Raw genomic sequence first — 144,179 nt, forward strand, 5'->3', positions numbered from 1 at the left:
TTTATTTGAGCATAAGCTTTCGGAAGTGAGCTGTAGCTCACGAAAGCTTATGCTCAAATAAATTGGTTAGTCTCCAAGGTGCCACAAGTACTCCTTTTCTTTTTGCGAATACAGACTAACACGGCTGCTACTCTGAAACATGTTTAACAAAACCAGCCCCAGGACCAACCCCAAGGGCACTCCGCTTGATACCGGCTGCCAACTAGACATCGAGCCGTTGATCGCTATCCGTTGAGCCTGACGATCTAGCCAGCTATCTATCCACCTTATAGTCCATTCATCTAATCCATAATTCTTTAACTTGCTGGCAAGAATACTCTGGGAAACCGTATCAAAAGCTTTGCTAAAGTCAAGGTATATCCCGTCCGCCCCTTTCCCCATATCCGCAGAGCCAGTTATCTCATAGAAGGCAATCAGGTTGGTCAGGCATGACTTGCCCTTGGTGAACCCATGTTGACTGTTCCTGATCACCTTCCTCTCCTCCAAGTGTTTCAAAATGGATTCCTTGAGGACCCGCTCCATGATTTTTCCAGGGACTGAGACTGACTGGTCTGTAGTTCCCCAGATTCTCCTCCTTCCCTTTTTTTAAAGATGGGCACTATATTTGCCTTTTTCCAGTGGTCTGGGACCTCCCGCGATCGCCATGAGTTTTCAAAGATAATGGCCAATGGCTCTGCAATCACATCAGCCAACTCCCTCAGCACCCTTGGATGCATTACATCTGGCCCCATGGACTTGTGCATGTCCAGCTTTTCTAAATAGTCCTTAACCTACTCTTTCACCACTGAGGGCTGCTCACCTCCTCCCCATACTGTGTTGGCCAGGACAGCAGTCTGGGAGCTGACCTTATCTGTGAAGACCGAGGCAAAAAAAAAGTATTGAGTACTTCAGCTTTTTCCACATCATCTGTCACTAGGTTGCTTCCCACATTCAGTAAGAGTCCCACACTTTCCCTGACCACCTTCTTGTTGCTAACATACCTGTAGAAACCCTCCTTGTTACCCTTCACATCCCTTGCTAGCTGCAACTCCAGTTGTGCTTTGGCCTTCCTGATCGCAAAAGCTTTCAAGATTTCAACTTTTGTCTCAATGCCAGATGGGAGAATTTTTCCAAACTCTCATGTGACAGGAAAACTGCTTCCTGCCCAGTCCTGGTGAAAAACAACTTGAATTTTTTCATACAGTGTCCTTCAAACTGCTCAAACCAGCATTTCCGATCTTGGGAGAAATGTTCCATAAGCACATTTTGTCACTGCCAACCCTTTGCCTCAAATAACGTTGTGAAGGAGCTAGACAAAGGAATTCAGCTTGACCACTAATCCCCTCCCAAGACCAGTTTCACCATTTCCCAAGTAGCTCGCTCACCTGTATCCCAAGTCCAAGCTTCTGAAGATCCTATTGTCCTGTAAGTGTGGCCTCCCTTCCTTGTTCCTAGATGTATACATTTACATTTAGCTGTATTAAAATGCATATTGTTTGCTTGCACCCAGATCAGTCTGTATGGGTGACCTGTCCTCTTCAGTATTTACCATTCCCTCAATTTTTGTCATCTGCAAACCTTACCAGTGATGTTTTTATGATTTCTTCCAGATCACTGGGGAAAAAAGTTAAATAGTTTAGGGCCAAGCATCAATCCCTAAGGGACCCCTTGATGGCTTTCTGAGAGGTATGCTTTCGTATGGAAATATAGCCGCTCGCTCATGATTCCCCTGTTTACAGTTACCCCTATCAGTTAGCCAGTTTTTAATTCATGTAATGTGTGCCATGTCAATTTTATATTAACACTTTGATTAAAAAACTAAATCTAGTGCTAAGTCAAACGCCGTACAGAAGTCTAAGCATATTACATCAATACTATTACCTTCATCAACCAAACTTGTAATCGCATTTAAAAAAAATCAAATTAGTTTGACAGGATCTATTTTCCATAAACCCATGTTGATTTACATTAATTACATGACCCTCCTTTAGTTCTTTTTTAATCAAGTTCTAGATCAGCCACTCTATTATCGTGCCTGGGATCGATATCAAGCTGACAGGACTGTAGTTTCCCCATTTACCCTTTTTAAATATATGCAATGGTCCCTCGCTCTCCTGTGGGGAGGGAGGCCACTGTGCCTCAGTGTAGGGGCAGTAGTCTTCGGGCTCAGGCCATCCCAGCGGGATCCATCTAACAAGAGTGCGGGTTCCAGTCCCCACCCTTGGGTGGGTGTGGGGGGTGCGCCGATGCAGTCTTTAGCCCTCAGCCCACTCAGCTGGGGCTGACACCAATTAACAGTGTGGCCCCTGCCCTTGAGCAGGACCGGGCTAGTAGCAGGCTATTGCCTATGTCTCCGGGTCGAGTCAGCCATCAAATACACACAGTCTGTAGCCCTAGCCCTTTGGGCAGGGCAGAGCAGGGGGCAGGCTTTAGCCTAAGCATGGGGCTCAGGCAGCCAGCGAACACATACAGTCTCGGGGTTCGTGTAGGGGTGAGCGCCCACCCAGTCTCGGGGGCTCCAAAAGGGGTTGAGCACCCAGCAGGCAGTCTAGGGTGCTGACAGGCTGATCAGGGGCGCAGGCCTCCTGGCCTAAGGGGGGAAGTCTGCCACCCCAGGGTTTGGTGGGGCAGGGAGACGTGGGCCCACCCTACTCCACCGCGTCCCAGCCCAGGGCCCTAGCAGTGGCAGAGAGGTCCGTCACTGTGTTGGCGGGGATCCAAGCGCAACATGCCGACCCAGATGCAATCAGCTGCCCCTGGCTACTTCCTACCTCCCCAGGGCTTGGTACCTCCAGTATCCACCAGTCCTCGGGCTCCTCTGGTTAGACAGCTGACAGTAGTCCCAGTAACTCCTCATCTGGGTCCGTCTCCGCTGGGGGCAGGGTGTGGCAAAGTGTGGATTCAGCTCCTGGGCATCACATCAAAGCAGAGGCATCCGTCTCCTCTGCTGGCTCCCGCTCACTGAGCTGCAGGGCCCTCCCTTCAAACTTCCTCTCCCACCTCAGTCCTTCTGGCGAGGGGGGCGGGGTGGGTTTGGCTCCGCCCACCAAGGGGAGCGTAATGGTCCCTCACTCTCCAGTCCAAAGGGAGGCCACTCTGCCTCACTATATACTGGAACAATACTAGCTTTCTTCTAGTCTTATGGAACCTCCTCAATGCTCCAAGACTTATTCAAAAATCAGCATTAACTGTTGAGTGAGTTCATCAGCCAACTCTTTTAAAACTCTTAGATGCAAGTTATTTGGACCTGCTGATTTAAAAATTCTGACTTCAGTAGCTTCTGTTTAACATCCTCCAGAGAGACAAGTGTAATGGAAAGAGCGTTATCACCATATGAGGAGACTATATCATCTGTTTTCCCCCAAATACAGAACAGAAATATTTATTGAACACTTCTGCCTTTTCTACATTATTGAGAATTCTACCCTTTTCATCTAGTAATGAACCAATACCATTGTCAGGATTCTTTTTGTTCCTAATATATTTTTAAAAACCTCCTTTATATTGTCTGTAACTGTGCAGGCCATAGATTGCTCCGTGTGTCCTCTCAGCTTGTATTATCAGTTTTCTGCAATTACTATCAACTTCCCTGTTTCTTCCCTTTGTGTGTATATGTATATAATTATATATAATCTTTTATTTTTTATAGATGCTTTCACTTCCCCTCTAAACCAGGTGGGTTGGTTTGTTCGTTTGTTTTTAACCAGTGCAGCTTTCTTCCTCTCTTGTGAGATTGTGGCTATTTGGGCATCTAGTGAAGTGTTCTTAAATGATTCCCAATTATCATTCACCCATTTCTGATTAAATTGTTTCTCCCAGCTGATTTAGCTCATAATTGTTTTCGGCTCTGTAAAACTGGTCCTATTAAAGTACCAAGTATACATAATCATAGAACTGGAAGGGACCTCAAGAGGTCATCTAGTCCAGTCCCCTGCGCTCAAGGCAGGACTAAATATTATCTAGCCCATCCCTGACAGGTGTTTGTCCATGATATATGTTACTGGTCTGGAGTTTATTCTGCTTGCACATTATAAATGTAATCAAGTTATGATCAGTTGTACCTAATCTACCATTAATTTTTGGTTCTGAGATCAGTTCTTCTTCATCTGTAGGACAAGATCGAATAAAGAACACGTTTTGAGTTAGGAAATTGTCCTCTAAAATGTTTAGAAATTCCAAGGATGTTTTAGCATTGCCAGTGTGAGACCTCCAGCAGATGTCCCTCAAATTGAAGGCCCCCAGGATCATGTAGGTTTTTTTCCTATATATCGAAAATAGTTGTGTGAGGAGATGGTCTGTGGCTAACCCCACTAATACCCTATCTCGTGCTTTATCTGTTTGGACATTGATCCGTAAGCATTCAAGATCATTTTCTTCCTAGTTATCAGTGATTTGGAAACAGGCAATGACATTTTTTACATTGATTTTAACATTCCAGGCGTGTGAATCATCCCACCAGGTTTCAGTAATACCAACAAGGCTGAATTTATGCTCATGAATGAGCTATTGTAATTCCTCTTGTTTGTTACACAGGCTCCTCAAATTGGTGTCTAGGCAATTTAAAGGACACAAAGAGGAGAAATTCTTGGTTCCTTGTTCTCAACATCTCGATTTTGGTTTTGAGCTGAATGCTCATCTCTGCCCTCTTTTTACCCTTCCCTTTTGCTATTAGTGTAACACCTTCTGCACTACTCTAGGCAACCCCAAGGAGATGGTCCCCCTTCTACTAAGGCGGAGGCTATACAGTTCTCTTTCCCCACTGAAGAAGGATCAATGTTCCACGAAACCAAAACCCTCCACATCTTCCCTAGCCAGTGATTCACTTGCAAAATCTTCTGCCCTCTTGCTGTTGCTGGCGTTGCCATTGAGCCTGTCACTGTAAACACCAATGTGAGAGGGAGGGTGTTGGTCAGCCTTTCCATGCCCATAAAGAAGCTACCTCTTTAAAGGGGCACAGTGCTATCTGCCTCCATGAAGGCAGTGATGCCTAGAGGTTAGTGCACTAGAGTAGGACTCAGGAGACCTTGGTTCTGTTCCTGGCGCTGCTAGGTGACCATAGGCAAGTCATTCCCCCCATGCCTCAGTTTCCCCATCTGTCAAATGTGGCTAATGCTACTGACCTACTTTATATGGTGTTTTGGGATCTATGGATAAAAAGCAGATAAGAGCCAGGTATTCTTATTATCTGCCTATGGTGATCCTGCCGCAAGAAGAGTTTAAAGAATATATGGGTGGGGGGGAAGAGGAGAAAGCAAGATCAGGTCTGTTATTCTGAGTTCTTCCAGCATCCATACCTAATTGCTGGTACAGGGGCACAAGGACAAGTGGCCAGTGGCATCCACACACAATCTGTTCTTAAACCATCTTCAGTAGTTTTGGATTCACTGCGAGCCATAGTACCATGTGAGCCAAACACTGCAGACCAGTAAGGGTTCAACATGAAAGGCCTTTCTACTCCCAAGCAGACCTACTTTAAACAAGAGGGAACTGTTCTCCACCCCACTCCTAGCATGACCTACCCCTTTCACCTTGCCACTTGTGACTCTGCTTCCGTTCATAAAAACGGACCATAATTGTTGTATTTCCCTGGAAGTGCAGTCAGCCCAGAACACGAAGGATCTGAAATCAGTTTGTCTGATCAGAGAACTTGGGCCTGGATTGATCTTTACAGCTATTCTAAGCTAGGAGCTGCTTTTCATCAACAGCATTTAAGCTAAACAAGTAAGCAGGCAGACTCACATGCCTGCTGTATCTGAAAGCAGCTTCAATGAGTTCGGCTTAAAGGTAGGCATTAGATTTGCCTTCAGCGCTGTACGCACCTTTACCAGCTCAGGTCAGGTGTGGATATTCTTGTCTGGGTTTCTAGCTAACTAGCCAGAGAGGAGCAGTTCCATGGCCTACCAAGCCAGGCTCATTATTCGGACAGGGGATTGTTAAATGAAACATGCCAAAGTCAGACCAGATGGAGAAGAGAGAGAGGAAAAGAGAAATGAGGGGGAAATAACAGAATAAAAAAAGGAGGGCATAGGAGAAGTGAGGGGGAAGAGAAGGAAGAAGAATTGACCTTTTGCTACCCTGTCCAGCTGTTCAGAAATCGCTTCCAAAGCATATCACTCTTTCCAATTAGTTTCCAAAGAGATTTCATCCTATAAAAATATTGACTGTGTAGGAGGAGCAGGGGTGGCTCCTTGGTTCTGATGGCCTCTGAGCTCCTGAGACAAACTGATGAATTCCCCGAATGTGAAAAATAAGCCGCGATCTCACTGCTCTAATCGCATTGGAATGGGCGCCTGCTTAGCACCGCAGAGATGTTGTCACAGTAAGAACTGTCACGTTGCAATGAAACAAGGGTGGCATCATCGTTGCTGATCTTTGCATGCAGCCGTTGCTCTTTCGATCAGGTAGCAGGTGTTACGATCCGCACTGTGTATTCAGTGATCGGAGGGCAGTGTTTCGCCGCTGACCATTAGCAGGGCTGTCTGTGTAGCCGACACTTTTATGCACCCCATTACTATAGTGCCCGAGCACCTCCCAGTGTCCCTGTGTGGTAGGGAGGTGCCATTATCCCTCCTTGCAGGTGGGGAACTGAAGCACTGAGAGTTGGCGTAAGTGTGCCCTGCCACTAGAGGTGTGTTTGCAACACGCACACTAGTTTCACTCTAGCTAGTGCAGCTAAAATAGCCATGAAGATGCAGCGGCACAGACGCTGGCACGGGCGAGGAGCACATGTACCTGGCGTTCCAGGTAGGCTTATACATCCCATGTTGCTGTGTCTTCACAGTTAGTCTAAGCCATGCTAGCTTGATTAAAGCTAGTGCAGGTCTGTCCATCCGAGCTGTGATCGCATCTTCACACGCAGTGTCAATCTACGTACCCTGGCTTGTCCAAGGTCATAAGAAAAGTCTATGCAAGATCAGGGAACTGAATTGGGGTCTCCAGGGTGCCAGGCTAGCTCCGTAACCACCAGACTGTCCTTCCCATCCAGGCTCCGGAACTTGCACCATGTTGAGGTGTTTTGTCAGCCGGATCCTCCTCTCTTTTACACACATTGAGAAGTACCTCATTCCACTGGGAGGGTGCTGGTCACTGTAAAGGAATCAGAATCTGGCCCCAAGATAGCAAACCTCATCACCTCAGGGAATGGAAAAAGACTGAGCATCAAGGAATCTGGAAACCCAAAATGCAGGGTGTAAATAGAAACCTTGCTCTGGATTTTTCCATATCTGTACTGGAACTGCCTAGTGGCCACGGATGTTGTAGAATTCAATAGCCCGCCACCGGAAGTGACCTTCTCCTTCTCCTCTGAGCTCAATGCTGTGGCGCAACAGCCATGATGGCCCTGTCAGTCGCTATTACTATCATAGGACACCGGGGGAGAGGTGCTGTCGGAGAGAACTGGGTCTTAGCCAGGTGATAATCAGCAGCTGGAGCTGTACCAGGAAGTGAACAGGTGGGTGTAGTGCATTCTTGTTGGTCCACCTGTCTAAAATTTAGGAGTCTGCATGCAGCGCTGATTGGGTGGCTTCAAGGAGGTAAAGGTCTGGGTAACAATGGGAAGGACAAAAAGATAATGGCATCGCCAGTGAGGACATTTCTGTTGTGACACCCCCGTTGAACTGCTCTTGTCTAGAGAGAGTTGAAATTTTTCAGAGAGAGAGGGAAGTGGGGGGAGTGGGGTTTTCAAAAAAATTATCATTGTCCAAAATATTTTTCACCCCACAATCTCTGTCTATGCATCCCCTCTCACTGTCTTTGCCCTTTAAATCTGGATTCAGTGGCTATAAAAAGAATGGACCCCATCAACACCTGATCCTGGGCACTCTCATAGAATCCTAGAATATCAGGGTTGGAAGGGACCTCAGGAGGTCATCTAGTACAACCCCCTGCTCAGAGCAGGACCAATCCCCAATTTTTGCCGCAGATCCCTAAATGGCCCCCAGGATTGAACTCACAACCCTGGGTTTAGCAGGCCAATGCTCAAACCACTGAGCTATCCCTCCCCCCAAATATAGAACACTTCACGAATTTGCATGTCATCCTTGCACAGGGGCCATGCTAATCTTCTCTGTATCGTTCCAATTTTATGTAGCTGGAATAAATCCTTTCCTCTGTGGGAATGTCTAGAGTAAGATACGTGCTCTTCATGCCTAGAACCTGAATGCAGGGGAGAATCTGGGATGACCCAAGGGCTGGAAGTTGAAGCTAGACAAATTCAGACTGGAAATAAAGCATTGATTTTTAACAGGGAGAGTCATTAACCATTGAAACAACTTACCAAAGATTGTGGTGGATTCTCCATCCGTGACCATTTTTAAATCAAGACTGAATGTTTTTCTATTAGATCTGCTCTAGGAATTATTTGAGGGAAGTTCTCTGACCTGTGCCATACAGGAGGTCAGACTAGATGCCCACAATGGTCCCCTCTGGCCATAGAACTGAGGAATCTATTCTACATCTCTAATCTTTCATGGGAAAGAATTTCTTGTAAATTCTTCCATTCTGGCTGAAATTATGAGAAAGAAACAGGCTTGAGATGTCTCTAAATTATAGACATTGTGGGCCTGACCTTCTTTGCTATGATTTTGTTTCTCTTTATCTCTGTTGCTCTTCCGCTCTTCGCTGCCACGTGCACTGACTTATTCCCTGGAGCATCTTGCAGCTTGGCTAACCCCAAAATACATTCCACCATAAAATAAATCACAGTAGTAAATTACCCACAGAAAACTATCATGTCACCTTAATTGCATCTCTTCTGAAGAAGCAGTGTATTAGAAGGATGTTTGGAACTCCCCTCCCACAAGTTATGGTGTGTCATGATCTAGCTATTATGGTTACAGAGGCTATAGCAACGGAGCTGTAATATTTTCTTATTATGCTTGTTCCCTGATAATACTCCCATTTCCCTGAAGGCTCCGCTTTTAAACCTATTACAAGGGTTTTGAAAGATGGTACGTTATTTACCTTTCTCAGCCCGTAGCTTACCACGTGCTTTTCTGCCTGTGCACGCATCCCAGGATGTTGTTGCACTACCAAACAAAGCCATGTACTGTAGGTAAAACCATTTACATAGTTTGAGGTCCACATTTTTTTTTTCAGTGAGGGAGAAGTCCTGGCTAAGTGTAGCAGACAGCCCATTGGGAAGGGAGGAGTAGGAGGAGGCTGTGAGGGGTTAGAAGGAAAGCTGGGCTGGGGTCAGAGCTTCAGCACTGTCTGAAGAGAAAAGGGGACAAGAGGTGCATCCTCCCAGATGGGGATGTGAAATCTACTTCTTCAGGGAGCTCTGCTACAGCCTTCCTGTGTGACTTTGGGCAAGTCACTTCTCCTCTCTGTGACTCAGCTTTCCCTCCCACTCTTTATTGGTATGTCTATACTGTGTTGTAAACCTGGGCTCAGAGTCAGGTTTGAGCCCAACTGTCCCTCTGGTCCACCCAAATCTTTCTGGATCTGGTCAGCAAGCACAGAGGACGGAAGAATCTTAGTCAGTATAGTACTTAAGCATTTGATAGAGTTACACTGAATTAAGAATGCTTTCCTGAGTCAGGGCCTTAGATTGTAAGCTGTCTGGGGTAGAGGCCATCTCTAATTCTGTGTTATGCAGTGGCCAGCAAAATGGACTCCTGATCTCACTTGGGTCCTCTCTGTGCTAACGGAACATAAACAACTGGTGCTTGTCCAGTGTCCTTTCTAAGTGCCTTATAGAAATGTAGGGCTGGAAGGGACCTCAGAAGGTCATCAAGTCCAGCCTCTTGTGCTGAGGCAGGACCAAGTAACCCTAGGCCATCCCTGAGCGGGGTTTGTCCAACCTGTTCTTAAAAACCTCCAGTGACAGGGATTCCACAACCTCCCTTGGTAACCTGGCCCAGTGCTTAATTATAGCTAACTATGGCCTGGTTCTGAGGGCCTCCTTCATGGACCTCCGTACCGTCAACTCTCCTTTGAGTTGTTGGGAGTTGAATGAGCTTATTCTTTCCCAGGATCTGGCCGTATATTAGCACTTCTACATAGATCAGTTAAAAAAAATAATCTGAAGGAGTAAATGTCTGTGTTAAAAGGTAACTCCCTTACGCAGGGGGAGGACTGAGAGTGAAGTCTCCTTAAAAGATGATGTGGGATGCCCATAGTTAACATATCAGCCTGGATTTATTTATTTTTATCCTTGATAAAACATTTAATGTTGCTTAATTCTGCCCCAAGCACTAAGCTGGCTTCCCAGAGAAGAGACCTGTCATCTGAGCTTTTGATGCTAAAGTTCCTCAGACAGCTGTGTTCAAAATCTCACTTCAGAGGGCGGTTTTGTTTGTGGGTTTTTTTTCCTTTCCTTTCAATATACTCCACAGACATCTCAGTTCAAAACCTACATAGGAAAGTCCCTGGAGGATCTTGCTGTAATTTGTGGAATTCAGATTCCTCCTAGTGATTTTTTTGTATTGCCTTTTAAAAACTTGTGATAAATAGTTTTTCATGTTCAGAGGGCTACAGTGTCAAAGCCATCAAGGTAATCTCACTGCCTTGTGCAGGAGCTGGGCATACTTTAGCAGCACTTCCTTTCACACAGCTAACTATCCAAACAGCATCTATCGGCTCAAGACTAGCCCAGCAGCCTCATTATAACTTTTATTGTTGTTGTTGTTTGTGCTAACCACTCAGGAGCCATGAGAGATCAGGACTCCGCATCCTATTCCTGGCTCTGCCACCAGTCTGTTGGGTAACCTTGAGTAAGTCGCTGCCCTGCCTTGTGCCTCAGTTTCCCCTCTATAAAAGGGAGATAATGACTGACCTCCTTTGTAAAGTGCTCTGAGATCTACTGACAAAAAGTGCTATGGAAGAGCTAGGTATTCTTATTAACAGTATTTCCAACCCCAAGCACTCAGAAATCATGTGTCAGGTCCATCCAAAATTATGAGATTAATTTAACAATCATGAGCTGCTTTTAAAAAAAAATACATTTTGAGGTTCTTTTTATTTACTTTCTGGTTTCCGAGCCTTTAGTGGGCACGAAGGTTACATTTTCAAGCTTTCCACTGCAACCATGAGGTCTGGAAACTTACTTTTTCTCTTGCATGAAAACTGAGATTCTCATGGAATCACGTGACTCCAGCTGCTGGGGACTTAAGAAAAACAGCAAATATTGCAATAAAATCCCTCTTTACCCTGATCCTGCAATTGGGCCTGTGTGCGTAGGTGCCTTTGCCTGCATGGTGAAATCAATGACGTTCCAGGGAGGAACAAGGGGCCACCTGCTTTGAATCACATTCAACATCAGAGCCATGGAGCATTAAGTAATTGATAGTGTGTTGCTGGACTGTTGAACTTGTGCTGAGCCACACTGACTTTAGCAGAGCTCCATGCACATGCTGCGACCTGCCTATATTATGTCTCTTGTGGCATCTGGGGACCTTAATGTGTAAATATGAGTGAGTTCTAATCATGTAACTGAAAAAGATACCCTAACTGATCACATGAAGGACTGTTTGGTGGGACTGAAGAGAAGACTTAAGGCTCTGGGTACATGCTAACAGAGTTATATTCTATGGAACTGGTATTGCGGTAGAATAACCAAACACAAGACATACATACCCATGTTGATTTGGCACATCTGTACTTGAAAACAAGATCACAGAAAGGCCTTTTAAGTACCATCCCAAAGAGAAGTTAAGAGCTTCTGTGTATCAGTCCATAAAGCGAGGTTTATCGTGATAAATCAATGCTACTCATTGCCATTGCTGTGCAGTGTTCGTTTTTCTGAACAGATCCAAAAGTCAAGTTCATTCTAAAGGGATGTGAAGCTGCGGCTTCTCCAAAATCAATGTTTCAACTATTGCTGTCAAGGGGCAGGCACGTGTCCTAGCACAATGCAAAAGCTGGTGGTGAAGGTGGTGCCTGAAAAGTAGAAATTCATCTCAGGTGCAGAGTTAATTAGAAAATGGGGCGGGGTCCTCATGGAAAATTTGTACCGTTGTCGAAAAACCCTTTTGGCTGAAAAGTTTTGGGGTTTCAGGTTTTTAACAAGAAAGCCACATTTCCCCCAGAAAGCAGATACTTTCTGCCAAAATGTTCATTTTGTCAAAACCCCAATTTTCCATCAAAACCCAGGTTTTGGGGAAAAAAATTAAATAGAAATGTTTTGGTTTTCTGTTTGCTTTTCATAATAATAATTAATAATAAAAACACATTGTGGATAATTTAGGGGGACAAATAAATTCATTTCCCATGAAAAAAATTGGCATTTTGGTTCAGCTGTACAATTTAGCCTTTGGTGCTAGGCGATCACACTCAGAGGCTTTGGTGTCCCAGTGACTTATTTTAGATGTTTTTTCTTGATTTTTGTAAAACACAAAAAATGTGTACACTGGTTGTAGCCAATCAGCAACGGCTTATCCCAGCGGTTGTGTGTCGGGACCCCAGAGTTGGCTGCAACCCCATTTTAATGGGGTTGCCAGGGCTGGCTTAAACTTGCTGGGGCCTAGGGCCAAAGTCCAAGCCCGAGGGCTTCAGCCCTGGGGGGCGGGGGTAAGATTACAGGCCCCCTGCCTGGGGCTGAAGCCCTTGGGCTTTGGTCCCTCCAGCCTAGGGCAGTAGGGCTTTGGCTTTGGTCCCCCTACCAACCTGGGTGGTGGGGCTTGGGCAGGCTCAGGCTTCGGTTCCCCCCTCCTGGGATCCTGTAGTAATTTTTGTTGTCAGAAGGGGGTCGTGGTGCAATGAAGTTTGAGAACCCCTGGCCTATCCTGTGATGTGATTTGCAGGAGGACATAATGTTATCTAGATTTTTAAATGACCACCGTAGTATCTTAGCACCTCACAACCTTTAATACAGCATCCCTGTGATGTACATGCAGAGAATTGAGGTGCTGAGAGATTACGGGCTTTGCTCAAGGTTACACAGTAAAGCTATATCAGAAACAGGAGCTGAGCTGAACTCTTCGTGAATTCTACTACAGTGCCTTAACCACAAGGCCATCCATTGTCCAGGTTGTTTTTGCCTCTTGTATCCTGTACCTTTCTGAGGTGCAGTTAACTGCTCTAATTACTCCTATCTGCACAAAGTAGACTGAAGCCACCTACAAGGAAAAGTTATCTAATTCTGGAACGCAGGTTAATTGCATCAGAGTTGCTAACAATATCATCCTCTTGGTGTTTACCATTTGCATGTACCAGTAGCTAAGTTCAAAAACGATACCAGGCAACTGCCAACTGTATTGTATGATTTTCAGAGAGAAGAGTTATGTGAACTTGTTGCATAAAATATTAGACTGAAAAAGGTGAGAATGATTCATAATAGTGAAAGAAACTCTGAAAACTTGGAATGCAGATTGAAACAGAAATGGAGAAGTCCATTTCACATACTGAAATGATACCACCACTTATTCACAGTGACATCTATGGCAAAAATACAGTAATTAGGAGTTTTCAAGCTCACTTTGGCTCATTGGAATCCTAAGCACATATTAAAAATCCATCATCTATTTTACAAGGAGTAGAGATTTAATAAGCAAGGCATTCATAGATTTAATAAGCAAGGCATTTCAGTACAAGAACATCACATCACATCTTCCATTCTGCTGGAGTTTCTTTCCATTAATTAATTTTAGTCTGCTTTTGTATAAAAATGCCGATGAATTGGTATTTCTTTGAGTAGGGTGTGGGTGTGTGTTTATGATGTGAAATTCCTTCAGGTCTGATCATTCAGTACAGTGGAAGAATGTGGAGAAACTGAGGGGGGTGTAAAGACCCACAAAACTCCAGTTATATGAATTAGCAAAGTTAATTCAGAAATACACAAAATTACAAGCTATCTGAACAATACTTGTTGGGGAAAACAAATTATCAGTAATAGAGGAGCCTAGACTCTGACCATGGACATCAATGGCCTTACTCTCGTGCTTAAAGTTTAGGGGACTGAGTCAGGACCCCCGTTGTAATAGGAATTTAGGGTGACCACTGGAGGCATCCGTGATTGGGCAAATGCGGAGACATACATATGTCTTTACAGGACTTAAATACTATCACTGGGCTACTGTTCCATCCACTCCAACTCACGTACACATGAAGACAAATTGCACCATGATAGAGATGACCATTTCAGTAGAGTAACCAAGGCATGTGCTGACATTCCCAACAGCTGCCAGTCAAAGACAGATTCAGGGAAGAAAGCTGGGGAAATATTGATAGTAATGGGTTCCAAGCTTCCAGCTTTTTTCCCCTACTGGAAAAGATGAGGTGGAGAGATTTGTACATCTGAGCTGTCCAACCAGGGAACAATTGGAGACACCTATTGATCATTGCTGAGAAAGGTTCCACCTGGAAGTCCATTATACTGGTAAAGAGATAATTATTTACAGATTTCAGTGTCAATTCAGGTAACAGATGAGTAAACCAACAATTTCTAAGCTGTTAGAAAATCAAGTCGATGCTATGAATATGTCCCCTTCACACAAACAAGAATATATCCCATTAAAATTCATTGTAGCTCATTAAAATTCATTTATCACAGCACAATTTTAATCTGCAGTAGGAGGGATTTCAGTTTAGAAGCATGTTCTCTTATGACTTGTCTGGATTATCAGTCATTCTCAGAAGCAACATTCTTCTTCAGGTGCATTTTTCTTAGTCTGTGGGTAAAAATACAATGCCTTCTTGCTACTTTATCACAGTCCAGTAATGAGTCTCCGAGTTTTGAATATTAAACGCAGGGCCATCTAGGAGCTGTTCTGGTTTCCCACTGGAACTTTGGAAGAGGAAGCTGCCCCAAGAGATGAGCGAGATGTTGGCCATCTTGTTCCTTTAAAATAACAAAACAAAAATACCAAGAGGACAAATGAATAAGAAAGACCACAGAGAGGAACAAAAGGAAATGTTAAATTTCAGGGGGGATGGGTAATTAAAAACAGAAACGTACTGTAAAACCTAATCTTGCAGTGTTGTCATCTTTGAAAACCTCATCAAAGATTCCACTTGCTATTAGGAACTGGAGGAAATTATGCCTACTCTCAAAGCACTGTAGAAGCTTTGGCAAGCTGTTCAATTAAAAACTGAACTCTCATGAACTTCTCGGTCTCAGGAGAAACCAAACTAAACATGAGCTCTGATAACATCCTCTTCAACATGGAAGCTCAATGTCTTAATTATTGGGTCCATTTTGGCATAGAATAGCACTGTGAAATACCTCTTATGTAGGGAATTTAGTCTGATGTTATAAACAACTTTTGCAGTGTCAATCAGGAGGAACAGTTTCTGTGGTTTAAAAAAAGGAATCCACTAATCTTTCTGTGTATAAAAGCACTGGGTTGGGTTAACAGTCATTCCTGAAGTCATGCTGTTGCACTAAGGAATGGGTGTTGGTGAAAACATTCACGAATCCTGAAATTTTTGATGAATTTAGCATGAATAATCTTTTTTTCACAACAGAAGTTGACTATTCATTGTTCTCCTGCTTAAAATGGTTCAGTCATCCAACCAGATACCAGAAACATTACCATGTGACTGAGATGAGCCACCACACAACACAAATAACACGCAGGGACTGTCCAAAGTGATCAGTTCACAAACAACACGTAGTCTGAAAATGTTTTGTGTAAACTCTTCTATGCATAACCATATAAAGAACAGTTTAAAAGGGGCTTAGGCCTTTTCTACACATACAAGTTGTACTGTTTTGAATCCGCCAGTATAATTAAAGTGGTACAACCCCCTAGTGGGGATGTCATTGTGCTGTTCTAAATGTGCTTATACTAGTACGACTTATTTCCACGCAGGAAGCGGAATAAAATAAGCTGGTATGAGGCACCTTTGGACCAGTATAACAACATCCGCAACAGGGGCTGAAGTGATATTGGTAAAAAAAATAAATAAAAAATCACTCTCTTAACCGGCATAATCATGTTGGTATAAAACCTGTGGGTAGGCCAAACATAGGCCCATAAAGAACAGTTCAGTGTACACTGTAAGCTCTTCAAGGCAGGGAGCATCAACTGCTCTGTTTGTACAGCTCCTAGCACAATGGGACCCCGCTCTTGGGTGGCCTTTAGGCACTGCTGTAATAAATGTGGTTATTAATAAGAATAATTGGTTGTATAACCAATGGGTGAATTTGTTTCTCGTGGCAAACAGATCTATCCCAACCTACAAAACTTTGGCTATTCTTGTCCTGTGTCCTTTTTGAGACAGGCCTGGCAGCCATGCAGTAGTTTTGTGATATGTGAAACACCTCCAGGTTCATTTTGACTTGAGGCTTCCACTTCTGGAGATGAAAGGCTAGTGCACTACCCAGCCTGCCATCGACATTCTCTGAACATAATGCAATTTTACAATTTCTTTTTGGATCAGAGATCGAATGCAAACCTTGGGCTTGATTCTCATTTCACCAGTCTACATGCACTCGCATGGAGAGGAGGCTCTGTCCTGGGGTTTAGGAAATGTGGATCAGTTCCTGCCTTTATTTCAGATTTCCTTTGTGACCTTGGGCAAATCACTCAGTTTCTTGGTGCCTCAACTGGGCTTCCACAAAGTATCCTTTTCTCTCACCCGTTGTCTGTCTTGTCTATTTAGACTGTAAGCTCTTGTCTTTTACTGTGTGTATGTGGAGCACCTCGCACTAGGAGGCTGTGATGTTGGCTAGGGCCTCCATGCCCTGCTGTGAATAATAATAATAAATAACTGACTTCACGGAATTTGCTCCTGGTTTACACTGGTGTAAATGTAATCAGAATCAGATCCTCTGCTGCTTCTTTGCAGGGGAAGGCTGGCCTTGTTATTAAGCTTGTTGCCTAGGTCCCTTGAGTCCTGGGTTCAGTTCTTGCTCTCCCACAGGCTTCCAGTGTGACCTTAGACAAGTCACTTCATTTCTCTGTGCCTCAGTTCTGCATCTGTGTAATAACAATTCCCTCCCTCACGGAGTGGTGCTGAGATAGTAGGGAGGAGCCCAGACACTCTGTCTAGCAGGGCAATATGGAAAGAGCTGGGAGAAACATTTCGGGCAAATAGAAATTTTGCCAAAAAATGCATTGGGGGCAGGGCGTGTCTCCAAAACTGTTTGCGAACTTGGATCAGCTTTGCCTAATCATTTCCGCCAAAAACACCCAGAAAACATTTTTTCCTAAAAAGAACATTTTGTTTAGACTTTTTTCATTTCAAAATGGCATTTCGTTTTCACATTTGGCCAGTTTAAATAAAAAAGATGAAAACCACCTCAAAAGAGCCACATCGAAACACAACACTAAAAATAAGCATCACCGTCATCATAGTTTCAAATTGACTAAAATGGTGTGGTTGTTTCAAAACAAAATTTTTATTTTTTTAGAGGTTTTTCAATCTGATAAAAATTTGAGGGAAAGTGATTTTGTTTCAAATCAAACTGGATTTTGAGGGAGGATTTTCTGGCTTGGCCCCTGAACCAAAAAATCCATTATTCACTTAGCTCTGAACATGAATGCCTATGCTGGAGCTGGATTTCAGAACCTGTCCTATGTCCTGGGTAGGAAACTCTGCTATGATCAGGATCTGAGTTTGAGTGCTAGCTGGGAATGGAGCTTTGGCCATGCACAGCTCCACACCTCTGAAAGGCATTCTCCTCTTTTAAATGCAAAACAGTCTGCACAAAATTCATGGTGCTTCATCAGATGGACATCAGGGCGAAAGTAACAGGAAAAGCACCAATCATTTTTCTTAGATAACTGTCACCTTGTATAATTCTTCCTAGCACGGGAGTGAAGGCCTCACGCACCAGTGGGAATGGAAACCCATGTGCATTATAAACTGTTCCTCTGGAGTTGGACTAGACCTCACTGACTGAGGAGCAGGCATGGACATTGTGAGGTAGAGTGAGTAGCTCCTTCGGGCTCATCTCTCTCCTCTCTTTCACCAGATGCTACATGAGAATGAAAGGAGCTTTGGACTCTATCCAAGTGGATGCAAATCAAGCCAGTCTGCAGTTTCTTGATGAGTTTGTTTGCTTGAGTGTTTGTTTGAGTTTCAGCTACGTCTAGGTTGACCAGATGTCCCAATTCTATAAGGACAGTCCCGATATTTGGGGCTTTTTCTTATATAGGTGCCTATTACCCCACACGCCCTGTCCCGATTTTTCACACTTGCTATCTGGTCACCCTAGCTACATCCCATTGTTTTGTGAATATCCCCGACATCAGCCAGGGAAGACGGAAGTGAGGGTAAAACAGCAATAATAATAATAAGGATGCCCTTAGCATTTATTACATATAATACTTGCCTGATCCTCCTCTCGCTGTAGGTCAGGAGTAACTACACGGCAGCACAATGCAGTTATGACACTGTAAAACTGGTGCGAGACGCAAATCCAGTGCCATGTGTTAGAAATGCAGTACAATCATTAACTAATTGCAGATTGAGTCCTCCCAACACTGGAATAGGGTTTCTTCAGGTGAGTAAGGGTTTGCAGGACTGGGCCCTCTGTGAGTGAGGGATTATTACCCCCATTATAGAGATGGGGAAACTGAGGCAGAGAGATGAAGTGATTTTTCCTAAGGCCACACAGATTTATTATTATGTGTATTATGGTAGCAACTAAAGGCCAGTGCCCGGTTGTCCTAAGTGCCATACAAACATATAACAAAGAGAAAGTCTCTAGCTGGAGAGCAAAGATTAAAACTCACAAACGCCTAAGACCCAACTTTCCACTCATTCCTTTAGGCCATGCTACATCCAACAGCCCCCTCTGTTGTGTTCTTTCTTCATGCCCTAGAAACATTTGCTAAGAATATGTGTCTCAGAAACGCATAATGAAACTGGAAGATGTCAATGCAACATTAAATATTATTAAGGACACGATTCTGTCATGGAGGTCATGGATTCTGTGACTTTCTAGAACCTCCATGATTTCTTCTGGAGTAGCTTTCAGCCCTGGAGCTGCCAGAGCAGCAGCTGCCGGAGCAGCTGATCGGTGACCGGCCCAGGGCCGCCAAACAGCTGACTGGCAGCCAGCCCTGGGCCACCGGAGCAGTGCCTGAGGTTGGGTTAGCCCCCTGGAGCTGGAGCAGCTGCAAGCCCCTGGCAGAGCTCTGTTTGTTTTCCCCCCGCAGTGTATTTTCAGTCAAAGTCAGGGACAGGTTGCGGGCTAGCGTGAATTTTTGTTTATTGCCCGTGACCTGTCCTTGATTTTGACTAAAAATATTGTGACAGAATCTTAACCTTAAATATTATTGATTGCATTTTCAAAGGGGCTTCAATCCAATATCTAAATTTGCACTTGCAAATTTGCCTGCATAAATTATTTGCACTTCAGCTTCGGATTTCTGTGCACAAATGAGGTTGTTGACTGTCTAACTCTTATTTGCTCCCACAAATGTTATTTATTTGGGAAAATTCATTCTTGTTCCATGCACAAATGACTGTTCCTGGAAAACAGAGGGCACAGATTTAGAGGCTGCTTTTAAAAATCAGTCTGTTGAATTACAGGATTACAGTGAAGTGTGATCTAGTGAGTAAGCAAGGATGTTACCTCTTGGTCCAAAGTGCTGCAGGTAGCAGTGATTGCAGTAGGGTTTGTCATCATACTGTGAAAGAAGAACAGCAAGGTTTAGTGACAACTAAGGACTAGTTCTAGGGACTAGGTTTTTCCTACACACTGTAAACCCCTGAAGCACCACTTGTGATAATATCTTGTATATTGTTTCAGAGTCTTCCTTCCAGTTTGTCTCTGAGCATTCACAGTGTAGGTGTGGATTTATAAAGCCCTGCATGGCTTAGCACTTCTGCACTAAGAAACCATCGTTCATTCCTTGTTTTACTTCCTGTCACAGATGTGGTCAGGCTCCCCTATTGGCCGCCCGCTAGCTTAAGAACATAAGAACGGTCATACTGGGCCAGACCAATGGACCGTCTAGCCCTGTATCCTGTCTTCCAACGGTGGCTAATGCCAGGTGTCCCAGAGGGAATGAACAGAACAGGCAATCATCAGGTGATCCATCCCCTGTCGCCCATTCCCAGTGTCTGGCAAACAGCTTGCTGTGAGGAATCCAGCTGCTGGAGCCCTGGATGTTTTAAGCTTCCCTGGGCCTCTGTAGGCTGCTGTATTGGTTCCTCTCTTGGTCTTTCTTGCAAATTCATTGGGTGCTGACTCTGTCTCTTCCCTTGTCATGGAAATGGAGCCCCTCAGCCCACCTGCCTTAGACCCCAAGGTCCAGCGTTGACCCCTAAGGTACCCCAGTAGCTTAAACACTGCCTCTCCCAGAACTCCCCCCAAAGGTCTGAGCCTGCTGCATTACAGTTTAACTCCCTCAGGAGGTGTGTGGTAGGTGTTGCACCCAGACACTATGCACAGAATTCCAACTCATTATTGCTCTGTAGTTAATCACATAAACACTCAGACACATACAAAAATAATAAACTCTACACACATTTCCCTTCTCCGGCTTATTCTTCCTTTGGGAGTCCTGAGGGACCACCTATGTTCTGGTAGGTAAGAAGGCAGGCAGCATTCCCCATTCCCCGCCCACCTCATCCGGGTCCTACTGCAGCTTCTGTCATCTTTAACTCATGGCAAATGGCCAAAGAGAGAGCAAATAGAACAGCTTATGCCCTTTATACTCTCCTTTGTCTCGTCTGTCAGGTGACTCCCTGGTCAGCCTCAACAGGTGACCCCAGAGCCCTGGGAGCCAGTCTGTTATTTAGAGCAATTCCATTTTAATGGCTGAGCACTCAAGTCAACAACCCTCTCGTTATCCCTTGACCACCAGGAATTCTAGTCCAACACAGAGGTAGCAGGACCACTAAGAAGGTAAAGAGGCCCACATCCAAATGGAGCCTGCAGCCTAGCAAAGAGAGTTCATACAGGGAGTTCATAATCCCACACAGAACTCAAAAACTGTACAGACAGATTCCCCCACCCGTCACACATCCACACTCGAGATCTATTGGGATGTTCAAGCTTAGAACCCCCACGTTTAACAGTGGGGGAGAGAATGGTAGCAGGATGTTTCCATTTAAGGACTCTCAGCTCTAGAATTCACTTTGCTCTTTGGTGTTGTCAGATGTTGGCTGCGTGTTCCCTCTGTGTGCTGCACCAGATAGCTGAGGCAGCAGACCTCGATCATATTGCCCAAGAAAACCACAGACCCGTTTCAGTAGCGAAGGCGCCCAGCCAGACAAAGCACGGTCCTAGCTCCCCAGATCAACGTCTACGTTACACTAGCACATGTGTGCCTGTGACAATGAACCACCTCAGTCAGTGGCAGGACTTTCCACTGCCCCGCTAGGCTGACTAGATACACTCCCTCTGAGACGCCTCTTTATACACCAGTACAAACAAGTGACGTATCGCCCCTCAGACGTGGTTAGCGACTGCCCCCTGATGTGGGTTGTTCCACCCATTACCTTGTACCTGTTGGTTTGATCAAAACATCTCTAATCCATCACACTGTCATCCTGACCTTATCACTAAGAGGGGGTCAGTGTATCCTTGTATCATCTTCGGGGAGTGTGTTTGTACCATACTTGGTATCGGAGTGTTCTGGTACCACCCTTCTGGAATGTGTCCTGTGCCCAGCACTTCTCAGGAATGTGTGTGGTTTTTGCAATACCAGCCCTATTCTTGCCAGGTTCTGTGAGCCTGCTCACAGCCTGTCTCTTGCCAACTTTGCTTTATATTAGCAAGGCTTGACCACTACTTTAGTTCAGGCCCCTGATACAAGGCCTCATGTCTCAGGCTCTCTTTCTACTACACTTGGGTCAGAGACCTTCCAGTCATGGTGCAAGAATCAGCTGTTTATCTGGGCCTTCACAGAGGAGGCAGACTGAGCGGGTAAGGCATGATTATTTGTATTTGTGGAAGGGTGTTGATTTGGGCATCTATTTGGGTTATTTATGTCTCTATTGGAATGTAACAGTAAAATATACCTAGAGACTGTGACAGGTGCTCGTGGCAGGGGGCAAGGGGCACTACTTGATCACTAGCAAACAAATTGCAGTTTCTTTTTTCATCCTTTTCCACAGGTGTTCAGGGGAGGATAAGGAGGCAGGGCTCAAGACTGCAGGCCACTCAGCTATTCCTGTGACATGGTGGGAGGATACATGTAGTGGGAATGTTATCACCTATTTAGGCAGGACAGAGTGGGCAGCAGATACCATTACCTGCTTTAGAGTTGCCATCAGTTCAAAACACAGGACCTGGAGGGCTTCTGGATCAGTGTTCTCACTGATGAGCCACAAGGTGGGAGATAGGTGGGAGTTTGTTACAGACATTGAGAGCAGGATAAGCAGCTCTTTAAACATCTATTTGCAATGTACAGAAAGAATAAACGTTGTCGTTGGGGAGTTCAGTCGGGGGGACATATGCAGGAAGTTTGAAGCTGCCACTATTTAAACGTCCTTTGAGTTTCTTAAAACTATAGATGATGATTTCTAAGTGTATTATATCCAAGTAGGAGTACTTCTATATTAGACCTTATTCTGACAGATAAAGAAGAATTGATCATTTAGCTAAGAATTAGCGGTTGCCTAAGAGCAAGTCCTCATGACCTAATTACATTTGTTATGTTCAAAGAGGATATAGTCCTGACCATTAATATATATACTTGGCATTTTAACAGGGCAATTTTTCTGATGCTGGAAACAATTACGATCAAAATTGATTGGAAGAAAAAAAATTTAGAAATGGATAACTGGGAGTGTTTAAGAAAGCTTTACTAAATATCTAAATAAACCACAATCCTGCAACCCTAAAAGAAGCCTTATTCACATAAAATATCATCCTGGTTAAGAAAGGAAGTGAAATCAGCTACAAAAAATAAAGTACAATATATAACAAATTGAAAAAGAGGGAAGTTGTAATGACTATAAATTAGCAGTTATGAAATTCAGACAATTGATAATGGAAGCTAAAGGTATCAGTGAAAAAGGTATGGACATAAATTGAGAACAAAGGAATTTCTAGAAATAACAGAGGTTGTTTACTAGACAGATATGGTAAAATTGTCAATAATTCTGGAGAAAAAGCAGAAGGGTTGAATAATTTTTGTTGTGCATTTGGAAAGAAGCTGTATGATGTAGCCACATGTTAGAGGAATACTGAAATACTTTTTGTTCCAACAATAACTAGGCAAGTTGTTATAAAGTAACTCCTAAAGTTAAACATCTTTAAATCTGCAGGATCAGATAACTGGCACCCGTGAGTTTTAAAAGAATTGGCTGGCAGACGCTCTGAACCATTGATGTTGCTTTTTAAAATATCTTGGAATACTGGGGAAAAAATAATGTTGTGACAGTATTTTAAAAGGATAAACAGGATGACCTACGTAACTATAGGCCAGTTAGCTTGACATGGAATATGGAATCATGGACAAACTCAGACTGGAAATAAGGCATAATTTTAAGTGAGAGTAATTAGCCATTGTTACAATTTACCAACATTTTTATCAATGATCTGGAAAACAACATAAAATCATGAGTGATAAAGTTTGCAGATGACATCAAAATTGGGGGAATGGTAAATAACGAAGAGGATAGGTCTCTGATACAGAATTGCCTGGGAAGCTGGGCACAAGCAAACAATATGCCTTTTAATATGGCTAAATGTAAATGTATATACATGGGAAAAAAGAACGTAGGCCATACTTACATAACGGGGGACTCTATCTTGGGGTGCAGTGACTCTGAAAAGATTTGGTGGTCGTGGTGGACAAGCACCTGAATATGAGCTCCTAGTGCAACACTGTGGCCAAAAGAGCTAATATGATTCTTGGCTGCATAAACAAGGGATTCTCAAGTAGGAGCAGAGAAATTATTTTCCCTCTTGTATTTGGCACTCGTGCAATCTCTGCTGGAACATTGTGTCCAGTTCTGGACCTCTGATGACCAGAAACTGGGAGTGGAAGACAGGGGTGGATCACTCCATAATTGCTCTTTTCTTTACATTCCCCCTGACGCTTAGATACAGGCCACCATGGGAGATATAATAATTGGCAAGATGGACCATGATCTGACCTAGTATGGCAGATCTTATGTTCCAGCATGATCCAACGGCTGGAAGTTGAAGCTAGGCAAATAAGGTGTACATTTTTAACAGTCAGGGTAATTAACCACTGGAACAACTTACCAAGGATCATGATGGATTATCCATCACTGGCAATTTTTAAACCAAGATGGGATGTTTTTCTAACAGATCTGCTCTAGGAATTATTTTGGGGTAGTTCTGTGGCCTGTATTATACAGGAGGTCAGACTAGAGGATCACAGTGGTCCCTTCTGGCTTTGAAATCTGTGAATCTATGAAAAAAGATGTTGACAAATTGGAAAGGGTTTGGAGAAGAGCTACAGGAATGATTCGAGGTCTGGAAAACCTGCCTTACAATGAGTAACTAAAGAAGTTCAGTCTATTCAGTTTATCCTAGACAAGTTTAAGAGCTGGCTTGATGGTGATCTACAAATACTTAAATGGGAAAGGCATTTCTTACTGCAGATGGCTCTAGAGGAAAAAGATAACATAATGTCTGGAAGCTAGAAATAAGGTGCAAATTTTTAACAGTGAGTAGATTTAAGCATTGAAACAGCTCTCCTAAGGATGTAGTGGATTCTCTATCACGTAAGGTCAGTAAATCAAAATTGGATGTCTTTTTCTGAAACATATGATGTTGTGCAGCCAGCAGTCTTGAGCTTCATGCAGGGATCACAGGCCTGTGCCATGCAGGAGATCAGACTTGATTATCATTAATGGACCCTTTTGGCCTTAAAAGGCATGAATCTTAGACAGATTGCTATTTCCCTCTCTCTGGATGCCTGCTGAGTCTCTCCACCTGCTTACAGAGAGAGTTAACTCAATGTAAATATGTAATTATCTGTATCTTACAGCTTTCATTCAGTTTTACATATACAAATTATATGTAGGTAAGTTTCACACTATCCACTGAGGAATTGTAGTCACCTTTGCAATGAGATGTGACAAATGTCTCATGAAAACAGCAACACACCGAACAGTTCAGGACAGAAAGTGAAGACTACCTTATCCAACCAAAACTGCAGAGGGAATCTAAGGAGTTAGACTATAATTACCCATCTTTGAATTTGGACATGACATCAGAGTTAATTTCCCTACTCCTCTTTTAAAGTCCCATGGCACCTTTGATGACCATAAGTGGTACCAATCCTGTTTTTGAATCTCATCTGAAAGACAGCACCTCATTCAGACCCAAGAGTGCTACCTGCTGTCCCACTGATAACACTTCCTGCAACACTTAGCTGCCCCATCCAAGGCCTGATCTGAGCCAATGCTACTTAGCTGTCAGAGGTAATGGATTTACAGCACCAGGTTGTATAGCCACAAACATTTCTTCACTGGTCGGGCAATAGATAGCAGGCCAGCTGAGGCAGTTTAGTGGTAATGGGGAAGAAGCTGTGATTTGCACTATTGTGTTGGAAACCTGGATTGGGAGCAGGCACCACTCAGAGTAGGGGAGACATAAAGGCTCACACAAATTACACTTTAACAGGTAGGAGGGATATATTATAATTCACTTAAACAGATACTGTCAGGTTTAAAATCCTTGTTAAAGAAAACCCAAAGACTGTTCGTGTGTTACCAATGTTTCTTTGTTATTCAAATGGAAAGAATGTTTTCACCACAGGTGCCAGCTTCCTCCTTGTCTCAGGGGTGCTCAACCCCTGTGCCACCCCAGACCCCACCCACACCCCACCCCTTCCCCCAAGCCCACACCTCTGCTCTTCCTCTTCCTGCCTCTGCTCTGCCCCCGCTCTGCCTCTTCCTACCCAGTGCTGCCCCCGCCCCTGAGCATGCCCCATCCCCACTCCTCTCCCTCCTCTCCAGCGCCTCCTCCACGGCATGGAACAGCTGATCATGGTGGCCAGAAGGCACTGGGAGGGAGGGGGAGGAGTTGATCAGCAGGGCCACTGGCAGGCAGGAGGTTCTGTGTGGGGAGGAGGAGGAGCTGACTGCCAGTGGATGCTAACCACCCACTAAATTTTTCAGTGGGTGCTCCAGGACTTACGATTTTCACCATGAATCTCTTTATTTACATTTCTGTATAACCTGTGAAACTAGACTCTAGAGAGAGACAAGGTGGATGAGGTAATATCTTTTGTTGGTGAGAGAGACAAGCTTTTGAGCTCCACACAGAGCTCCTCTTCAGGTCTGGGAAAGGTACGCAGCGTGTCACAGCTAAACACAAGGGAGAACAGATAGTTAAGCATAAGGAGTTAACACATATTGCGAGAAACAATTCTAAATGAAGTGGGCAATTGCTGCAGTCATAGGAATAATATGCCAACCTCTTCGTGGGCCACCTGGAGGAAGAATTTCTAGAAAAATGCTGCATGAAATCAATGATACACCTGAGATACATCAATGATTATATTCGCCGTCTCCACAAATGACCAAATCTCCCTCCTAGAGTGCCCCCCCAACTTCAACAACCACCAGCCATCCATCAAACTCTCTCAAGAACATTCCCACACCCGCCTCACCTTCCTGAAAAACACGATCAGCTTCAACAATGGAGCCCTAGAACCAGATATAAGGAAATCCACAAATCATCACACTTACCTCCACAAGTTCAGCATCGACCCCAGTTACACCAAGAAATTTGTTATCTCTAGCCAGGCCCTGAGATACCATAGAATATGCTCCGAGGAGAATATTCGGGATACGCACCTTAACACACCTAAAACTGCTTTCACCAATAAAGGACTCTTCACCAGAGAAGTAGATTGCATCATGGAATGGGCCACCCTAATTCCCTGAGATAATCTGCTTCAATACAGAACAAAAAAACACCCCACTGACCCCAAACCCCTAAGTGTCACATACTAACCCACACTGGAATCCATGCATGGTATCATCAAACCATTACAACCCATACTTGATGGGGACCACATCCTGAAAGAAATCTTTCCCGTCTTCCATCTTCTGGCCTTCCAACCCCCAGCTCCCAAACTTGCCAAACTCCTCATCAGAAGCAAACTCCACACAGACCAGGATACACCAACTGGAAGTGGCACCAGACCCTGCCAGAACAACAGATTCAAAACCTGAAGCCATATCTCCACTGCTATGATGATCAGTAACCCCTACAATACACCCTTCAAGAACCATGGGTCCTACACATGCCTGTCACAAACATGGTGTACCTCATCCAGTGCATCAAATGTCCCAACAACCATTATGTGGATGAAATCAGACAATCACTATGCTTTCAAATGAACTCACACAGCAAAATTGTAAAAGACAAAACCATCCAATCACCCATGGGTGAACACTTTTCACAAAGTGATCACTTTATATCTGACCTCTCAGTCTTTGTCCTCAAAGGAAACCTGCATAACACCTTTAAATGATGAGCATAGGACTTACTGCGGTACAACTAAGTCATTCAGGGGTGTGAAAAATCCTCACTCCTGACTAACATAGTTATAACAACCCTAACCCCCCTGTATAGACAGTGCTATGTCGGTGGGAGAGCTTCTTCCACCGACATAGCTCCCTCCTCTCACAGAGGTGGAGTTATTAAGAGCTCTCTCCCATCAGCTTAGAGAGTCTTCATCAGATGTGCTACAGGGATGCAGCTGCATTGGTGCAGCTGTGCAAATATACCTTTCTAGTGTAGACCTGCCCGAACTCTCCCTTGTCCTATGACTGCGGATGTGTTAATTTCCTATTCGATTTTGAATGGTTTCTTGCAACAGGTGTTAACTCCTTATGCTTAACAAATTGTTCCACCTTTTATTGAGCTGTGACACTCTGATTACCCTTCCCAGACCTGAAGAAGAGCTCAAAAAGCTTGTCTCTCTCACCAACAGAAGTTATTCCAGTAAAAGATGTTACCTCATCCGCCTTGTCTCTCTGATATCCTGGGACCAACATGACGATAACAACACTGCAAATTAGATCCTAGTCCGTTTCCCTTGCTTTATTGCACTTCTCTTAGGTGCATGACGCTTCAGTGTTTGGGTTGCAAACAGTACATGGGAAATTTTTAAATGCAAAAAATGTGTTGCGTTGAGTGGTTTTTTAAAAAAAAATATTTAATGAGAACAAGTAGACAATGTTTTTTTATAATTTTCAATCAGAATCTAACTGTTGGGCCTAAACTTTCTGCTAATAGAAGATTATTTCAGTTTATGAATTAGACGTATGGAGTTAGTCCTTGCTAACTACTCCACTCTGTAGGAGAGACACTTCTCATTTCCTTTTATTAGAGATTTTTCAGTTTGCTTCCCTGTCTCCCAAAAACTGCACTGAGGCCAAAGCATTTCAGTGCGGGCTGAAGGCATGTATTATTCCTCCCCCAAATGTTCCTGTTAATGGTATTTAAGTGCTGGCATTGATATGGGTGTACTCAGACAGAGTAAAACACAGAGCTGCTACAGGTGAGTTCGGGGTGAAAGCAGATAAACTGACTGAAGGGCTGGGAAGGGGAGCGGCATAGAGGGAACTCAGCAAGAGGGTTGTTTTTGTTATGGTCTGTCTTTAAAAAAAAAAACACAAGCAAAGTTTAAAATAAAAGCGGCAAAGAGTCCTGTGGCACCTTATAGACTAACAGACGTATTGGAGCATGAGCTTTCGTGGGTGCATCCGACGAAGTGGATATTGACCCACGAAAGCTCATGCTCCAGTACGTCTGTTAGTCTACAAGGTGCCCACAGGACTCTTTGCCGCTTTTACAGATCCAGACTAACACTGCTACCTCTCTGATATTTAAAATAAAGTATCATGAGCATTGCTTTGTGCCATAGATCTCTTTTAGCTTCTCATTTCAGCTCAATATTAGCTGATTGCAGTGGACAGATCTGATGATAGTGCAAGTACCTGCCATCCCGACCTCTGGCAAGCCAGCCCACCTCTAACTTTCCTTTATCAGTGTGGCTCTCTACTTTGGGAGACGGAAAAATATCCCAAACCCCAGAGGAATTAAAGTTGTTGGGACCTTATCTAAAGTGATCGAAGTGGATGGAAAGACTGACTTTGAATCGATCCCTGACTCAAGGCAAAATCCTATTTGTCTCACTTATCCTGTGTGTAATCCCATTGACTGCAATGGGACAATTGCCATCGGCAAGACGTGGAGCATTAGACCTTGAGAATTCAGCGTTCGGTTCCTGTGTCAACATCTTCCTGAGATCCAGCTATCTTTGAGCTGCCCATGTACCCCAGAATTTAATTCCCCACCTCCCATCATTTCCACTTCAATCATGTCAAGGGTACACTTTGGTAATCACCCACCCACATGCAGAACTCCCAAGCGTCAACGGTTGTGCACATTGTCTCCTTTGGTTATTCTTATTTGTAAAACAGGAGCACCCGTGGACATGAGCTGAAATCACAGCCCTGTAGCGATAGGAGCTGTACACATGCTCAGTCCCTGCCCAAAAACGCTTATGTTCTAAACAGGCCAGGCAGACAAAGGAAGTACAGTATCCGCACCCCCATTTTAGAGGTGGGGAGCTCAGGCCCAGGGAGATTGACTGACTCACCTGAGATCACACAAGAGATCTCCAGTAGAACTGGAATTGTTCTATCCTGGGGTACATAAACTCCAGGCTGAAATCTAGGCTGTTAACTAGCACGGGGTATAGGTTATTACTGAGATATAGCAACACAGGGATGGGCCTGCATAGTGGCGGTACAGCAAACCTGCATTCTGATTGGCTGAGCCAACTCCACTCCTGTAAAACGATAGATAGACATATACTCATAAGAAAAGGATAAGGATTGCCCTCCAACCAGCTGGTCACAGTATGTGTCTCAGCAGCCCATGGAAATGGAACCCAGAGCAGAGAGGGCAAGTCCTGCTTAAAGTGGGTTGAGGAATAATGTGTGCGCTCGATTCAAACAAGCAGCATCTAGAGCTTTGTGAGCCATGGCATCTGGATGTGGACAGTGTGCTTTTAAGACCTGGACCATTTTGCATGGAGTTCAAAAGCAGGCTGGCCAGCTGGAAGCAGCTGCAGCTGGAGTTGGTTGGAGACTGCACCTAGGAATGAGTTAGGGTTGGATGGAGCTTGTAAATAATGGACCTTCTCATTGGGCTGACGTGATCCATTTTCTCATTATGTGCTTCTTATCCGGTTAAAGTCACAGGGCCAGAGCCTCAGCTGGTGCAAGCTGCTGTAGCTCTATTGAAGTCACTGGTGCTACACTGATGTACGGGAGCCAAGGATCTGATTCTAGCCCCTTGTGGTTCGCTTGAATGGCATGCTTGGCTTGTTGGATTTGAGGAGACATAGCAGGCCAGTATTTTTGTTCTGTGTTTGTACAGTGCCTTGCACATTGGGGTCCCAATCCATGGCTGGGGCCTAGATGCTACCGCAGCATGGATAATTAATAATAGTATAATATTGTGGGTTGGGTTATACCTCATTTAACCTGTTGGGTGTGGCTGCCACCCCTCATTTCAGATATTTGTAAGAGACAGTTAAGCAGCTCCTGCCTAAAACAAAGGTATATGCAAGTCTGCCCAGGAATTAGAACTGTGTGGGCTGAGGGCTTTGCTGAGCATTGTTTGTGGGTGAGGATATGTGTGGGAGGGGAGAATTGGGAGAGAGAAAGACAGCACCACAGAAACAGAAGGAGCAGGAAGACAGTAAGAGAAGGCTGGTAATGTGGTTCTGAGAGAGAGCTAATAGAAAGCTTTTTAGGCAGAGTGTTGGCTGGAAAGGAAGGCTTGGAACAGCAAGCAAGGAAACTGGCTCCTGCTATTTGATTCCTGCTGTGTTCAGGCAAACAGGACTTTACACGTAATCTTTTTAAATAAACATGATTGCATCAAAGACAATATCTAGCTCTGTCACCAGTTTCTCCCCCTAACTGGAACAACCCGTGACACCCTGTATTTAGCTAATCGCTCAGGTCAAAGGGAATAACAGGAACAAAACCCAGCTGGGGGGGGTTAATTTAAACATCACTACCTAGTATTTCCCTTCGGTTCCTGACAGTGAACTGAAATTAAAACGAGTGGCTGGATTTTCTTCTGTTCACCCCATATTGACACTTAGCAAATATGGAGAAAGGAAACACCCAGTGTGTCAGGAAACTTCCTTAGCAAACAAATCCCAAGAGCCTGGGTGGTCTTTATGACCAGTGCTGCTGAGATTTCCCACCTTTAGGAGCATTAGGTCTTGTCATGAGCTCAAAGGATACTGTACAATATTACTGCCTGGCATTTTCCATTCTTCCTATGCTGTGTGGGGGGCTTTGGGGGCACTCAGAGTATGTCACCGACCAGACATTTTGAAGCTCGCTCATTATCTATTGCTGAAAAACCCCTCTAATTCCCCCCCACACACACACACACACTTGTGAACTCCAAGACTCGCCTTTTCCCAGCGCTTTAATTAACTAGTGATAAATAACACCACTGCCGCTAACGTTGCACTACAGCCAGGTGACTAAATGGCTGGGTCTGAAAAAACTCAACTTCTGCTTTTAAGCAAATTCATACTGTATTAGAGGGAGTAAGGGGAATGCGGGTTACATGATGAAATCAACTGAGCCAGAGGCCAACATTTGCCAGGAAATAGCGACTGTCAGGATAAGCAGTCACTTTAAATCAATCCACTAGTAAAAGGAGCTTCCCACAGACGCTGTGGGGATGGGATGCGCATATTCAGGGAAGCAGCTTCACTTCCAGAATAGGTGGGTGTCTGCTATTTCTGGTCTAATCCTAGCTATGAGGATAGCGAGTTAAACAGCCAGTCTCTCCCTCTGGAGACCTGGATTCAAAGCTGATTTACAGCAGATCCCTGAGTCAGAGCTTTCGGAAATGAAAAGGGACTTTCTCAGATTGCCTAATTAAAGCCCCTGCTTCCAGGTTAGAGATGTCTAGTGACTGTGCCATAGCAAGCTACCTTATTCGACACTTCGTTTCGCTGGCTGACTGACTTTAACATCAGTTACTTCTGCTATCTCCCTTTCTCCTTTTAACTTCAGCACCTTGCTCCTTAGTTTAATCCCAGTGTCCCCTAAGAATAGTTACTTGTGCTCTTCTGTATTGAGCCGCCCTTAGGAATGTGCCGGTACCTTGCTGCCTTTTCGAGTATCATAGAATCATAGAATATCAGGGTTGGAAGGGACCTCAGGAGGTCATCTAGTCCAACCCCCTACTCAAAGCAGGACCAATCCCCAGCTAAATCATCCCAGCCAGGGCTTTGTCAAGCCTGACCTTAAAAATATCTAGGGAAGGAGATTCCACCACCTCCCTAGGTAACGCATTCCAGTGTTTCACCACCCTCCTAGTGAAAAAGTTTTTCCTAATATCCAACCTAAACCTCCCACACTGCAACTTGAGACCATTACTCCTTGTTCTGTCATCTGCTACCACTGAGAACAGTCTAGATCCATCCTCTTTGGAACCCCCTTTCAGGTAGTTGAAAGCAACTATCAAATCCCTCCTCATTCTTCTCTTCCGCAGACTAAACAATCCCAGTTCCCTCAGCCTCTCCTCATAAGTCATGCGTTCCAGTCCCCTAATCATTTTTGTTGCCCTTCGCTGGACTCTTTCCAATTTTTCCACATCCTTGTAGTGTGGGGCCCAAAACTGGACACAGTACTCCAGATGAGGCCTCACCAATGTCGAATAGAGGGGAACGATCACGTCCCTCGATCTGCTGGCAATGCCCCTACCTATACATCCCAAAATGCCATTGGCCTTCTTGGCAACAAGGGTACACTGTTGACTCATATCCAGCTTCTTGTCCACTGTAACCCCTAGGTCCTTTTCTGCAGAACTGCTGCCGAGCCATTCGGTCCCTAGTCTGTAGCGGTGCATGGGATTCTTCCGTCCTAAGTGCAGGACTCCGCACTTGTCCTTGTTGAACCTCATCAGATTTCTTTTGGCCCAATCCTCTAATTTGTCTAGGGCGCTGTGTATTCTATCCCTACCCTCCAGCGTATCTACCTCTCCTCCCAGTTTAGTGTCATCTGCAAACTTGCTGAGGGTGCAATCCACACCATCCTCCAGATCATTTATGAAGATATTGAACAAAACCGGCCCCAGGACCTACCCTTGGGGCACTCCACTTGATACGGGCTGCCAACTAGACATGGAGCCATTGATCACTACCCGCTGAGCCCGACAATCTAGCCAACTTTCTAGCCACCTTATGGTCCATTCATCCAGCCCATATTTCTTTAACTTGCTGGCAAGAATACTGTGGGAGACCGTGTCAAAAGCTTTGCTAAAGTCAAGGAACAACACGTCCACCGCTTTCCCCTCATCCACAGAGCCAGTTATCTCGTCATAGAAGGCAATTAGATTAGTCAGGCATGACTTGCCCTTGGTGAATCCAGGCTGACTGTTCCTGATCACTTTCCTCTCCTCTAAGTGCTTCAGAATTGATTCCTTGAGGACCTGCTGCATGATTTTTCCAGGGACTGAAGTGAGGCTGACTGGCATGTAGTTCCCAGGATCCTCCTTCTTCCCTTTTTTAAAGATGGGCATTACATTAGCCTTTTTTCAGTCATCCGGGACTTCCCCTGATCGCCATGAGTATTCAAAGATAATGGCCAATGGCTCTGCAATCACATCCGCCAACTCCTTTAGCACTCTTAGATGCAGCGCGTCCGGCCCCATGGACACGTGCACGTCCAACTTTTCTAAATAGTCCCGAACCAATTCTTTCTCCACAGAGGGCTGGTCACCTCCTCCGCATGCTGTGCTGCCCAGTGCAGTAGTCTGGGAGCTGACCTTGTTCGTGAAGACAGAGGCAAAACAAGCATTGAGTACATTAGCTTTTTCCACATCCTCTGTCACTAGGTTGCCTCCCTCATTCAGTAAGGGGCCCACACTTTCCTTGACTTTCTTCTTGTTGCTAACATACCAGAAGAAATCCTTCTTGTTACTCTTAACATCTCTTGCTAGCTGCAACTCCAGGTGTGATTTGGCCTTCCTGATTTCACTCCTGCATGCCCAAGCAATATTTTTATACTCTTCTCTGGTCATTTGTCCAATCTTCCACTTCTTGTAACCTTCTTTTTTGTGTTTAAGATCAGCTAGGATTTCACTGTGAAGCCAAGCTGGTCACCTGCCATATTTACTATTCTTTCTACACATCGGGATGGTTTGTCCCTGTAACCTCAATAAGGATTCTTTAAAATACAGCCAGTTCTCCTGGACTCCTTTCCCCCTCATGTTATTCTCCCAGGGGATCCTGCCCCTCAGTTCCCTGAGGGGGTCAAAGTCTGCTTTTCTGAAGCCCAGGGTCCATATTCTGCTGCTCTCCTTTCTTCCTTGTGTCAGGATCCTGAACTCAACCATCTCATGGTCACTGCCTCCCAGGTTCCCATCCACTTTTGTTTCCCCTACTAATTCTTCCCGGTTTGTGAGCAGCAGGTCAAAAAGAGCTCTGCCCCTAGTTGGTTCCTCCAGCACTTGCACGAGGAAATTGTCCCCTACACTTTCCAAAAACTTCCTGGATTGTCTGTGCACTGCTGTATTGCTCTCCCAGCAGATAGCAGGGTGATTGAGGTCTCCCATGAGAACCAGGGCCTGCGATCTAGTAACTTCCGTGAGTTGCCAGAAGAAAGCCTCGTCCACCTCATCCCCCTGGTCCGGTGATCTATAGCAGACTCCCACCATGACATCACCCTTGTTGCTCATACTTTTAAACTTAATCCAGAGACACTCAGGTTTTTCTGCAGTTTCATACTTGAGCTCTGAGCAGTCACACTGCTCCCTTACATACAGTGCAACTCCCCCACCTTTTCTGCCCTGCCTGTCCTTCCTGAACAGTTTATATCCATCCATGACAGTACTCCAGTCATGTGAGTTATCCCACCAAGTCTCTGTTACTCCAATCACATCATAATTCCTTGACTGTGCCAGGACTTCCAGTTCTCCCTGCTTGTTTCCCAGGCTTCTTGCATTTGTGTATAGGCACTTGAGATAACTCGCTGATCGTCCCTCTTTCTCAGTATCAGACAGGAGCCCTGCCCTCTTGCACGCTCCTGCTCGTGCTTCCTCCCAGTATCCCACTTCCCCACTTACTTCAGGGCTTTGGTCTCCTTCCCCCGGTGAACCTAGTTTAAAGCCCTCCTCACTAGGTTAGCCAGCCTGCTTGTGAAGATGCTCTTCCCTCTCTTCGTTAGGTGGAGCCCGTCTCTGCCTAGCACTCCTCCTTCTTGGAACACCATCCCATGGTCAAAGAATCCAAAGCCTTCTCTCCGACACCACCTGCGTAGCCATTCGTTGACTTCCATGATTCCACGAGTAGTTTTTAGGTTAAACAAACCAGTTCCTTCCATCTCTCCTAGTAGAGACTCAAGACTCATTTTCGTTGCTCTTCTTTGAACCCTCTCTTTTTTGGTATCTTTTTTGAAGCTCGGACAGAACTACACAGAGAGAATTCCAGATGAAAAGAAGATAGGTAACTTATCCTTAGAGCTGGTCAAAAGTCAGAATTTCCCTCCATGGCAAATTCCAACATTTTGACATTTCCTTTCATTGAGAAATGTTCACATTTCCCGTGAAACAATTTTTTTTGTGGGGGGGGAACTTGTTTGGGGCCAATCAAACATTTTGTTTCAATAAAATCTAATCCACAAGGGGTCCAGGACCATGGCCCGAGGCTCTTAGGCTGATTTTGACATTTTAAAAAGTGCATAATATACAGGTGCCAGAACAGCTGAGTGAGGAGTAGGTCTGGGCTCAGCCAATTGTTACTGTCCTCGAGAAGGGGGAAATCAGGCTGGGGATTGTTCTTCATTAGGCTGTTTTAGGGGAGGGGTGACGTACATATCACCTTAGACACAAAAAGTTCACATGAGACAGACACAGAACAGGCTTCCACCAGCTTCCCACTTCTGCCTAGTCAGCAAGCAGAATTTGGCTCTGATCACATGTTAAGGGGAATGCGCTGGCTGAGCTGCCCAGGTTACTGTGTGTTAGCAACAACATCGGTCCTAGTGCCTTCCCCTTACCCAGATCATCACCACAGCCCTTTGGGCAAGAACCTGAAAGATCTCTTGGCCTTTCTGATTCATGAGCTTGCAGAAAGCGAGGAAGGGCTGTGCCGTTTGTAGCACAAAGCCAGGCAGGTCTGCAGCAGCATGCACCGCCATCTTCATTTGTCTCAGTGATTGGAGATTTGAAGAGTGTGGCAGTAGGGCTGATTCTGATTTTAGAGAAGAGGAGCATATGGGTGGGCATGTTGCAGAATCAGAAATTCATGCAGATACATGACAGCTCTTGGGTGTCTTGTATAAATCAGATCCTGTATGCAGAATCTGTCACGGGGCAGTACTGCAGGCAAATAAAGAGCAGCTCTCTCTGGCTACCCTGAGATACCATCCACCGCGAATGCGGGCAGGTGCATGCAGGCACGGGCAGGCTCTGCTGCATGCCCACAGAGACTCACTCCTACACACCCCTGCCTGCACTGGGACTTGGAAGCAGGGACACATTAAGGCATAGGCAGCCTGGGGTTCCAGCTCCTGGAATCATGTGATGACATCTGAATCCTAGTATTAATTTAAAAATTGTTTCTAGCCCTGATGGATAGTAAGAAGAGCTTGAAACTGTGGCCTGAGACTGCAGAGAGCCTAAGACAATTGCTCTGAGAGAGGGAACTGCCCCGGTAATCTCAAAGGATTATTTATTTTGAAATCCACTGCTCTTGGGACCCCTGCTGATTCCCCTCTACTCGAGGAGTGGTGGTATCTTTGAAAATACAGCCCCAGCTGTCTAAATCCCTTTTGAAAGAGGGACTTAGGCTCTGAAATCATTTAGTGGCTAGCTCCACTTGGCCAGCCAACCAGTTACACAAAGCTCCTTTCCATTTCTCCCCACCTCCCGCATTTGAGGAACACCTCAACCCTCTCCAAAAACCCATCCCATCGATTTTGCAGCATCCCTAAAGGGTCATTGACTTTGGGTTAGACTAGGAAAATCTTCCCAAGAGTTCACTCCCTGATGCTCTGGGCAGTCTTCAAAAGCAGGGCTCTCAGCTCTATTGCTTGAGGTACGTCAAACCACAGCTGTGCCGTGCTCCCCTCCCCCGGTGGTACTCAGAGGCTGCCCCTTCAGATCCGAGTCTGTGTAGACCTGGGCAGGAAATGGTTTTCCCATCCCAGGAAAATTTTCACCTCCTGAATTGTGATGAAAATCGTGATCTCAAATTTTCCCACCTGTCAAGCCCCCAATTTTTTTTTATAATTCGTCTCATTCAAAAACATTTCATTTAAAGTTTGATTTTTTAAAATTGTTGTTAGCATAAATTTCTAACCAAAAAGTGTTTCTGAACTGGAATTTTTCATTCTAAAAATGTCGACACGAGTCGTGTGGACAATTTCAAAATTTCTTTTCTCCAACCAATTTTTCGAGATGAGCAAGTCATCGAAACTGGCCCTTGCCTGTGAATGGTTTTGGGTTGGACAAATTGGTATTTTCTGATGAAAAAACATTTCGCTGAAAAATTCCTGCCAGGCTCTACTAGTGTGTACGGTACCATGTGCAACCTGTACTCTATCTCAACACACTCACCCCCGTCCACCTCCCCACACCGGCGTATGACAGACACACGATAGTTTGTCTTTATCGCTGTGGCAAGCTGGATATTTTTAGTAAATGGTGATGCTACCCTGGTGCCGTAATAGTTCTAATCTGTCTGCTGTTCTCAGTGCATGTCCACTTTCTACCAGCCTTTATCTCCCCAGCTATCACACTGAAAAAACTTCTAAGCGGATTGCATGCAGCCTTCATTGCATCCCAGTGCGAACCAGCCCTTTGAAATGGGATCAGGAGACGGATTATTGTGGTCATGCAGTAACTCATTGAGGCAGGCAGATAAGAGACAGTTCGTTTCCTACCTCTGCGTGCTGGCCGGGGCTGAGCTGCCGTTTGCACTGGTAACACTTCAGACAAAGGGGATGATAGTCTTTGCCTAGAGAACGCTTCCTCTCAGCTGTTAAGAGAAGAAAAAGGTATGAGTAATTATACTCCAAGCACCTCATTAATAGTGGAACATATGTGAAATGGGTCTTTGATCCGTGGAATTACTTGCCAAGGAAGAGGGAAGAGTGAGACTCTTTTCCTCAAATCAAAGCCATGGTAGAATCTTTAATACAGGGACAATTTGGCTTTTTCCTGTGAGTTGGTTTCAACAGCACTGCTGTGGCTCTGTCTTTTTGAAGTTTACTCTTTCTAAACTTTACACACTGGAAATTTCACACCTAACCAGGACAGAAATTGCCTTTCTTCTTCGCTTCAATCAAATGTAGGGTTTGGGAGGGGTTTTTTTTTTTTTTTCATCTTTGGCAGGATTTCTGTCCCAGGTCACACATTGTTTAGTGTAGATGCTTTCTTGGTTTGTGTTTGAGCTGAGAATAAAAAGGCACGCAGGGAGACACATAATGCAGTCAGCTTGGGTACCTAGTTGTCTTATTATTATTTAGAATTTTACTCTGAGGCAATTATGTATTTTGATCTTGTGTCATAAAATTGCTAAAGGGAGAGAGCAGTACTTATTAAGTCCCCATGCAGAATATGATCAAACACAGAGATAACACCTGACAGCTCAGGATCAGGCTGAATGCATGGCTTGATGCAAACATTCTTGTGGGAGTGGATCAAGAAAATCAGGACAACCCTATAGCCACATATTGCATTTCAGGAAACATACAAATGTGTTTTATTTATCTTCCCTGTGGAGCTGTCAGACAATTATTGGGCATTTATTTCCCTGGTATATTTTCCCTGTAGAGGGGCTTTGATCCTGGTACATTATAGTCATCTGTATAAGGCCACAAGGAACGCCAGCCAATAGTAATAATAAATATCTCACATTTGGAAGGCACCTTTTTATCCCTACGGATCTCACTGGGCTACGTAAACTGTGTTTCTCCCCATTTCTGAAATTCTCCCCACTCCATTAATTTAGCCAGCTCTGGGGAGGAATATAGTGTCTGTTTAACAGCACACACCAACCTTACACAATGGTTACAGGAAGAAGACTGAAACGGCAGTGGGAAGTTAGATGGGCAGAATATTTGAGTTGGATTTAAATCGGGACACCAGGGTTAACATCTCTACCCCTGTGAAAAGGGCAATAGGAGCTTTACTCATCACAAGCACTGAGGGTTTCCATTTAAGAGATGGTTTCTCGGTTTCTCTAGCAACACAGTGGGGAGCTAGTTCAGTACTGATCCAGTGCCCGATTTTGCACTTGACAGCACTTTCTGCATAGTCAGTTTCCCCTGGTGTGTACTGTATGTGTGTGTTTCGCACCCCAAGAGGGGGAATGTGATTCTAAACCCACAAACGTTAGCAGGGAATTTGGGGGCAAGACTTAGAACAACTTGTACATCTTTTTTTTAAAAAATGGCTGGATTTCAAGTTCCTGGTGTCCCTTTAATGTCACAGGATAGATTCTGTCCTCTCTTACAGAGTGATACTAGTGACTCCTGTGAAGTCCAGGAGGAAAATTGCAGCTTTGGATCCAAATTCCCTTTAACTCTGGAAAAGGTTGGACTCTGCTCCAAACCCCATGGCTCAGGCATGTTGGGCCGAAGCTGGAATCTGGATGGGACCAGAGCGGTAGCTTGAATTTGGTGAAATGTGGTTCTAGATATGAACCTGGCGACATGGGCCCATATCCAGCCAAAACCTGGAATAACTCTATTCCAGGGCCGCTGAATGCTGGCTAGGGAGCTTTATGGACCAACACAGAGGGGCAGAATTTCTGCGGAGCAGTAAGAATGCCCCAGCACATCCCCATTCCTCCGGCATGCCCCTGCTCAACCCTGGATCACCCCATGCAGCAGGGCTCCTGCGGAGGCCACACAGTGCTGGTAATGATGAACTGGGCCCCTAGCGTTTAACTGATCCAAGTAGGGCTTGGAATTATTCAAACTCTCACAAGTGCAGGTGCTAACCTGGAGGCCTGACTGAGGCCAGGATGAAGTTTGGCACCAGTCATTTAAGAGTGTAACCTGAAACAGGGCTGCAGCCAGATGACAACAGAGGCCATGAGTGGTGCCCAGTCATTACATTGATCCCATTGGCAGCCCCTTAAAGCTCCTTCCTAGATGGTGCTAAATTAAGCCTGGATGGGTTACATGTAATCCCTGCTTTTTCTAGCCTGACCAGTTTTTATTTCTGATTCCCATTGGGTTGGTGCACTGGGAGGGGAGAAGGAACAATCTTCACGCAAACAGTCTCCTTGCACGTTGCTCTTCTCCACTGGTCACATGTCAAATTGGTCACATTGGTGATGTGTCCACTCAACAGGATTAGTGCAGATCAGGGCTTAGCAAGAGGGCCCCTGCCTGTCTCTTTCTCACTTCAATCCCTGGGCAATCCCCAGGTGAGTTCCACCAGCACAGTTTATTTCAGTCATTCTGGCTCTCGCGTCTCCTGAGCACTGGCATTGGAGGTGGCTGTGACGGGCGCAGAAACCCGCCCCTTCCAATATGGGAAGGGCGGTATTCCTAACCCTGCAGATTTGCCCATGACAACCACATGGGCAGTAGCAGGTATATCAGTTCTGACGCACTTCTGATTTCCCTTGTAGTAATATCCCACGGTCACCTTCGTAATACCGTGCAGTTACCGTACCTCTAGTACCGTAATTAATATCATGGGTCCCAATCCCCACTTTAACTACTTCCTATTAAAGCAGAAGCTACAGGATTCATCAGGCTCAAATTGCGTGGTGCCTAAATTAGGAGCCACTGTTAAGAAAGTGCATTGTAAGTCATTGCAAGCCAACAAACGCGCTCCGCCAGCAGTGGCTATCTTTGGAGAGGGATGGACAGGGGCATACGTGTTTGAACTAGTGTACTACCAACAAAGGGAGGTGGTGTTGGCTAATGGATAGCATGCCGGACTGGGACTCGGCAGACCAGGCTTCTATTCCCGGTAACCTTTGACAAGTTGCATCATTCCTCTGTGCCTCAGTTTCCTCATCTGTATAATGGGGACAATGATACTGACCTCTTTTGTAAAGCGTTTTGAGATCTCCTGATGAAAAATGTTATAAAGACCTCGGTAGTAATAGTATTAATTAGCACAGACCTCTCTGCAAACAGGCAGATTCTGAGCAACCACTTCTAGCAAAGTACAAATGCACACATGACCTAGGGGGAATGGAAAGGATCCCCCTCCCCACTTCGTGTTGTGCTGGTTGAAGCAGCTTTCATAAATCAGATCGTACATCTCGGGTTGGTTGGTAGAAGAGATCCTAAAGCAGGATTTTTAGATGTATCCCAGAAGGGACGAGCAAGATGAGATGACCCTTCAGACTCCTCTTTATTTTAAACATTCATATTGTGGCTAATGCATGTCATCCCTTCAGCCGCTGAATCCCATTTACTGGACTGAATGCTCCATTTGCTGACTTTGCTGTCACATCGGACTTTTTCAGAACAGTGGAACAGAATCCTGTCACTTTGCAGCACAAGGACACGCTGCTGGAAGGCAAAGCCTTGCTTGACACAAACCCCAGGAGAAAAGAGGTGCATGCATTATGCCATAATAATATGCTCGACAAACCTCCACTGAGTCAAATGCCCTCAATTGTTGTCTCGCCAGCTATTGCCGGCCAAAGAAGTGGAAGAGTATTTGGCCAAATGTAAAATAAACAGATGTTTCTTGACAAAATATTTAAAAATTAATCAGTATTTCAGTGGGATGGCCATTAAAGCCAAGCTGTCATGGAAGTTAAGGGCTTCAAGAGTACAGACAAAACCTCCCCTGCACCTTTCTTTGGACTATGCAGTGGAATTTGAGCAGGTCTTTTCATGCCACGTTCCCGCACTTCCCCCACATAAAATGCATACGTTTTTGCCCCAAAGCAGCAGGAAAAATTCAAGCCTGCCTACCAAGATCCAATTAACTTCACAAGGGTGTCTCCTCCAGGGCAACCACTGAGATCTTCTGTCATGACACCAGGCAAAAGTGGTAAACCTCACCACGGCATTTTTTTAGGTTCCATTGTGCACAGCTATAATTATGCAATTGTCTGTGAGTGCTTGAAACTACGGATGCGAACTACAGAAGCGTAAGTTTTTACTACAGTGGATCAGGTCCAGGGTGGATAAAAATGTATTATTTTTTTAACAAATCAAAAAAATCCTATTTTTTTATTTAAATTGGATTTTTGAGGAAAAAAACTATCTAAAGATAGTTTTAATTAAGATGCATTATAGCCCAAAGATATCGCATCATGGAATAGGGATTATAAATTCTAATTCTATAGTATAAGACAATATATTCATGTAATGTTTAAGAAAAGTTTTGTAAATGAGTTCCAATAGTTCATGGATTAGGGGCCCAAATTTATGGGGTTCCAGGGGCTACTGTATAGATTGTTTAGGTTAATCTTTCTATCTACCAAATGAGATTCAGTGCTCAATCTAGAAGATACCATCAGAGATGCTTAGTTTTGCAGTTCTCAAACTGGATTTGTGTCTCCAGAGATAACATGCTTGTTAACAGCAAAAATGTTTTAAAATAAATAAATAATATATAGAGATGAGAAATAACAGACCTCAACCCTATTGTCCCTCGCAAATGTGTGTACACAGAGTCAATCCCTTATCTCTCTCTAAAAGTGCAGAGTTTCAAAAAGTTCAATGGATAGAAGATTGTTGGAGGCAGAATAGATCTGGACAAGGAGAAGAAGTTTGAAGATAAATTTGAGAAGGGAGGGACAGGCAGTAGAAACAAAAATGAAACTGTTTGAGCAGCATATTCCAGAAGTCTTGAGGTCTTTCTGAGTGTAGCCTTCATTGATTTGAGTTCTACCATACCATTCTCTCACTAGAAGGGAAAACCTATAATGGCAGCAGGCCGTAAAAGAGACCCAGTTTGGGAATATTTTAATGAAGTTCCTCTACCTGTGAGTAAGACAGGCATGCCCGCAAAATGCAAACAGTGCAACAAAGAAATGCAAGGCCTGGTTGCCCGAATGAAACAACATCTTGAGAAGTGTTCCTTCTCAAGAGGAAGCTGCGTTGAAGATGGTGAAAGGAACAGGTCTGAACATGCAGGCCCTTCAGGTTGGTAAACTTTTTTATTTCGTACTTCTTTCTTAAGGACTGCCTGTCTTCCTTCTGGACTATTCTTGAATTCTCATGTTTGAGCAAAAAATATAGTTGTTACTCTATGGTACTATCAATTTTAGATGCAGTCGTGATAAAAAATAAATAGCAGAAATAGGCAGATCTTCCTTGTACAATTTCACCTTTAAAGTAGTACTGGGTGTCAGTGAATGCAGTGAGTAATACTAAATGAGCAGTATGGTAATATAATTAAATAACTGCATTGACTTATTTTGTTTAGGGGAATCCATCCTCAACATACAGGATTCTGAAGACTATCCAGCTTCAAGATCACCATCATTTTCTATAGTTTCAGCGTTTTCTGCCAATGATAGTGTTTCAGTCACATCATCTATGTCACATAGCCACAGTATATCACCTGTAGCAAAAAGAAAAAAAAATCTCCATCATCCAGAAACAACCATAGATAAGTTTGTGATAAGAACCAGCAGATTACAAAAAGAGGTAATTGATGAAAAAATTGCCCGGTTGGTTTATGCAACAAACTCTCCTTTCTGTATGATTGAGAACCCACATTTTATTAACATGGTTCAGTCATTAAGACCAGGATACGGTCCACCCAACAGAGCAGATGTCACAGGCAAATTTCTGGATAAAGTGTATGAAAGAGAAATTGAACAGTGTGCAAAATGGAACAGTGTGCAATTTCTACAGGGTGCAATTGTTAACCTGAGTCTTGATGGGTGGAGCAATGTTCACAATGATCCTGTTGTATGTGCTTGTGTGACAACAGAAGAAGGGAATGTCTTCCTTACAGAAACAATTGATACACCAGGAAATGCACACACAGCAGAATACTTACAAGAAGTAGCAGTAAAAGCTATAACCAACTGAAAAAAATTTCAAATGTCTAGCATGCAGCTTGGTCACAGACAATGCTGCAAATATATCCAAGATGAGAAGAAATTATTTAGAAAGAGAGTGACGAGAGTCCCAAGCTAATAACATACGGTTGCAGTGCTCATTTGATGCACCTCCTAGACAAAGACTTCAGTGTTCCATAAATAAAGGCTAATGTTGTTGAAATTGCAAAATAGTTCCATAACAACCACTTTGCAGCAGCTGCTCTGAAAAAAGTGGGAGGAACCAAGCTAACTCTCCCACAAGACGTGCGATGGAACTCAGTAGTGGACTGTTTTGAGCTCTATATCAAGAACTCGCCTAATCTGATGACAGTTTGTGAACAAAATCCTGAACAAATAGATGGCCCTGTCACAGCCAAAGTTCTCAACATTGGACTTAAGAGAAATGTTGAACACATGCTGAGTACCCTGAAGCCTATTTCTGTAGCCTTGAACAAAATGCAGGGAAATAGCTGTTTTATTGCTGACGCTGCTGAAATATAGAAGGGACTGAGTGAGATCGTAAAAAGAGGAATATGCAATGACAGAGTTAAACTACAAGCACCATCTCCAGCTCATTTTCTTGCAAATATTCTCAGTACTTGGTACTAGGGTCAAACCTTAACTGTTGAAGAAGAGGAGTTGGCTATGACATGGACATCCAGCAATCATCCCTTCATAATGCCAACTATAATAAACTTTAGAGCTAAGGGTAAACCGTTCAAGAAATATGTTTGCTGATGATGTTTTAAAGAAAGTCACACCAGTGAACTGGTGGAAGTTACTTAAGCACTTGGATTCAGAGACTGTAGAAGTGATAAACTCACTTTTAACAACAGTAGCTTCTTCCGCCGATGTAGAAAGAACATTTTCTTCCTTTGGACTAATTCATTCCAAATTGAGAAATTGTTTGGGACCTGAAAAAGCAGGAAAGCTTGTTTTCCTTTTCCAGATTATGAACAAACAGGAAAATGAAGGTGAAGATGACTGAGTTAGCTGCAGAAGCCAATAGTTTAAGTTTCTCATGTTGACTTGGCTGACATCGTCAATTTAATTTTTGTTTTTAAAAAATATATATTTCATTTGACTATTTTAGTTAAAAACAATTTTAACAAAAACAAACTTGAATGTTTAACTAAATTCAAAAATTCATATGCTAGTTTTGTTAAAATATTATATGTTTGCTGTTGAAGAAAAAAATCCAGAATACATAATGTTGTTGTTGTTTTAGTTAAATAAAACAATTTAAATGTCTGTCTGGTGATGTTCTCCTCCTAATACAGCATGGCAAGAAAATCCTCCAAATATTAATGATTAGCCTGTTGAATTGGAGATAGTTCACCTCCCAGTGACTTCATAAATATCTGCTTCAATTACCTTTGGTAAATGAAATAACCAAACAATCCTTCATTTTCTGATATAGCTGTAAAACTAATCTGAAAAGTTTTCAAAATAAATCACTTTAAAAATGGATAGTGTGTACCTTCTAAAAATGAAACCTACATCTATCTCTGAGTTGTGAAGAATATGTATTAAGGTTATAACAACCAACAGTAATGCACTTTTATGTAGAAAACAATGATTAAATCGAGTCTTCCTGACTAGTGATTTAAATCATGATTTAAATCAATTTGATTTAAATCAAATCCATCCTGATCAGGTCATTGGTGGAATGGTGCACTGAGAGGAGGAATGGTCCTCTGGTTAACACACTAGCCGAGGAGTTGGTAGTCCTGTGTTCACTGCTCTGGCACAGACTTCCTGGGTAACCTTAGGCAAGTCACTTAGCCTCTGTGTGTTTTGTTTCCCCATGTGTAAAACTGGGATAATAACATTTCTTGCCCTTCCTGGGGTGTTGGGAAGATAACTACATTAAAGATTGTGAAGCGCTTTGAGATCCACTGATGAAAAGTACCATATAAGAGCTAGGTGTTATTACTGAGTCTAATAGAATGAGTGGGCAATATGTGATGCTTTAGAGAAAGGTGGAAAAAAAACCCAATTCAAGTGCATCTAGTCACTGGTGCAATTGTATAGGGGAATGTGGGGAAATTCCTTCCTTGGGGCCCCAATTCAGCCAGGTGCTTAAGCGCATCCCCAACTTCAATTGCATGACTTCAGTGGGCCTGCTCACATGCTTAAATACCTGTTTGAATTGGAGTCTGACAGCTGCCTGTAGCAAACACATTAAGCATACGATTCGATTAGCCAGATCATAACACAGCAAGCTATTAGACCAGGCTGAACAATGCTGAAATTTCAATTAAATATTTCACTGAAATTTTGATGAGGAAATAGGAAAAAATTCTCACTATATTTCCAGCCCATTTTTCAGCTGTCTCTATTTACTATAAATATTGCTGACCCTGAAATTATCCATCCCTTTTAAAAGCCCACGACTTATTTGACAGAGCTGAGTGACTGACACTAAATAATTTTGTCGCCTTTATTTCTGTGTACATATTTTCTGCGAACGGATCATGAAATGCTCCCAAATTTCTTCAGTAAATAATTTTCAGTCTGCAGATGGTTCGCAATAAACTATTCACCAGTGTTTTGGTTAGTTATGTAAGCGATGTGGCATTGTTTCCAGTCCCTGATTTGACAGCGCATTTAGCGAATAATACAATGTGAATGGGGAATTTTCATTGAATTTACTCTCTCAGTTTTGCTCTCAATGAGTGTTTGAGCAGCCAAGCTTCACATTCGATGTTCACAAGCATTCTCACTGGCTGAGCTCAAATGCACACATGTTAATGGAAAGGGAACATAAAAAGGTCATGAATACATGAAAGCCACATGTAATTTGGAATTCAAATAAGGATGCATTGCATCTTCCCCTATCTGCCCTCCTCCCAATATTTGCTTAGCTCTAGTGTTTGACTCCGTTATCCATTGCACTGTATAGTATTTGAGAGGAACAGTATCAGAATTTTACAGCTTAATGCACCTCCTGACAACTGTGAAATGTACTGCTTTGAGCTCTTCATTCCTCTGCAGTTTGAGTCACTTGCCATCTCCTCTGCTTAGAGCAATTTATGGGAGAGCCTAAATGTGGAAAAGCCAGTCAAAGCACAGAGCATGGGAAAGACTGACTATATAAGGCATTCAGAATCTGGTAGTTTGCTCTGTAGATGAAAACGGCCCATGAATGTAACTGGATAGAGAGTCGGGAACGATGTGACTATAATAACTTTCTTGTTTCACACTCCTCTATTAGAACCTTCTGGTCTCCTTTGATGTGCATAAAAAAGGGGAGGCCAAGTCTAATATCAAGAAATGGGATCGTCATGGGACAATGGTAAAAATGCCAGAAAGAGGGATTCTAGAAATGAACAAGGATCTCTATGAGAATAAGGAAACCAGAATTATCCCTAAAGCTTCCATGTTTCTCTGCTGCACTGTAGAAATTCTTCCCCATGCCTGCAATAGCTTCCTGCAACAGACTTAAAGAAACAGTACCTGTATCCTCACAGGAACCAAAATAATTACCAGGAAAATAGATTTGTCATAGAGTTACTATAGTCCACACATACCGTGGCTCATAATTGTACCTTGCATATGGCTTCTGAAGCTTAGCAGGACACCATGAAAATTAGGTCATTTCTCAGCCCTTTAAGAAGACAGATTATTATTTGCTGCTAATTGAGGCACATAATAAAAACCATCTTGAGAATCTGTATTTGCTTCCAGAGTTTTAAGTAGAGCTAGCTGGAAATGTTTTGTGGAACGATTTTTTTTTCTTTTTTTTTTGCCAAAAATGGCTTTTTGACCACATTTATTTATTTATTCATTTATTGTTTTGGTGGAAATTTTTTATTTTGGTTAAACATTTCAGGTGTTTCGATGAAAAACGAATCCAAAACCTGAACGTTTTTCAGCAAAATATTTCTGGTTTTGATTTGGATTTCAGTGAAGATTTTCCATTTTTCGGTTTGGAAAAATGGGTTTGACTGTTTGTTGCTTTTTGGTGTTGGTTTTTCATTAAAAACAATTGAAATGTTTTCATGGGAAATGGGTTGGGGGATGTGAGGGAGAATGGACATTTTCTCTACATTTTGTGCAAAAACTAAATGGCATTTTCCATCCAGATCAAGTTGTAACATTCTTCGGTGAGATTTGTTAACAGTGTCAGCTTCATGTTCTTAAACAGCCTAGTTTAAATGAGCTGTCAGTGAGTGCCCCTCACCCTCCATTTTCCAGAGACCAATCTCTTGCTAGGCAAGGCTGCTTTTTAACACTCGGCCTCCATGTTTCACCCCAACATTTATGTAACCATAGTCAAGACTGAGCCACTGCAACCTTTCTGCTTGCTGGCTGAAACGTTCACTTCAGGGTAGGGTTAAAGCTTGGGGCTGTTAACTTCAGTGAGGCTAGACTGTGGACTATCTGAGCTTCTCTACACAGGAGAAAGTGACTGGAAGGGCTATTCTACAATAACTATTCCGCTCTAGTTAGTCCAGAATAAGTCCCCATGTGGACTCTTTATCCCAGAATAAAAGTGACCATGGAGGCAAAGTAATTATTCTGGAATAGCATCACTTTGATTCTGGAACAGAGTGCCACACAGACTTAAAAAGACCAGGCCGTGTGCAGAGGTCAAGAATTGTTTCAAAAATGCTCAGTGTTGTAGGGGTGGGGGTTTTTGCATATTATTAGACATAATTCATTAAAAAGAAATGATGGTTTAGAAAAAATGATGAACTTGCTATAGCAAGGTATCTGCATTGCCCAGTAAATACATAGCACTGCTATCGTGTAGTACGTGTATTGTACAGTAAATATGTAATGCCCTGCAGTAGTAGAGCATATGCCTTGCACTATAAATACGTGCACACGTAGCATAGTACGTACATCGCTTCAGCGCAGTGTATGCATGGTGCAGCATGGTACATTGCTTCAGCACAATAACGTGGCAACCATGAAGCACTGTACTGGAATGCGATCCAGTGACTTGCATTGATTTTAATGGGATCCATGTGGCTAAAATTCCATACAGTGAATTGCAAATGTTTACCTCCATCTTTTTCTGGCACTTGTCAATATACAGCAGTTTACTCTGTAATTCATTAAATCTCAGTTTCTGTTTGACTCTTGATGGCTAAGGTCCCAATAATTAATGTTTGCAATGTGCAGAAAGCTATAATAATTTCAAGAACGACTGTGTTTATTCCGTATTACTGCTAGCCAATAGTATACAAGCAGCCTGATTTCACTTCCACTTATGTAAATCAGGACTAACTCCACTGAAGGTGGTAGGGTTACAGATCAGAACTGGCCTAGTGTATGTACACTGGTTTTGTTAATGGCTGATACTTTATTCTAATATACAGCCCACTTGGAGATATGCAGACCTCTCTTAGTGACCGAACTCTGCTGCCATCCCGACCCTTTGCCAGGAGAGCCCTGATGTTGTAGCAGGACGTCCACTAAGACCGATGGACGGTTTAAGCACGTCCATTCTTTTCTTAAATGGGTGCACTGTATGCGACATTTATTGTTATGATTTGTATTGCGGTAGTGCCTAGCAGCCCAGCCCTGGCCCCACTGTGCTAGGTGCTGTGCAAACGCGGAGCAAAAAGACAGTGCCTGCTCCAAGCAGTTTACCCCTCTGTTGTCTCATTCTCATATTGTACAGCCAGGCTGATGGGGGGGCACAAGGAAGCAATGAGACACCATTAGTCATGTACCAATCCTCTGCCACGGTAGGTTGTTGCACACTATGGTAACCCGCTTGGAGAAGAAGCCTCTGTAATATCTGCTCTGCTGTGTTCATCCATCTCAGCAACCTCTCATTTCATCGGCCCTCTTGGTCCCTCGGACAGCCTGCTAGGCCAGGGCCGTGCTAGAGGAGAAATAGCATTGATGTGGGACTGGATTAGCCTTACAGTGGAAATGAGATACCTAGTTACAAAGAAAGAGACCTAGTGGCTAGAGCTTTACACTAGGACTCAGGAGACCTGGGTTCTATTCCTGGCTCCGTCACTAGCCTGTTGTGTGACCACGGGCAAGTTGTGTCAGCTGACTGTGCCTCAGTATACGCATCTGTGAAACGGATATAACAACACTGACCTCCTTTGTAAAGCTCTCCCTAAGAGCTAGGTGTTATTTTTACCAGCTAACCTGCTAGGTGACCTTAGGCAAGTCACTTCTCTCTCTGTGCTTCTGTTTCCTGTTGTCTGTCTTCTCCATGTGGACCATAGGCTCTTCAAGGCAGAGACTGTCTCTTACTGTGTGTCTGTACAGCCTCTAGCACATTCGGGCCCATAGCCACGACAGTACAAATAATAATCCCGTTTGGTAAACAGGGGCATTGTTTTCCTGCTGTCATTTTTGAGATACTCTCTGCACCCCCAGGGGGCTTTGTATTTAGGGAAGGCGATGGAAGACTCAGAGAACAGCAGGACAGAGCAGAATTCAACTTGGAGCTAGAGAATCTGGTTTCCTGGAGGGTGTCCTAGGTCATCAAGTGAAGGTGCAGGGGTTTGCTAAGACGCACATCAAGGAGTGGGCCTATGTGACTTATACAAATCAGAGTAATAAGGAAACCGGTTCCTTCAAGAGCTACATTGTGAAGAAGATGAACCTCAGTTATACAGCTAAAGTCGGTAGTTATGTGCCAAACTGCAAATGCAGTTTGCTTCCCTACACAGCAACTTACAGCATGGCAGGCTTGAGACGCCAAACTATTGAGCCCCTATATTGTGAGGAGATATGGGACCTGTTTCTTTAAATCCATAGGCGGAAGCCAGTCAGGAGCGGGTTAAGGAAACTCTGCAGTGAAATGCAGAATGACAGAACGGCTTTAGCGATCACACTTATTCCTTAGTGCAAAAAGTTCCTTGTTCAGTGTTAGAAAAAAAGTGATTTTCTGTGAGTCTTTACTCCTGTCACATGACCATGCAAAGACTGAAAATTGCATTTTCAGCTAAACCCTATTGTCCAATGAAAAATCTTTTCAACGAAAAATGTTCAACCAGCCCAATGGATGAGATTCTTTAACTGAGTCCCTGACCTTAGTCAATGCCTTTATATAGCTACGTCATTATGGAGCATGAAGCCATCTGCAATGGCTTCCTTGCTTTCCTGCAACCCAAGTTACTGAGGGATTTAGCTGATTTTGACAGCATCTGGAACCAAAAGACACAGCAAGCGGGTGAGAAGGAATTTCGATCCTGCTAATGGGACATCTACCTTTAGAATCCACTGAAACTCTTAAGGATGAGTTTTTTTAACTCCTGTGGAGGAACAAGGATTTCAACATCTACCTTTAGAATCTACTGAAAGCTGAGGAGTCTGCCAGGTGTATGGCAGAGCAGAATTTGAAGCAGGAGGGTGAGTGCTCACTGCAACACCCAAGAACTACACTCACCTCACTACTCTGCTGCACACTCCCTTTTGTCAGGGACCCACAGCTGAGCCCAGCTGATTCAGCTAATGAACCTGGCCCCCCGATTGGCTGAAGATACCAGCAGGCACATTCTTAAACCCTGTAGCAGGGCTATCTACTTAATGCTGTTCTGTGCTCCTAGCTATGTATCTGGTCTGCTTTCCTTCTGAAAGTCTGGCTCTGATTCTTAGCTTCTGGCTGTGCTATGCTCCCTAGACTTGGTAATTTGGCTCTTGATCTGGGCTCTGGCCACTAGGCCAACCTCCCACCCTGACCATTAAGTAGGACTGTCCTACATCCAGTCTCTTACAGCTTGGCCAAGTCACTTAGTCTCTCTGTGCCTTGATTTTACATTTGTAAAATGGGCATAATAGCTCTGCCCTGCCTCAGAGGGGTGTTGTAAAAATAAATGCACAAATATAGGCGATGTGTTCACGTTATACAGTGATGGAAGCCCTATAAGAACCTAGATCAATAGAGTGCCCCAGACCCTCCTCACTGAAATAAATGGTGTGATGTTGATTTACACCGGCTGAGGGTCTGGTGCTGTGAGGTTGGATTACTGCTGACTTGAGCATAATTAGAAGCATTGGTGGCCACGCAGTGAAAAGCTCCATGTGCTATCGCCAGGCACCGTGCTTCCCTATTTTTTTCCTTTTGCAGTTACTTGCTGATTGATAATGAAGCTGTTTAATGCTGATAGCAAAACTCCATCAGTGGCTCTGTCCCATCCCCTTGCTTCCAGTATGATGCAGTGGGACTTATTAAATGCACAATGCATCACACACTTAGGGGGAAAAAACCCTTCCCTTCATTTGCTAAATTGCAAGGCATGCTGCAGCCGTGCTCAGCAAGGAACATTCCCCTCGCCCTAGGGAAAAGGCTGCTCAGAACAACCTGCGCGTGTGGGTGCCCTTGGTGAGGTGAAGCATTAGTATGTCAGCGCAGCTCTCAGCAGGAGCTCATTTGCATGAGGAGTCTGTAGAGGGCTCCTCTCCCTATCGAATGAAATCCAGCAGCGAGGGTAACACAACGAAAATGAATAGACTCTGAACTTTAGAGCTCCTTGCTCTAACATTAGTGTTCTCCACAGAAAGGCCTAGCGGGTGGTGTGGGATCCCAAAGGTACTTGGTCACTCACGCTCTTTAGGGCACGTGTTTTCCCCCTCCTGTGATTTTCTGCTCCACTTAGCAACTTCCGCCATCAGATCCCTGCTGTCTGAGGAAGCAGGGAAAGCTGCTTCATGCAAAGTCAAGGACGGGCCAGCAAACCGTGTCACTGAGCACACATAGGGTACGACGTAGCCAGGCGCAGGTCACTTAGGCGGTCAAAGGGCATTGTCTCTGCAGGAGCAAGGGGCTAGCAGCGGTGGGAATAGGTGCAAGGGCCGGCTCAGTACACAGATGCCTTGTGCCGAGTCTGTCAGGTGCTTTTTTGGTCTCGGCTTTAGCCCAGATGGGCCAGATTCTGGTCCCTGTACCTATGTTGAATAGCACTTGGTCCATTCCTTTCAACAGCAGGGTACTGTACTTCTCATCTGGAGTAAAGGGAAGGGCGTCTGGCTTTCTGAATGTGATCCCCTAGCTAATGACTACAATGTGGGGTGAGTTAGCCACAGTTCTCATTCCCAGCATAGCTGGGGTGGTGTCTTAGCCAGTCTGTTAGCCAGGATGCATGAGAACGGGTGTTTAGAATGTGCTTCCAGTCATGAAGTGATCCCCAGCCACGGAGGAAAGCAATCCCCCCTTATCTTCCTCATGTCCACTTCTATTGCTGTTCTCTCTCACCATGTAAATCAGCCTGGAGTCCGTTAAACAGCTTACCTGTCATGCCCCGACTGACCTACGGCAACTAGGAATGCCAGCAGCAAAGCCTGATTCCACATTGCTTTGCTATGGAAAGCAGTATCAAACTCTACCAGATCAGGATGGTGGTGTTTTCGCACCTGCTTTGCACAGACCTAAATGATTGCCCAAGGCAGGGGGTGGGGGGGAGCGGAGTAGGAGCGTATTTTACATCCCATACTGGTAACCAGTGCATAAATGATCAAGAGTGACAGGAGAAGCTACACCAGAAAGCTCTCTGCTGCTCCAGAATAAATGTCCACTGTACCCAGCAATAGCCATCACTCTTCGTGAATGCAACAACCATGAGTTCTATGTGTGCGCATCAGAAAATGAATGGTCCTTCTCCATGAGAGAGAGCAATTCAGCATCTATGTCCACTCCTTACGCTGCACCGCATTTGTTGGTTACACTCCACCCGCTGGTCTGCACTGGCCGCGGCCCCTTTACGCTGCGCGGCAGTTACCGGCGCACTCCGCTCCCTGCTCTGCACTGGCCGCGGCCCCTTTACGCTGCGCAGCAGTGACCGGCGCACTCCGCTCCCTGCTCTGCACTGGCCGCGGCCCCTTTACGCTGCGCGGCAGTGACCGGCGCACTCCGCTCCCTGCTCTGCACTGGCCGCGGCCCTTTTACGCTGCGCGGCAGTGACCGGCGCACTCCACTCCCTGCTCTCCACTGGCCGCAGCAGTGGGGGGTGGGGGGGTGCCAGTAGGAATGGCACTGAGAGCAGTGCAGAGATAGGGGGCCTCAGCCCAGACAGAGCAGGCTGCTGACTCATCCAGAGCTGGGCATTCCTTATTAGCCAGGAGACCAAGAGATGAGGGCAGAGTTTCTTGCCAAAATCATTAGCAGGCTTGGTCGCTGGCCCTGTCCGTTTAGTGCTGATCTGCCTCATCAGCCGATCGGCCAGGCTAAAGTATTGCAGAGCCTATTTTTTAAGGCTGTGCTGAGGTTTCTGCTTAAAGTTTTGTTTTGCCATTTCTATCTCAGGTACTTAGCAGAGCTCATCACCACCATAGTGAGCCCTTCCTCCAGCCCCCGGGGAGGCAGGGCAGTGCTGTGCTGTTATTCCCAATGTACAGATGGGGAACTGAGGTACAGAGAGGTTAAGTAACTTACCCAAGGTCATCCAGAAAATCTGGAGCAGAGCAGAGAACTGAGTCCCAGCTAGCACCCTAACCACAGGGCCAGTCATCCTCCTCCTCTTCCTCATTTGCTCCCACTTTAACTTGTATTTCTCAGCCTGTGTTAATCAGTTTCTTCTTTGTGAATCAACAGCATGGGCCAGATCCCCAGCCTGTGTCAGTCACTGGCACCAGCGAGAATTTGGCCCACAACTCATATGTAGCTCTTCAGCATGTCTTTAGCTCTGCTGTTATTTTCTTTGCCTGTGCTTAGAGATGAAAGGCATCCTGGCATAAAGTTAATTCATAGTAAGTGGGCGGGGGTTGGACCACATCCTTGAAATCTTTTAAGGAAACACTCTTCCAAGTGCTGCAGCCTTCTCAAGGACTTTGACAAACAATCAAGTACAAAATTGTATCCTACTTCTCTGTATTTCTTAACCACATTTATACTATTAGGGAACATGTGTTGTTTGTTCCTTGAGAATTAATCACTCCTGTTGCTTATTCCTAAAGCTGCGAGTCTTTCACAGAAGTCACGGATTCATGGAAGTCATGGACCGGTCACTGGCCGTGACTTTTTGGTTACTGCCTGTGACCTGTTCATGACTTTTACTAAAAATACCCGTGACTAAATCGTAGCCTTACTTATTCCCCACCGGAAGTCATAGCAATTCTTTGAGATGACATCACTAGCTGCTATGGAAATGGATGTGATGTCGCAAACAGAAGACTATGATACCATGTAAGAAATAAGAAAGAGCTGTTGACATCTGAAGGATCAAATCCTGGGCTAAGTTCAGCTCTGGCGTAAATGGGTGCCTTAACTTCCATGGGTAGGCCACCTGCTTACACCAGGGCTGAATATGGCCCATGAATTTAACGCAAATAATCTTAATTATTAAAAGGAGGGGAGAAGAGGGGCTTCTAGCAACAGATGATAAAAAGAAGGGGAATGGACCATTTCTGTCGCCAACAAGTTCAACGTCCTTCTTCTAAAAATAAACCCCATCTAAAGACTCATGTTGAATTATAATAGCATCAAGTACCTGGCCACCACCAGGGCGGAAAGTAAATTCTTACCCAATTCTTACTCAGTTTAGATTGCATGGTTCATTCCTGGTACATGAGCTGCTTTGAGGCCCTTCAGTTTGGTGTGCAGGGATATAAGGGTAGCTGGGTTTTGAGGATGTTTGCCATTCCCTGTTAAATTCTGCACCCTTGCCCCTCCTCTTTCTCAGGCATCAGTTTGAAGGCACAATGTGGGTAATATTCGCTCAAGTTAATGTTCCAGCTACACGCTTATTCATTGCCTGCTGATGCTATTTTCTGCACAGACAGTGAGATTCGTAGCACCACCGGCTCTGCTGTGTTTAACAGTAGCCCCACTCTGTCACTTTCTGAGGAGACCAGGGTGTTCAACCAAAGCCGGTGGCCCAGGTTAATTTTCACCATCTCTGTCCTCCTCAGTGAGATGAATTATAGACATGGAGCCTAGCTAATCAACCTGCTTTCTCGGCTGTCTCGGAGAATCCGCTGTATCTGAATGTGTGGCCAGCTACTTGATGCCAGCTGGTTGATGAAACAAATTGACACTGGTTAATTTGCTTTAATGTACAAGGTATTAGGGTGAGCAGTTTCTCGGCCATACTGACATGATTGTATGCCATGTGGTTGTAGCCGTGTTGGTCCCAGGATACTAGAGAGACAAGGTGAGGGAGGTAATATCTTTTATTGGACCAACTTCTGTCCCATAGAAGAGATCACCTCACCCACCTTGTCTTACTGATTTGAGTTGTCGCTCCAGTTGATGTCAATGGGGGATCATCGCCCAGGATTAGCTAAGCAGAGGGTTTCCTTGCTGTACGTTTGCGCCACCCCACATCACAGGGGGAAGAGGGATAACAGCTGCAAAATTTGGTTATTTGGGTTAGTCAAGTCCTGAGAGGGCTGTGAGGAGCTTCAGAGGGACTCAGTCAGGCTAGGAGAATGGGCAACACAATGGCAGGTGAAGTTCCATGCTCATAAATGCAAAGTAACGTGCACTGGAAGGAAAAAATTAAACTACTCACACACCGTACAGGGTTCTAAATTAACTGTATCTACTCAGGAAAGGGACCTGGGCATCTTAACAGACAGCTCTGGTCAACGGTCAAAGAAGCAAACAATGTTAGGATGCGTAAAGAACAGGATTGAGAATTATCTGGCAATATACTAATGCCTGTATATTAATCAATGGTGCAGCCTCACCTGGATAGTGTGTGCACGACTGGTCACCCCGTGACCTCGGACAAGTCATTTCATCTCTGGGCTACCCCATCCGTAACATGAAATAATAGTCCTTCCTTTTCTCCCACCCTTTGTCTGACCTGCTCATTTAGGCCTTGGCTACTCAGGGATTTGCCAGAGGTGTAGCTGCACCCCTGCAAACCCCTGGACATGACTTACACTAGCGCAATATGATTGGTAGCAGTGTGGTTTATCTTAGTGGGAAACCTTAGACTGTCGGCTCTGTGAGGCATTGACCACAACTTATTACATGGATGTGCAGAACCTAGCGCTATGGAAATCCATAAAACTCTGCTGGTGTGTCTAGCCATTGCTGTAACATGAATATTAAATAATGTAGATAAAGTGCTTGCAGCATCCTATCCATATATTGTAAGCTCTCTGGGGCAGGGACTGTCTCTTTTCTAGTTTCTGTAGGGGACCTGGCACACTTAAACCTTCTTCGTTATAGCATCTGGTACAGAGACGTGTTTGGGGTCCATGCCAGTGTTATACACACCTGCCTCACCAGGGCTGCCTAGCTAGTGGTTGTGCTATTGTCAGACTTTCTATGTCTGGATGTGGAATGGGTTGAGAATAGAGACGAGAACCTCAACAGTCAGATGTTTGTTTTGCAAAGCCAGGGATGATTCCATCATTCTGAGCATAGGGTCAGGTAAAAGCTTCTGGCTTTGGCTCATCTTTAGTAAAAACATAAATCAGGTGGTGTTTATAAAAATGACTTATCGCCTCAAGTACCCTGTGAACTCAGCTAAGAAACCTGAGCTTGGAAAGAAGTAATGTTTTCAGCACATCTACAATGTCTGCACTCCTTCCATCATACTTTCCATGATTCTTCTTTAGTCTCCTCATTACACACACAATAGCCGTGTGGATCAGTCATAAGCAACAGGGCAGGGCTGCGTGTTCTTATACAACGGCATCTCTGCCTCTCCCTGTCACTGTTGTGGATCAGTGTCCACTTCGGGGCTACTATCCGTGTGGGTTTTGTAAACTGAAATGAAAGGCCGCCTCCTTCACTGCTGTAAATTGGCAGAGCTCCATGGACTTCAAAGTCAGTTTAAGTTTGAACTGCAAATGTATCGTCCCCCTGAGTTTGATTAGATAACGTCAGGGAATCCAGAAGCTTCTTAAATGCCACATAATGGAAAAATGAATCTGTATAATGTTGGTTCTCAGTCAGTTCACCACCAGGGACAACAGTTATTCAGAGAGACATGGTGGGGGTGAGGTGATATCTTTTATTGGGCCAACTTCTGTTGGTAAGCGAGACAAGCTTTCGAGCCACACAGAGCTTTTCTTCTTCTACACTGCCTAGTTCCTCAGACACTAAGGTACCAACGAGATGATGGGCCTTATTTATAAGGTCAATAAGGTAACAGTCAATACTAGTATGAGACAAGGCTTGGCTATGGGTCACATTATCTGGCTCTTAATAATAATAATCAGTTATATAACACCTCCTCCTCAAGCAATCTGGTTCACCCACTGAGCTACCAACACCACTTACAGGGGGATTTTTGCCATTGCACTTTAGCTGAGGTTTCTGCAGAAGGGAATTGCCTGAGTGCAGCATGGGATCCCCTCAGTCCAAGGGAGCAGGAGTTGTGTACATTTTGAACATCAACAAATTACACTAAGTAAATGCACTGAGTGCATCACTGATTTCTCCCCTTAAACTGAGGAGGGCTGGCTGGAAAACAAGAATTCCATTTTGCAAAACATTATGAGGTTCTGAAATTTGTTTGCATTCTTTATCAGAACGAACCCAAGACCTCTTGAAAATTTTCATGAAAGACAACATGAGAGAGACAGACCCCAGTTTTGTTTGAAGTATTTTGGCATTTGAATTTACACAAAAAATAAAAATTTTCCATGGACAACTTAGAAAAACTTTTTTAAAAAAAATTTTAAACCTCTTCTAGGTACAAGCTTTTGATGTGCAGTTAGGAGCCAGTGGTCCATCTGAGTTGGCCAGGACTCAACTAAAGGCTAGCAGAAGAGGAAAGGAAGAGATCCTCCCCCCACACACCTGATCTGGCAGAGGATGTGAGGCGATCAGTGTAGCTGGCATATCCAGATGCCAGGGAGGACTCGCATGCTATATTAGCAGTGGGCCAATTTATTGAAGCGCAGCTGGACAGGGACTTGCAAATCAAAATCAGCGAATTGATACCAAGGACAGGTTGTGAGGCAGTGGAATTTGCTAAAAAACTGGAGTTCATCCGTTCAGCAGCCCAGCAAGAGAAATAACAGCTGCCAGCGAGGAAGGTGTAAGCTGATCACCCTCAGCCCAGTAAGTACAAAACTGTGTCTAAGATGCATGATGTGAAAGGGGATTCCGATGATTCTCACAAGAACCCCACGTGCCCATGCCCCCGGGGCTCCAGCTCTAGGAAGACATGGGGAGATAGATGTAGGAGATTCTGGCAGTGCTTTGTCATCTGAGGATCCCTGTACACAGGGGAGACCTTGCTGTGACGGAGCAGCACAGAGCTGCCCCTTCACAAGGAGCATCTGGCCCCTAATGTTTTAGCCTCATGCCCAAACGCCTCACGAGTCATCCAGTCCTTCAAGCTGGTTGGCCTGTGGGACACTAAATTCACCACATCTGGAATCATATGCTCAGTTCTTCCTTAGTCCTTTATTAAAGCCAGTTAGCCAAAGTCTGGGTGTTGTGGGGTGGGGGGAGAGGGTCCGTTAAGAGGAGAAATCAGTGAAACCAGTCAGATGTATTCTTGATGTAATCTTGTTTGTTTGCAAAACATGTGCACGCAGTCTGTTTTCCCCCTAAGCACAATAGAAACAATAAGCAGGCAGTTTCCTGGCTCAAAAATCCCCATGGCTGCTCTTCCAGCAAGTTCTGTGCCCAAGAAGTCCTGCACCTCTGCGTCCTCTCCGGGTCATGCTCACCGCTCCTTCACTTGGCTGGCTGCCTCCAGCACACACCACATGCAGTCCATCTCCTCACCCCTGCGTTAGCCCATTGGTCCACACGCACAGCACCTTGGCCCTCAGGCCCAGCTCTGGTGCAGCCTTTGCCTGTGGCAGACCCCCCATTATTGGCAGCTGTTTTGACTACAGAAGGGGGTTGGATTGTTTATTCTGCCGGGCCTGAAAGAGTGCTTCGCACCCATTGGTTTTCACAAGGGCTGTGATTCTTTCGATCAGTCCCTGGCTGGCAGCTATTAGCACCTTTCAATGGGAGCCAACAGGAGTGTTGGCTCCACCGACACTGGCAAAAGCTGCAGGGCGTGGCCTACAGAAAGCAAGTATAGCCAGTTTTCCATTGCACAAATGTAACTGTCATCTCAAGCCATGGCCCATGCTTGCAGGTGTGGGTTTGGTCTGTAGATCTTCTGTGTGCTGGTTTTTGAGTGAGCTGCTCCATCTTGTCATGCACTCTGACAAAGCTAGGACTGGTATTTTCTGCCTGTGGCAGAAAGGCTTCTCTTTGATAGCTCTTCACTTCTTTTTTTTCCCCACCCATCATCTCAGATTTCATCAGCCTTCGTGCACGGTGGCTTGCTAAAGAGTGTAATAACCCTGACGCAAGTGCAGAGTGAACTTGGTACAAATCCATTTCACCTTGCTCACGCACAGCTTCAATCACATCCTGCCTCCTCCTGACGCACAGACCTGACAGTGGAGATATCCTTTGTGAAGGGAGGTTACAAAAATAATTGCTCAGGAAGAAGACAAAAGAATAGTCAGGGAGGGTGCAGTTTAAAAAGGTCATGTAATGAAAGAATCTATTCAGAGCCGCTCATTAGCAGAGCCACTGGTGACCCTGAGTTACTTCCTCCCTTATCAAGCTAATGTGACCTAGATACAGTTCTGGTGATGCAAACATTCCCCTGACTTGGATCATATAGGGCCCAAATCTTGCCACCATGGATGTCAATAGTAAAATACCCATTGAAATCAGTGCAAGTGATAGGAGCAGGTCAGCTATACTTGCATAGTGGCCACAAACATTATCTGTCCTGTGATCCCCTGGCAGGTGCCTGTCCTTCACCGAGTTGCTGTGCTGGCAGGGCTGTTTACATCAGTGATGTTAGTCATGTGTGCCCTCTCACCGTGCATTGGTAATGCTGATAATGCCTGCCTCTAACCATGCTGGCAGCATCTGAAATCCAAATGAAGGTCACATAGAACAGGTCCCCTCAAGTCAAGGAGAAGATATCAAATTGGAGCTTAATGACTGATCTCCTCAGCCCAGACCAGGACTAGGGAGCACAGGGGCTGTTCATTTAGGCCCCTATTCAGGAAGGTACTTAAGCACATGCCTAACTCTAAGCAGGTGAGCAGTCCCAGTGACTATCAATGGGTCTATTCATGTACTTACAGTTAAGCATGTGCTAAAGTGTTTTGCTCAATCTGTGAGCTAGAGAGCCAGCAGGAACTCCAGGGTGTCTCTGTAGGCCATCAGCAGCCTGAATAAAGAAACACTCTTACAGACACTGTAGGCAAGTCCTGTTTCTTCTTTACAGGAGGAGCATTAAGCAGACCACAGAAGCCTTTGAGTCATGACACCTGACAAACTAACCTGATTTGCATTGGAAATGTAGATCAGAGACAGGTCAAATACAGAAGCCAAATGAGCAGTTGGCCAGAGTGCAATGGCAAAGCTCTCTCTCTTTTTTTTCATTTTGCTTGAAATTTTTTTTCAAAAAAATTCAAGTTTTAATCAAAAACCCCAAAACCAAAAATGATTTGTTTTGGGGTTTTCACTGAAAATCTCAACAATTTTTTTAAAAAATTCATGAAAATTCTTTTCATTGAGCAAATACTTTCCATAAAAAAAACAAAATACGTTTCAACAAGAAAAGCTTTGACCAGCTCTAGTGAGATTGGAATCAGTCCCTGAGAACAAAAATAGAGACCACTCCTGCACCAATATTGAAAATAAGGGCAAAAGTAACCTTGATTTCATAGATTCCAGGCCAGAAGGGACCACTGTGATCATCTAGTCTGGCCTCCTGTGTAACACAGGCCAAAATAAATCCTAGAGCAAGTCTTTTAGAGAGAGAGCCAATCTTGATTTAAAAATGTTAAGGGATGGAGAATCCACCGCAACCCTTGGTAAGTTGTTCCAATGGTTAATAGCTCTCACTGTTAAAATATACACCTTATTTCCAGTCTGAACTTGTTTAGCTTCAGTGGAGCAGGATGGGCTCTGGGAATGGAGATAGCATGAAAACTGCTTTTTTGCAGTATTCTGACATAGCTGCGTCTGTTGGCTGTGGTCTCTGTCCCAGTGTAAAGAGGGACAGTATACAAGAGCTTCAGTCATTTAGAACCTGCTCCAAGAGATCACTGCACATGAAAAATGCCAGTCTCTGTGGATCTGAACATTATGTTCATGCTAAAATAGATCTGTTTATCTCTACAGCAGTATATGACACTAAGCCTTAGGGTCGGTCTACAAACAAAATTGCACCTGTTTAACTAAAGATGTGGGGTGAAATCCTGGCCCCACTGAAATCAATGGGAGTTTGACTTCAATGAGGCCAGGATTTCACCCACGATGTTTAAACTGATTTAGTTAACTGATGAAAAAGGCTGTGTGGACACACTTAAATCAATTTTAAACCGGGACAATATTGGTTGTGCTTCTGTTGGTAAATGTACAGGTGCAAGCTAAACTAATATAACCAGCTTTAAATTGATCTGTGTCTATACACGGGTTTTCATCCATTTAAATCAGAGGTCCCAAAACTGGGGGACACCCCCCCTGCGGGGCGCAAAGGAACATTAGGGAGTGCATGGCTGGGGCCCAGGCAAGCCCCTACGGGGGACAGGGCAACCCAGCTCCATTCCTAGCCCCAGCTGCTGGCCCTACGCCCGGGGCCTCGACTGCTGGCCTCGTCCCCCAGCCGAGGCTCCGCTCCCGGTCCCGCCCCTGCCCCCAGCTGTGGCCCCAGTGTCCTTACCAGTTCCCCAGTACCTGTGTCCACATCCCCCCTTCTTGGAGCTGCGGCCACACACCTGGCCCTGGCTTGGGGGGGAGGGCGTGGACAGAGGTTGGGGGGCATGAGGTAAAATTTTGGGGAACCACTGATTTAAATAAATCATTTTATAGCTGCTTTTGAGGTAAACTGGTGCAATTTGTGTGTTCAGACACAATTATTATTACTAATTATTACTAAAAATAAAAATGCATAATAGAATTGCAATATGATCTGTGGTTTTTCAAAAATAAATATTTCAAACAGCCATTTCAAAATATCAAATGATATCAGTTCACAAACAGAACTGTACCAAATTTTTATTCTTAAATTAACCCATTTTTGTGGCTGAAAGTTATGTTCCTTGAAAAAATCTCATGCAAATCATTTCTTTAAAACTCCATAATTTGTCCAATTTGCATCATATTTATAACTAAAAAAAGCATCTAGACAAACAATCTCTTTATAAAGTTTAAGCCTCATGTGATTTTAAATGATTGAATTATAAACCCATGAAACTCAGGGATTACAGTGGATACAGAGGGTGAACGATGCTGGTAGGTAAGGTTATAATGAAGCACGCACTATTGTAACCACTTAAGCGGATACATTAGCTGCTAACAAAGAAGAGCGTCTATAAAATCATGCAGTTCCTGTGCACCAAACTATGACGTTTTAAATAATCCATCAAAACATTTTTTAAAAAAGGAAAATAATGAAGCTGTTGAAATAAGACCTGTTCTATGTTGCAAGCCACAACATTTCCAATAATGCAGTGAGTGACACATTCTTAAGCAAGTAACAGAGGAATTAATTTGCTACAATGAAAGTGTTCCATTGCCTAAGAGGGCTTGTATAAATTTTGCATAATGTTTGGAAGATATATATCCCCCATAATAAACTTCCTTCAATTAGAATGAATTAGCTCAAGGTCATTTCCTATTAATGTGAGTACTAAAAATCAAGGAAATCACTAGTTATGGCATTCACCTCCCCCGCAACCTCTCTCCACAAGTCTTGCCGCCAAAACTAATACCCAAATGCATTCACCTCCACAGCAAGCTCCCTCTTATTTCCACTACACAACTGCCCACAGTTACACATTCAATTCCTCAAAGTCGCACTCAACTTTACTTCTGGCGGGGCAGAGTTAAGGTTGTTTGGTGCCAGAATTGTGCATTCCCATGCTTTAAAATGTTTGGTTTCTCTTTAATTTAACCTTAACCCTGAATTTCCCAAGTTTTTAATAATGTCTTTTAATATGATTTACAACATTCTTGTAAGATTTTTTCCCCCTGAAGTCACTGAGATGTTCTCCCACCTTTAACTCCAGCTCCTGAAGGGTGGGGAGTATGTAGATATATATATTGTGACAGAGTTGGGCCAGATGGCTACAGGAGAGTGATAGATGGCAGATATATTAGCCCCAGGTTAAGTAGGTCCCTTTTCCCTGGGTAAGGGAACAGGGAAGGTTCCAGAACAATCAGGAACTTTCTGGAAACAATTAAGGCAGACACGCTGATTAGAACACCTGCAGCCAATCAAGAAGCTGCTAGAATCAATTAAGACAGGCAGGCTAATCAGGCACCTGGGTTTAAAAAGGAGCTCACTTCAGTTTGTGGTGTGCATGTGAGGAGCTGGGAGCAAGAGGCGCAAGAAGCTGAGAGTGAGAACGCGTACTACTGGAAGTCTGAGACGTACAAACATTATCAGACATCAGGAGGAAGGTCCTGTGGTGAGAATACAGAAGGTGTTGGGAGGAGGCCATGGGGAAGTAGCCCAGGGAGTTGTAGCTGTCACACTGCTGTTACAGGAGCCACTGTAGACAGCTGCAATCCACAGGGCCCCGGGCTGGAACCCGGAGTAGAGGGCGGGCCCGGGTTCCCCCACATCCCTCCATCCCCTAAACTCCCTACTTGATACCGGAGGAGTTGACCTGGACTGTGGGTTCCACCAGAGGGGAAGGTCTCTGGCCTGTTCCCCGATCTATTAGGTGGATCAGCAGAGACTGTGGGGATTGTTCTTCTTCTTCCTTTCCCCATGCTGGCTAGTGATGAGGCTAACTGAGTGAACGGCAGATTTGAGCCACAAAAGTGGCCAAACTGGGGGCTGCCGTGAACCTCTGAGGCAAGCAAATCCACCAATAAGCACAGGACCCACCAAGGCAGAGGAGGAACTTTGTCACAATATATCATATCAAATATGTGCACATATGCATAGGCCCATATGCTCTCTTCATGGTTAATAGAAACCTCAGGAAAGTGCATTTTTCCAGGCAAACTTTTCATGATGTGTGTCTATGAAGAAACAATGCAATGACAGCAATGGGCTGGATTGTCCCCTTCCTGGATTTCCCCACTATAAAGCACAGGAAATTCTGATTGCCCATTCATGGAATCTCTGCTTTTATTATTTAATAGTGGGGGGTAATGGGATTTGTCCCCTAGCCAACCACTGCAGAACTGACAGGGGACTTGACCCAAGGAAGCCACACAGTACCCGAGGTCAGTGCTATCTGAATGGAGACCATTTGCATCCGTTCTGCCTCCTGAATTTCAGGCCCCATAGCCACGCAATTTGCTCTCCAATGCGCACATCATCCCCCAGGCAACTGCTTCATTCAGGCCCTCTCGGGGGCGGTTTCAGAGAGCAGGAGGGGACAGCACGTGAGTTAATACTGATAAGGCCACCGTGAACAGGTTATGGTGCTCCCACGGGGTAGACCAGAGTGGATGTTCCTACAGCTAGCACTGATTTCCCCCCGTTCTGCCTCCTCTAGTCCTTGCTTTGGCCCGTCCCAACCAGTGGAACGGATCCCCTTGGAGCACCCAGGGGCTTCCACGAGGTGATGAGAGGAGGGCAATGTTGTGCAGGTAGCAACCTCCTTTCTGGGCCCTGTCACCACCTGGATCCACTCATTTCTCTGCCTCTGCCCACACAGGGGTAATGCGGCTCATGGTGCGGAATTACCCTTTGGTCACAGATGGGACCTTTTGGCTAGGGATCGGAATCTTAATGAGACGCAGCAATGAGGACCTCACCCTGCTATGCAGATCTTTTCTGGGCATCTTGGATAATTTTAACCCCAGGAAACAGAAGTGGGAACAGTGGGGAGACAAAGGGCAAATGGAAGAAGCTGCTGCTGGCTTTTACTGGACTAACCTAAAATGGAACAAGATGGATTCTTCCAAATTCCAACCTCTTCCTGGAAAGCCAAGTGAATCTTCATCAAAACCCCCTCCCCTTTCGAGTGCTCCCTCATGTCCTATAAGCATGGATTTGTGAGCACCCCATCAATATACTCCCCCCTACCCTTCAAGTACTGAGCTCCTGATAACCCTATCCCATAGCCTGACACATGGCATGCACGGTCCTCAGAGTAGCTGGTGATTTAAAAATAAAAAGCCAAAATTCATCCTATAAATCACTTGAAACAACTGCTAACTTAAAAAGTGAGCAAACCTTTTCCATGTATCTTTTTGCACTGTAGACCCATTCTTGTTTCTCTATCACTTTGTACACTGTAGCAGTCCTATTTCATATGAAGCCAAGAGGTATTATAAGGGCCTACTGCACCATTGCAAATATGATCTGAGAAACTATAAATCACTTCTAGGTTCCGAAAGATGTTTTGTAGCTTTATCTTATCTTATCAGTTCATTAATAAAAGCAGTTAACACATTCATAGTACTTTTTGAAATATGTTGAGTAAACTTTTCCTGTCCATTGCCAAAATATTTCATAGCAAATTTGGAAGGAAATTCATATTAATCCTGTTTAATTTTGGAGGACTGATCTTGAGGTTTTCTATCCAGACATCCACATAATTCAGAACTGATTATATTTATACATAGAGAGACAATGTATTAAAGAGGTTGCTTGTTGAGGTAATGTTTTATTACACCAACTCCTGTTGCTCAAAGAGACAAGCTTTTGAGCTTTACAGAGCACCATCAACTTAAAAATCATACTTCTGTCTGAAAATGCTTTTCCTTCAGTTATTAAAAGTATCATCTAAGACTGAAAGAAATTAGAGAAAAAGTGTTTCTCTCTATTTTTGTTCAGTTTATTCACTTTGTGCAATCGCCAGCACTTCTCATAGTGCCGCTGCCCTGATATAGTCAGAGTGAGTCAGCTTCTCCGGTTTGTGGGGGTCTTTCACATAACAGGGGAAGAAAAATATTTTTAAAAACAGGAAAATGTGATTTTTTTTTAAGCACAAAAACTGGAACAGGGAATGAGAAGCAAGTGCAATCACTGAAATGACTTTTAACTGGCTGTCTGAAACTGATTAGATATCCAGCGGATGAAGTGCGATGATGAACGGAGGGTCACTAACTGCAAATGTAAGAGAAGTAGAACAGAAAGTGCCTGGCTTCATTTACCATTTAAAGAAACATAAAAAAGGGGTCTTGCTTCCAATGGAAGAAACTTACCAAAGTAAACGGGCTTTCCGCATATGGGACAATATGAAATCATCTTCAGCGCTCCTCGGCACAGCACACAGCATTGAACAGAGCTCGTATAAAAAGCCTTCTTTTCAGTTAAAGCAACAGGAAAACCATGGCCAACAGCAAGACAATGACGTGTTCTGCTTTTGAAGCAGGATATTGTGGTTATAGGTAAATGAGAGCGCTGTAGTGTAAGAAGCTGAGTTCAGGGGCTTTATTATGTGAAGAATTAATTTATCTTTTTGAACCAAAAATGTAGACTTTAAGAAACACTTCTTCTCTATCACCAGAGGAGAAACACTGGAACCAGTTTAACTTCACCTCGTGTGCAGCACTCATGATATCTGGTGCAGATGCTACTTATACAAGTCTCTTTGATCACAAAAGTGCCTTCTTTGCTTCTTTTGCAGATCTTTTCCCCCAAGTTTCAGAGCCTGAGCTCTGATGTGAGCAGGAATGTTTACACTGCTATTTTTAGTGCCTATGTCACAAGCCTATGTCAGTTGACCTGGGTTTTGAGACTCGCTGCCGGATAGGTTTTTTGCCATGTAGACATACCCTCATTGGCAGAGCTGAAACTCCAGCCCTCCAGTCCAGTGTTCGTCTCTCTGGAGTGGGAGGCATCTCTTCCTTTTGCAGCTTCGAAACACAAGTACAGATTTCCCCCCAAAACTAGTTTTGTGTCTAACTTAGGCTACGACTACACTTGAAGAGTTTTTGCGCTGTCAGTTTCAACGGTGATAGTGAACCCATGAAAGAAAGCGCTGGCGTCAGATCATGTTTACATTTGCAGCATTTCCATCGCCCATGAGAGCAGCGCACTGAGGGCAGCTATCCCACAGTGCAGCTCTCTCCATTTTGACAATCGGTCTTGTGGGAAGGGTGTGATCGCGGGGCATCCTGGGTCCCTGCACAGCCTCCTCTCCACAAACGCTGATCGGCTCCAGTAGCTCAGCATTGCTCCAAGCAGGGGATCGTTTGCTCCACGGAGCGGCCATTGTCACCTGGCCAGATGATAAGAGAGCACTTGCCAAGAAAACAGGAAGGGGAGTTTCAAAGTTCCTGGGGCTTTACACCGGAAGGGGCAAACGTCTGTTTACCTGGTGTCAGAGCAGCAGAACTGCTGGCCAGAGTGGTCACTGTGGGATATCCTGCGTAAGCTAAAAGCTCTGTAAACAGGAAGAATGTGTCTTCACTTGCATATCACTGCAAAAGCATCACCAGTAAGAGCTGTACACCTCTCGTGGAGGTGGTTTTCTTTTTGTGGTGAAACTTCTGAGTTTTACCGCAAAAAGTCATTGGCAAATGTAGATGCTCCCATGGTTTTTGTGCAAAAAAGGGACTTTTTCTGCTTTAAATGGCAAGTGTAGGCATGCCCTAAATGTAGATTATTACGCCTGGTGCCTGTGTGAACCCCTGATGCACCTCGAACAAACACTATCAATCCAAATTGAAATACTAGCCCTGCAACATACAGCAAGACTGTGTACCCAGGCAGCACACACGAGACACTGAATTCCCCAATGGCCCCCAACAACCCCTCCACCAACAGCCCTCTGAAAGAAGATGTGTTTGTGTCGTGCGGCAGGGGGACTGATTGATCTGGGCTGAACCGGGCCACCGTGTTCCAGCTCCATAGGGCTCCTACAGAGAACGCCCTGGCAGTAAAATTGAATAGTGTCCAGAGGACTGTGCTGCATTGGTCTGATCCAGGTTATTGGGCTCAATACAGGAAGAACTGGGTGGGGTTTAGTGGCCTATGATGTATCAGGAGTCAGACTAGATGATCGGGTGGTCTCTTCTGGCCTTATACTCTATGACTATAAGAAACATGATCCAGCGGTTAGGGCACTAGCCCAGGACTTGGGTTCAAATCCCTGCTCTGCCACAGATTGACCATGGGCAAGTCGCTGAGTCGTGCTGTGCCTCAGTTTCCCCTCTAGCCAATGGGATAACTGCACTGCCCTGCCTCACAGGGTGAGGGTGAGTACGTTAAAGATTGTGAGATCCTCAGATACTATGGTATGCGGGGGTCAGAGAAGTATCTGCAAAAGACAAAATCCATGGGAAGTGAAATTCAGGGGAACTTTAGCCAAAGAATTGTTCCCAGTTTTGTCCAGCTGTAATTTAACTTCTAAACAAGCATCTGTCAGCATCTCAACCTCAGGCACTGTGAAGTATCTTAAAGCAGTGTGGCAAACTGCACTCACAGTGTTTGTGAGACAGGAAAACGTGACAGGAAGTGGGTGCTCACCCTGCTTCTGACCATTGTTAGCTCACAACTTAACTCTTATGGCGGCATTTGCATGGCGGTTGTCACTCACTCTGAGCGGTACCTCACCCAGGCAGCATATACCAACCAGCCGGCAGGGCAGTCCTGTTAAACAGACCTTCCCGGCAAGTCTCAGTCCCGGAAACAAAATAGAAACAGGAGCATCCAGCAAAGTTCAGTGTCAGAACAATGGTTAGAAGTTTACCCAGCTCTTGATACTGCTACTAGAGACAGAAGGCTAGATTCTCCATTGCCTGGCACCTCACACACTCATTTTACACAAACATTGCCCTGGTGTAAATGCTACCACATTAGAACTCTAACACAGTGCACCCAATTTGCATCGGCACAAATGACATTACTGACCCAAGCAGAGAAACAATCCCAAAGCCTCGTACAATAGTTTAGAAAAGAAATAAGGACGGAGGTAAAAAGTTCAAACATTAGTTGCAGCTATGCTTTTATCCTACGGCCGCCAGTGAATCCCGTCCTGTCTGATGGCCCTCCAGCAGAGTGATTTTTAAGAGAGATTGCAAACTTTTAAAAAAAAATTATCTTTCAGTCGGATGCACAACGTAACACCCAAGATTGTTATATTGGAAAAAGAATAGCCTGCACCAAAACAATCTCTATTCTGGATCACGCACTGCACATCTGGCAGCATTTTGTGTACAGCTAGTTTCACCATCTCTCTTTTGCAGTCAGTTTGTTCCTCTTTTTTGCTTGTGAGAGTGTTTCAGACAGCAGCAGAGGAGAGAACAGCATTACATATTAACATATGACGGGGAAACCACAAAATGTGGCAAGGCAGCGAGGGGCAGGTGCAATCGCTGAAACTGCTTTAAACTAATTTATTTAAAACTGACTAGATTTCAAGCTGCCTGTGCCCCTTTAAGCTGTCCCTCAAGGCCCAGTCTACACTAAAAACTTTTGGCAGTATAGTAATGTCCGTTAGGATGGTGGGTTTGCTTGTAACATTTTTATACTGGCAAAAGCACCACTCAGGGAGCTGGTATAAGTCATACCGGCAAAAGCCAGTATAAGCTGCATCTACATTAGAAGGGTTTGCTAATATGGCTATATACTATACCCCTTTTCTAGTGTAAACAAGGCCTTGCTCACTAGTCAGTCCTTAGCAGTGCAAATTTCTGGAGCCGAGTGAATAGCAGGGGGGAAAAAAGTCTGCAAATAGTCGTTAAAAATTCTAAAGGGAATTTTGATCCAACCATATATTCAACCCTTTTGTATTCCCTTTCCATAAATATTCAAGTGCTCAAACTCGACTACCATGACTACTTGCTAAACCAAAATGTTTACCTTCAATGCATGAATATATGCTGAAAGTACATTTTGAATTCTATATTCAGTTGTAATAACCACATTTTGCTCTGTATTGGTTACTTACATAAGTCATATGGTGCTGTTTCTTTATTTTGATTAGATGTCTTGGGTAACTCAAACATGGTACATTCTACCAATGAAAACATCGAACATATAGTTCCAGCTTCCTGCAGTGTCCATTTAATTCCATAAATTACTGCTAAATAAGTTCCAGAAGTTAATTGCGTATATGACAGTGTAAATTACATATTTGGTGGTAATCTTTGCAGTCTGAATGAACTGTAGACTAAGAACTGTTCCCCAAATTAGTTTATATATAATTTCAAGTAGCAACAAATGTGAGAATTTCACAGTCTCTTCATGGAAAATTTATAAGCAGAAAAAAATTGATTTCCAAGAAAAATACTAAATGGCTGATTCTGTACTGAAGGTTTTGTCTTAAGAGGAACCATTTGTAATGAAATCTCTTAAGAGAATGAGGAAGAACAAGGGCCTTGTCTATATTCAAAGTTGCACCAGTTTAAATAAAGATCTAATTTTAAAATGGTTTAGTTAAACTAGTGCAAAACCCTGTGTGGGCACTCTAAATTCAATTTAAACGTGGTTTATGTATGGATTTCGGTTAAAACAATATTTCAATTTAGTTTAATTCAATTCCTTATTGCGTTCAGTTATATCGATTTAATCCAACTTTAAATTGAATTAAGAGTGTCTACACAAGGAGAGTCAACAAACTAATTTATTTAAATGAGTGAAACTTTGAATTTGCATTGGTTTAAATCCAAAGTAACTCCACTGACTGGTTAGAAAATGAAATAGCAATTTGAGAAAATTTTTATAAATCTTTAATTCATTTTCATTTGAAATGGTACAAAATGTTGAGAGCCTGAAATTTTCTGTGAAACAATTTAGTCAGAGTTCAAGCTGGTTGGAAAAGGTATTTTCCATCTTGTGACAAATTTTGAAAGTTTAAAACTTTTTCCTCCCAAATCTGGACAAAAAGCCAAAATTTTGAAATTTTTCACAATATGAAATTCTGAAGAAAATGTATTCTTCAAGTGCTTGCTCATGTCAGTTCCAAGTAGGAGTGCACAGTCATCTGAAGGTTTTTCCTTTAGTGGTACCTGTCAGGTCAGCTGTGGAGCCTCCTGGAGTCGCACCTTCATGGCGGTGTATATAGGTCCCTGCTGACCCACCGCCTCTTCAGTTCCTTCTTACCACTAGTGACGGTCATTGGAACAGCTCTTCTCTTGCTATGGCAAGCAATCCCCTACCGGACTCTTTCTAGTCATATCTGTAAATAGTTTAAAACTTAGTATTAGTTAGTTCGATTAGTTCTTAGTTAGTTAGATAAGTTTCAGTTGGGGGTTCCCCCCACCACGTTTCCCCTCTCGGGGACCGGGGCTTGACTCAGTCTCAAGGGTTTAAGCCATGCGGGTCCTGTCTGAAGCCTATGCCAAAGGGAGGGAAGTGCAACTCCTGTTTAAAGTGTTTGGGGGAAGCCCATCAGACTGAGAAGTGCAAAATCTGTAGAGGCTTCTGCCCAAAGACTAAGAAGGAGAGGGACTTGAGGCTGAAACTACTCCTCATGGAGTCAGCCCTTCATCCCCAACTGGCACAGGCTTCGTCCCTCACGCCCAGCACTTCAGCGTGGAGCGCGCCAGCCTTAGTAAGAGAGGCCACAGCACTGAGAAAGGACTCGGGCTCCAGGGACCCTTGGCACCGCCACTCCATGGCACCAAAGACCTCCTCCAGTGCAAGTGCCCTGCACCGCTCGCATTCGCCGGTGCTGCACAAAAGAAAGAATACCGACAGAGGTCGCTCTCCCACTAGAGCAGTGGAATGAGGAGGCACCAGTGGGGTGCGTCCCATGCTGGGACACCCTGCTCCGGCTCCGACTCAGCCAGCACCATCGACTCTTGCCTCACAGGGAGGTCTGTCGAGTCTGGTTCTAATGCGGGAGTCTCGGGAGGAGGACTTAGACCTTCCCTCCACGCCGGACGACTTGGACGTGGCTAGGGACCGCATAGCAGCGATGGCGCAGTCCCCCGCACAGACACCGGCACCACAAGGAAGCACTGTGCCCTCTAGGGGCAAGCCGGCGATGATGAAGCACCGCTTGTCCTCACCTCCGCACCACTCCCTGGTGCTGTCTCGCTCCACACGGCCTTGGTTGCCCGGGTCAGAGTCCTCATTGGACTCGGAGGCAGAGTTGTACACCTCTAGGCAAAGCCGGCACCGCTCGCGGCACCACTTCAGACAAGATGGAGGGCAGCCATTGCCGCTGATGTCGTGGCCACCATAGTGGACCCAGGCCTGCTACCAAACCCAAGGGCTGGGGTCCAGATCCTAGTCAGTGATTTTGGAGGCATGGGACCCTCCATCATCTGTAGCCTGGGAACCTCCATGGGGACAAGAGATGGAAGGGCCATCTACTATACCCTTTCCCGCCCTTCTGGCTTGTAAACAAGGTCCTGCAGAAGGGAGGTAGCATAGGTGCCGACTTCATAGATGCTCCAGCCCTGGAGCACCCATGGAGAAAAATTAGAGGGTGCTCAGCACCCACTGGCAGCCAAGCTCCCCCCTGTCCCCCCAGTGCCTCTCCTCTGGCGGCGGCCCCGCTAATCACTCCTCCCACTCTCTCCCAGCGCCTCCTGCCCACCGCCAAACAGATTGGCTCCGGGAGGGAGAGGGAGGAGCAGGGACACAGCACACCCAGGGGAAGAGGCGGGAAAGAGGCGGGAAAGGGGCGGGGTCTTGGGGGAAGGGGTGGAGTGGGGGTAGGGTCTGGGGAGGTCGAGCACCCCCAGGTAGAGGGGAAGTCGGCGCCTATGGGAGGTACCATCAATTATCTTAATAGCACCAGCGTGGCCTTGCCAGCATTGGTTCACCACGCTTCTAGACCTGTCTGTGAACACACAGATAACCCTGCCCCTAGTCCTGGACTTGGTCACGCAGGACCACGGCCGCCTCCAGCATCCCAATGTCCAGTCTCTCCATCTCACGGCATGGAAACTCCATGGCTAAATCCCTCGGAGCTCACATGCTCAGACGCTGTTAGAGAGGTCCTCCTTAGCATCAGGAAGCCCTCCACTAGGGCCATCTATCTGGCCAAGTGGAAAAGATTCTCCATTTCGACATTACAAAAACACCCTCCACCTTTACAGACATCAGTTCCTTTTATCCTGGACTATTTGCTGCACGTAAAACAGCAAGGTCTGTCAGTATCATCAATAGAAGTGCACCTGACAGCTATCTCGTACTATGCCATTACAGCAGGGCAGAGACCATGGGGCTTTTGGCAGAGCGGTGCTACAGTCAGCAATTCCATGAACTCTGAACCCACCTCCTAGGTAAGGCTTGGGAGTCACCTACTTGAAATCGACATGAGCAAGCACTCGAAGAAGAAAAACAGTTACCGACTTCTCGTAACTGTTGTTCTTCGAGATGTGTTGCTCATGTCCATTCCAAGACCCGCCTGCCTCCCCCCGTCAGAGTATTCCAGCAAGAAGGAACCGAAGAGGTGGCGGGTCGGCAGGGACCTATATACACCACTATGAAGGTGCGACTCCATGGGGCTCCACAGCCGACCCGACCGGTACCACTAGGGGAAAAACCTTCAGACAACTTTCAGAGTAACAGCCGTGTTAGTCTGTATTCACAAAAAGAAAAGGAGGACTGTGGCACCTTAGAGACTAACCAATTTATTTGAGCATGAGCTTTCGTGAGCTCACGAAAGCTCATGCTCAAATAAATTGGTTAGTCTCTAAGGTGCCACAGTCCTCCTTTTCTTTCTTCAGACAACTGTGCACGCAGTGCATGCGCTCCTACTTGGAATCAACATGAGCACCACAGTCACAAGAGGTAGGTAACCGTTTTATTCTGGGTAAATTTGAAACAGTTTGGTTTGGTAAATTCAAAATGTTTCATTTGGTTTCTGACCATTTTACATTTTTTAATTTTTTTATATAAAAATGTAAATTTCAAAATAAAAACTTGAAACTTTTTGTTCTGAAAGTGGCAAAACAGGATGTTTCAGCATTTCCAATTTTTTAAAAGGAATTTCATTGAAATTGACAGATTTTGCAAAAAAGAAAATGGTTTAGTTGAAGTATCATTTTCCAGTGGAAAATTGTTTTTACAAAAAATTTCCAAGCAGCTCTACTGAGAATGTTTAGAGTCAAAAACCTGTCAAAATAGAAAATGTGTTCCTTTCCATTTGAAATGAAGAAGAATTATGAAATTTTTAATGGCTAAAAATATTTAATTTTGGTGGGAGAACCTCACTTTCTCATTCTTCCCCCTTTTTCCAGTGGAAGAAATTTTAAAAAGTTAGAGAACATTTTAGTTTGAAGAAATCCGAATGTTCTCACAAAGCATTCCTCATTCTTCAAAGCCCAGAATTTTGCTGAAATATGGTTTGGAGTTTGGCTTCAGAGGATGAGGTAACAATATTAGGAGCAGTGTCCATTTTCTGTAGTTTCCAGAGATTTCAATGAGAGGCACAGGGATGAAAATGGTAGCTGGTGGCAAAACTAAAGAGCATTCCAAGAAAAAAGACATTTGTCCTGGTCCATATTTTACTTTCTAAACTTCGCTAGTGAAACAGTTTAGCTAAATTCATGCTGGAGATGGTTTTAAGCAAGTGATTGTTTTTTGTGGAGTGTTTTGAAGACAAGGAACATCCTTTCATCCTGTCACAGTCACTTGAGCTGTGTGCATGTAAGAGCCAGCAGAGCTCCGTTTGAACGCAGCTGGTCTGTGGCTGGCCAGAGAGAACAGAAATCCTCCTGCCTCCAAACCATTTCTAGCTTTGCCTACAAAGAAGCAAAACCTCAGGGCCTCGGATAAAAGAGGAAGGTGACATTTTAACAGGTAAATATTTTGTTAGAAAAAGTGCTGAATGTATTTTGGCAGCCCACAGCTCCTCCACTCCTGGGATGCTGGCTTGATTGATGTGCACAGCTGAGACGAAAGGCTAAAACAGCCTATTGCTTTAGAGTTTCCAGGCTGTTGCCTGGAAACATCACCTTTGTTGTTTCTCCTTCCTGGCAGCCCTTAGCTCTAGGAATCCAGAGCTATTTACCTGGCACATGGCTCAGAGGAGACCCTGTGGGCCTGCTAAGTGGTCCCTCTTATTGTTAGCAAGCCACAGCTCCAGCGCTCCCTGGTTCCTGAGCAGATACATGGCTAAGCTGAGAAACTAATGTTCTGCAGAGCAGATTCTCCTTCCCATAAACCAATGGCTCTAATTTTTACCAAGCTGCTACTACCTAATAACATAATGGGCTTCTGAGAACCAGAGGTAATATGGAGGCAGATGCTGGTCGGCCGCAGCAGGCAGTCAGCTAGCAGCAGAGCATAGGGGTCTGTAGCTATCATGTGCCAGGACTTCTCTCGCTCTTCCTTTTGTTATGCTGACATATGAGAAGAAGAATGGTAATCCTAAATAATTACATCGTGTCAGGCCTCTTGTTCAAAGAGCCCCCATGCTCTCTGGACAGTAAGGGCCAAATCTGTGGCAGGCGTAAATCAGTGTAGCTCTGCTGACTTCAGTGGAGTTGCCCTGATTTGCACCAGCCGAGAATCTGGCCCTTTGTATGCCTCACAATATCCATCTGAGGTTGCTCTGAAATACAGAGCAACATCAACAGGATCGTGCCCTAGCACTTGGCATTTCCAGGCGATTCAGCTGCAGCTGCACCATCTTCAAAAGGAAGCAAACAGAATGACCTGATTGTAACGTATAGGACTAGGGCAGTATCCCTTGAAGTAGTTTGTGAGCCCTATTGTGGTGCTAATTGTGTTTTAGGTTTTGGAAGCTGACAGAAGCCAGTCAGAGCCCTGTGTATGCGTAGCTAGGCCTTTCATGGTAGTGTATGTTTACTAAACACTGTTATTTGGGACCCAACTGTGCTTGGGTGGTTTTTGCCACCTTGTTTTAGTTGTGTAAAGAGGAAAAAACACAATACAGATGCACAAAGGATACAATCCAGAGCCTGGGACAGCAGCTAAGTCTGAGCAAATGGGCTTTGCCTTATGTGACTGTAGGATGGAGACCTCAGCTCCTATTCACCAGGCTGCAACTTCTAGTACAAGCCCTTCCAACCTGCTTCTCCACATCAGCAGCACCATGGCCCACATGGGATTTTGGCTCCGTGGGTGGGAGCACAGTCCTGGGGACACTGAACAGAGATTCTTCTTGGTGCAGAGAGATTACACAGGTCCCTCCGATGTGGAATTGGAGGTTGTCCAAGATTAGGTAGGATGGCTCAGGATTTAGCTCTTGTTGTTATAGTGTGTGGGGCGGTGGGAAAGGTCTAGCAGTACAGTTTTGAGTGTCTATGTTCGTGCCAGTCCTTGAATCCTTGGTTCCCCTCCCCAGCTGCAGTGTGGCGATAAACGGAGCAGAGGAATTCATTCAAGGCATGATGTTCAAAAGTGGCCTATTTCTAGGTGCCTGAATTTAGACACCTACGGTTAAATTCTGGCCCTAGTGAAGTCAATGGGAGTTTTGCAGTAGACTTCAAAGAGGCCAGGATTTCACCCCAGGGCATGATTCTCAGAGCTACTAAGCATGCATAACTACATTTGAAGTCAATGTGGGGAAAGGGGTGGGGGTGGGGGAAGCAGGTATGTAGATTAGTGTGCAAATTAGCTGCCTTTTTCTGCAAGAGGGTGAATTCCACGTCTCATGCTTCAGAGTCAGACATGACATAATATGCAATATTCTTGCTAAGCAGTCTATTGCACTTTCTATCAGTCTGCTCTTCCAGATGTCAATTTGAGCAAACAGGCTGGCAATAATCAGTTTCCCTTTTAAAATGAAAAAGCCTGCTGGCAAAATGAAACATTTCCCTTTTTAAAACAAAGAGAGGGAGGGGGGAAAAGGCAAAGAAACCAAAGAAACCAAATAAAAGAAGCCAGCTAGACCCAACAAAACTTTCAAAACCCATGCTGGGACACAAACAATTTATGCCCCTTTTAAAACAATATTAATTTTTAAAAATGGACTCTGGCCAATTACTAACAATCCCTTTTGAAATTCAAAGCCACGCTGGCACGCTATAAAAATTCCAGACTAGACCAAAAATTTTGCAGGCACCAAAGCGACATTTCTTGTTTTGAGGGAAAGGAAAAGGCATTCTTTTTAAAGGCAAGTTTCTGGGCTGAAGGAATCAGAGATAAAAACACTTTGCAAAATCCAGCTGCAATTTGCGAACCTTTGTAGAGACAGAGCATTTTAAAACAGTTCCAAAAATTTGATTTTTAAAATGTTTAAAACTGTTTAATTTAAACAAAAGAAGGTACATACCCAAAAGACCCCTCAGGCATTTAGACTGTAAACTCTACACCCGGGCCCATCTTTTTGTTGTGTTTGTACAGCACTAGCCATTGCAGGGTCTTGGTCCCTGATTAGGGCTAAAGCTGCAATGGTTTCACTTAAATCATTATTTTAACTTGGGATTTAGTTAAAGTGGTGCAAAACACTTTTTAATCTGGCTTCTGTACTTCTCTGGCCCCCATCACCATTGGAGCCGAGCACCTTGTTGTCTTTAATGCATTTATCTTCCCAACTTCCCTGTGAGGTAGGGCTGGGCTGTTGTCCCTATTTTACAGATGGAGAACCTAGGCACAGAGAGATTAAGTGAGTTGTCCATGGTTACCAGGTAGACTGTGGTAGAGCCTGGAACTGAACCCAGGTCCCCTAAATCCCAGGCAAGTGCCCTTCCCATTGCATCATCCTTCCTCTCCTGTTAAGGCAAGTTAACTTAATTCAGCAAGAAATTGACTTAAGATGAATCAGTATCAGCTAGGGTGAATGGATTTAAGACAGTGCTTTCCAACCAATTTAACTACATTGATTTTAAAGCACCCCTTTAGTCAAACTTGTGCACCTTGCTGCACAGACAAGGCTCCTTGTTTCCTTCTTCTCACTGACTCATTCCCATCTGAGAATTGTTGCCTGACTCTTCAGAGCTGTTGTCTCTAGGTATTCTACCGTTTTTGGGATGCTGCTGTTGAGACAGCAGGGGAGCTCAAATGGCTCATGGCGTCTTTGAAGGCTCTTAAGCAGGTTCTGTGGGTCACAGGCTGGTTTCCCTGTTCTTACAGCGACTCAGATTTAAAGAGACAGGCTCATATTCCTCTGCCCCAGCCTGCACTATATAAAACTGGCAACATTTATATTAGATATTGTCCTCCCAAGGCCGATCAGAGTTGACCTTCACCCTCTGGTGGGCCAAGTCTGACAATTGCAGGAAAATCTCCTACCATCACCCCAGACGGCTCCATCAGTGCTAGGAATGGGTCGGAGCTTTAGAGCAGACCAGCTGACAGCATTTGTATCATAGAATCCTGCTTCCAGCACAACGTCATGACAAAAACATGGGCAACTGGGCTACATGAGCATCCAGTGTCAGCACTAATGGAGCCTTTTCCAATGCCGCAGCAATGGCAGGGATGCTCCCTAAAATGGCTTGTGGAGATAAGCTATTGTGTCAGACTCTCTGCAGACTCAGGCAGCAGAGCAGCCGTTACACAGGGGTCACAGTCCAAAAGATGTTTTGGCAGTTAAGGGTTAGAATCTGAGACTGAGATGAGGGGAGTTAGGCCACAAACTCCAAGTAATTTCAATGGAAATTGTGCCTCTAAATCTCCTAGGTAGCTTTGTAAACCTCAGTCTTTGTGTTTCGTAAAAATCAAAGCTTGGATCCTGCAGATTCCTACTGCACTAAGAAGAGGTAGCCACTTCCCCAGCCTCAGCATAAAAGCAGTGACCGTTCTACAGCTGATATTTTCTCTACTGAAACACACCCCTCATGTTATGCAGAATCTCTACTCTGTTGTATAACTAGATAGTCCATTTTAATCAAATGCACATCAATACTGTCAAGTACTTGGGACAGAATGGAAATCCAGTAGTTGGAGCAGCACGCAGAGTGCCTGACCTAGCCCAGCTCCATGGCACAAAGAGGCTGATAATTTCATCTCCAACTCTAATTCTGTCTTCATCGCTTCATTAGGATCTGGATACCAAGACAGTTGGACTGCAGTGCCATAAATATTCAGGCCCTTTTATACATAGCAGCTCTTTGTTTCTGTCTGCACCTGCTTCATTATTCCATTTCATTATCTCCAGTTTTAATGCAAACCCACTGTTGCCTTTCTAATTACCAGTAAATGCTTGCTTATGACTTGGATGCTCAAACTTGAGTATGGTAGCCTGTTAGATCCTAAACCAAATGAAGTCAATGGAAGTCTTCCCATTGACTTCAGTGGGCTTTGGATCAGGCCGTCTGTCCCTTTTGGGTCCCAACCAGCTATGATGGAACTGTCATGCAGAGCTGGGTGAGTACCTGATTTTTTGGTTTTCTGACAATTCGCCCCAACCTCCTCCCCAAAGAAAAAGAAAACAATTGTTTTAGGCTAAACCAAAAATGAACATTTTTTTTTAAATTTTCTGCAAATCAAAAAAATTTGTGTCAGATAGAATGAAACATTGAGGATTTTTAAAATATTTTTAAACAATTTAAATAAAAATATAGCAAATTCTGAAACAAAGTTGTTTTGAATTGAAAAATCAATATGTTTTGTTTTGAACATGTAGAAACAAAATGTTTTGTTTTGGGGGGAATTTATTTTAGGGTGTTTTTAACCAAAGCAATTTGGTGAAATCAACCTGAATTCAGTAAACGTTTTGGTGCCACTGAATCTCTTTTTTTGCTGAAAAAAAGTTGTGTTTGAAAAGTTTTGCCCAGCTCTGCCTTTATTCATAGTCCAGAAGGACCACTGTCATCATCTAATCTGATCTAGCAAAGTCCACAGAACTTCCCTCACAATAATTCCTTTTAGAAAAACATTCAATCCTGATTTAAAATGGTCAGTGGTGGAGAATCCATCACGGCCCTTGGTAAATTGTTCCAATGATTAATTACGCTCACTGTTAAAAATGTGTGCTGTATTTATAGTCTCAATTTGTTTCGCTTTAACTTCCAGGCACTAGATCATGTTATACCGTTCTCTACTAGTCTGATGAGTCCATTATTAAATATTTGTTCTTCCTGTAGGTGCTCTGTAGTTAAGTCACCCCTTAACCTTCTCTCTGTTAAGCTAAATAGATTGAGCTCCTGGAGTCTCTCGCTATAAGGCCTGTTTTCTAATCCTTTAATCATTCTCATGGCTCTTCTCTGAACCCACTCCAATTTATCAACATCCTTCTCGACTTGTGGACACCAGAACTAGACACAGTATTCCAGTAGTGATCACACCAGTGCCAAATACAGAGGTGTAAAACAACCTCTCTAGCCCTACTTGAGATTCCCCTGTTTATGCATCCCAAGATCGTATGAGCTCTTATGGCCCCAGCATCACAGTGGGAGATCTTGTTCAGCTCCATGACTGGAGAACCGCCATTGAGGGCTATAGCTAGTTCTGGAGTGATAGGTATGGGGGGAAAGGAGGAGGCACCACACTGTATGTCACACTTGCTCTAGGGTCCAAGAGGAAGTGAGCGGCAAACCTACTGAGAGTCTCTGGGTGAGTGTCTCAGGGTATACAAACCCCATCCCCCTTTCGAGGCGGGGTTACAGTCTCCCTGACAGCCTCTAGGCAGAAAGTGGCCAGAGTCACTTTCAGCAACCCTTACATTCAGGGTAGCCTAGTGACCTGAATCAATTCCAGCAGCCCTTGCATACAGGGCAGTGCAGTCTAGTGACTAGCGTCAATTTTGCAGCCCCAGACTGCGGGGCAGTGAGGCAAAACGTCCAGCAGCTGGGGAGGAGGAAGGCCCCTGGTGGCAGCCTGGGTATGGAGGCCCGGGTCCACCTGACTCCATCGGGCCTCAGCTCAAGGCCCTGACAATGGTGGAGTGGTCCGCCACTGGGTCAGCAGGGACTCCCACCGAAACATGCTGACCTCACTCAGTGTGAGGTACCAGTCGCACACCCTCCCTGGGTCACTTCCTACCTCATTTCCGGACATCGAAGTCCATTGAGCAGCGGGGTTCCCAGGCTCTTCAGCGCAGGTGATTCCCTGTGGCTCCGTCGGCCGCAGCGCTCCAGTCTGGCTCTCACGGTCTCAAGTTCCCGCAGGCAAAGGCTGTGCTGGCTCTTCGGCTGGAGCCTCCACCCAAGGTCCTTCCCCTCCAGCAGTCAGCCTAGAATGAGCTGGGCTGCTCCCTTTTATATTGAGGCAGTAGTTGGAGCATGCCCAGCATGGTCTGAGGGGCGGGACTTCCGCCATCCATACTGTGGGGTTAAATCCCTCTTGTCCAGTGCAGGGGATGGTGGGGGTTCACTGCTCAAAGGAGAAGATGAGCTGGTAATGGAAGATGATAGGATGGCAAAGCTGCTCCAAGATTTATTGAAAATCACCATTAATGGTCCAGCAAGCTCCTCTGCCACCTCCTTTGAAACTCTTCGATGCAAGTTATCTGAAACTGCAAATTTAAAAATGTCTAACTTTAGTAGCTTATTTTTAACATCCTCCAGAGACACTAGTGGAATGGAAAGAGTGTTATCACCATATGATGAGAATACATCAAGAACAGAAATAATTATTGAACACTTCTGCCTTTTCCTCACTGTTTTGAATAATTCTACCACTTCCATCTAGTAATGGACTAATACCACTGACAGGATTATTTTTGTTCTTGATATATTTAAAAAATTCCTTCTCATTCTCCTTAACTCTGCTGGCCATAGAGGTCTCCTTATGTCCCTTGGCTTCCCTTATCAATTTCTTACAATTCCTAACTTCTAATGTATATTTATTACTATCAACTTCCCGTTTCTTCCATTTGCTATATATTATTTTTTAAATTATTTTTGGCAGCTGCCTTCACTTCCCATCTAAACCAGGGGGTTTTTTTAACCAGCACAGCCATTTACCTCATTTGTGGGATTGTGGCTTTTGGGGCATCTAGTAAGGTGTTCTTAAATCATTCCCAATTATCATTGACATTTTTCTGATTAAATTCTTCCTCCCAGCTGATTTGGCTCAATATTTCTACTTTATTCTACAAGGGACAATGACAAATAGTGGACTGATGGGAAACCAGAATAGCCTGTGTCTACAACTTTCACGAGGACGTTCTATTGCTTGAACTGAAACAGAAAACCTGGTCTAAGATGCCAAAAAAAAAGTCTGTCTCTTCTTCTGCCTTAGTAGAGAAAAATTGAACTAGCTGTTTCTTGGGCAGCTCCACTGTTATGAGACAACAGTATAGCTGGTTGAAATGTTTTGAATTAAAAGCATTTTAGTTGGGAAATGGTTTTTTTACAAAATCAAAAATTTTCCTTAAAAATGTATTTTAAATTTTTCACATTTTTAAAAAATTAATATCTTTTTAAAATATTTATCATTGATCACTTTTATTTTGTCCTTCTTTTCCTTTTTTCTCAATCCTTCCCCCCCGCCCCCAGTCATTTTCAAAAATGAAGGTTTCTTTTTTTCTGCAAACAAATAAAGGTGGATCAGAAAGAGAGGGGGGTAGAAAAGAAAGAAACAGTGAAAAAAAGATGTTGGAAAACATTTTTTTTAAAAAAATCCAAAACACTGATTTAACAAACAGGCCTAGGGTTATTTTAAATCCTGCCAATTGACAGTTTTTTACTAGACTGTTTTATTTTTTGATCTGCTCTAGATGAGACTGAAGCTTTTCACTGTGGACAAAGATGTTCCCAACCATCTAGAGCTGCCCACTGTCTTTGGGAGGGAATTACCAATAAGGCTCAATCATCACAATTTTGGGGATCATTAAAAAATGGCCGCTATGATCTTTCTAAGGCCCCAGTCCAGCAACTGGTAGCACACAGACAGAATGCTGAGCCCATGCGGAGAATTACTGAAATCAACAGCTTCAAGATCATGACCCAGTGCTGCGGGGCTATGCCTTCTTTTGGCTTTGTACAACACCTAAGACACTGTGGGTGCTACCAGAAAAAAAATCTATTCTGTTATTTTTCAAAAAAATGCTGTAATCCTAAATTTATGGGGGCAGGAAGGTTGTCTTTTTGCCTATACGGGGCTGGGCATATCTACAATATGTAGCTATGTGTATAATAAATAAGAGTAATTAAATCCATCTTCTCTCCTCCCCCATACACACCAAACACCGACTATAAACAGTGCAAGAACAGGCTATTGGTAGTGTTTGCTAGGAATTACAGTGCACTTTAGGAGTCTACGGCAGTTTAGACTAATCCTAAGAACTAATGCTTCCATAAGATACACATTTATCTCACTGTCTTATTGACCCTACAGGTGATATCTTGCTATGTTTTGCCTTTCCTAGAATGTACTGTCTTGGTAAGCTGATATCGGTGCACTGAGATATGTTCTTCCTTTTTCATGTAAACCATTCGCAGATCATTTTTCAGTGCACAAATCTCTGGAGATCAACATCCCCTTAAAATTAAAGCCTCTTAAATTCTTTCTTTTAACAAAGTGTTTAGCCTAGGGGCTCCCACTTACCGTGAGTATCTTATTTCAGAATTGGATATGAGTGACATCTTTTTAAGTGACCATTTAAACGTGTACGACCATCTCTTTATTCCGACTTTCTACTAACTCCAGGGGTCTGATTCCCCTGCTATTTAATCTTCTAGGGGCTATGCCCTTATAATACAGTGGGCTGTCCCTTTAAGGGCCAGGCAGTCTGGGGCCAGCCAGTGCTGTTCAGAAGCAAAGCCCCTTTAAGAACAGCTGTTTAGGCCGGAGGGGGGGGAATCAGACCCCGCTGGGAAGGGGTCGGGGATTCCTAGGAAGCCTGAGCTGAGCTGGAGGTGGAGAGCTAGAGGAAGCAGGCTGGCTCCGAGGCAGATGTCTGGGAAGGAGGACTGGGGAATTCACTTTATTTTGTGTTACTTTGTGAGGTGTTTGTTTAAATAGTAAATGAATTGCTGAGGAAAAGGGCCTGATCCAGCCTCTGGGTAGGGCGTCAAGCCTTCCTGGGCCAGCAGGATAGGCCGGCAGCCTACAGACGATTTCTCTGCTCCTTTCAGGGAGATTGCTTGGTGGCTGCAGGGGGTGAATCATGGACTATAGGCACCCTGCTTTGGTGAAAAGGTTATTCTCTTTTGATCTAAAGTGCATCCAGATGTCACAATTAGTGGGGTCTTTCAGATGCCAGTAAATACCGTAACCAATGTCGCAATGATGACAGTGGTGGTGATACTTGCCGGATGGCCTTATCAGTGCTGGGGGGATGGGACATGCAGTTACCATTGCAAATGCGGTTCTTCAGGAGTCTTTCCTCTGCTCAGTCACACTTGAGGGATGTGCTGCAGGAATCTTCTGGAAAGCAGAACCCTTTACGGCTGCTCAAGCGTCTTCTCCTGGCATTGAGTTTCCAAAGCTGATGTTATAAAGGGCCGTGTGTCCCCAGCTGCCTCAGTTCCTCCCACTCACCCGCAGAGCACTGTGACAGCAGAGCTGTGAGGAAGAGAGGAAGGCAGGCAGGGAGCGGCTGCATGCGCGCTCAGTGAACTACCATTACAAGCAATGCAAATTGACTCTTCACGGTGATTTCTGTATATTCCAACTTGTGGGACACGGGGATGCAAAAGGTGGGCTGAGGCGTTCCAGTGAAATACGGGCTGCAGAAGTGCCTTCCCAGAGCAATCATTGGCTCTAGATGTCAAATTGAGAGAGTAGCTCTCCTTAAATGTGTGGACAGAACGCCAGGTAGCTGCCTGCAGGTTCCAAGCATGGGACCATTATATTGGCAGGCCGTCTAAGCCACCTTAGGCCCTGGTGGAGTGCATCCTATATTCACCCTCACTAGGCACAATAGTTGTAATCTAATCCACTTGCCCACGTGGTAACAGACAACAGGACAGCTGTGGATTGCCTGAGAGGTGCTCACTCCCAACAGCACTGGCTCTGTAAGTTTGCGGTCTAACATATCAAGTGCACCCATAATATTTCAGAGCTGACAAACAGTCCTGCACTGGCAGGGGGATGGACTTCATGATCTAACAGGCCTCTTCCAACTCTTACTTCTGTGATTCCAGGGAACCAGAGGCTGGGAGTTGCCAGCGCACACAGCACTGGTGCAAAGAGCAGCAGTTGTCTAGCAAATGAAATTGAAGGGTTCGAAGAATCAGGTCTCCTGAAGGAATCCTGTAACCCACCCGCCTCATCCTTTCCTAGAAGGCGTTATTCACACGGCAACTGATTTCCGTTGGGCTAATGAAACAGCAGTCAGGTGACCCAGAACCATTGGCCAAAGGCTTTTTTTCACTAATAAATAGCCAGTGGCAGTCTCCTTGTCCTTGACCACAGAATGATCTAAGTATATGAACATGTAACTTTCCAACAGCACTAAGAAGACAAAGTAGGTACTAATTATTTAGTGCAAGGAATAAGTCCACTGGGAATGTCGCTCTGTGGAAGCTGCTATTATCAGGCCTTAGTCCTACCCCTCCTTATTTTATCATAAGAATATTTTTATATACCTAAACTTCTGTCTGATCTCGTGGGGAGAGGGGGAGTATATATGTGTGTGTCTATATCTTTTTTAAGGAATAGCAATATTAAGAGTTGGTAGCATTTAAGTCCAGGAATGACATAACGTTGAAGTTAGCAATAGAGAATACACAGTTAGTACATCTAGAGCAACAGCTCTTAGACTTTTTCATCATTTGGACTAGGTCTTAGTTGAGATCTTGGCCTGAGTTCACCTCCCCACCAGTTCGTGACCATAGGATTTCTCTATTGTTTTCATTCCTTGTATCCTAACCCCCAGATTGCACCACCTCTCTGGTCATTTTCAAATGATCATGTAGATGCTTTTGGCATATAAATTAGTAGTATTTGTACTGTGCTGGGGCCTAGAAGCTCCAATTGTAGACCAGGTCCCCATTGTGCTAGGTGCCGTATAAAACCACACAGCAAAAAGACAGGACCTGCTCCAAAAGTCTTACTGTCTAAGCAAATATAAAGCCATCCTTTTGCCTCTTCTTCACTTTCTCCCTCTCCTGTACATGTTGTGTCGGCTGTGGGAATTACCAGTTGTCAGTTATACTCAATAGATTAGAATTGCCAGCATCTGTAGCAGCTTTGATCTGCTTTGTTTCCAGTACCTGTTGCATTTCTTAACATAACAGTATTCTTCTAAGTCTTCTTTTGTTTGGGAACAAACTCCACCTTCTGCCTTATTTTGTTCCGCTCTGTTATTTGTGTCAGGCAACACCAGGCTGGAGGCTCTTCTAAATAAAACTACTAGCTTTGAATCCAGAAAATAGGTACCCTCCTGCTTAAGTGAAGAGCTCCAACTGCAAACAGACTCTCCTCGCAGAAGCTATCACAATGTGTGTAGGACCAAAATCCTCCTTTCAGCACCAACAATTAGCCTCCAGCATCCATCTTCTCTTCCTTCTTTAGTACCAGAAGGAACTCCAAGAAGACCACCTGCATTTCCCCAGTCTCCACTTCTCTTCTTCAGGTGCCAACGTGGTTCTGAATCAGATCAGTTCTTCCTCCTCCTCTTCTCAGGTGCACCCAGGCTTAACGTGGGCTGCGTCGCCTGAGGTCACAGACCCAGCCCAGAGAGAAAGCTTTGTGAGGGGTCAGTGTGGGTGAGACTGGCAGTGATTGAGCCATGCTGCTATAGACCATGCAAGGAAGAAAAGGACCCCAAATCAATGGAGAACTTGCTCTCCAAAAGCTCTGAGGTAAAAACTGACTTCTCCAGTCTCAGGAAGCCACCTCCACCCATCTGGGAGATATCGGAGATACAAGCCTCTCTGGACAACACTTTTTCTCTGGATGCAAGTGTAGAAGATCTCTGAAACCAGATACCGCATCTCTGGAGAAATCTGTACATGGTCTATAGCTTTTCTTCCTTGCACGTCTATAGCAGCATGCCCTCCTCTCGCTGCACTTAGGGCTTGGCTCCATGGGGTTCCTCTGGAAAGTTAAGCCAAACTAAGCTAACAGGGGAGTACGGCCACTTTCCTTCTGAACAAGAGTGTCCATATAGGGGTATAATGCGCTTTAACTAATGCACTTTAAATTCACACCTTTAGTTAATTTGGCTTATTTTTCCTGAGTGTCACCATGGAGATAGGTCTTACCTCTTCTCCCCTCCACCTCACCCCACCCAACACACAGGGTCATTCTGAATCAGGGCCTTATTTGACTATTTTTCATTTAGTTTTTGCCTTCTCTTCCTGGTTAATATTGCTCTGTTTGGATGATGATTATCTCCCTTCTCAGCACTGGGCTCACTCACATTCTGTGCTGTTGTATTGTACAACTCATCTTCTGGACATTAATTGGGTTCAGTAAGACAGGTTTGGGTCCTTCCCCCACTCCAGTACACACTTGAATCAAACACAAGTTATTGGGCTCAATTCAGGAGTAACTGGATGCACTTCCGTGGCCTGTGTTATACAGGAGTTCAGACTAGATAATCTAACAGTCCCTTCTGGGATTAACAGCTGTGAATTTATGAATTTTATTATGTTCTTCAGTATGCATAACTTTGTATAGTATTTCATATGATTTTATTTGTACTTAACATTTTACTGCCTTCGATAGTTTGTCCCCTGCAATGACAGTTCAGAAAATAACCAGACTTTCTAATGCACTTTAACAATACAAAATGTTTGCACGTGGGAAAAAAATGAAATGTGTCTTTATTTTTCTTTAACCAAGTTCAGTTCCCCTATAGCCAACAGAGCTATAAATAAAAGTAGCTTTCAGGAGACAATTTACTCGAGCTGTATGAAAAGTTTTGCCCACAGTGTGAAGCCAGTGAACGTTCTTGTTGACAGAAAGGTTAAATATGTCAGTCCTGCTTATCTGACTCGGTTTCCTTTGTTTTCTTTACCACGGGATCAAAAGCAGCAGAACTCAGCCTAACAAAAGGGGCAGTTTAAAGAAAGGTCTTTCCAGTGATGTCTCAGGAGGAAGAAAGGAAAGAAATACCAAAGTGGCAGCTTGGTGAAGCAGTGAAATAGCTTTACTCCCCTACCATGTTGATTTCATTAGGGTTTTCTTTTAAAACCTAGGGTCAGGTCCCCAGCAGGTAGAAATGGGCACCACCGGGGGCAAGTTTCTGATTTCATTTATCCTGGTACTGTGATTCTGTCTACTTCCGCGGAGTTATTCCCCCCTGACCCTGGTTTAAATGAGGGCAGATGGAACCAAAGAGGACTGCATAACGGGAAGACTTTAAAAAGAACCTGGGAGAACTTCCTGATCCTGCTGAAGGTGAACATCAGGAGAAAAGAGAGGACGCGACCAGGCACTTGAACTCCTCTGTTATGCACAGATAGAGGCTAATGTGATGTGTCTGTGGGCAACTGACAAGCGGGAAATACCTGGATCTGATAGATATGAATTGTTTACAAATAGTTCACCAACCTCCTACAGTTAGTGCTGGCCTTTACAGATTGAAACCATGGAATGCACTCTCTTAAGACAGTTCCTTCTTTCTGACGACTCACCTCTCAACCGTGAGAACAGGACAGGAGCATACTTTGGTTAAAAGAGGGTGTAAGAACTCACTGCAAGCCTAAACAGATAAAAGAAGCCTGCAAAAGCCATTCAAATAACACATACTCACTTGGCAACTGAGCCCACCTCCTTGTACTAATCTAAGTACTAGCTGGGTCTCTAGCCCTACTGCTGGGTGAGTGTGTAGGGAAGGACTGTCTCTTAGACTCAGCAAACTCGCAAACAACGCAGCAGGATTTCTGCCCTAAATACACATTGCTGTAGGAGCCCTAGGTGGTAATAAAGCAAGTGAGAGTGGATCTATGTGAGTCTCTGTTTGTGGCTGATGGGGAAGGCAGTCCCTGCAACAAACCAATGTGCAAACTGAAAAACAAAAACCTAAGCTGGAGAAAGCAGACTCAATGCATTAGAGAAGACATGTCACCCACTAAGGGAGATCTCTTGTATCTTAAAATGGTTAGCTTGTAGCAAGAAGATCTGCAGCCATTAGGGTGATGCCACTGGATTGGTGCAAAAGATACTCAAAAGGACTTTTTCTCCTTAAATTCTCTCTGTGTGTCCTAGTGCTCCCCTATCTATCTGTATCCACCTGTTGTCTCTTGTCTTACACTTAAATTATACTTATACTGTCTTTTTGTCCTGTGTCCCTACAGTGCCTAGCGCAAGAGTGCTGGTCCATGACTAGGGCTTTCTGTGCTACAGCAATAACAATGGGTCTAATGAGTCTGTGTGGCCCAGTGAATAGGGCAATAGACTGTGCAACGGTCTTCTATTCTCAGCTCTGCCCTGCTTCGCATGTCACTGCCTCTGTTCCGCCCTCCCCCAGCCCTGTGTCTGTGTTGTCACAGCCCCTAGCACAATGGGGTCCTGCTCTTGGAGGGGTTCGCTAGGCACAACTGCGTGTTGTGCTGCACGGATCTCCCCAGGCTATCAGAGGCCTCGCTCAATAGACTTACCTCTCTGGATAAAATAGCACGAGCGAGTCAGCAACATGAGCCTGTCAAGGCCAGGCCCCACTGGACGCTGGGGGGCTGTGAGGGCCTGAATGGCCCTTGGAGTAAATTAGAGCAGTCCCTGCAGAGGTAAGCTCCCATGGAGCCCACAGAACCCCCCATAGTGCTCAGTGTTCAAGGTATGCCCACTCCACGCCCTGCCTCCAGTATGACCCCTACCACTGGGCTGCCGGGGGCAGTGGGGTTTGTGTATGGCCACTTACATCCGCCCTGCCGGGCTCCTGCACTGGGAGAATTCTCCCACAGTCACTTGCTGCCCCTTAACAGCTCCTGTACGCTGCTGTTTCTAGTCTTCATGGTTGCAGAGAAAAAATTGAAAATGTGACCCGAGTGCACCCTCCAAGCTCAGAAACCAGAAGGCAAAGCAAAAGCACCCAATGTTTATTATTCTTTTAAAGCCTTATGATCTTTAAGCCAATCTCATTATTGTTTGTGGGGAGAAGGGACTTGACTCCTGAATTTTGGACACATGGTGTTGGCCATAGTGCAGCTGTGACTTCGTAACCTGGGGCGTCAGTTCATAGCGTTGTGATGTGCAAGACCTGTGGGTGGTCCCTGTTAGCCTTCACTCAACCTAATTAAATAATTGACCTTGGCTACTTTGCTTAGGAAACACAGAGAAAGCATTTGGCCAGGCAAAGCAGAATCTCTTGGCTGTTCAGAGTGCATCATCCTGTAAAAAGCCTTCTCTAAGAACCCTGCTGCCGGAGACTTTGATTTTGGTGGCAGGGAGCTGGGCAAGGCTGCCTCATCTCCATTATTATTTTCTATCCATCCCGAAACACTTGCTGTCAGGATTCACACTGAACAATAATGTGAGGTTTCTCGGCCTGGAGCAGACCAAAGCTCAAACTGAGCCCAGTCCTGCTTATCAATGAAAGCTTTGCCACTAGCTTCAATGAAAACAGGATCAGGCCGCGTAGGGAGGCAGTGGGCCAAATTCTGCATTACATGCAACCCTCCCAGTGAGCCACCTGCCTCCTTCCCAGTTCAGGGCCCAATCCTGCAAGCCTTCACTCACTGACCATTCCTTATTCCTGGAACCAGCCTCGCTGTCAGTGTGAGCTAATAATGGACAGAGAGGTACCTATCAGATGGCAGCATGGTCTAGGCTAGGGGACTCTAGGCTCTATTCCTGGCTCTTAATAATTGTCAGTAAGAACAATTTGGGTTTGTGAAATCCAGCTGACAGAATGGACAGGGGCACGAGATAGTACAGTTTTCAGGCATCCTAAATGAAGCGATATCTTACTGTATTAAAAGTGACCCATGAAGGGGGAAAAAATTGGGCCTGTTTGTTTTGTTTTTTACTGATGTATAAAGAACCAAATTATTTTTGTCTGGGTGCTTTTCCTGCTTCGAATTCTCAGAACTGGCAAACCTGTTGCTCTCGGAATTTGCTCAGGTTCTCCAAAGCTATATGCTATTAATGCACACGCCTGAATTGGGGCGGGAATGTTGGAAAGGCTTCTTTTCTTCAAAATGTTAATTACACATTGAAGTTCAGTAGGCATCCAAACTAATTAAAAAATAAAGAGTTACAGAATCCCTTTCTCACCCACTTGCTTCACTTGCACACTCTTGACTTGGGTGATGTCCCTAGCTGTCTGGGCATCATAGAATCTTCCAGGGAAGACAAAAAATGGATTTCTAATGCAGGAAAAAATATTGGAGGGGGGGAAGGGAATCCCTTTCAGGCCTTTATACATCATAAATCAAAAAGGGGCACAAGTCTGATTTTTAAGAAGTACCTTTGGCACATCCTGAAGTGTCATTATTATTATTAAGAATAAATTAATTAAACAAAGGAAAAATTATTGCAGATGTTTTGCATCTCATCGGGATTTTAAAGGCTATGACTTGCTATCACTATGACTTGGACTTTTGTAAACACCATTTTATATTCAAAAATAAACTTGGCATTAATTAGTTGAGAAATTAGGTGGGGGGGGTTCTAGCTGCATTAACAATAGACTTTACAAAGTACAAGTATTTAACTGTTTCTGTTGATGAGAAAAACACATCAACCAGCTCCAAATTTGACACATTGATTCCTTGAGGAAACTGATCATGTGATCACTATCTAAAGGCACTGAGCTAACTCCAAAAGCAGCCACTGTTTTGCTAAGGCTTCTAAAATGATTGCAAATAACGCTTCTGTTCTTCTTTGAGGAGCATTGCAGTGTACAATACAGGAACTGCCTCTCTCACTTACTTTACAACCTTCTCAACCTCAAAGAGTGGAAATATTTAAGGTCAGCTGAAACATACATTAAAATAAAAGGCCTCACTCTCGTTTTGTGAAAATAAAAATCAGGGTATCTGGGGAGGAACGTAAATCCTAAGAGCCTTCTATTTGCACAGCAAAAATTGAAAAGTGCTCCTTCTGTTACTGAAGGCAAGGAGAGCCCTGATGCATCAATTTTTGTAGAGCTGGAGAGAGGCAGCCTTAGATTATTTTTGCAATATTAAAATAGCCACCTCATTTACACATACACCCACTGATGCATGAGGCTGTCATGGCATTACCGAGTAATGTTGCAAGCTGATAGGAGAAAAGGCACTAGCCATGTGGCAAGCGAATGGCAGGGACAATAATCAGAGGTGGCCACTTTATGTTAACCCACTTTATGTTAACCCACATGCCTCACTTCCCCAATACAAAACTGCTAGTCTCCTTATTGTTGCTGCTGTCAGTTAGCCCTTGCATCCCAGTTCTACAAGACACAGTCTGTTTTGTTCTCCCCATTATCAGATGTTGATTTATCTCTCACCTTTGCACAGTTGTAAACACTGGGGAAATTTGTTCCATGGTGTGGGTTTAAGACTGAAGCCAAGAGTAAGAAAAAGATCTGTGTTTGTTTACTTAGATGCTCTAAGGCAGGGGTCTCCAAACTTTATGAGATGAGGGCCATATTAGATTTTTGAAGGGGCTTCGCGGGCCGAAGCGACTCTGAAAGAAATTAAATATATGCAAATATATGCAAAATCGTTAAAAAAACAACACTACTCTACTCAGTTGGTTGGCACTGTTTGCTTCTATTAGTGCTGTAGTTAAAATTTAACCATTATGAAATTGTTAATTTCCATCTTCTTTGCTCCATTTATTGGAGATGTAATTAAGTATCTGGGTTGTATTTTTACTCTAAGGCAGGGACCCGTGCCTGCTCAGCTGCAGAAGCAACTCTCTCCTAAGTTGGCTCCCCTTCTGGGGGGACACTGGCTCCCGGGAGCCCTCACCCCACTGCACAGCTCAGCTGTGCTGCCACCCCGCGTGAGCTGCTGCCGGCGGCCCCTCTCCCTGCCTGCTCGGCGCGCCTACTCAGCTGTTCGCTTCTCCCCAGCTGGTTGGAGGGTTGGACAAATGGAAGCCCCGGGCCGGATCCGGCCCGCGGGCCGTAGTTTGGAGACCCCTGCTCTAAGGTGCTCCTGTCCACGTGCTCCAGGCATGCCTGGCATAATGTCAGCTTACATCCTGAGTGCTGCAGGACAATACAACATAACCCATCACCAGGGAGCCAGGCAAAGAGGCCTTGTCTTCACTGCCAAATAAAGCTGCGCTTTTTACCTTGGGGTAAGTAATGCGCGCAAATTATCCCCAGGTAGAAACACTGTGAAGACCAGGAACTTTATTTTTGCTGAGAGGTAAACTCATTCAAGCCAAGGCCAGGCAGGGATGTTGGGCTGCCCTTGGCAAATTTAACTATGGTTTGACTAAAGTGCCTGGTCTTTGCTGTGTTTTCACCTCAGGATAGCGCATGTGTCTGAGGTAAAACACAACAGCCTTCTTGGCAGTAAAGCCACGGCCTTAGACACTCAAATCCCCCTCCCCTCCCTTACAACCTCTCCCTGCCAAAAAAGTGTCTGGGGGGAAGGTTGAGCTTTGTAGCATGCCCTCAGGGGCATCCATCTGCAGCTATTTCTGAGCAAGGTAAGGGGCGAATTCCAACATGGGGCCAAGCAGGCCCTTCTCATGTATGCCAACTGCATTCCAGCTCAAGCACCCAGCTGATCTAATGTGTGGTGGAACAGCACGGAGAGAGAGGCCTGTCTCAGGTAGGCAGGTTCAAAGCCACCTAAGGTTTTAATGGTCCAACCCAGCACTTTAGACTCCATCCAGAAGCCCCGGGGGAGCCAGTGCAGATCCCAGAGCCCTGGTCTCTTACACTCATGGTGAGACACCCCACTTACCATGCATGCAGTCTACACTGGCTTCAGTTTTCACTCTCCACACTAATGGCCCATTGACTTCAATTGAAAGCTTCCCACTGAGTTTGAGCGGTTTGGATAAGGCCCTAAATAATTGTCCTCAAATAGCATTTCCTCCTGCTACAACAGAAGAGACTGTGGAGGGTCCAGCAGTGGTCTTTACCTGGCAGGATCATGAACAACCTGATGCTACGTCACTTTATTTCACAGAGTACATATAACCATGGAACTATTATTTAATTGAATTGCAAATACCATGCATAGTAATTGCTTGTCCCTGTAATTTACTTTACAATTATAATTTACATTACTAAGGAAACCAAAGATTATTTACCATGTTTCTTGCATTGTTCAGAGCTCATAATGCTCTACTTTAGAAGACAGCAATAATCACACAATGAATTACCCTGAGAATGCATGGTAATTACCATGTACTTACATGGTTAGTACCAAATAATATAATTCCAAACAGATCTATTTATCAGTGCTGTGAAATGCATGGATCTTACTGTGGGTAAAATATGTAGCATTAAAAAAGTTTAAGGAGCCTGATCCAAAGCCCATTGAAGTCAATAATTCTCACACTTCTAACTGGATAACTAGGAACATATATCTAACTTAGATTCAATAATTGTTCTACAAAGGTTTATTGAAATATTATCTAGTCTCTGTCTTCTTAATGTGCACAATTGCTCTACTGTCTGATAGGTACACACACAAATACACCCCTTATCCTAATATCTTATAACAACATTCATGGCACTCGGTGAAATGCGGCTGAATTTATATTACTGTACTTTAACAGGAAAATTGTTCAATTTAAAAAAAAAAAAAGAATCTTTCTAAAATTTGATTTTTTCTTCTGGAAAAAACACTTTTGACCTATTATAAAGTTCCTGATTTTCTCATTATTGTTAGAAACACACAGATTGTTCGAATTCGTATTCCTATAACAGAGGAGGGCGATGATTACAAAGGGGACATGAGATGCTGACTGCAGGGAGAAGATAGAAAGCCTTGAGATTCTTGGGGGTAATAAATTATTAGAATCAGAAGCCAAGGCAGGGGCAACAGCAGTCTCGAGAGAGCTATCATTTGGTTTCTGTGGAGTGCAGTGAAATGACAGTTCCTAATACATGAGTGAATAGGAGTCCTGCATATTTTCCAGCTGGGCCTGATTTCCAGCTGATCGGCAGCGAGAATGGCAGCAAAGGTAGTTGTGCTTTAGCCTAGTATATCGCACACGTCCATGCTTGTATTTCCTTTCTAAATTCACTTCTATTCCATGGTGCAGCATGGTGGTGGATTGTCATTACTCCTCAGAACGAGTGTCCCAGTGAACAATATATATATTTGACTTATCACCAGCATAGCCTTCTTTATTCTAATGGGCTGGAGCTTGAGATCACAGAGCGTCCTTGTGTTTGAGGCCTTGTCAGAAGACCTAACAAATAGCTATTACACCTGAGATCGGGTTTTTGCCTGATTGCTGACTGACGGTGACTTCTGCCAACTTGCAATAGATATGTTGATGCATCATGTACTGCTGTTGATGCAGCTGTTTTAGACGTTGATGTATCAGGTTCAGTAGTTAATGTAGCAAGTTTGTCTTCCAGGATATTTGTTTCTGTAAACTTTACACCACCTTTGGCACTGGTGGTTATGCTTCACCTGGTCCCACATAAAGATAGTGAAGACATATATACCTACATCCCAAAGTGACTGAAGAATGTCCAGCTGCATTGATACAGCAGGTACACTTCCAGGCTTTGCTGTAGTTATCAGACTCTACTCCAGGATTGGCCGACATGCTTCTTGGTATGCTGGCACTGATGGAAAATGACAGAGGGAAAAATTAAAGAAGTGGCCACAGATAGCTGGCACTGTGATGCTATGTCCTCCTAAAATATATGCTCTAGCCCAACAAGTTAGGGGACTGATGCAGGAATCACTATGGCTTGTGTTAAGCAGGTGATCAAAATATTCCCTGCTGGCCTTAGAATTTATGGGTGAAATTTTGGCCCTTGAAGGCATTCGCAAAACTCCCATTGACTTGAATGGGGACAAGATTTCACCCTACACAAGCATGGAAATGAAACAAAAGAGATGAAGGTGGCAGAGCCTGCAGATAGGAGATACAGGATGGTACCAATTTTTGTGTTCCAAAAGATGGACGGTATAGGCTACTAATGGTAGTGTCCTGAAATTCTTTTCAAGTTGACAAAAAGCCACATATTTCACATTGATTCTTTTCACCAAACCCATCAGTGGGAAGGTCAGGCACAATACTGAAGAGTTCTTTGCAGTGTATGGGGCTGATGTGACATGGAGGAGTAGATGTTCATTGTAGCACTGGTCTACAATAACCGGTTTGATGGAAAATGTATTTCTTTTGAGAGCAATGTAGCAACTGTGATCTAGTATTAGAAATAATTGGTTGCATAGATGCTATATTTCTTAGAGTGAGGGAAGAATTTATTTCAAGGGATAGTTAACTATTGCAGCATATTACCCATAGGAAAACCCAGTATGCAGAGAGTCAATGTGTTTTATGAAGGGTATGAAGCATGGAGTGGGTCAGTCATGTATAATAAATAATATATTCACTTCAGTGAATAAGGAAACTTCCAAATCATTCTGCATTATCCGTCGCATTCTGAAGGGATGGGAAAAGTTCTTACTGTACATGTCCTCTCATTAAGGTGCCATTGCTTGCTCTAAAGCACAACAAGGAACTGGCCATGGTACAAATTGAGAGGTGGGGCTGTCATTTAGAGTGCTTTGTTAGCGTCGCAAGTCAATAAGAATATGCCAGAAGAAAATTCACAGAGAGACACGCAGAGACAATTTAAATAGTTTGCCATAATTTACATTTTTAATTAAAAGCTTTTAAGGTTTAATTAAAAACTTTAATGAGTTTGCTTTATTGAAAATGCATTTGTGCTTGCATGATAAACACTGTAAGATCTGTATTTAACTAGCTCCTCTACCTTTCCCATACAGCTCCCTTGACCCCCCATTTTAAACTGTAGAAGAGGCTCAAATGAACGTTGTAAAATGGCATCAAGACATTCTAAACTTTTTTCCATCAACAGCTATGGCAATAGCATCCCCTAACACCACTGGCTGGAAATGTAGCATTTATGAAAAAACAGGATTACAGGCTAGACTACACTAGAAAGGTGTAGCCGATATAGCTACACCCACAGAGCCCCCTAATTGAGATGCAGCTTATACCAGCATAAGGCGATCTTTTGTTGGCATAGTTAAACCACCTCCCCAAACACAAAGAGTCCTGTCTGTAACAGTCTTGGGGTTCATTAAATAACAAACCAGTGAATGAGAAAAGAATAAAACTTAATAAAACAAACTGGAGAGCAGTTGCTCCCAACCCCCGCCTCCAGGGTACATCTACAAATTCCAATGTTCATAATACTGTCCCTTATGAGGGAGCATCTCTGAAGTAAAATCTTCTACAAACATATCTCTACCTCTTTCCTCTTAAAGAAAAATTAACTCTTACATACATATTTATAAAACAGCTAACAACTATTTAATAACACATGCATTAAATTCTCAACCCATGTAGTACATTTCCATAAACCCAATGTGTCAACTACCTAGTAAGGAGATGTTACCAGCACATCACTCTCGAGTGAGTCTCTACCACTCACTTTCTTGAAATATCCCTTCTCCAGGCAGGTTAGCAAGTCTCTGAATCTTTCAGGGTGTTTAATCTCCAGCTCTGATTTTCTCAATATCAGCCTTTCATTAGAGTCTGAGTTGTTCTCTTGTTCCTTGACAGTTTCTTCTTTGTGGGCCAATGAAAAAGGATCAGTCAGATGGGAAACGCCAGAGTCCACTCTATTATCAATGTGTTGGAACTTTCTGGGATTACTCATAAATCCCTTTGATTACGTCAAAATGTGTCCTCCTGGACTACATAATACCTTAGATGCAGCTGTTCTTTAATGGTACCCCTTTGGCCCCAAGTATTAGAGGTGTGATTTCCCAGGCACACTCCTTCACCTAGGTTAAGAGATGGGAGGTCATGGGCCCGTTTGTCAAAACAATATTTCTGCTTCTGCTTCTGATTTTCCTTCATCTTCTGTATGGTTTCATTGTTATGAGATTTCAGCAAATTATCACTAATTGGTAAATTACATTAGATTCTTATTCCCATTACCAGCTGAGCTAGAGAAAAGCCATTCTCCAGAGGTGTACTTTGGTAAACCAGTAACACTTTATACAAATCAACCCATACTGTCAAAAGTCTTTTTCATAAGGTTCTTTACTGTCCGTAGTGACCATTCCACAAGTCCTTTTGATTGGGGGTAATTTGGACTTGATGTTTTGTGATGAAAATCCCAATCTATGGCAAATTGCCTAAATCTGCAGCTCATTATCACTAAAGACTTCATCTGGAATTCCATGTCTGGAGAAGATTCCCTTCATGCCGGCTATCGCTGACTTACTATTAGCATTGTGCGGTGTGTCAATTTCTGGATACAGAGAAGAATAATCTGTGACTATTAAATAATCCTTTGATTGCCAGGTAAATAAATCAGTGTTGACCTTCTCATAAGGCCTTTGTGGAACTGGATGAGGTCTCAGTGGCTCTGCCTGTTGGCATGGCTTGTATCTCAAGCATGAAAAGCAGTTTCCTACTACATTAGTAATGTCATGATTGATCCGCGGCCAATACAGAACTTCTCATGCTCGTTGTTTGCACTTCTCAATTCCTAAATGATCCTCGTGGATCTTCTGTAGGATTTCTTTTCAGAGACTCATTGGAATTACAACCTTACTGCCCTTGAAAACCACCCCATCTATCACAGTAAGTTCATGTCTGCAGTTCCAATAGTCTCTTATACTTGGACAGCAATTGCTTATTTCTTCAGGTCACTCTTTAATTAGCACTTTTTAAGGTTTCCCAACGATTCATCTTTTCCATTTCTTCTCTCATTTGTTGCAGTTTCCTGTTAGCTATGGGAATTGACTTTACAATCAAATCTACTTAGGCTTGTATCTGTGTCTCTAAAGTCTTCTCCGGTTTCAGAGTGGGAGTCACTGCTCTGGAAAGGGCACCTGCAGTGAACATGAATTTACAGGGCATGTAGGTCACAACCAAATCATATTTTTGCAGCTTTATCATCATTCTTTGAAGTTAAATCTCCTTCACGGAGCAATCTCTCTTAACACATTGTCTTTAATGCCACAAATGATTCTGTCTCTGGCCAGAGGCTTTGTCAACTCACCAAAGTCAGAGGTTTTACTGAGTTTCCTTAATTCTGTGACACACTGTTCTATGGTGTCATCATTTTTTTTTTTGCATACATCTAAAAAAATTGTCTCTCTCAAAAGTTTCATTCCTTGTTGGCATGCGATGTTCCTCAAATTTAGTCAGTATTTCACTTAACTTCATGTTTTCACCTTTGTCAAACTTAAAGTTGTCATAAATATCCAATGCTTTCTCCCCAACAACATGCAAAAAGATTGATGATTTCACTTTATCATTTTTCTCCTCTGCCCCTGTGGTTGCTAAATACAATTCAAATCTCTGTCTGAATTTTTTCCAGTTCTCTGCAACCTTACCTGACAGTTGCAGACTGGATGGAGGTTGCAACACACCCATTTTTGGCCTTCCCTCAACCCCTTCCTAAGCTAGTCAAGCTACTATTGTGCTGATCAAATACATGCAAAAGCCTCTGTGCCTGATACTCCATGTGCTTCTCTGGTGCCTCCCTTTGTCTCTGCTTTCAATAGCAAACATAGGAATTACCACCCAAATGACTGCAGTTTCCTTCTCATTCAGCACTTCTGCCACCATGTAATGATCGTGGGGTTCATTAAATAACAAACCAGTGAATGAGAAAGGATAAAACTTTAATCAAACAAACTGGAGAGCATCTCTGGTGAACTGCTGCCCACAACCATGCAATGTTCCTAACCCCTGCCTTCAGGGCACATCTCCAAATTCGTATGTTCATAATACTGTTCCTTATGAGGGAGCGTCTCTAAATTATAATCTTCTACAAACATATATCTACACTTTTGCCAATACAGCTGCACCTCCACAGGTGCTTGTGCCAGCGACTTGGCTTTACTTAGGCTCAATTCTCCTTTCCTCACTCAGGTGAAGCTCCAATTCAATGGAAATTTTGTCTGAGGGCTTGTCTACATGCAGAATTGCACAGGTTTCACCAAAGGTGTCATTTTAAATCAATTTAGTTTAAGAGACTGCATGGATATTATCAATATAAACCTGACATATCGATTTAGCTTAAGTCAATTAAGGACAGGTTTAAGCTAAGCCCCAATAAGCTGCTCTTACCCTGAAATAAGTGTCTATACGGGGGTTGCACCAGTTTAAGTCAAACGAGTGCTATTTCTGCTTGGAGACAAAGACTCAGTCAGACTCCAACAGTGCAAAAGCATCAGTAACCTCCTGTCTCTTTATGGCGCAGGCATCAGCAGTCTTCAGTAACACCTCCGTAACAACAGCCCCAAATGCTGATCTGCCAAACTGGTTAGCTACTGACTGATCACAATCAGGAGAAGTGAACTTCTGGATCACTTCTGGATCTGGTGGAGGGGAGCTCTCATGTAGGTGTTCCGGCAGGGCAGCTCCAGGGGAAGCTCCACACAGATTTCTAGGAAAGTGGCCTTTGTCCTCCTGCAGTTCTGTCACCACTACTGGTCATCCCAGGTCTGCATCGCTTCCCTGTCCCACCAGTCAATGCTGTCTAGCCAAGCCCTGAAGCAACGTCCATCAAGTGAAGCCACTCCAGGAAAAGTCAGCTGTTACGGGGCAGCAGTGGGAGTCAGTGTGAACATATGCTCTGGCCCTTGGCTCCAGCTCTCTGGCTTAGAGCCAGCAGATAACTCCCTCTGCTGCTGCTTCTGCCTCCAGCCATCCCCCACATCCCAAACATACAGTCTCTGGCAGCCCTCATTCCACCGCTGACTCCCACTCAGGCAGCTCTGATTCTCCAGGTCACTGGATCTCTTCTAACTCACTGGGTCTCTCCCTGGATCTGATTCTCCCTGGTGCTTTAGAGCCTCAGGTGCTGACCACCCTCTCAGTTGTCCAAATGGGAGCATCTGTCCCGGCACAAGTGTGCTGGACCTACTTCGGACCCTGTGCCAGATCGCCTTTGCACTCTACAATGCCTCTAGTTGCAATTGCCCCACCCCCGTGTAATTTAGAGCAACCTTAGGACAGCTCCAACTTATGACAGCCGTAAACTGCATAAGGGGAACCTTCAACAGCCTGTTCAGAGCACCTTTAAGGCTGAAGAGGCCTCCGCATGAGCCAGAATCTGGCGGGCTGAGTTTTTATTTCATCCTGCCTTTCGATTAGTGAATGGCTTTCTGTTGGCCAAGATAACTGGCTTTCTGTCTCAGTGTAAAGCCACTTCCCCCATGCAAGAGCACGACAAGGCAGTGTTTTGTTAGCATAACAGAGCTAGTATTGATGTTTGTTGAGGGCTGCGTGGATCTGCCATCTAGCTGACACTCACCTCCTCTTCCCCTCACCTAGGAAGAGCTTTCAATACATTTCTACCCATGGCCAGGCTAATTTTAACTTCCACTCATGTTCAAGCGAAGCGAAACCAGCAGCTGCTGCTTCCAGATGAGCCCTTTTTAATGCAAAATGGATGATTGAACGAATCCTTGCCTAGCCACGTGGAGAAGCCATTTAAAGCCTTCAGCACCATTTTTCTAACTAGCTTTCTTTGCCTTATCCTGTCAGCAACACTGGCTACACATGCTCAGAAAATGGGTTTCATTGACAAGGGTTTAAAGATGAATATTTTGAGGGAGGAATTTCCTTGACTGAAAGGTAAATATTTCCAGCGCAACTTTTGCTCCCTGTTGCATGGGTCCAACTCGAGTGAAGCCAATAGGTCTTCAACAGTGTCAAGGAGAGCTATATTTGTCTCTCGGGGACACTTTTTGGGGGGCAATATTCATGGTGAGCACAGAGCTACTGCCCAGCTGGAGTGGAATGTTCTCTTGGGCTGATGAGACACAAGATTAGTAGTGGGACAAAACTAGCTTTAATTTTCTTTTGTTGGCTTGGAGGTGAACGTGGGATAAACACAGCCAGGTGACCAAAACTCAAAGGGAAGATGTTGGCAAGCACGTGCCTCTGAAGGCTGATGCACACTGTAAGCTGCTTACCCTAGAAGGTGAATTTTGAAATCTAAGACTTGTACATACTGTGTGCTCCTGGCACTGTTATCAGAGAGGAAACAGAAACCTCAGCCTCTGCAATGCACAGGATGGTACATTGTCTGCATCTATCGATAGGTTTTGTTTAGCTGAAGTCTTCCGACACCTTTGACAGAGATATTTGTTTAGGCTGCCACAGCTGGAGGCTTGTTTGAGAGGATGCTGTATGCAGGAGATAATGCAGTGTTCAGCATCATGTCATTGAGGAAATTGCATAAGCATCTGTTTCTTATGCAGCTTGATCTAGTGGATTGGGCACTGGAATGAGAGTCTGGAGACCTGAGTTCTGTCCTGGTTTTTTTCCCATTGACCTGCTGTTGACTTTGTGCAAGTCACTTCATCTCCCTGGGGCTCTCTTTCCTCTCCCAAGCTTTGTTGGAATTGCAATGCCAGGTGCTTCAGAGGGAATAATTAGAACAGGGTAATTTCATCCAGTCCCAGCTTCTGGCAGTCAGAGGCTTAGGGGCACCCAGAACATGGGGTTGCATCCTTGAACATCTTGGCTAATACCCATTGACCTATTCTCCATTAACTTATCTAATTCTTTTTTGAACCTAGTTATGGTTTTGGCCTTCACGACATCCCATGGGGATGAGTTCCACAGGTTGACTGTGTGTTGTATGAAGAAGTACTTCCTTTTGTTTGTTTTAAACCTGCTGCCTATTAATTTCATCAGGTGACCCCCCTGGGTCTTGTGTTATGTGACGGGATAAATAACACTTCCCTATTTATTTTCTCCACACCATTCATGATTTTATAGATTTCTATCATATTCCCCCCCTTAGTCATCAGTTTTCTAAGCTAAACAGTCCAAATCTTTTAAATCTCTTGTATGGAAGCTGTTCCATACCTCTGATTATTGTTGTTGCTCTTCTCTCTACCTCTTCCAATTCTAATATATCTTTTTTGAGATAGGGCTACCAGAACTGTACACAGTATTCAAGGCATGGACGTTGTGATGGGTTCCCCCCCAGGGTGCCACCTGGAACTGGGGTACCACTGAGCCCCCCTAACCCACCAGCCTGGGCTCTCTTTTACACTGTACTACTGTAAAAAGCTGCCTCCAGCCTACACTTTCAGCAGCATACATACAGGTAGGGAAACACCCAGCTGCAGTTACATGCACGCACCCTGACTAGCCCCTGCATAGTAAGGCTACAGCCAAGGCAACTCCCAGCTCCCCAGGCATACACTCCCTCTGGAGTGTAAACCCCAAATGATACCGTCTTGCACTGCACAGGGAACTGTACAGTGTAAGCTCATAAAATTCACCCCTTCCCTCAATGTGGATAGGAATATGCAACAGCCTTTTGTCCCTGAGGTATGATTCCTGCACACTGGTTCAGATAAAGCAAAAAACAGTGTATTAACTACAGAAGATGGATTTTAAGTGATTATAAGTGATAGCAAACAGATCAAAGCAGATTACCTAGTAAATAAACAAAAACACAAACTAAGCTTAATATACTAAAGAGATTGGATATGAATAGCAGATCCTCACCCTAAGTGATGATATAGGCAGGCTGCAGATTCTTAAGGGGCAAGCTGCACTTGCTTTACAGCTTGGAATCCCCAGGTGTTTCATTCATAGGCTAAAAATCCCTTTAGCTGAGTCTAGCACTTCCCCCTGTTCAGTCTTTGTTTCTCAGGTGTTTTTTAGGAGTCTTCTTGTGTGGGAAGCGAAGAACACCAGATGATGTCACTCCCTGCTTTATATAGCTTTTGCATATGGTGGGAACCCTTTGTTTCAAAGCTTAGTTCCCAGACCGGTCTGTGGAAAAACACTGACATTCCAAGATGGGGTCCAGAGACATGTAGTCACATCACATGTCTTTGTAGAGTCATAGCAGCCATTACTCAGAGGCTGTCTGCAGCGTTCTCAGGAAGGCTCCCCAGGTGGGAGATAAGCTTCTCCTAAGGCCTATTGTTTTTTCCTAATGGCTCATTGCCCTGAATAGGCCCTTCCCTTTGGGGTGAGGGATAGCTCAGTGGTTTGAGCACTGGCCTGCTAAACCCAGGGTTGTGAGTTCAATCCCTGAGGGGGCCATTTAGGGATCTGGGGCAAAAATTGGGGATTGGTCCTGCTTTGAGCAGGGGGTTGGACTAGATGACCTCCTGAGATCCCTTCCAACCCTGATATTCTATGATTCTATGATTCCCCACCCACTGTCTAGAATGAAAGCATCTTGTCTAGTGGTCGTTCCTCAGGTATAACTACATTTTGAAATACAGATACATAGTCAATATTCACAACTTGAGATACAAAAATTATACATGCATAGAAATAGGATAATCATATTCAGCACATCGGAACCTTTCCAATGACACCTCACATGACTTACCTTGCATAAAATACATCATAACTATGTCATAATCGTATCCTAATAATATCACTGTGAAGAATATGGGGTGCAGTGTCACAGGCATACTATGGATTTATATAGTGAGTGTGATGTTTTCTATTTTACTATCTATCCCTTTTGTAATGGTTCCTAATGTTCTCTTAGCTTTTTTGACTGCCACTGCACATTGAGCACACATTTTCAGAGAACCATCCATGATGACACCAAGATCTCTTTCTTGAGTAGTAACAACTAATTTAGACCCCAGCATTTTGTATGTATAGCAGGGATTATTTTCCCATGTGCATTACCTTGCACTTATCAACATTTAATTTCATCGGCCATTTTGTGGCATTCCAAAATGTTACTCCCACATTAACAGCAGCTGGAGTTAGATATAGGTTCAATTCCTTGTTCTGTCACAGATTCCCCCTGTGACCTCAGACAAGTCACTTACATTCTTTGTGTGTCAGTTCTCCAGCTGCACAATGTGGATAATAGCACTGCTATATCTCATAGGAGTGAGGATAAATACATGAAAGATTGTAAAGTGCTTTGAGATCTACTGATGAAAACACTATCTAAGAGCTAGGCGTTATTATCTGAACTGAGTAGGTTTTGGAAAATGTTAGTGGTGAGTACAGAGTACTTAGCATCAACCAGCATTTTTAATTACCAGCAGAATTACGGTCACACTTAAATCCCAAAAGTTGAAAGCAATGGGAGCCACTGGGTGCTGGAGCCCTTGTGAAAATTTGGCTAGTTCATGCAGATGCCTAAAGGGGAACTGAGCTCCTTTGAAACCCTGACCCCAATTGTGGGTGCTGAGTTCTTTTGAACCTCTGGCCCTGTCTGCTCAGACCACTGCCCATCATGTTGACCAGTACTGTCTCATTGTTTACCCCATTGGTCTGTCTGTATCCATCTGTTGTCTCTTGTCTTACACTTAGACTGAAAGGGACTGCCTGTTTTTTCTGTTTGTACAGCGCCTAGCACAATGGAATCATAATTCAAGACCGAGACTTCTTGCTACTACAGGAATACAAATAAAAATAACAATGCTGCTGATTCTGTGTCTTGCGACTACTTTTGTGCCGAGGTCATAAAAAATTAAGGAGGTGATTATAAGCCCTTATCTTTGCTAGAGAAAAGGTGTGTTTCTAAAACATATTTAGATGTTTTAAAACACAACCTGTTTCCTAGTGTGGACACAGCCTGAGTGTCTAAGTAGGCCTGGTTGTAACTTTTTTCAGTGGTTGTTGACTAAATGAAAATTTTCACTGAAAGCTTCTCTTTTTCTCAAACATTTAATTTTTTGTCAGATTTTTTGATATTTATAATACAAAGATAGCAGCTGTTTTCTTTGAAGGATAAGATTGCCTTTCTCCAGCAGCAAGAAGCAATGAAGAGCACAAATGCAATTTTGTTTGCTCTTCCATTTACCTTTAACTTTCTTCTCTGCTCACTCAGGGTATGCCTACACTTCAGTAAGAGACCCACAGGGCCGAGTCTCAGAACCCGCTCAATTGACTTAGGCTCACAGGGCTCAGGCTGTGGGATAAAAATAGCTCCAGCCCAAGCCCCAGTATCTACACTGCTCTTTTTAGCCCACAGCCCAAACCCTGCCAGCCCAAGTCAAGTGACCTGGGCTCTGAGATTCGGCCCCATGGGTTTTTCTTTGCAGTGTAAACATACCTCAGGCAATCACCTCAGGAGCAAGCCTGTGGTTACAGCTCCTTTGTATATGAAAGTTTCCCTCTTGTACCCAATGAACAACAAACACTTTCTCTCATCTCCAGTCTCACCTTTATTCTACCTAGCTGGAACTAAACGCCCTACCTAAAATTTACTGCCATCACATTCACACTCTCCAGACTGTTTGTTCTGATCCTGATCTCACCACTCAAAAAAACAAACAGAATGTTGGGAATCATTAGGAAAAGGATAGATAATAAGACAGAAAATATCATATTGTCTCTGTCATAAATCCATGGTGCGCCCACATCTTGAATGCTGCTTGTAGATGTGGTCGCCCCATCTCAAAAAAGATATATTGGAATTGGGAAAGGTTCAGAAAAGGGCAACAAAAATTATCAGGGGTATGGAATGGTTGCCGAATGAGAAGAGATTAATAAGAGTGGGACTTTTAGGCTTGGAAAAGAGACGACTGAGGGGGGTTATGATAGAGGCCTATAAAATCATGACTAGTGTGGAGAACGTAAATAAGGAAGTGTTATTTACTCCTCATAAACACAAGGAATGAAGTTAATAGGCAGCAGGTTTAAAACAAACAAAAGGAAGTATTTTTTCACACAATGCACAGTCAACCTGTGGAACTCCTTGCCAGAGGATGTTGTGAAGGCCAAGACTATAACAGGGTTCAAAAAAGAACTAGATAAAGTCATGGAGGATAGGTCCATCAATGGCTATTAGCCAGAAGCTGGGTATGGGCAACATGCAGGGGTGAAAGTAACTTAAAGGACTTACCCATACGCCGGAGTCCTGAGCAGGGGCGTGGCTTTAAGATTTAAAGGCCCTGGGGCTCCGACTGTGGCTGGGAGCCCCGGGGCTCAGGGGTGATTTAAAGGGCCCAGCCCCCACTACTGCAGCGGAGCTCCGGACCCTTTAAATCGCTGCCCGAGCCCGGCTGCCAGAGCCCCAAGGTAGTGGTGGCAGGGCTCCGGTGGCGCTTTCAACGGCCCGTGGCTCCGGCTGCTGCAGGGAGCCCCGGGCCCTTTAAATCGCCAGCCTGGGGAAGCTGGACCGGACCAGCTTACTTTCACCTCTGGCAACATGGGATGGATCACTTGGTGATTGCCTGTTCTGTTCATTCCCTCTGGGGCACCTGGCACTGGCCATTGTTGGAAGTGGGAGGGGCAGAGTCCAGCTCCACCCATTCCTACCCCGCACCCATCCACCTGCCTGCCGGGGGGAGAATCAGGTAAGCCACCCCTGCTCTCGCCCAGGGCCAGAGTCTTACTCTGAGCAGGGGTTTAACAGAGGGCCCTGCTCCCTTAACTGCCCAGCACAGCTGAGAAGGGGCCACGACCATCCGGCCCAAAGGGAGAAACACAAGTAACAAGAAGAAGTGGCAGAGAGGTGTAGGCTGTCCCCGCAATGTCACATTTCTCCCATGGCAGGCGGTGTCCAACACAAGACGAAGGCAGAGGAGCCCCTGGGATTCCCAAGCTGCTGGGGCTTTTTCTTACTATTCTAGGTTTTTAATAAGCCGCCTTTTCCTATCCACATCAGTATGATAATTTTTCCCCTAGTGAAACACAATCAGCATGATTTTCAAGGCCTCTGATCCCCACAGGCTGCATCATTCCCAGCCCTCTCTCAGCAGCCACACACTGCCCACAGTGTTTGCTAAGAGAGTGACTACACAGCCAGGGAACACGATGAAAACCATTCGCAGGAAGGTCCAGTGACAAAAGGGCTTTGCTCAGGTTTCACGGGCTCCTCTGAAGCCCTCAAGTCTAGGATTTGTCTTTTGTTCCCATTTTATTTCGTGTGGAGCAGAAGGAAATAAACACCCTGGTTGGGAAACCAAACCCTGAGGATGCCAGTGGGAACAATGGCTGGAGTTAAAGCTGCCATCCCCCCAGAGCTGGGTGAAGTGCACCGTGTAGAAAGGCAAGGGGCTACCTTCATCCCTGGTGCAACTCCATCACAGTCAGTGAGGTTATCCCACAGATGGGCTTGCCTCAGGCTCTCCATTCAGTCCCCAGCACAATGCCAAATTGTGTGATCTCAGAGCTAGGTACAAAGCTTCTGACCCCACAGGGGAGCTATGCTGCCCAGCACTAGCAGACCGAAAGAGGCTGTTTCACAAGCTGCCTTCTTGTTGTGGCGCTCCACAACAAATATCAATACCTAGCTCTTATATAGCACTGTTCACCATAGATCTCCAAGTGCTTTTCAAAGGAGGTCAGTCCCATCAGCCCCATTTTACAGATGGGGAAACTGAGGCACAGAGTAGGGCTGTGACTTACCCAAGGTCACCCAACAGGCCGTGGTCCATGCCAGAAATAGAGCCCAAGTCTCCTGAATCCTAGTCCAGTGCTCTGCCCACTAGGACACAGAGCTGCAGTTTTATTAAAGGTGACACATACAGCAGTGCTCTACCAAATGCAGAATTCAGCGTGGGACCTGGAGCCATTAAAGGTAACAGTGCACATCACTGTGACACCAGGATTTGTGGGGATGAGTAGGGGGTTGATGCTGGCTGTGGCAGATCCCCTTTCTACACACACACCATACGATAGTTAGAGATTCAGGACAAGATTGCAGCAATGGGAGAAGAGCCAGAGACTCCATAAAGTCCTCTGGGGACTTTGGGAATAGCAATCTTATTAAAGTGGAAGGCGCCCAGATGCCATCATGAGGGGCAGAAGTAAAAAACCATATGACTGAGCATGAGGAGTCTTTAATTCCCCTGTGCAAATACCGCTCTGATGGTCCCATGAGTGCAAGGCTCTCACTAACAATGGTGTTAAGTTGGCAAGTCACCCTAGCTGCCCTCCACTCTGCCCATGGGGACTGGCCCCAAGTGGCTCAGAGCACCCACTGTGATAAGGAGCAGCAGAACCCACCCTCTGCTGTGCTCCAGGGTGCACTGTGTTTGCCTCAAGCCCCTAATTGCCTTCCTTAACTTATGCAGAACTTTCTGCCCATGTGTTTAAACTGAGTTGTGATGTAATTAAGCTCCATGAGGTTTTGCTGAATCAGGCATGTGAAAGGAGCTGGGAAATTGAAGGAAAGCAGCGTGAAGAGACTTGCTGAAAGGCTGGTTCTGACAGGGGGAGAAGTAAGGAAACAGGCAAGGGAAGGCATTGTGTCTGAATGGGAAATAAATGGCTTGGACTGAGGTGAAAGAGATAATAGCAAAATAAATGATAACGGGGAGCAGTTATGGACCTGCAGGGCAAGGTGATGAAAGTAAGTCAGTTAATGGTTATGCAGATAATGGAGAAGCCTTTCAAAGGTTACAACACTGCTCCGTAGGGTTTCAGAAGCTCTAATGAGGGCTTAAATGAATGGCTAAGGAAGGGAAATCATTCCTTGAGGCAACACAGGCCAGTGTGCAAAAACATGTAGTACAGCTGCTAAGACAATTTAGAAAAATATTGTATCTTAGCTGGTGAGCTCACAGTTACCTCACCGGATGTCCCCCCCCAGCCCCGGTGCGCAGCCACGCGTGAACAGGTGTGCCAGGGAATTTCAGAAACGTCACTTGTGCGGGGGAGGGGGGAGCTCATTTCTTTTAACTAGTGTCAGAACCAACTGTCATTTGGTGCTGTTGCTCTTCAGGCATGCGTGCGTGAGACAGACGGAACACCACGCTACGCTCAAATGCCCTTGCCCTTCGCATGGTCTTACGGGGTAGCCACGTTTTCTTATCAGCCGTGAAGTTACAGTGGTGAATCTTGAACTGAAGACTCAGAAATGGACCAATATTTGAAGAAAGAGATTCTGGAACCTCCACATCTCCAGTCACTGACGAAGCAGAATGTGAACACAGAAAAGTCAAAGTGGTGAGCTGATATTCCTGTGAGAGTTATTTGCAGCTTGGATTGTCATTAATAGGTGATGCCATCTTGCCACCTTCCACCGTCTTGTGTGTGAGGAGAAACTCTCAAACCATGCAATGGTGCCAAATCAGTTCAAATGACACCTTACAAGAAAACATCCATATCCCTTGCCAATAATTTGGATATTAGGAAAAACTTTTTCCCTAGGAGGGTGGTGAAACACTGGAATGCGTTACCTAGGGAGGTGGTGGAATCTCCTTCCTTAGATATTTTTAAGGCCCGGCTTGACAAAGCCCTGGCTGGGATGATTTAGTTGGGGATTGGTCCTGCTTTGAGCAGGGGGTTGGACTGGATGACCTCCTGAGGTCCCTTCCAACCCTGATATTTTATGATTCTATAAGGAGAAATATTTTTTCATGTGTTTGAAGGATCAGAATAAAAAATAAGTGCAAATGATGAAAGACTGTGTAACTGTTTCTGATAAAGTGCTGGAAGCAAGCTACTTGGTTGCTGAGCTTGTAATGAAGGCAAAACTGCTGTATATAATTGGAGAGACATTAATTTTACCAGCATGCAATGAAATGGTGAGGGTAATGTTACATCAATGAAATCGCAAAAGTTCCCCTTTCAGTTCATACAAAAAGTCGCCACATTGATGACACGTCAGCTGACACTGAGACCATATTCCGAGAAAAATAATCAAATCAAATGGAAAATTTGCGGTACAGCTTTATAAATCACCAGATATCAGTGGTCAGGCTCAGTTCTTGGCTAACGTCAGGTACTTTGACGGAGGCAGCATAAAAGAAAAAATGCACTGGAAAAAATGTCTTAGTGTTTGCACAGACATGACTGGCAAGCGAAGGGGTTTGTAAGCAAGGTCAAAGAACAAAACCCAGATGTGCTGGTAACCCACTGTTTCCTGCACCGTGATGCTCTTGGGGCCAAAACACTACCAGAAGAACTTCCTTTAGTGTTAAATGGAGCAGTAAAGATAGTGAACTATTTAATAAGATCACAGTCCTTAAACATCACCTTTTCTGGCTATTTTGTGAAGAAATGGGAGCAGAACACCAGAATTTACTTTTGCAGGCAGAAATGTGCTGTAAAATGTTCCCGTGGAAAAGTGCTCTCATGTTTGTATGAGCTGAGAGAGGAGTTAAACATGTTCTTAACTTTGGATCGCTGGTGTGGCATGGTGTGCGAAACTTGCCTAGCTGGCTGATGGATTCCACCATCTCAATGAACTGAACAGGAAAATGCAAGGTAGAAACAAGAATCTTCTCTCCCGCATGGATACACTGCATGGGTTTAGATCTACGTTAGCCCTCTGGCATGAAAAAGTAGCAAAAGGCACAAAAGAAATGTTCCCCCTGGCAAACCTGGCAGCATTTTGATCAATGTCACTGCTGAGCATTTGAAAAATCTGGAAGAAAAATTCAGCTCATATTTTCCTTCAACCGATATAGAAGATTTCGACTGGATCTGAGATCCTTGGCATTCCTCTGCAATGGGAAATACAAAGGATCTGGCCGTAATGGCTCAAAAGCAAGTTGCTACATTAAGGATAGACTCCACTTTTAGAATTAAGTTTGGCCACATGCCTCTGGACTCGTTCGGGCTGAAGGTGGCAGATGAATATTCAGGAATTTCAGACCATGCTATCTCCATCTTCTTGCCATTTTCAACAACATACCTGGGGGAGTTAAGTTTTCAAGCCTGAGGGCTTGTCTACATTACCTGCTGGATCAACAGGCAGCGATCCATCAAGCAGGGGTCAATTTATCGCATCTAGTCTAGATGCGATAAATTGACCACAGAGCGCTCTCCCGTTCAACTCCGGTACTCCACCAGGCGAGAGGCGCAGGCAGAGTCAACAGGAGAGCATCAGCTGTCGACTTACCACAGTGAAGACACCGCAGTGAGTAGATCTAAGTACGTTGACTTCAGCTACATTATTCACCATTAGATCGATTCCCCCCCACAGTGTAGACCAGGTCTGACTTACATCCATAACAAACAAACAGAGCATCTGAGATGGGTGGATCCAGAGCTCCGAGTTGCACTGCCAACGTGTCCTGGCAGGATTCAATGACTGCGCATCAAGGCTAGCTCAGATTTCTCATTAAACATACGTTTTGGTTTAATAATTTTAGCGCGGGGGAAGGAGGTGCGCCACGCAAATCTTTTATTGAAGTGTGCCTTAGACTGGAAAAGCTTGAGAAACACTGACCTAATTGATAGCATGGCTCAAGGCTTCAACGGGTGTCACTTGGCATAGTTCCATTCGCTGCCATGGTGCTACACAGATTTATACCAGTCAAGGAGCTGACCCCTGGTATCTCAGAGCCATTGAGCCCAATATTGAATTTATTTACACTTCACTCCACTTGATGTCAATGGAGGTCACTGCGAAGCCAGGCCAGTTAACTGAGTCCTTGTCTACACTCAGACTTGTACTGGTTTTGCATTGGTTTCAGTACGGGTATGGTTACACTGTAGTCTCAGCCTGTGCACCATACAGCTATGTCAGCAGGTGGAAAGGGCATTACCCAGGTTGTCTTGTTACCCAGGTGTAAGCAAAGCCCTCCCTGGGAAGGTGTGTAACCCGGATTTCCTCCTTGGAGCATAGCTGTTGTTGGGGCATTTTGTGCACTGGATGCAGTACACCACATGCTGGAATAGGCATGGATCTTGAAAGGTGTTTTGTGGCGGGTATTGATCATTCTAGCAGTGGAGATATGTCTGCAGGTTTTGCATCTGTTGTTCTGGCAGGATCTGGTACCACTTTGAGATGGTGTGTCCTCCTGGTCTGTGGGGAGCTTGCTTCTGATGATGAGCTTGGAGAGGTTGTTTAAAGGCCAAAAGAGGGGGCTCAGGAAAGATTTCTTTCAGGGTACAGTCTCCATCAAGTATGGGTTGTAAATGTTTAATGTTACCCAGTATGCGATACCAGTGTTGGGTAGTAGGTCACAACTAGGCGTATGCAGTCAGAGGGTTTTGTTTTTTTCTGTATTGAAGCAGGTTTTCTTAGGATAGTTGGGTGGCCTGTTCCATGATGCAATCAATTCTCCGGTGGAGGTGTCCTTGTTAAGTGTGTTACGGTGTGTATCCCTAACTTTCTCCTTGAAGCATATTCTGTGGTATCTGAGGGCCTGGCTGTATATAAGAGATTTCATGGTTTGTTTGGGGTGGTTACTTGATCTGTGGAGGTAAGTGTGGTGATCCATGGGTTTCTTGTGTATGGTTGGCTGTAGGGTTCCATTGCTGAAGCTGATGGGGGTGTCTAGGAAGTTGATGCTGTTTTGGGAATGTTCTAGAGAGAGTTGGATGGATGGTGATTGTTGAAGTTGTGGTGGAAATCTATGAGGGAGTTTAGGTCGTCTGTCCAGAGGATGAAAATATCATCCATGTATCTCATATATCTATATATCATTGGTTTCAAATCAGTTTCAAAGTCAAATCAGTGAAACCCTGCATGTGGAGAAGCCCTGAGGATGGGTGTGGCCCCTACTGCCACCTCACTGGGACACTTCTGAAAGTAGGAGCCAGAGCCTCCCCACCCCCCATGTCTTCAGTATCCAGTTGTGGAATCTGTGAGGAGCACACTAACACCACCCTAAGGACTGCCTGCCCATTTAGCTCCCTTTAGCATCTCTCCAAAGGGCAGCAGAAGATATTGGGGTTAATGAGCAGTGTGGTATGTACGGAGGTAGGTACCCAGCTCCCATCCTAAGATGAACAGGATGCAGGTCCTGTGGCCAAGCTAACACTCATCACATTCGATGCCAGTGGTTTTAAGCCACAAGCAAGTAAACAGGAGGCATGAGACTTGGTTTGATTGTTAACTTTCCAAAATCAAGGAACTGAAAGCAACTGTGGTATATTGAAAACTGTGTTAAAATTACAAGCTATCAGTTTAAGTTATAAGAAGTGTTCCTGGACCTGATTGCAAGCTAGGGGACTCAGTAGGGAAGCATACAATCTTGGTCTTCTGCAGTCAGTCTGCAAAGAGCCAGTCTATAGCAAGGATGGGGGGTGAGTTGTGCCTTTCTGCCTTAGGGAGCAGCCTGCTTTGCCTCTACCTGGTTTTGGTTCTTGTCTGTTAGTGTTCTGGGCTCTAAGATATAAAGTAGTGTTACCTGGCGATCTTCCAGAAAGACAAAAAACAAGAGACACTCTGACTTCAGTGCATATGCTGTGAGCAGAACAGCAACAAAACTGGAAATGAAGGGAAAGCTCTAACAAATATATTAGCTCACAACATAAGGGTTCAAAGTTCAGCTATATTTATTTTCACTTTTAATTCCCCTTTCTAATGAGTATAGTGACATTCATGGCTGCATGTGTCTCCATCACGAGAACTTCTTTCTAACCTGGAAATACTCTAACCTCACCAAATCATATGCAGCCAAGTAACATGGCCAGGCAGCTAGTGTGCAGAGATCGCTTCTTATCATACCAGACATGATTTGTAGAGAATTCTCCCCATTCAGGTAGACTGCAGTACTTCTCCACAGTGGGCCTCAAGGCCTTTTGGAAAAGAAAGGAATATACCAACACAAAAACTTGGCGACACTTGGGCTGCAGGCACAGACCAATATGCTGGGTGTATATTATCTACCATATCTATTTTTTAGAGTTAAAAAAAACACCTAAAATACTAGAAATCCAGGAAATTTGGGAGTAAGATCACACCCTCTCAAGACATTACCAAGAACACTCAAATAATCACCATCACTTTAACTCTACCCTAGCACAGACTGCAAAACCCAACAGGCAGACTTGAAAATAAACCTAGCATGGGGATCAGGAAAAGCAAGTGAAGTGGCTGGGCATTTCTGCACATCTTGCTCACCTGGCTCCATTAAGGAGATCCTAGCCATTGACTCCAGCAGATATATTGGTTCATGGTCCTGGTGAGCAAAGTTCCCCTCCCCACAGTCACCTCCTGTTTGCAAAAAGGAGAACTTTAAGACTCTAAATATGTGATTATTAAATAGTGAGAAAAAGGCATAGAAATTTGTAAGGTAGAGACATGCCTAAGCTCCTTATAACAATAAGGATGAGGAGAGTCTTGCTTATCTGGAAATGCAATACCTGAATTGTTAATCACAATCTCTCTAGGCTGTTGGAAACCCAGGTCATTCTGAGCTATTGTCAAAAATAGATTGCAAAACAATTGTTTTTTTTCCATCTGTATTTACAAATTAAGCAGAGAATTCTCCCTGAGATACATAAGAACTTAAGGTTCATTAATGCTAACAGGCACGCAGGTGTGTACATGGAGGGAGTGAAGGTGTGACTCTAGACTTGCAGAAGCATAAAATGAGGACTGAGAAGGTGATGGCATCTTTCAGAAGGAAGAAATGAGAGCAGAGACTTCTTTACAGGGTGATGGGCACTTGTGAACTCTTGTACTTTTATTGTGAGACTTATGACACTCAATGTTTTTCTCAAAGCCCCAGCTCCTCTGGTCTTGTAATTACAAAGACCCTCAGCTTCCATTTCTTTACAAAAGTAAGTGGTTATGGAGAAGATGCTTGAAAACATGAATCCTGAAGGCTCAAAATCCAGAAAGCAAATAAATGCTTTCAACATTTCTTGTTTTTTTTAATCTTGTGATTTTTAAGCCAATATCGTGAATTGGGGAGCTGGCCTATGATTTTACAATGCTTGAGGTTGGCAACACTGTGTAATTTCCATTTGGATCAGCATCTCAAAGTGTGGATATTTATCTCAAGTTTGTCCAAACTTATCTGAATGTCTTTGGTTTGCAGGTGAGGCTAGAAATCCTTCGAGCTCAGGTTGTCTCAGGAGAGTTCCTGATTTGAACCAGTTCTGAAATTACCAACAAAAGTTTTTATAGTGGATTTCTGTACCTTTTTCTTCACTGCTGCTGAAAGCAGGAAGTGAACTGAAGGAAAAGACCTATTAATGAGCCAGTACTTCCCCCTTCCAAAGGGCTGTTCTTTTAAATGTTGTTGTAAAATGTGAAAATGGAACAGTAAAAAAAATTAACCATACTTTTTCAAACTTCAAAAATAGTTCAATTCTGGGCTGGCTGTCATTTGATCTGAATCAGTTTTTGCCCATCCCTAATCATAAGCTCATTAATGTTTAAAATTGAGAAGGTGCTATGAATAGAAAATGCACTTCCAAGTATGCTAAAAGAAGTGGGAGTAGAAAGTGGAGCAGCTTAAAGAGCAATTGTTGCAAGCTCACTCGGCTTGGGAGAGATCTTTGCAAACTTAAAAGCAGCCAGCATTACATTATTCTTTTTAAATGACCTCGAGGACCCACCTGGAAAACTACAGTCCAGTTAGGCAGTCAGAGAGAATGTTAAAAGTGCAAATAGGCAAATAGGCACATTTGAAAAGAGCAGCATTTAATTAATAAAGCACATCATTTCAGGGAAAGTAGGTTGAGCCATAGTGTTTTTGGAATCCTCAAAGCTGTCACTACCACGGTAGAAGACAGAGATTGAATGGGAATCATGACACCCTTAGTTTTTCTGAGAGCTTTCAACATTTTGCACTAGGAGGTTAATGTCAAAGGTGGGACGTGACAGAGCTAAGTCCCAAAATTTGCAAATGGCTGTTAAAATTAGACGAAAGGGAAAGTAACATTGGATAGCCAAACGGGAGTCTTTTCAAGCGGGACTGATGTTTTCAGGGCCATAGCAGGGCTGACAAGCCAGTCTGTGTAGAAATCCTTTCCACTCGGATCGTGGCCACCCCAGGACCATGTGGTGAGCCCCACTTGGGGGGACGCAGAACAGTTTTGAATGGTAACCAATGGCAAGGAGTAAAAGCAGGAGGCCGAGAAGAGGAAAGATCTCGGCTCCTGGAAACGTTGCTGTAGCTCAGGCAAGGCCGATGCCACTCACTGTGCAACGTGCAGGTGACAGTAAAGAAAGCAAAGCGAACATTGGTTTGGATCGCTCAGAGTGTCGGGATGGTATCAAGCAAATTAATGGAGGTATTGCAGCACACTAAAAAGCTCCAATTACCTTTCTCTTTGAGCTCTGGAAGCTCACGCCTGCCCCATTTCAGGGGCGAACAAGCCTATAAAATCAGCCACGGTGCACATGCGGCTGCAGCCCAGGAAATTCACTCCGGTGCGGCAGCCACAAAACCTAGTGCGCCATTGAAACCTCCAAATGGGAGAGATGCGGGTGGAAGAGAGCTTCACCATGATTAAGGGACTCCAGTCGGCAAGCAGAGGGGAGGGATGTCACCACTAGACCACACTGTACCTGCCTCCTGCCCCTAGGCTGGGCGCGTGGATTTACCAATTCTGCTAGGGCCTTTCTGCCTACCTGCTTTGACAGCTGACTGACTGTCTGTGACTCCCCACCTCAGCAGGGAGGAGCTCCCTCAGTCTGGGTAGCAGGGCACATGCAATGGCTTTGTTTTCTCATGGTAAAAGACAGCCAGGATGCCCCCCCTTAGCATGATATCTGGGCACCCAACAGTCTCACAATAGAGCAGTGTTGTCATCCCTACTGGACAGATGGGGAACTGAAGCAGAGAGAGAGTAAGGGTCAGATTTTTAATGCTATTTAGGAACCTAAGGTAATTAAGCACCTAAATGCCTTCAAAATCTGGCCCTAAAGGACTTGCCCAAGGTCAGGCATAAGAGCAAGGAATAGAAGCCAAGGGTCCAGTTCTCACTCTAGCCACCGGGCCCCCTATGCGCTCTGCTAAAATGAGGGGGAAGGCAGTAGTGACTTGGGCTTGTTCTCAGGACAAATCAAACCCCTCTTTTGGAGGAAATCTGTGTTCTTAAGGCTTGCGATGGATCCCAAGGGCAGTTAAATCAAATACAGGCACCGTCAGATATTACACAGACTGGAACGTTGCATGCATGCAGCACCCAACAAACACATCCCTGTGGCGGGTCAGTCTGATGGCTGATTGGCCGAGCGGTCAGGCAGTGGCTGCGCAGTTCTCTTCAGTCCGCTCATTCTAGAGGGGGCCTGCCAGGGCATAGACAGCTGGCCTGTCCCTCCTTCATGTCCCTTCTTCTCCCCTTGGGGCCAGGGCCGGCTTTAGGGAGTGCAGGGCCCGATTGGAACACCTGCTTGTACTCACCCGGTGGCGCTCCGGGTCTTCGGCGGCACTTCGGCAGTGAGTCCTTCACTCGCTCCGGGTCTTCGGCGGCACTGAAGGACCTGCTGCCGAGGTGCTGCCGAAGACCCAGAGCGCCGCCGGGTGAGTAAAACTTAAAAAGGCGCCGGCACGGGGCCCTCTTAGGCGCCGGCAAGGGGCCCTCTTCGGCGTGGGGCCCAATTCGGGGGAATCAGGGGAATCAGCCTAAAGCCGGCCCTGCTTGGGGTTCTGTCAGGGAGGGGGAACAGGAAAGAGGGACCTGGGCTCTCCCACTCCACTGGCTCCCCATTGAGGGCCCTAACTCATTGGGCCACCCCAAGTTACACTTCTCCCTCACCCCCCCCCCCAGGTGTGGCTTCCTACCAGGCTGAGCCTCCTGAGTTTGGGGCATAGTCACAGTCTTTGCAGTGTCAGTGTCCCCTCCCTCAGGGCTTCTCCTGGGTTCCCAACTCAAAACAGGGGGGCGAATATGGATCACCATTTCTAGAGTGGCCTTACCAATGCTAAAGTCACTCTTCCCATAACTCCAGGCATCGGCCTCACTCCCTGGTGCAGCCGGCACCTCCTTCCCCCCACCCCTAGGCTGCCAGTTACCCTTTAAAGCGACCCTCCGCCTGGCGCATGCCCTGCAGCAGCTGAGAGGTAGGTGTGATGGCTTGTCACCCCTGGGGTGCAGTTTGGGAGCCGCAGGAACCGCTGCGTCCCTTTAACCTGCCAGCGCTGGCCTTTCCTACACTGCTCTGTTGGTGACTCACGGCCTCTTGAGACCCTGTGGTCACCCAACACGACAGCAGGCGGTGCCACACACCCAAACTGAGCTACCTGAGTGCCTTACTCAAAGACAGGCAGGAAACAACAGCCAACTTCCGAGCTCCTCCACCCTGCACCCTTGCTGGAGTATAAACCCAAAACTGTACCGTCTTGCACTGCACAGGGATCTGTACAATGTAAGCTCATAAAGTTCGCCCTCCCCTCAATGTGGGAAGCATACGCACAATCCACTTGTGTTAACCAAGCTGAGATTTTTCCCCAGATGCTTCACTCAAAGGTACACTGGTTTAGATAAAGCAAAAACAAGTTTACTAACTACAGAAGGATAGGTTTTAAGTGATTATAAGTGATAGCAAACAGATCAAAGCAGATTTCCTATTAAATAAACAAAACCGCAAACTAAGCCTAAGATACTAGAAAGACTGAATATGAATTAACAATTTCTCACCCTGACTGATGATACAAGCAGGTTTGCAGATTGTCAAGGCACAAGTTGCACTTGCTTTACAGCTTGGGATCCTCACCCCCATTCCGAGTCCTTTTATTTGGAGCTTCTCTCAGGTGTTGAGTTATGGGGAAGTGAAGAACAACCGACAACCTCACTCCTGGCCTAATTTAGCTTTTCCATATGGCGGGAACCCTTTGTTTCAAACTTGGTTGCCAGAGCAGTTTGTGGAAAAATACAGGTACCCAAAATGGAGTTCAGAGTCACGTGGTCTGGTCACATGCCCTTGCAGAGTCAGAGCAGCCATTACTTACAGGCTGGCCAAAACATTTACAGGAAGGCTAAGCTACTCCACAGCCCATTGTCTTTGTTGATGAGCCATTCAAATTGAAGACTGTTGGCAGTTTTTCAAAGAGACATTATTAAGAGCACAAGAGTAAACTATCCCACTGCATAGGAAAGATAGGAAGTATGACAAGAGACCACCCTGACTTAACCAGGAGATCTTCAATGATCTAAAAATAAAAAAATAGAGTCCTACAAAAAGTGGAAACTCGGTCAAATTACAAAGGATGAATATAAACAAATAACACAAGTATGTAGGGACAAAATTAGAAAGGCCAAGATACAAAATGAAATCAGACTAGCTAGAGATAGAAAGGGTAACAAGAAAACATTCTACAAATACATTAGAAGCAAGAGGAAGACCAAGGACAGGGTAGGCTCATTACTCAATGAGGTGGGGAAATAATAACAGAAAATGTGGAAATGGCAGAGGTGCTTAATGACTTCTTTGTTTCAGTTTTCACCAAGAAGGTTGGTGGTGATTGGACGTCTAACATAGTGAATGCCAGTGAAAATGAGGTAGGATCAGAGGCTAAAACAGGAAAAGAATAAGTTAAAAATTACTTAGACAAATTAGATGTCTTCAAGTCACCAGGGCCTGAAGAAATGCATCCTAGAATACTCAAGGAGCTGACTGAGGAGATATCTGAGCCATTAGCAATTATCTTTGAAAAGTCATGGAAGATGGGAGAGATTCCAGAAGACTGGAAAAAGGCAAATACAGTGCACATCTATAGAAAGGGAAATAAGGACAACCTGGGGAATTACAGACCAATCAGCTTAACTTCTGTACCCAGAAAGATAATGGAGCAAATAATTAAGCAATCAATTTGCAAACATCTAGAAGATAATAAGGTGATAAGTAACAGTCAGCACAGATTAGTCAAGAACAAATTGTGTCAAACCAAGCTGATTGCTTTCTTTGACAGGGTAACAAGCCGGTGGATGGGGGGAAGCAGTAAACGCGGTATATCTTGACTTTAGTAAAGCTTTTGATACTGTCTCACATGACCTTCTCATAAACAAACTAGGGAAATGCAACTTAGATGGAGCTTGTAGCGGGGTGGTCATCCACTCCTGCCCTGAAGGGCTTGAAATCAGCTAATTCCTGAGAGACCAACAAGAGGTGCTGCAGGGTGAGTCCCACCCAGTTACAGAGCTACTATAAGATGGGTGCAAAACTGGTTGGAAAACCATTCTCAGAGAGTAGTTATCAGTGGTTCAGTCATGCTGGAAGGACATAACAAGTGGGGTCCCGCAGGGAACAGTTCTGTGTTCAGTTCTGTTCAATATCTTCATCAATGATTTAGATAATGGCATAGAGAGTACACTTATAAAATTTGTGGATGATACCAAGCTGGGAGGGGTTGCAAGAGCTTTGGAGGACAGGATTAAAATTCAAAATGATCTGGACAAACTGAAGAATTGGTCTGAAGTAAATAGGATGAAATTCAATAAGGACAAATGCAAAGTACTCCATTTAGGAAGGAACAATCAGTTGCACACATACAAAATGGGAAATGACTGCCTAGGAAGGAGTACTGTGGAAAGGGATCTGGGGGTCATAGAGGACCACAAGCTAAATATGAGTCAACAGTGTAACACTGTTGAAAAAAAGTGAACATCATTCTGGGATGTAGTAGCTGGAGTGCTGTAAGCAAGACATGAGAAGTAATTCTTCCGCTCTACTCCATGCTGATGAGGTCTCAGCTGGAGTATTGTGTCCAGTTCTGGGCACCACATTTCAGGAAAGATGTGCACAAATTGGAGAAAGTCCAGAGAAGAGCAACAAAAATGATTAAAGGTCTAGAAAACATGATCTATGAGGGAAGATAGAAAAAAATGGGTTTGTTAGTCTGGAAAAGAGAAGACTGAGAGGGGACATGATAGCAGTTTTCAAGTACATAAAAGGTTGTTACAAGGAGGAGGGAGAAAAATTGTTCTTCTTAACCTCTGAGAATAGGACAAGAAGCAATGGGCTTAAATTGCAGCAAAGGAGATTTAGGTTGGACATTAGGAAAAAATTCCTAACTGTCAGGGTGGTTAAGCACTGGAATAAATTGCCTAGGGAGGTTGTAGAATCTCCATCATTGGAGATTTTTAAGAGCAGGCTAAACAGACACCTGTCAGGAATGGTCTAGATAATACTTAGTCCTGCCATGAGTGCAGGAGACCTCACTCCTTTCCCTGTTATTTCATTAGTTGTCCCCCAGAATCACTTGGCTTCCAGGTCCTGTGGACCCTCCCCTTAGGCTGAGGGGGGGTCCTTTAGCCTCCGCCCACCCACTTCCTGGATCTCAATAGGATGAGTGCAGGGGACTGGACTGGATGACCTCTCAAGGTCCCTTCCAGTGCTATGATTCTATGATTAGCACTGTCTGGCTTCTTCGCTGTTGTACCTGAAATGCTGGCGTGGGTGTTTTCCGAGTAAGCCCATTTAAAACACAGATCCATAGTCAATATTTCTAACTTCAGATAAAAATGATACATGCATACAAATAGGATAATCATATTCAGCAAATCATAACTTTTCCAATGACACCTTATATGACCCATCTTGTACAAAATGCATTATAATTATGCCGTAATCATATTATATAATATTACTATGACGAATATAGGGTGCAGTGTCACAGTGCAGTCTCCCTGTCCCAGAACTGCTCCATGCCTTGCTCTGGTTTAGCATGGGGACTGAAAACCCCAACAGAAGCCCCAAACACCCATATGCTGTTGTAGTTCCATATCAGCAGTGCTACGGCCCTTGCTTCTGTAACAACAGAGATACAGGGAAATAGAAGTGTCTGTGAGCTCTAGAGAGAGGTGGCTTTGTAAACAGAGACAGAGGAGCTCTCTGGTAGGGGCATCTCAAAAGGATCTCTCAAAACTGGGTGACTGAGCAACAAAATGGCAGATGAAATTCAATGTTCATAAATGCAAAGTAATGCACATTGGAAAACATAATCCTGGCTATACATATAAAATGATGGGGTCTAAATTAGCTGTTACCACTCAAGGAAGAGATCTTGGAGTCATTGTGGACAGTTCTCTGAAAACATCCACTCAATGTGCAGCAGCAGTCAAAAAAGCAAATGGAATGTTGGGAATCATTAAGAAAGGGATAGATAATAAGACAGAAAATATCATATTGCCTCTATATAAATCCATGGTATGCCTACAGCTTAAATACTGCACACAGATGTGGTCACCCCATATCAAAAAATATGTACTGGAATTGGAAAAGGTTCAGAAAAGGGCAACAAAAATTATTAGGGGTATGGAATGGCTGCCGAATGAGGAGAGATTAATAAGATTGGGACTTTTCAGCTTGGAAAAGAGACAACTAAGGAGAAATATGATAGAGGTCTATATAATCATGACTGGTGTGGAGAAAGTAAATAAGGAAGTGTTATTTACTCCTTCATAACACAAAAACTAAAGGTCACCAAATGAAATTAACAGACAGCAGGTTTAAAACAAACAAAAGGAGGTATTTCTTCACACAATGCACAGTCAACCTGTGGAACTCTTTGCCAGAGGATGTTGTGAAGGCCAAGACTATAACAGGGTTCAAAAAAGAACTAGATAAATTCATGGAGGACAGGTCCATCAATGGCTATTAGCCAGGATGGGCAGGGATGGTGTCCCTGTCCTCTGTTTGCCAAAAGCTGAGAATGGACGAGAGGGGATGGATCACTTGATAATTGCCCTGTCCTGTTCATTCCCTCTGGGGCACCTGGCATTGGTCACTGTCGGAAGACAGGATACTGGGCTAGATGGACTTTTGGTCTGACCCAGTATGGCCGTTCTTAGGGAGAATGACCGAAGGAAGAGGATTCCTACCCTGGGGCTGATTCAGATCCATTGAAGCCAGTGGGAGTCCTTTCACTAACCCCAAAGGGTGCTGGGTCAGGCCCATTGTCAGTGGTGTTTGTAGCTTTAGCTTTCTTTGTTCATATTGGGTCTCGTCCTCAGCTGGTGTGACTTGGCCTCGATCCACTGACTTCAATGAAGTGACTCTGATTACACCAGTTGAGGCCCTGGCCCTCTGTGATGACATGTGGGGTCAGGTACTAAGTCACTTAAAGCATCCTTCACAAGTGAAGGGGATATCATCTATTTGCACAGAGTCACTTTTCATTTGGTTTGCCAGAGAACCTTGTTGCAGCTTGTTCTGGCCCTTCCATATTCGGAGATTCTCCAGCTACCCCCATGGTCACTGTTCTTTACCTCGATTTGAAATTGCTCTCTTTCACGGGTGAATCTAGCTATGCAGGGTCCCAGGCTGTGAATACGAAAGGGATCCAATGTTTATCCTAGAAGCCCTCCCATTCCCTTCATTGAGAATCCAGGTGTGAGAGACTTGAACGAAGGGTCAGATCGAAAGCCTATTGAGGTCAGTGAAAAGATTTCTGTTGACTTCAGTAGGCTTTGGATCAGGCTCTAAGTTTTTGTAGGATCAGACTGGTTTTTTTTTTTTAATGGAAGCTGAGAGTCTCCTCCACAAGGCCCAAAGGTCAGCTCTGCTAACAATGGGCTCACACGAGCTCCTACAATTCATTAGCAATCAGTCTCTGGGTTTACCAAGATTTCCACTGAGATCAAACTTCCTCTAAAGGCAGAACAGAAAAAGACTCAAACCTTTTGATGAATACAAACAGGAAGGCATTTTAGCTCTTCATTTCAGCTGGAATTTGTGTCTGGTGGTTTTTTGGGGAGAAGGTGATGGGGTTAAAATGCCAACAAAAGATGTAGCCTCTAAGGATGAATTGCTGTCAATAGCAGTGAATTTTTAAGCCACGACTGAAAAAAAAAAATTCTCAGACTCCTCCTTGCACTCGCGACTCCGCAGGGAGTGATAAATTCATTAACCTTCTACAGTACCCAGACATCTCTGCAATTAGAAACATACCCAGCACCTTGAGAAAGCACCTTGATGTAGAAATGATCTAACATTCACAACCACGCTCAGCCATAATCAGGAGATAAGGGGCAGGCAACTTATAAATTTCTGTCTCCCCAGAACACTGTTTCTCACAGTTGCCAGTAGTTTTCTCAGCTGAGGAGAGGTGTACAGCAGTCATTTTAGTTTGTGTTAAGCAACTGACAGACATGCATTAGTTTTCACTGATGACACAATGGACCAAATTCACTCCTTGTGACCTCACTGGAGTTTTGCATTCTTACACTGCAGCTGAATTTGGCCCAAGATACCGAATTAATTAAAATTAAAGCTAATTTCAAGCAGAAACATTCTCCATTTCAGACACTCTTTCATTTGCCTTTCCCATCTAATGTAATGCAGCCACTCTGAAGAGCTGGCAAACACATGCACAAGTACCAGGCATTTCTGCAGGAGCATCTTTACTAAGGAAACAAAAGAAATGGCATATCTTCCTCTGGATGAAACCCTGACTAGCACTGTGACAGCGAGAATGTTTCCAAACCCAGTGTAGGCTGGGTCCTAATGCTGCATTAAATATCTGCAAGTCAGGAAAGGAATGAACATACAAGTCAAATTAGTTATACTGTTATGGTTGATTCAACATTATCATCAGGTCTCATGATTTCCTTGTCCCTCTTCCTCTGCTTCCAGACATGTCTGCTCTAAGACAAACCGGCTTCAGGAAATACAAGGTTGATTATTTGAGTTAATAGCATGTTTTTATGTCCTCTGGCAATAGCATCTGAATGGCCTAGTGATACCATTTTTTCTATCAGCTCTGATATCAGCAAAATTCTCTGTGCCTCATGCTCTATAAACTCCATGTAATAGCTTTAGGACAACAGTAAAGGTAGTTACAGAATAGATATTGATTCAGCAGTCCCTCCCTATTCAGCAGAGCATGTTTATTTTAGGCACATGCTTTCCAGTGGAACTTAAGCACATGCTTAAAATTAAGCATGTGCTGAAAGGCTTTGAGGAATAGGAATGGATTTAAGCATGTGCTTAAATGCTTTCTTGAATGGGGGCCTAGATTAATAATTTGCAGGGGATAATCTAGTCAAGGAATTTCATCCCTTTTTCTGTTCGCAAATTGTCGGCAAACACCTTCCAGTTTTCTCCTAATTGCTGATTATTCACTGACTAATTTTGTGAATAGTTCTTTAGTTTGTAAGTCATCTGAGAGGGGTTCACTGGGGGCATTTGGAATTCAAACTCTGTTGGTTAGTTTTGATTGGCTATTTAGGTCCCATGTAATGTTTTTCCCCTGAGTGGAAGAGCATAACTCTAAAGCTCAGGACTCCAGTGCAAATATTCACATTTACAAATTCAATCTTCTCTTTCCCCAAATAGTCACCATCATTTCCTTAAAATTCACCGTTTCCTTGAATGATCCCGACAGTAAAATTGTCAGCTAGATTATTTGTGGAAAGTGAATTCAAAAGGGCTATAAATAGAATCAAAGTGACTCTGTTTAAATCTGGATTAGAATATTGATTTTAAAACTTGTTTTGTAATATCCACACAGCTTTACTTACATCATCCTTTGGATTTAATTTACAGACTAGTATGAATGGCATTTGGCACTCAACACCTATTAATAACAGAGAAAGCTGTTCTCCTAATTCTGCAATCATTGTGTTAATTGCTACACTGAAGTTAGAGGTATATTATTGAGGCCCAGATCAGGATCAGGACCATATTCTGCTGGAAATCACTAGTGATTTCTGTAATGAAAGAGAATCTCATTGGGCCAGATCCTCAGCTGGTGAATAGCTCCATTGACTTCAGTGATATTTTCATGGTAACGATGCTATGGTGCTGCAGGGTGAGAGGTCATTTTTATTTCTAAACCCAGGTTTTTTCCAACACATTTTTTTTAAAAAGAGGGGAAGGGGCTGAAATTGATTGTGGTTCCTTAGCAGAGAAATAGATTTTTTTAATATAATACAAATCTGTTCAGCTCTTATCCAAATGTGACTAAAGGCATTCTTCACCTGACATTTTTCAAATACGGTTTGTTTGGGGGGGTTCATGAGCTCAGATAACTCAAAAGCAGCTTTCTGTGAAAACTTTCAAAGTGGCATGTAGTGCATCCCCTTCTGAACAGAGCAAATATATTTTTTCCTTTGTTTGAAGAAATTTGGCCCATCACAGGATCTTTGCTGTGATGCGCTCTGTTTCCTTGACATGAACAATGAATGATTGACTTCAGGCAGGCACAAAATGGCAGTTTTTTATGACCAAAGCTTGCTTTGCAAATGCGCTCACTGAGACTTGTGATATGCTCTCTGCAGCTGATGTGTGACACACAGGGTGCCTAAGACAGTGCAGACAGCCCACCAGCCTCCCAAGTGATACTCAGCTTGTGTGCTAGAGTGAGTGATGTCAAACAAGGGAATTCATTATGGAGTTAGATGCTTCAGAGGGAGTGAACAGGACAGGGGAATTTAGACTGATCCATCCCCTACTGTCCAGTCCCAGCTTCTGGCAATTGGAGGTTTAGGGACACACCACTGACCATCTTGGCTAATAGGTCCATCAGTGGCTATCTTCCATGAACTTAGCTAATTCTTTTTGAACCCGGTTATACTTCTGGCCATCACAATATTCCCTGGTAACGAGTTCCATGGTTGACTGTGTGTTGTGTCAAGAAGTACTTCCTTCTGTTTATTGTAACCCTGTTGCCTGTTAATTTCATTGGGTGACTCCTGGTTCTTGTGTTATGTGAAGGGGTAAATAACACTTCCCTATTAGCTTTCTCCACACCATTTGTGATTTATAGACCTCTATCATAACCCATCTTGGTCATCTCTTTTCCAAGTCCTCAGGTGAAAGCTGTTCCATGCTGCTAATCATTTTTGTTGCCCTTCTCTGTACCTTTTCCAATTGTAATATATCTTTTTTGAGATGGGACAACCAGAACTGCACACAGTAGTCAAGATGTGGGCATACCATGGATTTATATAGTGGCATGATGCTATTTTCTGTTTTAATATCTCTCCCTTTCCTAAGGGTTCCTCACATTCTGTTCGCTTTTTTGCCTGCCACTGCACATTGAGCAGATGTTTGCAGAGAACGATTCACGATGACTCTAAGATCTTTTTTGAGTAGTAACAGCTAATTTAGATCCTATCATTTTTTATGTATAATTGGGAATATGTGCATTACTTTGAACCTATCAACGTTTAATTTCATCTGCCATTTTGTTGCGCAGACACCCAGTTTAGTGAGATCCCTTTGTAACTCTTTGTAGTCTGTTTTGAACTTAACTATCTTGAGTAATTTTGTATCATCTGCAGATTTTGCCACCTCACTGTTCAGCCCCTTTTCCAATCAGGTTCCAGTACAGATCCTTGGGAGACCCCACTATTTACCTCTCTTCATTGTGAAAACTGACCATTTATTCTTACCCTTTATCCCGTCTTTTAACCAGTTACTGATCCATGAGAGGACCTTTGCTTTTATCCCACGACTGCTTACTTTGCTTAAAAGCCTTTGGTGTGGGACCTTGTCAAAGGCTTTCTGATCACCCTTGTTCACATGCTTGTTGACTCCCTCGAGGAATTCTAAAAGATTTGTGAGGCATGATTTCCTTTTACAAAAGCCTTGTCGACTCTTCCCTTGCAAATCGTGTTTATCTTCGTGTCTGATTATTTTGTCCTTTACTATAGTTTCAACCATTTTGCCGAGTAGTGAAGTTAATCTTACCATCCTATAATTGCCAGGATCACCTCTGGAGTCTTTAAAAAAAAATGGGCATGACATTAGCTACCCTCCAGTCATCTGGTACAAAGGCTGATTTACGTGAGAGGTTACATACCACATTCATAATTATTAAAGTGAGCCCATCTCTGTACAGAGCACAGATAAAAACATGATTCCTTCCTAAGAGCAAACAGTACAAGTCACATTTGTGGCACAGAGGGCCTGATCCAATGCCTATGGAAGTCAACGTAAAGATTCCCATGAACTTCAGTGGGTTTTGGATCAGACACAATCATGCCCCAGAAGCTTCATAAATTTGTACTGGAAATGTGTTATTCATCATTCACTAATCTGCATTTTAATCAGGGAACAGAAAATATCCCATGTGGTCAATCACAGGCCAGGAATAGCCAATAATGAAAGCAAACAGTCTGCACACTGAAAGTTCACCAGCCTGAAAATTATGTGCTGAACTCTTTGGCCAATACTTAGGAGTACCGAATACATTCACAAAGCAGAAGAGCTTAGAGAATGATTCATGAGCCCAAAATAATGCTAAATTCATCACATTTTGGATTCACTGAATACTATTTACCCTACTTGATTCTCAAGAACACATGTTCTCTGTAATGTATTGTGATGGCATAATTTGCCTTGCAAATCTATTTTAGATTAACATAGTTTGTTGTTAACGATAGTCCTCTTTCTACAAAGTGTGTCTCACCTTTTCTCTCGAATATTGGATGAGAGAGCATTGTTATCCCATAGTTAATTGTCGGGGGGTGGGGGAGGGATTTCAAGGTCACTTCTTGTGTGGAGAAGGAGGAAAAGTTTAATGAGTCCAGTATAGTGTGTTACTACAGTCATAAGTGGAATGAAGCTTTAAGTAAGTTGGAATCACTGCTCCCAGAAGATGTCCCCGTGCAGACTGTAGCGTGAGGACATAAGCACAAAGAGTCATGCTTTAAGCAGCAACTAGAGAGCTCCCTGACCAGGAGCTTCCTACACGTATTAATCTCCCCGCTGCAACACATCCTGGTCCTCTCTGGTAACTGTGGAGGACCAGGAACTCTAAAACCACTCCACATCTCCCTTTCTTTATAATAAAAGATTAAAATTTAAATTATAAACCAAAGTGTCTACACACAACAGTTCAAAACAAACTTCAAATTCCTTAAAATGCTTTACACTACTATGTCCCCTTATCAACTGCATTTCAGTAGTCCTGAGCAGCATTCTAAAGATCAAGTCTTTGAGGTGGTCTGATCAGTCTTCCCGACCACGTGCTCACTTCTGTAGAGTGTGTGCATGGGAACGGGGGGGGGGGGGTGGGAGGGGCCTCTCTTTCTGGGAAATATTGAAAATGAACTTTATTCCTCTGGAGGCCTTTTGGAGTCTCCATTAGGTAGGATTTGGGAGTTTCTGTCAAGTTCAAAACAGTTCCAAAAGTCTGGGAGCTTTTGAGCCAGGCTTTGTTCCCTGGTCGCAGTTCAGGGAGTGGTTTTGTTCTGTGCAAACACTGAAGTTTTATTGTTGTCAAACTTTTTTATTTCAGCATCCCATTTTCAAAATTCCTTCAAGTTGGGCCGTGTAGGGTTAAGTTGCATTGGTGCCACAGGTAAAGGCTTCCTTAGTTATCTTCCCATCAGACATTCTGCTGGAGGTAGTCCAGATGCAAGCCATGTTGACCAACATGCCAGGAGTACTTTATACAGGTCCGTTGAGTTTTGCAGAGGTCTTCTTAAAGTCTGCTTTGATCTCGCCAACTTTGTGTCTTTTCTCTTTCCTGTGTCAGTATTGCCAGATCCCCTGTGCTGCTAGTATGTAAGTCACTCGGCTATTTCTTTATGGTTTCTTGCATTCTCACTTTTGCCATAGCTTTTGCTAGTGTGAGATCTGGATCTAACTGAAATTGTGCTAATAAATTGGTGTCTCTTATACCAGCAGCTATCCTGTCTCTTATTAATTCTCCATCTAACATTCCATATTTGCAATGTTCAGCAAGACTATGAACTGCCCTGGTAAGAGTAGCAGCTGTTTCCCTTGTTCCTGGCACCTCCTATTAAATTTGGCCCTTTCATACATAATATTCTATCTTCCTATGAAACAGGTATCAAAAGCCTCTTTCGTTTTGAAGTATTCTTTCTGAACCCCTCATCTGTGAGGGGTAGGACACACAGGATTTCATCAACAGCATCACACGTGGCTAATATCAGGGCATTTGCCTGGTATCCTGGGGCTTTCTCTGTTAAAACTAGAAGCCACCTGGAATTGCGCAAAGCTACAGATAAAGCTGCCTAAGTTGCCAAAATCAAACTTGTCTCATAGATCCACTGGTGTTGAGGACTCTGCCTCCTCCTAGCAGCCCCTTTCACCGGTCTCCTTCCTGATTTCCCACTTTCCCCACTCACTCAGCACAGTGGCAGCCTGGAGGTCTCTCGTCTTTCCTTTACTCTTCTTTTGAGAGAGGGATCCACTCACTACTGACTCCATGTAGCATGAGGACACACAGAGCTATGCTTTAAGCAGCAACTAGAGAACCCCCTAACCAGGAAGCGCCAGCGTTTACTAAGCTCCCTGCTGCAACACTCAACAACCACTCCCCACAGACAGTGGTCATTGTCTAGTGAACAGGTTACTTTCATTTGGTGCATTGTTAACCTCAACCAGGGCTTCAAAACAAGTCATATAGTGTGGCCCAGGACTGCAACACCGACAAACCCCAGTTGTCAGTGGGCAGAATTGAACTGGGGACCTCTAGAGCTTAGTGCATGAGCCTCTACTGCATGAGCTAAAAGTCAGCTGGCTGGAAGCCAAGGCTGTAGAGCAGACTCATTTTATCTCTCTCTCTAAGTGGTCTCAGTGCCACTCAGTGGGACAGAACACCACACCCAGAAGGTGTGTGGGTTACACAACTACATTACAAGAAATTCACTTAAGCTTTTGGAATCTCCATATTTCTATAGATTAGTTGTGAGCATGGCTGGTGAACCAAGGATGACATACGTTTCTAGACTGGCCTGCACAGACTCTAACCCTTTTGATATGTCCTTATCAGGACCAGGATTCAGCAGTATATTTTCTCCACTTACTTTTCTTATGATCATGCTGGTATTGAAATTATCTTCAGCACATGCTGCCATTTGAACAGATGTTTCATCAATTTCAACTCTCAACATTTTTAACAAGTGACATGTGTTTTATGGTGCCATTTAGAGATGCTGTATTCTTAAACATAATCAGAGTGATTAACTGTTGTTTCTTATGTGAGCCTTTATTTTTTTAAGTTTGACATTTGAATAAATATTCTCTTTCACACCATAAAGTAGTAATGAATGCAGAATGGAGCATCTCTAATCGGATTATGTGGCATATAAAACAATATTGGATCACCTATGTAGTCTAAGTAAAATCATGAAAATATGCCTACAAACATAAAATGAGCGAATGTACACTTCTGTGCTAATCACTGGCTCTGCATAGTCCCTGTAGGTTCTGATCAACCGGCATGAGTAGCTTCTCCTGCACCTCCAAAAATTCTCAGCATCCTTAAAGAGACTCACCTGAATTCTGTAAGCCTTTGAAAGGATCTCAAAATTTAGGTTGTGCTCCTCCCACAACACCTTTTCTTTCTGACGGGGCATCTGAACATTCCCAGGGTTCAGACGTGCTGGGAAATGTTGACTATAAACTCTCAGTTGCTGAATCCGCTCTGCTTTATTGTGTTCATTGTCACCAAGCGGTGATTTGTAATGTCAGTGCTCCCTCCCTTGTGCCTGGGACATCAGGGACAGAGGTGGCTTGGCTGATTTCCTAAATCCACAAGCACCATCAGCCAGCAAAGGAGCCCGACTAGGGCAATATCCAAACCCTTTCACATGATCACCCAAAAAGCAGTGAGTGCTGGATCCTACCCACAGTCGCTCAGACCCCACTCAGCTGCTCAGCACCCATGACTGGAGCCAGATTTTCAAGAGCTCAGCACCGAACATGCTGAACGCTTTTGAAAATCTGGCCTAAGGCCTTGTTTCCAATGGGGGAAAAGGGGTGTTTCTAACACAAGTTAGCTAACTTGAGGGAAAATCCCAGCAAAGATGAAGCACTAGGTGGCCTTAAAGACAAAGGATATGTCTTCATTGCACCATTAACTCAGACTTTTATCAAGGCGTTACCCTGCCCGCTTTCCGACCACACACAAAACCCCCTCACACGGGTGTGTGGTGCTTTCAGCCTGGGCTAGCTGGTCCATTTGGGGTTTATGCTTATGCTCAGGCTGGTAACCCACGCCCCCTGCAACGTGAATGCAGGCTAAACCACTGGAGTGCTGATAGTCCTCCCAACGTCTTCCCATAATTCCCCCGTTTGCCGAGAAGGACAGCCAAATTTTCCCACTATTCACTGGGAAAGAATCACAGAGCAGCTCAGATTAGGGCAGTGCTGAGAAACATGGCATATGTCCCCAGAAGTCCTAGCAACACACACAGGGGAGAACAGCACCATTGGGTCTGTCCACTCAGCAACTAGATACCCACAGCTGGCCCATGCTAGCCGACTCGGGCTCGTACTGCAGGGCTGTTCCACCGCTGTGCAGACGTCTGGGCTCAAGCTGAGGCCTAGGCTCTAGGACCCTGCGAGATGGGAGGGTCCCAGAGTTTGGACTGCAGCCCAAACCCAGATGTCTACACAGCAATGAAACAGCCCCACAGCCCAAGCCCCTGAGCCCGAGTCGGCTGGCACAGAACAGCTGCAGGTGTTCCTTTGCTGTGTAGACATACCCAGTGAGGACACCCTAACTCAGGACTGGCTCTGTGGTGTGACTGTTCACACCTTTGCTCAGCCTATCCAAGTGCTCAGACCCAGGGGCAGATCACTCAGGTTAATTCTGCAAAGAAGACAGACCCTAAGGGGGAGCCTGGCACTTACCTACACCTACAAACATGAAAACTAAAATCTGCCTTGTCTTCACTCGGATTTTATCTCGAGTTAGCTAACATGAGTTAAGAACACATATTTTTCATTAGTGAAGACAAGAGCTTAGGACATGTCTAAACTAGAGTTTGTGGCGCTTTTGAAACTCAAGTGAAGCAACTGCCAGTTAACTAACACCTTTGTAAATGCCAGTCTAGACATTGCTCAAATATTTGTCCCTAGATACAAATGTTTTTGGCTTACCCAAGGCTTCTGATCACATTTGATTCTAAATATGGCCAGAGTTTTAGGGCAGAGTGATCTTATTTCAGCTGAACCAGTCTTCCTGTCCATAATAACCGTAATACACTGACCATAGCACTGAGCACGCAGTCATGACATTGCCTTTGAAAGGAATGGCTGCTGTAAGGTGATATTAGAGCAGGAAACTAAAGCAGTTTATGATTGTTTGTTTGTACCACTATAGTGCCGAGCAGCTCCCATCGTGGACCAGGACCCCTCTGCTCAAGGCGCTGTACTAACAGAGAACAAAAAGACATCCGTGTCCCACAGGGTTTATAACTGAAGTATAAGAAAAGAGATAATTGATGGCTACAGACAGACTGGTGGGGGAGAGTTTAGTTAAAAGGGGAGGCTGTGCTGTTTATGGTAGAGACTGAATTTCAGCACCCCTAAAGCTGCTCCCCACAGCCTTGGGGTAGGGAAATATGAATGTAAAGTTTGGGGGTGCCAAGTGCATTTCTGAGGGCCAAATGGGTCACTCCGCGCCCAGTGGCTCAGTCTGCGCACACAGTTACTGTCCACACACATACCCTGTGCTTTGTGCACGAGAAAAAATGTATGTGTGAAAGACGCACAGGTGGAGTGAGGCAGAACTATGGCTCCCCCTTCTCCCCATCCCGAGGGGAGAAGCTGTGATTCTGAAAGGCCCATATGCAGGAGAGAAGGGGTCTGTGGGTTCCTTACCACAAAAGGATGCTAACCTGTAACTGGTAAATTACACTGACTAAACCTGCAAGGGAAAGGTAAGAGCACATACATAGACTGGAAATACATGTCTTGTGGGCCTTTTATGGCTGGTTAAGATGAAGGCCAAAAAATATAATGAAGGACAACACTATACCTTGCCCTGCACATCCATGCAGATAAGTAAGGGGAGCGGCAAGGTACCTCTGCCTCCCCTGTGCAGACTACCCACCCAGCAGGGCCCGCAGTCTCTATGGAACTGCCAGGCTCCCTATTGCACTGGTTGGTTAGGAGTGGGCGGGGCCCCTCAAAGCTCCAGGCAGCACAGCTGAGCTGGTAATCTGCTGCTAGCAGAGACCAGAGGCAACGGGTTTCCCCCGTATCGCAGAGGGAGCCACGGGGAAAATGCTGACTCTTAGAGGAGAATCACCAATCCCTCTGCTCTGCTCCTAGAGCAGTGTAGTTCCACGCTGCCCCGTGCTCAGAGCAGGTTACAAAGTAACAGTTTAGCCCAAAGTTAGAGTAAAGAATGATCATTTATTCCACTGAGTTAGGATACCATGGAAACAGAATTTTTATAATTGAAGGTAGGTCATAACTCACCCTGGCTTCCCAACGCCACAGGTTTAAAAGCAGGTTTTTTTGTAAAACAGACAGTATGCATTAAATGTATATAAAAATCCAGTTGCAAAGCAAAATGGCTTGTTCCTCTCAATGTTGTTGGCTGGTCTCTGATGTATATGAAAAGCAAGACACTGCTGTTTAACCTTCCACAGTCAGGGGATGTAACTGAAGACATCGGTCCCAGGAAGCAGGTGAAAAAACAAATGTTTTTCGCCACCTTGGCAAAAAATACAAAAGTTTTTTTTTTTAATACAAATAACCGAGAGGGAAATAACCTTTTGGCATGTGATCTTTAGAAGGGGTCACTCCACATCAAACTCCCCTGGGCTTTGTCGTGCGGTAAGAAACTGAAAAGTCCAGTTATTTAGTTTCTGGGTTTTGCCCTCAAGGTGCTCAACCAGATCTGAACTCAATGCAATCCACTCTGTGAAAACCAGGGCATAAGTTCAACAAGATGAGACAATACCGCTTCAAAGACAGAACTCTGCTATTAGAACTGCGACGTGTCTGTAACCTGAGTTGTATTGTACATGTAAGTTCAGTGAGCGCATATCTGACATCGGGCTTCACTTGACAATCTGCCAGAATTCTGACGCCTACCAAACCGTGCACCTCTTTAGGTGCACTAGTTATCTGTGTTTATAGCAGATCTCCAAAAAAGGAGCATAGCTTGACCCAAAACAGGTCAAATTACCAAAATGTTGTGAGCCTGATATTGATCTAGCCTAGGTCAGTGTAAACTCAGGAGCTGTTCCATTGGAGTCAATGGAGTTGCATCAATTATTTCTATAAGTATGAGAGTCGGAGAACAGTCAGACCCACAGTTTACTAGATGCTCCCAGTTCCCAACGGGGCAATCAGACTCTATTGTAGATCGATAAATGGCAACTGACTTTTGATGGAACAGTGTCTATCTCTAAGCCTCCTTAAAACTATTGTCAATTGCTATCTAAGTACAGGTGCATGTGTTTTTAAAGTCCATGGGGCCTGATTTGCATCTTGTATCTACTTGATACTGGAGACTTCAGTGGAGTTATCCCTGATTTACACTGGTGTAAGTGAGATCAGAATCAGGCCCTTTTGGCTATATGTATAGCTTAAGAGCTACTTTATTGACTACACCATCTTTCTAAGGGCTGTAGCATTGGGAGTGTGTCCAAGGGGGAACCCATCCAAATGGCTGGCATCCACAGTTATGCATGTGGGGTTGGGAAGAGGACAGAGTTATTGAGGAAGGCCGCCACCAGAGCAGGGACTTCTGAATGGAATGGGTGACGAGAAGGCCAGCTGCGGAGGGAGATGCCCATCCCACCACTCCAGTTGAAGGGATTGAAAATATGTCATTGAAAACAAACAAAGGCCTTTTTTATGAGAATTTTCCATGACAACTTTTGTTCCTTTCAAAACTTCTTGTGTTTTCAATTACTCCCAGCCCCCAGCCCCCCAATTGGTTTCTGGGTTTCAAATACTCAAAATGTTTTGCTTTCTGGTTTTTCCCCTTTCTCTCAAATGTTTTGTTTTCTGGTTTTTCCCCTTTCTGTCTCTCTCCTTTTTTCCTGTTTCCATATAGCCACCATGGGAAGGGAGGAAAAGAGAGGGCACAGAGAGAGATAAGGAAAAACAGAAACATTCGAGGGACCGGGGTTTGGTTTGGTTTTTTCCTTGAAAAACTGAAAGATTTCCACAGAACATTGTGAAAGGAAAACTGAATTTTAAAAAATCCCATGAAGGGAAAAAAATCTGTTTGACCAGATCTGCTTTTCCATGAGCCTCTCTGAAGCTACTCTTGAAACCCCCTGCCACCAGGTTCATCTCTTCACACCCTACACTCAGGGCAGTGCCTGATACGCACAATCTAGCTCCAAGAGGGAGAAGCCAGGTGAAGGAAGACCCTGGAGAGGGGCCCACATTTGGAGCTGGGTTCAGATTCTGAAATGCCTTCTTGCCCCTCCTCCAACAAAATTTCACTGGTGCTCATCTCTGGAATTTAGGGGCAAGTCCATTTTTAGAAGACACCACCGGCCAACCCAGCACTGCAAGGAGCAAGACTGAAATGTAATGCACCCAAGAAATAAGTATGAAAGGGTAAGCAGGAGCCACAGTACAAATAAATGGACGGAGGACATATAGTAGGATATTGTAAGGCTCATTTGGGAGGAGAGAAATAAGAAAAACATGGAGAAGAAAGATAAGCATAAATTATTCATTGACTGTGTTTCTTAATACTCCCCTGTACGGTAGGACTTCATTTCCGATCATATATTTGAATGCTGAGGAGGACAGATCTGTAGTCTTCAGTCATTTTTATGGCAGTATTTATATGGCAGTGTCACACCACTCGCTTTACTTTGCATTTTCAAAAGAGCCATTTTATACCTCTGTCATCAAAAAGTGCCCCCAAATTAAAATGTAGCTGGTGAGGTTTTAGCCAAGCTGGAGTACATTTCTAGTTAGGAAATTTGAAAACAATTGGTTTGGATGCTGTTGAGTTAAAATTCTGAGCTATTTATTTGCGATTTGTGTATTATTTTTAATATGGGTTTAAATCCTTTAAAAAAAGTCTATATATATATATGCAGAAACTGATTATTTTAACTGAATTTTTTTGTAGGCCAGAATCTGGATTAGTGCTTAAGTAAATGGAAACATAATAAGGCAATATGTTATTTTCCTTGACTTTGGGTCTGAATAACAAGCTGCATTCTTCCAAATGTTTGCACATATGTTTATCTGAATATGCATTCAGATACAGGAGGACAGAGAGCTGCCTGGAGATTATATTAAGACTCTCATTGAAATGAGTAGGAGTGTTGCCTAGTGTCTGGAGCAGTGGCCTGAGACTCAGGAGACCTGGGTTCTGTTCCCAGTTCTGCCACTAGCCTACTGGTTGACCTGGGGCAAGCCACATCACCGCCCCATGCTTCAGTTTCCCCATCTGCAAAATGTGGATAATGACACTGACCTCCTCTGAAAAGTGCTTTGCCACCCACTACTGAAAAGCTCTAGAGAAGAGCCAGGTGTTACTACTAAAAATGGGCATGTCTCCGTGCCCTTTTACTGTAACAATAACTCTCCTTCCACTTTCAGCTGTTTCACCTGCTGAATGCATCTTGATAATCCTTCATCTGTTGTTTTCCTACTGTCTGAAGTCAAATTCTGCCCTCAGACACACAGATACACCCTTCATGTTGGGCTGGATTCTGCTCTCATTGACACGGATGGAGCCCCAGAGTAATTCCATTGGCTTCAGTAGAGCTACCGTGGGCATAGGCAGGCGTGCATGAGAGCGAAGTGTGTCCTGTCCTCCAGCAGGTGCTGTGCGCATATGTAGAATCTGGCCCCTTGTTCATATTTGCTTGTGGTCTTCACTCTCCACACCAGGTGCTGTTATAACCAGGAATATGGACAGAATCCTGCAGAGTCCTGAGCACCCTGTACCCAGAGGGAGTGAAGGGCACTCAGCACTTCATAGGGGCAGACCCCTGCAGTCAAATCAGGTCCCCATCTCTTCATAAGGTTGCTGCTGCGGCGCCTGAAGTCAGGGACTTCTGCACTGTGCCGGCTGCAGAGAGCGGGAGCAGGAGGGTTCCATGCACCCAGAGCACCCACAGCAGAGCTCTGCCAGGGGTGGGGGGGTGGGGCGTGTTATCTCTGTGTCACAATGGATTGTGGATTGGGGGGCATTTGGGGAAACAGGTGAGGGCTGGCCAGGAGGTCTACAAATACCTCAGCCTGCTGGCCAAGCTCCCTGCCGTCTGCGGAGAGACAGAACGGCTGCAGAGGTTGTTCACTGAGTCCCTGTCAGTCACATCTGTGCAAGCTGCCTGCGAGTTCTCAGATACCATGGTAATGGCATCCAGAGAGATACCACCGAGAGAACCTGGCGTCCAGAGAGATACCACCGAGAGAACCTGGCGTCCAGAGAAATACCGCAGAGAGAGCCTGGCTCAGGGGTGTGATTCTTGGTTGCCCTGCCATTCACCCCAGGGCAATGCTGCCATTTTGAGCTGGTAGCCTTTTCCCACCCATTTTGCACGGGTGTGACAACAACATGAGTTGCCTCAGGCCCAAATTGTTTATTTCTCCTCGTGTAGCCATTTACACTGGCTCTTTTCTATAAGCTGCTGCTAGGCTGAACTGTGTGTGTCGCTTATTAGAAACATATAATAATGTCATTTTAGAGTCTTACCAGGTTATATTCTGAGTACTGAGCTCACTTGTTAGTATTGGTTCGTTGCCCACGTTCTCTGCAGTGTTCCTGGAAAAGACATTTATTGCTGTGTAATTAGCACTGCATGTGTCACGACACGGATTCTAAATCTATTACCAACAGCCTTTGAATTGGGTGGGGGTGCAAAGCAATACGTTGCCAGGAGCAACGTTTTTAAAAGGAAAATAAGTGGGTGGTAGGGGACCCTGGTCTTGAATCCATGCCTAGAGGGGTTTTAAGGAAGCAGCTTTAGCCACCATGCCGCATGAATGCATTCGGTTACCTGGGAATGCACAGACTTGGGTGGGCCAACTTCTAGAGTCCCAGGACCTGCTTCCTGATTGGCCACATGGTCTTGATCCTGATTGGCTGGTGACTATATATAAACTTCCTGCTTCCTTTCTGGTATTGTCTGAGAAACAAGCCATTGCCAGCTAGTTGCTACTTCACCCCACCTGACTCTTCCAGCCTCTTCGCTGTGCCTTCTTTTGGGATTGGCTCTCCAGGCGATTAGACCCTTTGTGTGAACTCTGACCATTAATCAAGACTGCCCTTTGACCCACCTGAGTCCATGGGAAGGCATGGTGACAGATTTAATCAAGATCCTTCACCCATATCTCTGAGGCAGCTGTAGAGCTAGAAAAATAATAGATGTTTGGGTCTGTCATAAATATAAAGGGAAGGGTAAACACCTTTAAATCCCTCCTGGCCAGAGGAAAAACCCTTTCACCTGTAAAGGGTTAAGAAGCTAAGATAACCTCGCTGGCACCTGACCAAAATGACCAATGAGGAGACAAGATACTTTCAAAGCTGGAGGGGGGAAAAACAAAGGGTTCGCTCTGTCTGTGTGATGCTTTTGATGGGACCAGAGCAGGAATGCAGGTCAGAACTCCTGTAAAGGGTTAATAAGCAATCTAGTTAGATAGGCGTTAGATCTGTTTTGTTTAAATGGCTGATAAAATAAGCTGTGCTGAATGGAAAGTACATTCCTGTTTTTGTATTTTTTTGTAACTTAAGGTTTTGCCTAGAGGGATTCTCTATGTTTTGAATCTGATTACCCTGTAAGGTATTTACCATCCTGATTTTACGGAGGTGATTTTTTTTACTTTTTCTTTAATTAAAATTCTTCTTTTAAGAACCTGATTGCTTTTCATTGTTCTTAAGATCCAAGGGTTTGGGTCTGTGTTCACCTATGCAAATTGGTGAGGATTTTTATCAAGCCTTCCCCAGAAAAGGTGGTGTAGGGCTTGGGGGGATTCTGGGGGGAAAGACGTTTCCAAGTGGACTCTTTCCCTGTTATTTTTGTTGGACGCTTGATGGTGCCAGCAATAAGGTCCAGGGACAAAAGGTAAAATAGTTAGTACTTTGGGGAAGTTTTAACCTAAGCTGGTTAAAATAAGCTTAGAGGGGTTTTCATGCAGGTCCCCACATCTGTAGCCTAGAGTTCAGAGTGGGGAAGCAAAATTGACAGGGTCATTGGAAATTCTGAAAGGTCAGGAAAAAGTTGTGATTTTATTTTAATTTTCAGAGGATCAAAATGTCAGAAAAAATGTTGTTTCAGGTTAAACAAAATGTTTTGTTCCACTGAAACAAAACATTGAAATTTGAGTTCAAGTGGATTTTCTTTATGTTTTTTCAGTTTCTTTAATGAATTTTAATGAACTTTTGAAAGAGTCATTTCAAACTGAAAAAACAAAATATTTTATTTTGAAAATATCAAAATGAAGATTTTTTGGCATTTTTGTTTGTTTGACAAGAACAATTTGTTGAAATTGACACACATTCATGAAATGGTTGAGTGTTGCTGAATCTGCAACTTTTGCCTAAAAACGTTTCAGCAGAAAAATTTCGCCCAATTCTAGGCAGCAGTATCTTTTCCCCGAAGCTCTGGGAGAGATTGGGATTCTCTGTCTGACTCCTCAGAACTGATCTGAGTTACACGAGTGCAAATCGAAAGTACCAATGCACCAACACAGCAGTCAAGGCTAGACAAGACTAGGAAGGATTCTTAAACCAAAGAGCCAAATTCTCAGTTACACCAGGATATCCCTGAAGTAAGTCCACCAACTCTGAATCTGGCCCTTTGGTTATACAGGAATCATAAAGTCATAGAATCATAGAATATCAGGGTTGGAAGGGACCTCAGGAGGTCATCTAGTCCAACCCCCTGCTCAAAGCAGGACCAATCCCCAACTAAATCATCCCAGCCAGGGCTTTGTCAAGCCTGACCTTAAAAACTTCTAAGGAAGGAGATTCCACCACCTCCCTAGGTAACGTATTCCAGTGTTTCACCACCCTCCTAGGGAAAAAGTTTTTCCTAATATCCAACCTAAACCTCCCCCACTGCAACTTGAAACCATTACTCCTTGTTCTGTCATCTGCTACCACTGAGAACAGTCTAGATCCATCCTCTTTGGAACCCCCTTTCAGGTAGTTGAAAGCAGCTATCAAATCCCCCCTCATTCTTCTCTTCTGCAGACTAAACAATCCCAGTTCCCTCAGTCTCTCCTCATACGTCATGTGTTCCAATCCCCTAATCATTTTTGTTGCCCTCCGCTGGACATTTTCCAATTTTTCCACATCCCTCTTGTGTGGGGCCCAAACTGGACACAGTACTCCAGATGAGGCCTCACCAATGTCGAATAGAGGGGAACGATCATGTCCCTCGATCTGCTGGCAATGCCCCTACTTATACATCCCAAAATGCCATTGGCCTTCTTGGCAACAAGGGCACACTGTTGACTCATATCCAGCTTCTCATGCACTGTAACCCCTAGGTCCTTTTCTGCAGAACTGCTGCCTAGCCATTCAGTCTCTAGTCTGTAGCAGTACATGGGATTCTTCCGTCCTAAGTGCAGGACTCTGCACTTCTCCTTGTTGAACCTCATCAGATTTCTTTTGGACCAATCCTCTAATTTGTCTCGGTCCCTCTGTATCCTATCCCTACCCTCCAGCATATCTACCTCTCCTCCCAGTTTAGTGTCATCTGCAAACTTGCTGGGGGTGCAATCCACACCATCCTCCAGATCATTTATGAAGATATTGAACAAAACCGGCCCCAGGACCAACCCTTGGGGCACTCCACTTGATACCAGCTGCCAACTAGACATGGAGCCATTGATCACTGCCTGTTGAGCCTGACAATCTAGCCAGCTTTCTATCCACCTTATCGTCCATTCATCCAGCCGATACTTCTTTAACTTGCTGGCAAGAATACTGTGGGAGACAGTGTCAAAAGCTTTGCTAAAGTCAAGGAACAACACGTCCACTGCTTTCCCCTCATCCACAGAGCCAATTATCTCGTCATAGAAGGCAATTAGATCAGTAAGGCATGACTTGCCCTTGGTGAATCCATGTTGACTGTTCCTGATCACTTTCCCCTCCTCTAAGTGCTTCAGAATTGATTCCTTGAGGACCTGCTCCATGATTTTTCCAAGGACTGAGGTGAGGCTGACTGGCCTGTAGTTCCCAGGGTCCTCCTTCTTCCCTTTTTTAAAGATGGGCACTACATTAGCCTTTTTCCAGTCATCCGGGACCTCCCCCGATTGCCAGGAGTCCTCCACCAGTCCCCTTTGTCTGGTCTAAACTGCAGAGGCAGCTCTGTAGGTCCAGGCCCCACCCACCACTTTCATATAGGAGCCATAATACCAGATAGACTCACGTCTTGTCTTTGGTTTTACCAAAGAAGAAGCAGATGTACATGGTATGCTGGCCAATATCAATTTTCTTAACTATTTTTTCCAAGGGAAGTGCCATCAGAGAAATTCACTCTTTCAACCCTCTTTGGGCACTTGATTTTCTTTTCTATTTTATTGGGTTTTATGTGGTTTTGTTGGGTTTTGGATTGCTTGTTTTAACGCTGAGTTTTATGTAAAATGCCTTGAACTAGAGATGGGGCTGGACTGAAAAGTTTGAATGTGGCTCCAGGACTGTGGTTTGAGCCTATTTCTTCCTAGAACACCAATAATGGACAGGCACCAGGGGCCAAATTCAGGACTTGAATGTATGCTGACAGTAGCTACAATAGGTTCTGCACATGTCCATTCAAAGCAGAATTGGGATCCATTCAGAGAAAGGGCCAGATGCTCAGCTGGCATAAACTGGTGTAACTCCACAGATGTCAATAACAGTACAGTGATTTACACCAGCTGAGGATCTGGCCCAAAATTGGCTAAATAATTTCACATCTAATTCTTCAGACAGTGCTAGCGGTGGTACTCCGGAGATTTACCTTGTTATTTCTGGACAGACACATTCTTGCTGTTACCTGGTTTTCAAGGTGAGAAATGTAGCTTGCTTTAAGAACAGCACTTCAAAAGAAAAGTGAGGAAAAACAAATGGCAAATGTTCCTCCCCAAGGTTCACAGTATTTACTAAAACGCAGGGCAGATAACCTTCATGCCATGACAATATCATCAGAACTTGGGTTTTAATCACTTGTATTTTTATTGATTTGAAAACCAGATCCTAAATGTTAATCTCTACAAGCCTCCCAGCCATATGGGCATTTAAGACATTTTTTAAAATAAGCTGGAGCTTTCATACTTGACAACATGGTTTCCGAATGTGTGTGGCTGGAGGATTATTTATTTATTTATTTAATGAAATTCTTCTCTTAATAAAATTGAATTCCAATTATTTTAAAAGCAAGCCCCACCCAGACACAAGCTGACTTCCCTTTTCTATGCACATCTTGCCTCGAAATCAGGAGAAGAAAAGACAAAACTTTTGCTTTTTTAAAATTTGCAGCTCAAAATCCCAGTCCTCATTCCATTTGATAGTGTCAGCCGAATCCAATGGTGGCTCTG

The 144,179-nt window shown here is 44.3% G+C and overlaps 1 protein-coding gene and 1 non-coding gene across 2 annotated transcripts; both read right to left on the reverse strand.

The window, feature by feature from the left end:
- Window positions 1-7,981: 7,981 nt before the first annotated feature.
- Window positions 7,982-8,087, reverse strand: LOC114020979. The gene has a single exon (XR_003565804.1). It is a non-coding gene; the product is annotated as a U6 spliceosomal RNA (small nuclear RNA).
- Window positions 8,088-13,442: 5,355 nt separating this feature from the next.
- LOC114020978 (cysteine-rich protein 1) lies at window positions 13,443-68,068 on the reverse strand. Its single transcript, XM_027828596.3, has 4 exons — window positions 66,886-68,068; window positions 37,756-37,850; window positions 19,448-19,502; window positions 13,443-14,758 (listed from the first exon to the last, which is right to left on the reverse strand). Exons 1-4 carry the CDS (start codon window positions 66,926-66,928, stop codon window positions 14,676-14,678), a joined length of 276 nt encoding a protein of 91 aa, XP_027684397.1. The 5' UTR covers window positions 66,929-68,068; the 3' UTR covers window positions 13,443-14,675.
- Window positions 68,069-144,179: the final 76,111 nt, after the last annotated feature.

This window comes from Chelonia mydas, chromosome 5, assembly GCF_015237465.2.
Source record: "Chelonia mydas isolate rCheMyd1 chromosome 5, rCheMyd1.pri.v2, whole genome shotgun sequence".
Classification (NCBI taxonomy): Eukaryota; Metazoa; Chordata; order Testudines; family Cheloniidae; genus Chelonia; species Chelonia mydas.

What these genes read in the sequence shown, in the direction of transcription:
- LOC114020978 (XM_027828596.3), bottom strand. Translation starts at nt 66,928, where the DNA reads ATGATTTCATATTGTCCCATATGCGGAAAGCCCGTTTACTTTG. An exon ending in GCCCCGGCCAGCACGCAGAG is followed by an intron (nt 19,503 to 37,755) that starts GTAGGAAACGAA and finishes CTTCTTTCACAG; the next exon opens with TATGATGACAAACCCTACTG. An exon ending in GCAGCACTTTGGACCAAGAG is followed by an intron (nt 14,759 to 19,447) that starts GTAACATCCTTG and finishes GTTATTTTAAAG; the next exon opens with GAACAAGATGGCCAACATCT.